The following is a 144,179-nucleotide window of genomic DNA, read 5'->3' as shown; positions in this document are numbered from 1 at the left end:
GGCGACTACAGAAAATAAGGAGGATGAGGAATGACTATATGATAGTCAGGAATCATTGGAAGAGAGAAAGCAGGGAAAAGTAAGTGCAAATATGTTAGCAGGAGTAGAGGATGTGATACAAGGAGTAGAGGATGTATATGAATTCACAGACATAGAAGAAGATGAAATTTTAGACCTAGCTCTTTTGAGCTTAGAGCTTTACTTAGCAGACACGAAACCGGAAGTGACACTTCTGGTAGAGGGGAGGGAAGTTAAATTTTTGTGTGACTCAGGGGCTTCATGGACCCTGATACACCCTTCCAAGTTACCGGAAGATACAGAATCACCAGATTATATACTAGTGAAAGCAGCCAATGGACAGCTGTATCGGGAGCCACTCTTCCATGACATAACAATAACAGACCCCGTTTCAGGAATGACCCAGAAAAGTAAAATTGTAGTTTCTGCAAAATGCCCAGTAAATCTTTTGGGTAGAGATTTGATGCAGATATTTGGCATAGCCATAGTTCCAACCATGCAGGGTATGGAAGCACAGCGACAAATGGATACTTTTGTAGTGCGACCAGAGGGTGAAACATATTATTGGTAAAGCCAGGACTTAGTTACGACTGGTTCAGGGGCAGTAACCGAAGAACTGATGAACATAGCCATCAGCAAGTCCCCCTCCCTCAACATTGACAAACAGCATTTGTTGCATTGTACTCTATATTACTGTAATAGACCAGGACCTGATAAAGATTATGAACAGGAATTGTTTCAGAACCATGCAAACAGGCTGGTATTGCGAAATTTGTACTGGGATGCAGAGGGGAACAGTGTAGCAAGCTGTTCATTGCCCCAGGAATTTTTAGCACTTTACAAATCTAATTGACTGCCACATGTTAGTTTAACTAAAAATAAAACTTTAAAATGGGCAGACTTAGGTGAAAAAGTCACAAGGTGGGAAAAGCAGACAGAATTAGAGCTCTCCGAACAAGGAGTACAGAAACAGAAATTGAATTGGATTACACAGACACATCCAGCTGTGCACTCACAGGCTAGTGAGAATAGCTGAGTATTACTCTTATTGGAAGAAGAGGAAAAAGCGTTGCAGGACATACCAGATATTCTCTGGTCAGCAGGGAAATCAGATGTAGGACTTATACGAACAGCAGGACCAGTTACCATAACGCCAAAGTCAGCATTTAGACTCCAAAAAAGACAGTATCCCTTGAGAAAGGATGCAGATAGGAATTAAGCCTATCATAGCAGCCTTACTTAAGGAAGGAGTCTTAATAGAATCTCCTAATTCACCATGTAACACACCTTTATTTCCTGTCAGGAAAGCAAACGGGGAATGGCGTATGGTCCAAGACTTACAAGCTGTAAATAACGCAGTTATACCCAGGGCACCAATGGTGCCAGATCCACACACCTTATTGAATTATTTAAAGTCAGAGCAAAAATATTTTTCAGTGGTAGACATTAGTAATGCATTTTTCTCAATACCGATACAGCCAATATTGGTTTGCATTTACATTTCAGGGAAAGCGGTACACATATACAAGATTACCACAGGGATATTGTGAAAGTCCAACAATATTTGCACAGGAAATGGCAAGCAACCTGGCGGGATTTATCCCACCGAAAGGTAGTCAGATTTTACTTTATGTAGACGACATTCTGCTGGCAGCCCCCACCCAGCAAGAATGCAAAGAGGATACGATAGCTTTATTACAATTTTTAGCTACTCAAGGTCACAAAGTAAACAAAGACAAGCTACAGCTTTGGAGAAAACAAGTTAAGTACTTGGGATATGTAATATCCAAAGAAGGTAGAATATTAGATGAAGATAGAAAAACAGCAATTTTACAAGCACCTAGACCAACTACCAAAAAGGAAATTATGTCCTTCCTGGGAACTACTAATTTCTGTCGGAGTTGGATACCGAACTATGCTTTGGAATCTGCTCCACTGGCTGATTTAATATTTAAAAAGCTGGTGGCAGCACAGGATTTATTACAATGGACACCTGAAGCTGAAGCAGCTTTCTGTAAGCTGAAACAACTGATAGCATCATCCTTAGTTCTAGGATTACCAAACTATCACAAGCAGTTTATTCAAACTGTAGATTGTAAGCAAGGTTATATGACATCAGTATTGACACAGCAACATGGGGACAAACAATGCCCCATAGCTTACTATTCATCACAATTAGACCCAGTGGTGCAATCCCTGCCCCACTGTGTACAAGCAGTAGTTGCAGCTGCAATGGCAGTGCAGGCTTCGGCCTCAGTAGTGCTATTCCACCCTCTCACGTTGAGAGTGCCTCACGCAGTCGCAATTATCTTACTGTAAGAAAAAGTAGCATATCTTTCTCCAGCTAGGCATCTTTCCTGTATGACCATACTGTTGAGCCAACCTCATATGACAATTGAACAATGCACAACTTTGAATCCGTCAACTTTGCTTCCAACCCCTGCAGATGGCAAACCACACTGCTGTCTTTAGGAGATTGAGCAAAAGACATTACCTAGACAGGACCTTACGGATGTTCCCTTGGATGATGCCGAGGTGACATACTACGTGGATGGCTCATGCAGGAGGGGTCCTACGGGACAGAACCTAGTGGGGTATGCAGTCATTTCTGATACTGAAACTTTGGAGGCAAAATCTTTACCACACAACTTATCTGCACAAGCGGCAGAATTGATTGCCTTGACAAGGGCATGTACCTTAGCGAAAGGTAAGAAAGTGAACATTTATACTGACAATCAGTATGCTTTTTCTACTGTACATGTTTTTGCGCAACAGTGGAAAAATAGAGGAATGATAACATCTACTGGTAAACCGATCAATCATGCGCAATTTATTTTAGACTTGTTAGATTCAATTCAGTTACCTAAAAAAGTAGCTATTTGCAAATGCATAGCTCATACGAAACAACAGGACAGGATTTCAAAAGGTAATGCATGGGCTGATACAGCTGTGAAGCAGGCAGCTTCCGCCACAGAAACTTTTCTTTTGAGTGAGGAATTACAACCCTCAGAGACTTTAGATTTAGAAATGTTAAAAACAATGCAAACACTTACTACAAATATAGAAAAACAAAAGTGGATAAAACGAGGAGCAATCCTCGAAAAGGGACTGTACATCTCCAAGGAAAAGAAACCGATTTTGCCATCTAATTTGTTTAGATATGCAGCGTTGTTGAGCCATAGGCAGAGCCATGTCTCAACAGGGGGGATGGTACAGTTAGTGAATCGAGTATTTACAACCTATGGATTTAGCAATTATACAAAAAATTTTTGTGCAGCATGCCATGTTTGTAACAAGCATCATGCACAAGGGGCGTTGAAGCCTAAGCAAGGGAATTTCCTACACCACCGTATCCATTCCATACTATTTGTATGGATTTCATAGAATTGAATAAATGTGAAAATAAGAGGTATTGCCTTGTTATTATAGACATGTTTTCCAAATGGGTAGAAGCGTTTCCAACTAAAAATCCAGATGCAGCTACTGTTGCAAAGGTCTTTGTTAAAGAAATTATACCCAGATTTGGTATACCAGAAAAGATTTATAGTGATAACGGAACACATTTTGTGAACCAAATGATTCAGCAACTTAGTCGCTATTTTGGGATATCGTTAAAGAACCACTGCGCTTATCACCCTCAGTCTGCAGGGTTAGTAGAGAGGCATAATGGGGTGTTGAATAACAAACTTAGGAAGTTGATAGCAGAGACACAGAAAAAACTGGGTGCACTGTTTGCCTTTAGCACTGTTGAGTATGAGAACTGTTCCAAATGCAAAGGGATTAACTCCTTTTGAAACTTTGTTTGGGAGGGCATATTATACACCTCAGTGGAAACCTCTCATGTCTACAGAGCAGGAGGCTGACAGTTCACTTGCAGGGTATATGAGGCGATTTTTGAATAACAAACTGTTTCAGTTAAATTCTGTTTCTTAGATAAAGAGCAACCGAAATTGGAAGCACCAGTAGCCCCAGGCACCTGGGTCTGGGTGAAGATTGTGAAGCGAAAGAATTGGAGTTCTCCGAAGTGGGAAGGTCCGTACCAAGTACTACTGTTGACACCCACTGCAGTAAAGATCACAGAGCGAGCTTCCTGGATTCATTTGATGCACTGTAAACTGGTTAAAAACTTTGAACTGGACAAAAACTTTGTTACTGTTGCACAACAAGAACAAAATGGCCAGGTACAGAGTGAGTAGAGACATTGAGCAACCTCAGAAAACTTGTATGATCGTTTTTATTGCAATATTAATCACACTGTTCTTTTTGTTGTGGACACTCCTTTTTCCTGCCATAAAGGTTGAACTGATTAGACGTAATGAACCAAACATAGACTGGCATCTGAACTTTAACACTTAGGCAATTACACGTGTGTACGTAGAGACTTTTAATGTTTCGAACTGCTGGGTCTGTACGGCCATACCAACAGCATACGGGGGTTTATTAATGACTGCTATCCCCCTAGGGGTCAATGAGACCTGGGAAAATCTGTTTTTTGACACAGTTGCTATTAAAGCACATGATAAAGTAGCACTGTATTTGCCTGTGACACAAAAAGGAGTTGTATGTTTCTATAAAAATGATACCATCCAAGTGGGATGGAGCAAGTGTAATGTTACAGTACAGTATAAATGTTATAGAAAACCAAATGATTTGAGTGGATCTTGTAGTACAGATTATGACTCATTTTTGAAATCTATGCATATGACTCTTGATCAGGTACAACGCAATCCTGTACTTTTTAAACAGTTATCTGTAATAGATAGGAAAATGTTTCATGCAGGGCAGTCATTTCGTAACAAAGTAATAACTAAGGTAGAAGACTGTTATTTTGTGTGTGGTAAAAAAGCATATAAATGGTTACCTGAGAATTGGTCTGGCAGTTGTTTTTTGGGGTACCTGGTTCCGGCCATCCGACACACTGCAGCTTTGCCTCAGGAAAGTATTCGAAATACTCAAGACATAACCAAAAAGACTGTTAAGAAACCTGAGAATCCAGTGGGACGAATTGAAGCAGGCTGGAAAGACCATCGTGATGTGGGAACCAAACTTGTGCACATGGACTTGAGTGATGCTGTTATATCCTGGGCAGGTATATCACCTATGTATGGCGGAGTTAAATCAATATGGCAGCTGCGAAAACTGTCCAAACTTCTCGAAGTAATGAGTAATGCGACTTTTTCTGCTCTTGAACTGATAACTGATGAACCGAATGCCATGAGAACTGTAGTGCTCCAAAACCGAATGGCTCTTGACTTCACCCTAGTGGCGAGAGGCGGAACTTGCGCTTTGATCAAAGAAGAATGCTGTGCGTTTATTCCTGACCATCAGCATGAGATTAACGATCATCTTGAGGTGATTCAGCAAGTGTCAGCCATGACCAAGCCAGGCCCAAACCCTCTGACAGACTTTTTCCAGAATGCCTTTGGGGGGGTGGGGCTCCATTTTTATGAACATATTGATTGCTATTGGGGTAGGATTACTCCTAATAGGAGCTTGTATTTGTTGTGGAATCCCCTGCATGAAGAGATTAATTAAAGAATTCATAGATATATCCGTATCTGAGACTATGCATCAAAGTACTGAATTTGAAGAGCTGCTAGAATGCGAAACACTTTCATAAAAGTTTAAACTGAATGACTTTTTTAACTGCAAATCCTGAATGCAAGAGGTTAGGAAAAGAAGGAAGCTGTTTATTCTTTTTTGAAAATAGAATAAAAAGTATTAACAGTAGGGAAAAGTTAGAAAAATATTTATTAATGTGTGTATGCTTAATGCCAAATTAATAATCAAGTATTTTAATACGCTTTTCATTCTATTTTTCATGCACTGTATTTTATACAAATTGAGTTTCATATGAGACTGAAAAAGATGCTTTTTGAAAACTGCAGTATGCTTTCTGAAACTTGCAAATTGCCCTCTGACCTAGTAACTGCTAGCACAGCAATATTCTTGTTTATGCCTTGTGGAAATGTACTTGAGAAGCAGGTGTTTATCTGCTAGGTCAGAAGTGAATGAATGAACAATGCCTTATGTAAATAAATGTAATGATTTCAGACAAACAGCTCTGTCCAGAGGATGGGAACCTTTGCAGCTGTAGTAATTTAGAGATAAAGTAGACAAAGGATTATTACAGAAATGAACTGCTAGCATTGTGCTTGATTTAGCCGTAGTATCTTGAATGTAACATAACATGTATCTAACTGAGAGTAACCAAGGCCATGTTGTTTTCCTCAGGAAGTTTCACATAAAAATTGATAAATCAGCAGAAATTCATGGGAAAGATGGTCAGCAGATGATGATGAAAAAGGTGGTAATCTGTTACGTCAGCATGGTAGGACATGATTAATTTGAGAATGTATAAAAATGAAAGTATTTCCTGTTTCTGGTTAGACAAACTCTGTATTAGCACGTTTTTGTCTCCTTGCTGCAAGACTAAAGTGCCTTAACCTGAATCTACCGTGTTTTGATCATTTTTAAAGTATATTTTTCCTTTGACACTAATGTATCTCCCTACTGTAATCTGTGCACAAACTGGCTACTAATAAGCAAGTCAATGTGAAGACACACTCCCAAACTTAATAAACTTTACTGTCTCTTCTCTCCTTCACTTTACAGGTAGAGTTTGAATTATTAGTCACCCCCTCCCCCGAGGCCTTCACTGATAGATTTCCACTGTTTGCCCCTCTGGTTTTGCTGGTTTCTTTGCATTCCACCTGGTTTACACCCCTTGTGCTATCCCCCTCCCCAATACTAAGTCTATATTAGAATCCTGCTGAGCATGGAGCCATCTTTAAATTACTAGTCTCCCACCAGGGCACAAGTGCTCTTCAGCAATTGAATTCTGCTTGCTGGTAAGCCATTAGACCTCAGGAATTTGTTTAAAGTGTTCAGATTTGTAAAGTAACACTTACTTTTTCCTGCCCATTACTCTTGTCTTGGTGGGCACTGCCCCACTCTGTTCGCCCTCGCCAATGCTCGGGCTCTCTCCACTCCCCTGCCCTGCCCTGCCCCCAATTCCCTTCCATGCCCACTACCTCTACATTTATAGTAATCACAACCACACCCACAGCTCAACCTCACATCACCTCCACCAATCACAGCACTTCAAGTCAGATCACATTACACCACACCCACTTGCTCCACCACAAAATACTCCCAACCACTCTCATTTCCTGCTAGCATTATTACATCACCCCACACTACTTACCCATCCACATATAGTGCAACCCTATAATTCCTATCCACACCTCCACCTAGAACCAACTTAACTTTATAACCGTGACTATCACACAACTAAGTCTAGTCTGTATTCTCTTAATTCTTTATAACTCCACAAGTTATCACTCTAGCAATATCCCTAAACGTAGTAGCATAACACTATATTATGCACTCTCATATACAGACACCGCACAGTATAATAATATCTGTCCACAATTGTTCAAGAACTACATAACAGACCAATTCAGAACTAAACACATATGCTCTCATTCCTACTCCAAAAAAACACAATACTTTCTCACACTCATCACCAAACTCCAACATCTGTATCACTATTTTAACACCAGGCTCACCATAAGTGGGGACATCCACCCCAACCTAGGCTCAAATCCACCCTGTCCAACACAAACTGCTCCAGCACAAATGTCAGAACCTAACACCCCCACTATCTTCATACTTGGGCAAATCCAACCATCCTTTAATGCTAAATATTAATACTAGAAGTATCAAAAATAAAATACCTGAATTCCAGGCTACAATAGCACACTACTCCCCAGACATAGTTGTTTTAACAGAAACCTGGCTAAATAAAAACATAGCTAACTCAGAATTTCTCCCTAATGGCTACAATATCATTAGACAATACAGACCACTTTGTAAAGGGGGTGGAACTGCCTTACTGTATAAGTCCAAATTAACTGTAATTAATTACCAAACTCCTACCCCTCCCCCAATAATTGGGACATACTTATCTCACAACTTCAACTTCACCCTAAAAAGGTCATCACCACAATTGTGATCTATATTCCACCTGGTAATAGACTTACTAGCCTTGAAGACTTTCTATCCTGGTGTTCTTCCACATACTCACAAGAAACCCTCATTCTGAGGGATTTCAACCTAGATTGGTTCACTTGTATATCAGAACCACCAAGTAATCTAATAAATCTCCATGGCTACCGATAGCTAGTCCAAAATCCAACTAGATGTGATAAAAAATCTAAAAGGGAATCTATCCTTGACTGGGACCTAACTAACAACCCCACATTGTACCCCCACACAGGCAGTCTCCCAGACACCTTAAGTGACCACAACATAATATACCTTATACGTAGGAGAACAAGCATATGCAAAGCCACTAACTACAAATCCACTAGAAACACAAAAAATGTCTCTCCTGAGGTCCTCAATACTTTACTCTGTAACTGTGACTGGACCCCCCCTAAAACCCTCCCACTTGACCAGGCTGTAGCATATTTCAACAAAACATTTCTACAACTCCTAGACACTGTCGCTCCATTGTGCAAAATCAAGGTTAGAACCTCTACAACTCCTAGCTCACTAAAGAAACCAAACAAATCATCAAGTCCAGAGACACTGGCTTTATTATCAAAAAGCCAAAGAAACACAAAGACTAAATAAGTACCAAGAACTGTGCAACCGTGCAAAAAATGCATTAGGCTGGACAAAAAATCCTACTACACAACATTACAAACTAAATACCAACACAACCCCCAAAAATTCTTGAAAAATGTAAACCAGCTACTAAAACCCACCCAAAAGGCTACCCCCAAACCAACCACCCCTGACACAAAAGTTCCCATTGAAACACAATTCAACTCCCACTTTGTGAACTCAATTCTATCCTTAGTATCACAGGACAGATCCAACCTCACTATACCCCCCAACACAAATAACACATACAAGCTTTACCCACAAAACAGTTTCCACCATTTCAATCAAAAGCATGCTCTCCAAACTAAAAACCTCATCAACAGCAGCTGACCTACTCCCCAGCTATTTCTTGAAACTCACAGCAGATGCTATTACTATCCCAATCTCCACTCTCATAAACAGATCAATTGTTGAAAACTATGTGCCCAAACTCTGGAAAAAATCCTATGTTACACCCCTACATAAAGGTGGGACCTCCACTGAACTTAATAAAAACAGACCCATTGCTTTACTCTCCCCCCCTGGCCAAAATCCTAAAAAAATGCATCCATACCCAGGTGGTAAAATATCTCCTAGACAGCAACATCTTGTCACCTACTCAACATGGTTTCAGACCTGCCCATAGTACCACTACAGCCCTCCTCTGCTTCACAGGCACAGTAAACTGTCTCAAAAACAAAGGCTTGCAGGGTCAACTATTTTTTTGGATATGTCCAAAGCATTTGACACAGTCTCACACCAAATCCTGCTAAACAAACTAAATCAATATCACCTATCAAATTCCACTCTTACCTGGTTCCATAACTACTTAACTGACAGGTACCAAGCTATGAAATGGGAAAATTCTCTCTCCTCAGCTGCTCATAAGTATAAGAGACCAACAGGGTTCTATCTTAGGACCACTACTATTCACAATCTTCACAAATGACCTCCATACCTCCACACCATGCATCTATCATTCAGTATGCAGATGATACTACCTTAATCTGTGCTGCACAAAACATTCCCACCCTCCTGCAAACAACTCAGCTAGCATTCTCTGACGTTGAAAACTACCTTACAAAAGCTCACCTTATCCTCAATCCAAAGAAAACTCAGCTTATGATTATAACCAGTTCTAACAAAAACACTGATAACAGTCAAGTCACTATCTACTCCACAAATGCTACTCCAATCGTTCCATTGGCACAGGCCAAGCTATTGGGAATAGCCATAGACTCCCACCTAAAATTTGATAGTCATCTCAACTTAACTATTAAAAAAGTACATGCCAAACTGGGATCACTCTACCGTATCAAACCATTTCTTACCAACAACACAAGATCAGCCATTGCTCGCTCCTAACTTCTATGCACCCTACTCTATGCATCTCCCATTCTGACTAATCTCAACAAAATTGAACTAAGCAAAATGGAAGCTTGCTATAACAGAATTGCCTGCTTTGCTGCAAATTGCTCATATAGAACTCATCACTGTACTGCTTTGAGACAGCTCCACTGTCTTGAACTGCCCAACCTCCTAACCTACAATCAGCTCTGCCTCTGTCATTCTATCTATTACCTCCCCAATAAGTGTCCTGCCCTCAAAAAACTAGTACAGCATCACTCACCCAAAAGGCCTCTTTGATCATCAAGCAAACTACTACTAGAAGTCACCAACAGCTACAGTAGTTTTGGAGACACACTATATAGTAGTTCAGTGGCTAAAATATGGAACTCTCTCCCCACTAGCATACAAAACACATTGTCCAAAGCCTCATTTAAAAACCTCATTAGGCAACATCTCAAGCAAAGTTGGCAGTGCCATGACTGCTCCCCAGGTTAGTGAAAGCAGATAAGGTACACATACTAAACCTAGAGTACTTGAAAATAGCTTTCACTCTTACTCACAAACACTGGCTAGTGTACAATGTATGCATTGTACCTGTGTACTATATATGTTTTCTACCTATGTTCCAAATTTCAGCTGTACACATCAAATCTATTAATTACCTTTACTTTTAAATTAATATTTTCTTGTTTGTTCTCTCCACTGTAACTGTTGATGTGCAGCATACCACTGTAAAAACATGTCTGTTGTAATTTGTGTAATTTTTCTATGTGGTGCTTTTCTCCCCAGGCCTCTGCTGAAAAAGGGTCTTTTCGGCTCAGTCAGACACCCCTGGTTAACAAATGTAAAATAAAATAAATGTCCTTTTTGGATATACTATAATAGTGTTAGTATATCCTTTTGTTGAGTGCATTTTTAGTCTTACCAATATAGAACGCAGGGCATGACATAAATTTTGCCAAGTATATTAACCTCTCTGATTAGCAATTGAACTTACCACAGATGTTCAAATCCCTAATTTTTTCTATTAAGTCACCTTCATAGCTGGTTTCAATAGAAGTGCACTGATGACAACATCCACATTTAGTCCAAAAGTCACTTTGTCTGGAAACAATTGGTTTCTCCAAAAGCCATTTTATGTTAGTCTTGTTCTTAAAGGAATAAAGAGAATTCAGGAAGATTTTGTTTGAGTCCCTCATCACAGTGTAAGATGGCCCAGTTTCTCTGCACCACTTTTTGAATGTCTTTAGAGTCCAATGAGTAATGTAAAACCATATTGGTGCAGCCAAAAGTATCCTTACTTTCATTTGTCTTGTCTTTTGACTTACTATTATCAAGGCCGTACCTAATAATAGGTGCGGATGTATTGTCTCTGTCTTCACACACATCTTTCTGAAGATTATCGGGAAAAGTTTCAGGCTACCCTCTTTCCAAAAACATAAATTTGAGGGTGTCAAACTGTGTTAAACAGTTGTTATCATTAGATGTCAGGTGAGAAATCCTGATAAGTTGGCTTTTCATAATCTCCTTCTTTTGATGGAAAGGGGGACAGCTGGTGTACGACAAAAAAGAATTACAGAATGTGGGTTTCCTGTAAATCTGTGTGTCCATACCACCATACTGGTCTTTCTTGATTTCGATGTCCAAGTAGTGGATCTAAGCTGGGTCAGCACGGTGGTTAAATCCTACAAAAGTGGTACTAGACTGTAGTCCATCCATAAATGTATCCAGTTGTGTCTCTGTGCCTGGCCAAATCGTCCAAGTAACAAAAATGCCCCACACATTTTTTGAATAAAGGAAGCTTGAACAAAGTTATAAGTTCCCATCTCAGCAAGACGATGTTTGCAAAAGTGGGGGCACATGCTGCTCCCATAGCTATGCCTTTCAGCTGTTTGCAAAATTCCTCACCAAAGGTCAAAAAATTATTGTTGAATACAACCTCCATTAAATCACAAACCAGTGTGGTGCTGAAAGTGTAAGAGAACCATATTGTGTCACCAATTCACTGAACCATAACAGACCTTCCTCATGTAGAATCACAGTGTATAAATTCTGGATGTCACAAATCACAAGAAGACATTCTCTCCACGATCCAGTTTTCTGAAGTTTGTCTAAAAGATCCCAGGAATCACAGACAATGTGTGGAAAACCTTGAACAAGGTGTTTCGACTTGTACTCTATGAACTTGGCTATTGTCTCTGTGACTGAACCACTGGCAGCAACAATAGGATATAAGGGTGGATCAATCACATTTGAATGAATTTTTTGGGATGCCAAAAATCTTCAGAATTGTGGGTTTTTGCACTAAAAGCTAATTGTACAGGCCTTTTGATATAATATCAAATAACAATAGTTCATCCAAGAGCACTTTGATTTCCCTGTAAGCAATGTTGATCTCGTTGATAAAACCATACAATAAACCTCCTCGTCATTCAACAATCTATAAATTTGACTTGTGTAGTCCATTAAGTCCATAATAACTAATACACCTTCCTTATCAGGTTTTATGCACCTGTTGCTCTTGTTGTTAATAATACTGTTTAGAATATTCCTGTGAGCCTTGGAAAGATTATAAAATTTCTTCCTGTTTCTTCCATTAAATAGTTCTCTAATTTCTTTCTCACAAGAATTTTCAAAAATGTGTATGATAAGGTGCAGTGGGGGGGTAGCCAAACTCCTCCTTCTAAACTCGTTCAAAGAACAATCAGATCCACCAAACAGTACATGAAAGTTGAGTTTATGTGTAAAAAGTTTTAAGTCAAGTATGGTGTCCACTATGTTGGCCAGGAATGCTAATATAAAATTGAATCCTTTGCAGAAAAGGTTGTCAGGGCCTATGTGTAAGTCTGAAAAATTGTAAATACTGAAACCAAATAAAGAAGTAATATTCACCGTACCTGTAAATTGGTGTGAAGGAAAAAAGCTGTCATTGATGTTTATCACTTCTTGGCTGGGTGACCCCGGTTACTCTTGTTCCAACAACCCTTTGAATTCGTCCAGTAGGAATTCCCTTGTTCTTGTATGGGTCAGTGTTCCCGGTTGGCTATCCTCTCCAGCCTTCTCAGGGGTATCTCCTCTAAAGGGACTTCACTGTGATGTACTTCATCATTGTTGTCAAGGTCCTCCTCATAACTTGCCCAATTGTTCCGCTTGGCTTGACCAGTGTAGGGTGGCTTGGGATACACAGTTCTGGTATGATATTCAATGTCTTCCCTGAGCAGCTTCTTATCCTTTCTGTTCTTAATATGCACCAATTTGTTATCAATATATTGAAACACTAGAGGCAGGATTCATGAAGCCTCCGTGTAAGAGTTACAAGGCTTACACGGAGGCTGCAGTTAAACGGTGTGACGTCAGCATGTCATGCATATGCATGAGGGCATGCTGAATCACACCTAAGGCTTACACGGTCCGTGGAAGACAGTAGGGGGCATGTCCGTAGGCCGAGCCCTGCAAACGGACACGCCCCCAGAAGAGTAAAAGTCCCGAAAGTAAACCCCCACGACAGAGTCCATGGAAATGTGAATAAACACAACACAACACATGCCCCCACAAACTATGAACATAAAATATATAAATGAACATGTTAGAAATTTTTTTTTAAATTGTAAAGATGTTTGCCCGTGAGTGCGCTCGTTTGTGCGGGCGTGCCCGTAGCTTAGCCACAGTTAGCAGTCAGTGGAAAAGCATATAAGAACTACATATGCAAAGTAAGCCAAAAAGCAATAGCGTAGTGGTAGAGACATCAGCTGATGATCAGGCAGTCATGGTTCGAGCCCCCCCAACATCAATTTTTATTTTTAGTGAAATAGGCACAAAACAAGTCCCTGACATATATGTACACATATAAAATTATATTTTATGTAAAATGTAATGAAATGGGCCATTTATTTTGAAGAAATGTGAGATAACAAAATAATAAAAAATGCCAGATGTGCCTATAGCTGAGCTACAGTTTAACAAGTTGAGTGTATCTGCCCGTAGGTGAGCAGTGGTTAAACAGGTGCAAAATGAGTGCCTGTAGGTGAGCAGTGGTTTAACAGGTGTAAAATGAGTGCCCGTAGGTGAGCAGTGATTTAACATGCTGAAACTGTGTGCCCCTAGCTGAGCTGAGCGTAATATGCGTGCTGACAGCCAAATGAAGTGTAAACCAGCGTGATCCGTTTGCGCGGAGCTGCGCGCCGCGCCAACAAGCTAACCGGCGTGCAACGTTGAGCAAGCTGTAACAAAACTGCCTTTACACAGACACACCTCCTAGCCTGTGTAGACAGTCATAAAATATAAAAAGCAGTGGCCAGGTTCAAACCCAGGATACCATGCACCATAGTCAAGGTACTGAACCACTAAGCCATGACAGCTGCACTTAGAAATGCAGTAATAGCAAATATATAGGAATGAATAGAAAGAGGAGCATGACAAAGCAGGTTCTGTGAAGCTGATACAATTCCAAAATGGCCAATCACAGATAAGTGCGGGAAAAACGGCATATATAAGCCCCATAGGCGGGAATACACAGCATAACCGGATGTAGAACCAACTTGCAGCCAGAATGTCAGGTGTAGGTGAGGGTAGTTGCTTTTGAGCACAGAGGTGGGGCGTTGAAGAGTCCAAATATATGGTTTGGCTAATTGTCCACAATCATGAGGCCCAACTCATGCAGGGCCAGGTCCTGTGGTGCGCATATAGGGCTGAGGCGTGGGACCGGTTGGCTCATGATCTTACCAGTGCCACAGGGATACCAAGGACTGGTGAGCAGGTCCGTCACCACCATGCGGACCTCAAGAGATGGAAGCAGGACCAACTGAACCGTTGGATCCAGGAGGCCCGGCAAATGCCCAACGCCCCACTACTGAGTAAGTTACATGTAATTATTTATGTAAGAAATTAACCTAGCTGATATTATGGAGATGTGTATTCCAATATTACTTTATTTATATTACAGCTGCAGGTGTCCGTTCTGCAAACCGTAGAGCCTATGGCGATAGGCTGGTACGGTTGCGCCACCAGGCAGGTCAGTAATCCTATCCCTGTAACTGTAAATAAATATAAAAGAATGACAGTTAGCAAAAGAGTGCAGTGTAGTCACTAAGTAATAAAATGTGCAAGTAACAGTGTAAGAGGGTTTTCAAGTATTGCTTGATTACAAAAGTGTGATGCAGTCTGTAATCCAAACAGAAAAATGAAAAAGTCTGAAATAAAGTCTGAAATAAAGATGTCCCACCTGTAATATAATAGTACATAACCTGCAGCAGGCTGAAAAGTACAGCTGCAGAAGCTGAGTAAAACACATGTTTGAAATATATCCCTGTTGAAATACAGAAACATGACAGAAGTGAGACTGTTGGAAAGGATTGTAATAACTACAGGTAAAACATGTCAATAAAGCCTAGAATTAAGTACCATCCTGAATTGTAAAAATAAAACAAGTGAGAGAGTGTGAGAAAGATATATGAATCCACCAATAAAGTAGTAATAACTCCTGAATAAAGTATACTGCAGTCAGTACAGAATGAAATGAATGTGACAAGCAGAACCAAACTGCAACATGTGTTGAAAATGTTATTGCAGCTGGAATGTGTATCCCAAAATCTGGATATGTTGCTCTCAGTCTGCAATATGCAGATAGTATGGTTGTCTGAAATACCAAACATCCACAGTTGTCTATAGCTATATAAAGCAAATGTAGCAGGATGATGTAGCTGAAGAGAGCCAGATATGAATGTGTATGAATAAAAATGAAAATGTATATTGATGTAGCAGTAACATTCCTATCACCAACTTGAAGTAGTTATCACATAGGAAACTGTAGGTAGAACTGTAGTGTGTATATATCTGCAGCTATTAGAAATGTACAGCATATGTATTGGTATTTGAAGGTGTTAAATTTTCTTCACCCTACTCTATAATCACATATAATCCATTCCATGTGAAATTGGTATGTGCAATCACAATTAACACCCCTGTACCTTTGTCCTGTTGGGTCATACATATTTGCATGTACGTTGATGCATGTGCCCTGTTCATACATCCAAACCTGATGGCCTGTTGCCATCAATCAACCCTGCATGTTGTTGGACTGTGTATTGCTGTTCAAAATATGCATGTGTTATGCTTGCTGTTCAATGGTTTGAATATCTAGGTGTTTGGTTAATGGGAATACTAATGCATGCTGTTACAACTAATTGTGAATCGTATTGTATGTTACTAACCCAAACTGTCATGACATAATGCAAAACATAGGACGACAGGGAAGGCGGGTTCCAGCAGACCCACCTCTCCCACCTCAGCTGGCGAGTGCACCTGGCAGTAGTGCCCAGTCCGGACCCTCCTCCGGTGGCCCTGTGCCACCTGCGGGTGGAAGCGCTGCAGGGGATGGGGCTCGTCCCCCCTCTGCAAGTGTGGCCGGAGGAGAACAACCACTCACCCTCCATAGTGTCCGGACTGTGGTGCGTAGGGAGATCCAGGAAGCTGTTCTTGGGCCCCTACGCCAGCTTGAGGTACAGGTGGCACAACTAACGGGTGTGCCTGCTGCCCGGCCTACACAGCCCCCAGCACAACCCCATCCTGGGCTGTGAAGGCACAGTGGCAACTGCCAATGGGTGGGGATATCAATTCCACTGTTGCCATCTGTGGGCTCATGGGCTCTAGATATCCAAACATCCGTCCCCGTCAATTGTGTAATCCCCCCACATGTGTCATACACCACCCCTGTATGGGTCTTGTTTGTCTTGTCTGTTGACCTACCCAACCTACCTCCCCAGCTATACTGACTTCCTTTACCTGACATACCACTCTCACCTGAAAAAAAAAAAAAAAAAGGGCACTCTGTACCCACAAAAAAATTACGCCTCATACATAGCTGCCCATTTTGCACACATGTCTGCTGGACATGGAAACTGTCAATTACAATTGGCTGTACAACAAGTATTATTGTTGTCCTCACACCTCTCTCAGGGGTGGAAGGTTTCAAATGTCACACCAAATTACAAACATATGCACAGCTGTTGCTGATGAAGAAATGGGCAGCTATGGGCCTTACCTACATCCCTCCTGCAAAACCCGAGCTTGTTTCCCTACTGTCTTACCCTCTTTGTGACCCCTTTTTCACCACTTTCCTGTCACCTCGTTTTCATTTCTTTCAAAGAAAATAGCGCGGGTGTGTGTAAAAAATTTTTTAAAACAGGAAATGGGTGGGGGGAAAGGGGGAATCTAAAAAACCCCACCCTGGAAATTTAAAAGTCCTTAACCTTTAACTCCGAACATTTCCCAAAAGCAAAAAAACCCATGGTCCCCCCAAAATTTTAAAAAGGGCTGCGTTTACCCAACCATCCCTTTTAAAAGAACTTGTCCAAAAAAATTTTCAAAAGTGGAAGAATTGGGAATTTGGGTTTAACAAAAAGGCTGCATGAATTTTTAGCAAATGTGGCCTAAAATTGGTGCAAAAAGGCCATCAATTGGTAGCAGTATAAAAAGCATGTACCCCAAAGCCCACACTTTGCAATTTTTCATTGCCCCTTAGGAAAAGGCCCAAGAAAAAAAGGGAGAAAGGGAAAAAGGGGAAAAATTTAAAAAAACAAAAAAAAAACCCATTTCAGAAAACTTCAAAAAGTAAAATTTGGAAGGGAGAAGGGGCAAAAACCCAAAGGAAACAAACGCTTGCCCCAAACCGGGAAAATGTAAATAATATTAAAAATTAAAAAATGGGGAACCCTAAAATATTGTAAAAGGGGGTCTGAACCATATTTAATATTAAGATGTGCAAAGGGGCAGGGGAAAACCCAGGAAATTAAAAAGTGGAAAAGGTTTTACAAACATAAGGGAAATTAGGGATCAAAATTTTTCCCCATTATAAAAATTGGGTTTTGAATTAGGTTGTACCCCCAAGTACAAAGAAAAGGTTTAAGGGGTTACCCATGTTTACCACCATGAGGGTGTGATAAGTTTTGTAAAACCAAAACCCAATGTGTAACCCACACCTTTGGAACCCAATGATGTTAAATAAATATGAAATTAATAATTAATAAAATAAAAAAGCAAAATGTAACATAAAATAAAGGGGAAATGAAAAGGGAAAAAAACCATAGAACAAATGAAGAAGTAAAATTTTAAAAACCATTAAAAAGACACAAAAATTAACAGTATAGATTTATGTGGGTTACATAACTTTTAGACAAAAACGGGAAAAGGAAGGGAGAAATGTTAATCTAAAACACCGGGAAATTGGGAAATTACCCCCTTTACACCCCTTTCCAACATACCAATTTGTTAAAATTAAAGGGGGTTATGTATCCAACATATTTTATAATTTAAATAATAAATAATATAAAAGGGTATAATTACAAATTTAAAATTTAAATAATAATATAATATAAAAGAGGAAGAAATGAATATTTCAGGGGGCCCCCTGGGGAAGGTGGAGAACAGGGGGGAAAAGGAGGAGGAAAAGGGAAAAAAAAAACCCAAACCCCAAAAAACCCCTTTCACCAAACCACCGAAAGTAAAATTGGCGGGGACCAGCAGGCGGGGAAACCCGGGGCCAAAAGTGTACAAACCCCAAATGAAATTACATGGCACATACCGGGAAAACCCTCCTTTATGTGTCAGGCGACCATTTTTATAGGGAAATGTAAAGGGCGGGGGCCCCTCCAAAACCACAAAGGCTGCAACGGTATGTACCAAAAAATTGCACTACAATTGGGAAGGAAAGTGAAAATGTACAAATTTTTACAATGTATTTAAACAATTTATTTGAACAGTATGAAACAAAAAATTTTAAAATCCCTACCCACAAAAGGGTTCCCATTGGGATTTCAAAAATTTAAGTAAAATAAATTAAATATAAATAAATAAATAAATATGCTTTGTTAAAATCATAGAGAGGAGGAAAGGTTCCAAAACCCAAGAATAAAGAATATGAAAAAATAAAACCACACATGTTAAGAAAAGATCCCCATAGAAAATGTCACACTCCCCTTAAATTTTATAGATATTAAATTGCCCATTGATCCCCCCCCTTGTAACCCCCTTTTACAAGAAAAGTCCCATAAAATTTTAAATGTGTAAAGGGTATAAAAATATTTATAAATAATATTTATTTATTTATTGTAATTTCATTATTTATTTTTTATTTATTTATTAGAGGGGGAAAGGAGGGGAAAATTCGGGTGGGCCAGTGTACAGGTACAAATCCGGGTGAAAAAGGCTAGTGAAAAACCATTCAAAAGGGGTTTTTACCTTCCCCTTTTCAAATAAACCTCCCACCGGGTCCCACCAGTTTTTTTTTTCTGCCCACCCCCCCGGGCTTTGTGTCAGGGGTTTAACGGGGTAAAATTGGGTAAATAGCCCCAAGTTTAAGGGGCCACACTAACCGGGTCCTCCCACAATGTTGCAACTTGGGTTCAGTTGGAATTAGGTTTTTGTGTCCCCTAACAACAAAAGGGGGCTGCCAGGTTGCCTAACATAACTGAAGGAAAGGCCGGGGACATGTCCATTTTAAAATTTCCTCAAACCCAAAAAGGGAATTTTTGATGAAAAAACCACAGGTACAACATCCTTCCCCAATAAAATTAAACCCCCCGGGTTTCATATTTTCCCCCCCTTTGAAAATTTGTCCCCCGGGGGTTCCACCAAAAAAAGGATGCTTTTTCCTTTGTGGAGAAGGGGGTCGGTTTCCTTAAAGGGTTTGCATACCCTGAAATTCCCAAGTTTTAAAGAAACCCCCTTTTGGTAAGGGGGTAAACCATTGTGGGTTGTGGTTTCCAAATTGGCCCCGGGGGCTTTAAAGGATACCATTAAATGTTCAAAAGGGAAAAATTTTTGCAGAAAGTTTTTCCTGTAGCCCCGGGGTGGTAGGGGGGATTGTATTTAGGAATTAGTTTTTTTGGTTTTGTAAGTAGTTGAGAGGTCCCCTTCATATTGGAACCACCCAGAGTGAAAGGTCTACCTGAATCGGGTGTTTCTGACTTTTTTGGGTTTGCTTTTCATTGGATCCCCGGGTCCCTGGCCCAATTTTTGGGTGAGCCTGATACCTGGACATTTAACAGGGGTTCCAAAAGGGGGGAAAGATGCTTTTTTGGGGGAGAGGGGGAAACCCAGGGGAACCTTTTGGCCAAATTTCCAATATTGGGGTTCATGTTATTTTTTGGTTGGCTCCCCAGGAAATTTTAGGGTTTCTGACCAGGTTGAAATAACAAAAGGGTTTGGGGTTAATCTTTTTCCTGTTTTTTTCCCCAAAGGGGTTCCCCTTGGAAGGGGTATGGGAAATGCCCTTCTAATTATCAGCACCCTTCCCTTTTGGGGAAATGCCTGTTTGCTATTTCCCTTTTTTATCAATTTTCCGTCGGGGGCCCCCAGGGTGCCCAATTTTTGGCTTATTAATTGCAGGTCCCTTCCAGTTTTAAGAAATCAGGGGGGCCCAGCTTGGGGGAGGGTTTAAAAATCCCTTTAAAAGGGTCCTTGTAGTAAAAAGAAAATTTTTTGGTTTTTTCACTGAGTGTGCTTGGGGGGTATGCTTTCGGGTTTTTTTGGGGTCTGTGTTGTGAAAACCATCCCTTAAAAACCAAGTGAAAGGGTGCATGTCAGTTTTCCCCTGTGGGGTTTGCAATATGTCTTTGGGGAGTGTCCCATACGGGTTAACATTTTTGGTGACATTAAAACCCGGGTTTCCTGTTTCCCCCAAAAAACAGGTTTTGGTGGTTGGGTTGTATAAAACGGGGAACCGGGTTAGGTCCCAAAGGGGTACTGAAAATATGAATTTTTGGAAGGGCCCACAGAAATCCGGGGCCTCGGGCACCCAATTTGAAGACCCCGGGCCTTTTTAAAAAACCCCAAAAATCAAAGGGCGCAGTTACCGGGCCAATAAATTTGCACCAATTCCCGGGTGAGGGAAAAGGGTACGTCTTGACCGGTAATTGGAAACTTGGCACATTGGCCCACACAAACCAGGGCAGGCCCTGGGGGAAACCACAAGCAGTGTCCAGGGGTTTGGGGGAAAAAATCCTTTAAATCCCCCTTGTAGAATGAAAAGGTTTTAAAACCTAGTATTTTTGGGGGGTGTATGCAGGAAATTTGGTTGGAATGGGTAACCAAGGGGTTTAGGGGCTGAACGGGGCATTTTGGCACACCTGAGGGGACAGTATTGGGCTCCCTTTGGGCCATTTTCATAACGGCTTGGGGACATTTAAAGGGGTTTTTCCCCTTTTCCTCCCCGGGGCTGGTGGGGGTTGGGCATGAGGGGCCGTATGCCGGGGCAAAGAGGGGCATCGGTAAGGGACAAAGGGCCGGGTCCCCTTTGGTCCCCAAAGCAGAAAAGCCCCCCACAATGCGGGTTTCCTGAAATCAGACCGCCCCGGGGAGGCCCACTCGGGGGCTTGGGAAGGGAAGGGATCTTTTCCAGCCCCCAACAACACCGGGGCTTCCCTGAAAAGGTCCCCAAAAGCGGATTGGGTTCCGGGGTCCGGGGGTAGCCCCTGCAACCCCCACGGGTTTTAACCCGTTTTTTCCGGGCCAGGGGCACGCCCGTAGGGAATGGAAAAGGACGGGGTCGGGGGGCTGCCAAAAACCCAGATAGGGCAGATGGGGGGAACTTGTCCCATCCTTTTTCCACCATGTTTTGACAACCCCAAAAGGGTTCCACAATGCCAACCAGGGAAATTAACTTTGGGGGCCCCACCCCCCGGGGGTCCCCACCAACACCCACCCATACCAAAACCCCCAGAAATTTGGGGGGTTCGGGGCGCTCGGGCCCCAACCCAAAGCCCCCCTGGCTTGGGAAGAAACTGTGCCACCTCCCTGCTTCTGTAACACCCCAGTCAGGTCCCGGAAAACTTTTCCGTGCCCCGGGGCAAAAGGCCCGTGTGTAAAGACATGTTGAAAAGCCCTGGCGGTAAATTGGGGGTTTCCCAAAAACACCGTTTTGCAGAAGGGTTTAAAATTGTTTTTTGGCCCCGGGTTGCAACCCCCAGGGTAAGAACCAAATGATAAACTTCCCCCATTTCTACTGGGGGTTAAAAAACAAACACATAAAATTGGTGGACAGGGTAAGGAATAAATTTAATTGATTAATAAAATGGCCCCCCCAATTGTAAACTGAAAGGTGGCATGTTCCCCACACGGGTCTAAAATGCGGTGTTTGAATGTTGAAATATGTGTGCGTATAAGGGGGTAAACCCGGGACCCCCTAGCATAAGGGGTAATTTCTTTCCCTTTGCAAACACCCCAAAACCAAATTAACTGCACAGGGAAGGGGAAGGAGTCCCCAAAGGCAATACTTGGTGGCGGGGAAAAGGTAATAAAGTTTTAAACCCAAATGAGGGGAAGGCTAAAGGGGCATTTGACATGGATTCTGCAATGGGATTTGGGTTTATATTTTGTACTCCGACGGTACAGGCACACGGGCCCTAGACTGGACCCTACCATCTGCCCGGAAACCCAAAAATTGTACAGGGGAAGTCCCCAAAAATTTGTTAATACTGGGTGGCGGGCCGGTTTTTGTAAAATACTAAGGGGAACCCGGGTTAACTGTGCTTTTTTGCATGTGTTTTTTGCGGGTTACCCGGGGCCACCGTTTTTTCCCACCTGAACAGGTTTGAATTTTGGGGTGGACTCCCTAGTTGCCCTTGTTTTTCCTTACATTGTATGTCCTGCTATTTGCAGAACAATTCATTTGTTTTTTTCCGGGTTCACATTTTACTTTTCCCTTTTTTTGCACTTTTTGCTTGATTCCCCTGGCATTTGTCCACGTGAGCAGTCATATATGCCAGTGCTAACTAATCACAGGCACTACACCCTCACATACTCACCTCCTGTTGAACCACCTGCTTCGCTAGGGACGGCTTGCACCTGTCACCCCTGGGCTTTTGGATATTGGCAATGGCTCTTGCTACCCCCATAGTGCCTTTTTTAGGCAAGGCTCAACAGACAAACCCACCTCCATAGGTATCACAAGGGATAAGAAACTAAGAGTAATGTTACTCAATGCCAAAAGTCTAAACCTCAAGATGCACGCACTCAAAACTCTCCTTAGCATGGAGAACATCGATACAGGGTTGGGAGGGTGGCCTAATGGTTAAGGTGTTTGCCTTATAAACACAAGGTACAGGGTTTGAATCTCACAGGAGATAATTAGCTAGGCTTAAAATGGCTCACAAGGGCAGTTAGCCTAGTATGAATCTATGAACCTATAAACCTATATCTGTGCAGTAACAGGAACCTGGTTCAGGGCTCCCGAGAACACCCCAGCACTACCAGGTTATACCTCATACCATGCTTTTTAGCCCCAAAACTTGGACCAAACCACTAAAGGAGGGGGAGTATTGATATTCATCAAAGATACCCACACCTCCAGGTTGGTGGCAAAGCACAAAGCATCAGAGACTATCCATGTGCAACTAACAGTGGGTAAAACTGCCTTCCAGTTTATAGCCTGCTACAGACCACCCTCCCAAACCCAGGAACCCCACTCGGCCTTCCTGAGAACACTGGAAAATATGAAGGTCTCTCCAAACACCATTATATTGGGCGACTTCAACTACCCAAACATAGACTGGGAGCATTACTCTAGCTCCAACACCCTAGCCCAAAGGTTCCTAGAATTTATAAACTCAAATGCTATGGAACAACGTGTTACCACTCCCACAAGAGGGGAAAACATACTGGACCTGATCATCACCAACATGGGGACTCTATGCTCCAGACCAGAAGTGTATCCCTCACTGCTAAGATCAGAACATAAACTAATCTCACTGGATATTCACATCCTGACCCCACCCCTGGCCAGAAAACCACAGTGAAAAACTTCTCTGAAGCAAATTTCACACTCCTCAAAACCGAGGTGGAATCCTTCAAAGACCCCGAGCCTGTGGAAAATATGGCCCAGACCACAGAATCCTTTATAAATGCATTCTATGAACACCTTCAGGAATGCATGGATCATGCGATCCCAAATAAAACCAAGACCCAATCCTCCAAAGGCAGACGTCCTGTCTGGTGGACCCCAGCCATAAACAAACTATACAATAGAAGGAGGAAGCTACTAAATGATAGAGCAAAGTCCCAAAAAGGGAAGGCATCACAGATCAGTATTAGTAAAAACCTATGGGCACTCATATAATTGTCTAAGGCCAGCTTCGAGAGAGAAATTGCACAGGACACTAAGGATAATCACAAGGCTTTCTTTAGTTATGTTAGGAACCTGGGTGGTAATTCCCAGATATGCTCAGAATTAGTCCAAAATGACAAAAAATACACCGAACCCACAGACATTGCCAACATCCTAGCTGACAGGTTCATTGCAAACTTCTCCCCCTCCTCCACACCAAAAGGGCAAATATCTATCCCAGCAGAGTGCTGCCCCCTGGACATCTCAGATGCTCAGGTAAGAGCCGCCCTCTCCAAAGCAAAAAACACAGCATTAATGGGACCAGACGGTGTCCCAGGCTGTGTCCTACATGAACTCCAAGAAGAGCTAAACCCAAACATAAAACTACTGTTCAATCTCAGCCTTACTACAGGATATGTGCCCAAAGAGTGGCATACAGCAACAGTGGTCCCTCCCCATAAAGGTGGTGCCTCAATGGATCCTGGAAACTATCGCCCCATACGCCTGACTAGCTTGGTCTGCAAAGCTATGGAAAGGATCATCATGGACCTCATAATTAAAGATATTGGGGACCTACAGACACTGGATCCTACCCAGTTCGGCTTTGTTAAGGGCAGATCCTGCCTCTTAAACCTGGTCGATTTCTTTGAAACAGTCACCAAGGCCATTGACGAGGGGAAGGTGGTCCACACAGCCTACCTGGACCTCGCAAAAGCCTTTGATACAATACCCCACTCGGGCATTATAGATAAGCTCACCAGCTTAAATATAAACCCTATGTCACTAGATGGATTGCAAACTGGCTCAAGGACAGAACCCACATGGTTAGAATTGCTGGAGCCATGTCAGACTCCGAACCAGTTACAAGTGCTGTCCCACAAGGCTCAGTCATGGGACCTCTCTTGTTCGGTATATATTTCTCGGAGGTACAGGCCAACACGGAAGGACTGTGGCTGACCAAGTTCGCAGATGACTGCAAACTGGGCGCCATAATTGACTCTCCAGCCGACACAAGCATCCTCCAAAAGGGCCTCATAGAAACAGACAACTGGTGCCAGAGCCATGGTCTCAAGCTAAATGCCAAAAGGTGTACAGTCATCCCCTTTGGCAAAAACAAAGTGCCCACAAATTACCACATAGGTGGTAATCCATTAAGTACAGAAGAAGTAATTAGGGACCTGGGGACCCAAGTTGATAGCAATCTCTTATTTGACAACCACGTGGCCAAAGTGGTTAGAAAAACATTTTATATAGCCCACCTAATCATGAAGGGATTCACATCTAGATCAGCGGAGGTCATCGTGCCTCTTTACTCATCCCTTATCAGGCCCATAATTGAGTACAATGCCCCTTTTGGGATGTACCTTACCAGACACCTGCAGCAACTGGAAAGACCCCAAAAGGACCTCACCAAGAGGATCAAAGGGCTCAAACAGATGCCATATGCTGCCCAGTTAAAGAAACTCCAGCTCTACTCAGTGGCATACTGCCTGTTCAGAGGCGATCTGTGCCTGATGTATAAAGCCATGTCCAACCCGGAATTAATGGACATGCTGCACCTCAGAAAATCCAAATCCCATCGAGCTACGCGCTCGAGAGACGTGAACCTCAGCACTGAAATAAATAGAACATGCTGGAGGGACAGATTCATAACCCAGAGGCTCCCTTCACTCTGGAATAAAATCCCAGTCCAGGTTAGGCAGAGTCCCTCATTGACTCTCTTCAAGAGGTATCTTGATGAGTGGATGGGAGATCGTAGGTTTACCCCGGGTATCACTTCTGTGTCACTGTTAGACAGAGGCACAGTATACTAACCTCGACAAAGGGCATAGCAAAATAAATATAAAATGGATGGCGAAAGCCAAACACATTCTGGCTAGGCTTATAAATGCTCTAGGGCAGATAGCCTAGTATGAACCTATGAACCTATGGACCTATGAACCTATGTACCTTGTTCCCCATTGGCCCTATGTGCTGTTAATCACCATGGCAATCACAATACTAAGGTAGCATGTGCAAAGGTCACTTGTCAGTCACCTCTATGGTACAGTTGTGGAATATGTGGGTCATTTGGCAATGTCACAGCTGCCACATGTACACAGTCAACGCTCTCCCCTACACATGGATGTACAACACATGTATGAGATGCAACCACATAGCCAAACTGGGGACTAAGCACTCTGAACCCAGTACTGGCATAACCTGTCAGGTGGCATGAAATACTACAGTGACTACAATACCAGTCTGATGTAGACCTACACTGACAGCAATCCAAACACGTGACCACACTGGGCCATTCGTGGAGCCTCAGAATAGCATCCTGCCTGAGCAGCAGACACCTCTGCAGCTGGCACACAGGCATACGTTAAGCCGGAACACAGCACGTGCAACACATAGCACACAAATCCTGTGTGCCAAACAGTCACAGCCTGTACGGCAAGACAACACACCTGCTACAGTTGTGTTAGGTACCTTTATTGTCCGGTACAGTGAGGTCCTGCTCACCAGGCTAGACAAGGTGAAGGTCACAGTGATATGCCCGTGGGGCACTATGGTCCACCACATAACACAAGCATACAGGTCAGTCAGAGGCATGGACACATATGACTCAGTCATGCATTATTGTGAACAACAACCCACACACATGGGCATTCTGTGTGACAAAAACACACGTGGCATGTGTGGAATTCAAAGCCATAACTAACTGTGCTATGACTTTAGTGAGAGACGCAGTAGCAGAGCGTGCTATTTGCATTACTGGGAGATTTGCCCTCTTCCGCTGTACTTGTAGGGTGCTGACATCATCTCTATGTAGAGATTGGAATATGCAGCAGCTGGTGTGTTCTACTGGTTGGCAAAAGGGTCAGTTCTCTCACACATGTAATTGCACACACACCCTACTTGCACCCCCCCCACACACACTTGCTATTTGCAGGATTCAAACCCCTACCTAACTATGTTATGAAACACAAGACGGACGCATTAGCAGATCGCGCTATTCGCATTACTGGGAGGTTTCTCTTCTCCTGCTGTACTTATAGGGTGCTGACATCATCAGTGTTTAGAAAGGGGAATGTGCATCCTGTAGTGTGTTCTCCTAGTTGCCAAAAGGGACATTTTCCTCACACAGAATTGCACACAGGCATACGTTAAGCCGGAACACAGCACGTGCAACACATAGCACACAAATCCTGTGTGCCAAACAGTCACAGCCTGTACGGCAAGACAACACACCTGCTACAGTTGTGTTAGGTACCTTTATTGTCCGGTACAGTGAGGTCCTGCTCACCCAAACACACACACTTACCATTTGCAGGATTGAAACCCCTACCTAACTATGTTATGACACTCAAGACGGACGCATTAGCAGAGCGCGCTATTTGCATTACTGGGAGGTTTTCCTTCTCCTGCTGTACTTATAGGGTGCTGACATCATCAGTGTTTAGAAAGAGGAATGTGCATCCTGTAGTGTGTTCTCCTAGTTGCCAAAAGGGACATTTCTCTTATACAGAATTGCACACACACTAACCCCCCTCCACACACACTGAGCACTTGCAGGATTCAAACCCCTACCTAACTATGTTATGACACTCGAGACAGATGCATTAGCGGAGCATGCTATTTACATTACTGGGAGGTTTCCCTTCTCCTGCTGTACTTATAGGGTGCTGACATCATCAGTGTTTAGAAAGAGGAATGTGCATCCTGTAGTGTGTTCTCCTAGTTGCCAAAAGGGACATTTCTTTCATACAGAATTGCACACACACTAACCCTCCTCCACACACACTGAGCATTTGCAGGATTCAAACCCCTACCTATCTAGGTTATGACACTCAAGATGGACGTATTAGCAGAGTGCGCTATTCACATTACTGGGAGGTTTTCCTTCTCCTGCTGTACTTATAGAGTGCTGACATCATCAGTGTTTAGAAAGGGGAATGTGCATCCTGTAGTGTGTTTTCACAGTTGCCAAAAGGGACATTTCCCTCACACAGACTTGCACACACACCAACCCCGCTCACCCACACACACACACACACACACACACACACACACACACACACACACACACACACACACACACACACACACACACTGATTTTCAGGATTCAAATCCCTACCTAACTATATTATGACACTTGAGGGAGATGCATTAGCAGAGCGCACTATCCAAATTATTGGGCATCTGTTCTGCACCTGCAGTATTTATAGGGTGCTGACATCATTACTTCTACAGAGGTATGTACATCTAGTACTACCTGTCAGGTGGGGGATAGCATATATATGCATTTGCAGCCACCTACTTCAGGGTCAGATATGCACATCGCACTGGCAGGTTATGTTCTATACCATGCTTCATGACCACAGGACCTGTAACACACAACACAATCAGTTCGGACCACCCCTCCCACATCCAGGACACACACTTTGCTTCCCTGGGTACAGTGCCAAGATATGCAGGTGTTCACATACACCATTCCAGTTGTTAATGTCAGGTACTGTATTGTGTGTGGGAACTACTCAGGCCTCTACAACATTACCCTACAGCCACTACCATTTGTGAGTCCATGTGCTATGGCAGAACCACTCACAACAGCCACAAGGGGGAATACATATTGCACCTGACCATCTGCAACATGGGTACTCACTGTTCCACACCAGAGGTAGACCACCATTGTTGATATCTGACCATACACACTTTTCCCTGGACATCCATATCCCATCCCCACCCCCAGGCAAGGTTGTCACTGCAAACAAAGTGTATTTATCAAAAGCAGACTTTACACCTGTGACGACTGGGGTGGAAGACTTCAAAGGACCCATGCTGGGGGAGTATACAGGCCACTCTGCAAAATCCTTGACAATTGCATTCTATGAGCGTGTGGAAGGTTTGCATTGATCATGCTATCCCAAATATACCCATGACTGCTCCACAACAGGACACCTGTCAGGTGTACACCAGCCATATATGAGCTGTCCAACTGACAGAGTGAGCTAATACATTGCAGAGCAGTAGCCCACAGAGGGAGGACATCTCTGAACAGTACTGGCATGACACTTCAATCCCTCATAATCATCACGACAAAGTGTTGACAGTGAAATTGTCCAGACAATGCAGATAAGGCTCCCCTCAGTCTGTTATTGACACCCACTTACTGTTAGAGGTCCTCACCAACCCTCTTCCAGCACACACCAACAACACGGATGTGGCTTAGCAAATTCAACCCCTGTGATCTCCACTGTATCCCTGCTTGACAGAGGCACAGCACACTAGCCTCACACGGTGCCTTATGTGACCTACTTTACAGTGGCACAGTAGCCTACTGTACTGGGGAGGCAGACGCCAAGCACACTCTGGCTAAGCTGTCATTCCCTAGGGCAAACAGCCTAGTGTTGGCCTCTACACCCATATGTTTAATTGTCAGATGCACAATTTTTGTTGCTGATAGACTGTTTGCAGGTCTTTATTGCCATAGCATTCCCTGTTTCTATGAACAACTTGTGTATCTGTGGAAGATGTTTGAATATGGGAGGGATCCACTATATCACGTATGTCTCTGTAGTCCTTTAACTGTGTGCACTGGGCAGATTGCTGTAATGTGGTTGGTTCCTGGAATAACACGTACAAATACCAGATATGTGTGGCCAACTGCTAAACTGAGATTTGGCCTAAGTGTGTGAGCATGCCCAGTTCAGGCTTTCCATGGCATGTTGTCTGACATATGTCTCATTTATCAAAGTGTGCGGGCATGCCCAGTGTGAGCTTTCCATTTGTTGAACTCTGCAGCCCACCACATTTGTGGATGAGTGTGAACTTCAACAATATCTCACGTTTATGGTTGTGTGTTGTGTGTCATGTTGTGTAGTTACTGTCCAACTGCTTTGTGTCTGAACACAACAGGGATTATACTGTGCCTGTAGGGTTTGCATGGGATACTTTGCATACAGTTGTCAACATCCTTTCATACTGACCTAACACTGTAGTACCGTATAGTGTACTGGTTCAGTACTTTCACTGTGGTGGACAGTATCCTGGGCTTTAGTCCTATCACTGCTTTACATTTTCATAGTGAGCACAACAGCCTGGTTGGGGGCCAGTTGTGCACATCTGACCATGTTGCATTATGTTCAGATATGAACTACTTAAACCAGGCTTGTCCAACATTGGTAGTGTATTCCACAACATAGGTGTACATTGGCAAACACTAGCGATGTGCCCTAAGCCATTTGCAATGCTAGTCGGAGACTGTGCTTGTCCTTTGACACACATTGTAAGTGGAGTTTGCCATGACATATGTCATGGGTAGTGTACTGTGCCTCCGTCTACCCGTGACATAACAGTGATACCCAGGGTAAACCTACCATCTACCATCCACTCATCTAGATTCCTCTTGAGGACAGTCAATGAGTGACTCTCTGGCTAACCTGTACTGGGAGTTTACTCAAGAGTGGGTGTGGCTTCTGTGTTATGGATCATTCAGTACAGCTTGTCCTATGTATGTCAGTGCTGGGGTTCAGGTCTCTCATGTGCATAGCTCACTGCCATTCAGATTGTACAAGGTGAAGCATGTTCATTGATTCCAGCTTGGACATGGCTTTATACATCAGGCACAGCTTGCCTCTGGGTGGGCAGTATGGCAGTGTGTGGAGCTGCAGTTTGTTTAATCAGGCAACACATGGCATCTGTTCAAGCTCTTTGATACTCCTGGTGAGGTACTTTTGGGGACTTTACAGTTGATGGAGGTGTCTGCTGAGGTACATCCCACAGGGGCTATTGTAGTCAATTGTAACGCTGATGAAGGATGACTGCAGAACCACAATGACCTCCCCTTATCTAGATCTGACAACCTTCATGATTAGGCGGGTATATGGTATGTTTCTGTAACCATTACAGCCACATGCTTGTCCAGTGCAGGATATCTATCAACTTGTGTCCCCAGGTCTCTCATTACATGTTAAGTACTTAATGGGTTAACACCTATGTGGTAATTGGTGGGCACTTACTGTATATCCACAGGGGTTGACTATACACTTTTCTGCAATTAGCTTGCTAACATGACTATGGCACCAGTTGTCTGTTTCTATGTGTCCCTTTTGATGGCTGCAGCATGTCTGACCATGTCAGTTCTGTCCTTGGTCTGGTTTGCAGCCCCTCTACTGACATAGGGGTTTATATTTAAGCTGGTGAGCTTATCTATAATGAACACGTGGGATATTGTATGGAAAACTTTGCAAGGTCCAGCTACACTGTGTGGACCACATTGCCCTCATCAATGACCTTAATGACTGTTTCAAAAGAGTCAAACATGTTTAAGGGGCAGGATCTGCACTTAAGAAAGCCACACTGGGTAGGGTCCGGTGTCAGTAGGTCCCCAATATCTTTATGTGTGCGGTACATGCTGATCCTTTCCATAGCTGTGCAGACCAAGCTTGTCAGGATTCTGGGGTGGTAGTTTGCAGTATCCATTCAGGCAACACCTTTGTTGAGGAGGACCACTGTTGTTGTACACTGCTCTTTGGGTACATATCCTGTGGTAAGGCTGACATTGAGCAGTAGTGTGATTTGGCATTCCATTCTTCTTGGAGTCCATGTTGGACTCAGCCCAGGACACCATCTCATACCATTGCTGCTGTGTGTTTTGCTCTGTAGATGCTGGCTGTTACCTCAGCATCTGCAATGTCAGGGGGCCAGCATTCTGCTGGGATAGATATTTTGCATTCTGGGGGGGGGGTTGCACTGCACCTGTCAGGTTGGATGTTGGCAATATGTGTGTGTGTTTGGTATGTTGTTTGTAATATTTGAGTGATTCAGTAATATTTGAGTGATTCAGAGCATATCTGTGAATTCCCAACAAGGTTCCTACCATCAGTTAAGAAAGCCTTGTGATTATCCTTAGTGTCCTGTACAATTTGTATCTTCATAGGTTCATAGGCTCATACTAGGCTATCCACCCTAGGGCATTTATAAGCCTAGCCAGAATGTGTGTGGCTTTTGCCACCCCTTGCTATGTGAATATTATGGCCATTTATGATTTACTTTACTGTGCCTCTGTCTGGACGTGACACAGTGAAGACCCCCAGTGTATATCTACAATCATCCATCCACTTGGCAAGATTCCTGTTGAAGAGTGTCAGTGAGGGGCTCTGCCTAACATGGAGTGGGATTCTGTTCCAGGGTGTAGGGAGCCTCAGGGTTAAGTATCTGTCCCTCCAGCACATTCTATTTCATTATGTGTTGAGGTTGACATCTCTCACTCTCACAGCTCCGATGGCTTTGGGTTTCCTGGAGTGGAGCATGTCCATTACTCCTGCATTGGACATGGCCTTGTACAACAGGCATACAATGCCTCTGTGTAGGCAGTATGTGACTGCATTCAGCTGGGGTGTCTACAGCCAGGCAGCATATGACATGTATTTGAGACCCTTTATCCTCTTGGTGAGGTACCTTTGAGGTCTTTCTAACTGCTGCAGATGTCAGGTAAGGTACATCCCAAATGAGGCATTGTACTAGATTATGGGCCTGATAAGAGAACAGTATAGGGGCACAATGACCTCTGTTGACGTGGATGTGAATCCTTTCATGGTACGGTGTCCAATATAGATGGTCTTCCTAGCCATGTTGGCAATGTGAGTGTCACATAACAGGTTACTGTCCACATGTGCCCCTAGGTCCCTGATTACTCCTTCCATACATAATGGTTTACCACCTATGTGGTAATTTGTGAGTACCTTGTTTGGTATTTGGTGGGACATTCATACTGTCCAGTGTCTTCAGGACAGCTGGATGGGGTTTCTGTGTGTGAGAGTGTGGTCTGTAGCATGCTACAGACTGTACAGCAGTTTTGCCTATGGTTAGTTGCACATGGGTGGTCTCCGATGCTTCGTGCATTGTCAGTTACCTGGACATATGGGTGTCTGTGCTGAGTATGGATACTCTCCCTCCTTTCATGTTTTGGTCCAGGTTTTGGGGCCATAACACATGATATGAGGTATAACCTGGTAGTGCTGGTGTGCTGTCAGGAGGCTTGCTGCAGGTTTCTGTCACTGCACGGACATCAATGTTCTCCATACTGGGGAGGGCCTCGGGAGCATGCATATTGAGGTTTACACATCTGGCATTGGTCAGCATTACCCTTATGTTTCTTTCCACTTATGTGTTCTAGGGTGGTGGGTTAGTCTTTTGAGCCTTGCCTACAAAAGGCTCTATGGAGGTGGCAAAAGCCTTATCCAATATCCAGACGCCCAGGGGTAACAGGTGCAAGCCATCCCTGGAACAGCAGCGTGGCTTGTCAAGCATGACATCCCAAGCAGACAGACATTGGATCCCCTTGGACTGACACCAGTAATTGTGCCACTTATTAAAGCTGATCATTCTGTGTTTGTACTGTGGCATCATTCTTGGTGAGGGTAGGATGCTGCAAATGGTCAGTGTCATACTGGCCTGGACTACATAATTGGAGAGCTCATCTGTGTCTCTTTTCATGTAGTCCAGGGAGGTACATCTCAGGTCATTCACGCCAGCATGGACAATGACTGCATCATATTTCAACTTGCTTTGGGGTGACCTGCGTACTTGTGTTATGTGGCATATTGTAGCAGCCTACAGGCAGCTTACTGTACCCTTTCCCTTGTTCAGTCTGGTGAGCGGGACAGCAGTGTGTCTGTCTATGGAGTCACCTATTACAACTGTATCAGGCATGTTGTTTCTCCTTCTGGCCTGTGACTGTTTGGCACACCAGCTTTGTGTACTATGTGTTGCATGTGCTATGTTTGGAGGTTGTGGTTGCTTGGGTGTCTGCTTTGGAGGCCTCTGTTGGTGTGGTGTGTTTGTAATTAGGGCCTCCGGGAATGTTTTTTGTGTTTATGTCTTTGGTTTGCAGTTGTGATAGGTCTATGTGGGACTGGGTTTGTGGTGTGTGTGGTTACCTTCTCCTCCTGACTAGTTTTGACAGTACTGAGTTGAGGGAGCTCAGCCTCCGGTTTGGATAAATGGTTGCATCTCTCACATATATTTGTATTTCTTGGGGGGGAGTTGAGGGTTGTCTGTGTACTTGGGGCAGGTGTAACATTGCCTCAAGATTCACAGATTCAACTTGTTGTAGCTGGCCTTAGTGGATTGTATGTGTGGACATATTTTATTGCCATACTACTGATCAGTGATTACTTCCCTTTTTATGTTTGCTCTATCATGTAGTAGCTTCCTCATTCTCTTGCATGGTTTGGTAATGGCTGGAGTCCACCATGCCAGATGCCTGTGTGTATGGCATTGTGTCTTGGTTTTATTTGGGATTGCATAATCCAAGCATTCCTGGCAGTGTTCATGGAATGCCTGTATAGCAGGTTCTGAGGTGTGGCCCATATTTTGTACCTGCACAGGACCTTTAATGGATTCCACATCAGTTTGGAGGAGTGCAACTTTTGCTTTACACATGTTTTTCACTGTGGTTTTCTGGCCAGGGACTGTGGTCAGGATGTGTATATCCAGTGTGATTACTTTATGGTCTGGTCTTACCAGTGAGGGATACACTTCTCATCTTACCCTCCAGTACCCATGTTGCTGATTATCACATCCAGTATGCTTACCCCTCTTGTGGGAGTGGTACATTGTTCCTGGGCATTTTGGTTTATGGATTCTAGGAACTTTTGTCCTACAGTGTTGGAGCTAGTATAATGCTCCCAGTCTATGTCTGGGTATTTTCAGTCACACAATATGATGTGGTTTGGAGGGCTTCATATATTCATGTATTCCAACATAGGCCAGGTGCAGTTCCTGGTGTTAGGATGGTAGTCTGTAGCAGGCTATAAACTGGGAGGCAGTTTTAGCCACTGTTACTTGACCATGGCTAGTCCATGCTGCTTCTTGTTGTGGTACCAACATGAGGGTGTGGTTATCCTTGACAATTATTGCTAGTCACCCTCCTTTTGTAGCTTGTTCCATGTTTTGAGGCTGTACAGCACAGTATGAGGTGTAACCTGGTAGTGTTACGGTGCTGTTGTGAGCCTTGACCCAGTTTTCTATTACAGGACAGATATCAACATTCTCCATACTGGGGGAGTTTAGACTGCATGCATCTTGCTGTTTAGACTTCTGGCATTGGGTAGCATTACATCTAGGTTCTTATCCCTTGTGATACCTATGGAGGTGGGTTTGTGTTTTGAGCCTTACCTATTCAGGGCACGCTGTGGGTAACAGCAGCCTTTGCCAGTATCCATAAGGCCTGGACTGATAGGTGCATGCCACCCCTAGCAGGTGGAGCATCATGTCATGCTCAGCATGTCATCCCAGGCTGGCATACATTTGATCCCCTTTGACTAACTGCAATACTTCAGCCAATTATTGCAATTGATCATCTCATCATCATATTGTGGCATCATGCTTGGTGAGGGTAGGATGTTAGTCAGGGTCATCAAGTGTGCATATACTACATGGTGTTACATTGCTTAACACATGGCATTCATGCCTCGGGTGGTGCTGCAGGGTTGCCTCTGTCGGATGCACATACTACACTCCCTGTACATGTTTGAGAGCAGGTTATGTCATTTTAGGCATCCCTGTTATTATATGAGTGAGTCAGAGAGGGGTATCATTCCCAGGGTTCCTACTGAGCCAGTGTATGTGCTATGCGTTGCCTCTTTGCCAAGGCCAGGACATACTGGGCACGCCTCCTTCTGCCTACTGGGGCAGGCTCAGGTTGTTCCTCCTCCGAGTCACGCTCTGCCTGTGATGGCCTTGGCAATGGTGGGGGGCTGTTTGGCCCGGCCCTATGCTGGTCCTGCTGCAGCTGTTTTCGCAAGATCATATTATGTAGCATAGCACATACCATGACAATTTGGGTACATGTAGTTGGTGAGTACTGCAAGGCTCCACCAGATGTGTCCAGACACTGGAACCATGACTTGAGAAGCCCAAACACACGCTCTATTACATTACGTGTTTGTGCGTGTGCCTCATTATGGCATTCCTGTTCAGGTGTGTGTGCGTGTTTCTGATGGGTGTCATCAGCCACGGCTCCAGTGCATAACCTGCATCCCCCACTAGGTGTCCATGTGGGATGTCCCCAATGGCAAATGTCTGGTACAGCTGCGTCAAATGCCAGATATGGGAATCATGGTAGCTCCCAGGGCAGCCAGCACACACATTCATTATTATGCCCTGGGCATCACACATGACCTGGCAGTTGATGGAGGGGAAGCCCTTGCGGTTAATGTAGGCCCTACCCCGCTCACCGGCTGGTGCTTTGATGCATATGTGCGTGCAGTCTATTGCACCCACTACCTCAGGGTATTCCGCTATTTGCTGGAAGAGACGCATATTGCTGGCCAATACCTCACGGGCATTGGGGAAATATACATGATCACCGACATGTGCTGACATGGCATCCAGGAACTGGTGCTGTACCCTGGAGGCTGATGCCTGTGATATCCCCATCATATCACCAGTTGGTCTCTGGAAGGTACCTGTTGCTAGTATTCTTAGGCCAACACATACCTTGGTTTCCACTGGGATGGGTTCCCTCTGTTGGTTCTGTGTGTGAGGCGTGGCCTGCACAGCTCGACAGTTTGCTGCAGGAGGTCTCTGTCCACTCTATAGCGCTCTACTATCTCCAGCTCATGTAACCCATGGTAGGTGACCCTGGGCCTGTACACTCTTCTCCGTCTCCTCACTGTGGGTTGTCTGGCACCATTTGCATTGTCACCACCCTCAGCAAGTAGCCTATGTCTCCTTATGACAGCTATGGCAGCCCCTAGCATTTCTGCTCTGAGTTCAGCTTTTTCAGTTTTCACTTCTAATCGCTTACTCCTGTCTTGCAGTGTCTCTTGAGAGAAACATCCTGCACTGCTGTTTGCAGAGTTTTAATTGCTTGGCTGAGCTACTATTCTGCCTGTGTAATCGCCTGCTTCTAATTGTTTTCACCTGCTAGCTCCAGCAGTATTCCCTGCTAGCTTCCTACTAATTCTGTTGCTTCCTTTTTCCTTTCTGTTTCCTCAGGGGGGAGCAATGCGCATACCAGCAGAAACATGCTCACAGTGGCTTACACGCGCACACACAGGCTTACACGGTTCAGAATCTGCTTATTCGGGTTAAAATGCGCGCACACCAGCGCAAACAGTCTTACAGGTCTGCCAACAGGCTCCCACATGCTCAGTCTGCCTTGCACGCGCGCACACTGCCCTACTCGCGCTTCATGGCGCACACGTGCGCATGCACGCCCAGCAAGAAACTTTGGTGTAAGCAACAGTGTACACCTTCCCTTTCTTGACTTTCCCATGCTTATCTTGTGGCACTCCTCTTTCCATGATATGTGTCTGACATCTGTCATGTAACACTGACCTCCAATGAACTGCATTTCTTACTACCATTCCCCCCTGTGATGTCACCTATCTCCTACTCTATTCCTCCCCCTTATGTATCTCTTACACTACTCAGAATGTGCTCATTTGCTATGTGACAGTGGAATTCAGTATCCTAACACTCATTTACATCAGATTGCCTACTAATGCTTAGTTACATGTCTTAGACTCAGCTTTCCCCCTTAGCAACCACTAAACGGTGGCCATGTTGTTTTTGGTCTGCTGGTCCCTGCATTGTAAATCCATGTATTGCATAAAACCCACATTTGTGGGTTTATAACCTTCATTTTTATGTTTTATACAGCGCAGCCCGTTTGCGTGGGGCTGCGCTGCGTTTAAACATCGGCGATTGCCGAAAAAAAAAAATTATTTAATTCTCATATTTGCATCAGGGTACCTTGCCAATGGCCACATATTTGGCCATTGGCATGCTGCCTGACACATATGCACCCTTTATTTGGAGCTGACATGGCTCCATTGTGTTTTTTGCAGAAACGTACTCAGTTGTCAACTGAGTACATTTCTGCAGCTAAAACGGCTCTTACACGGGCTGGTTTGGGCTTCCTGGATCGTGAATCTACCTCATTTGCATGCCTTTCGGCTGCAAGTGAGGTGATTAGCATATCCACGCCCACTCCGTGTAAGAGACATTTTAGCTGGTCTCTTACACGGGATTTAGGGCTGTTCCTGGATCGCGAAGGCTGCATGGAGTCTTACACTACTCTTAGACTCCGTGCAGGCCTTCGTGAATGCTGCCCTAGGTTAAAATTGGATTTGTATTTATGAAAGTCAAGAGCTGCTGTAATAGACTCTACTAATTTTGCAATCTCCTGTTTATATTGTACCATAAGTCTCTCATTTTCTTTAACTAATAATTTGGTAAGATCTAGGCCTGTACGATCAAAAAGTTTGAGTAACTCGAGGTGAAAAGTTGAGTTTTCTTCAAACCCCTCTGGGTATTTCCATGGCCGGAGTCCTTTAGGGACATGTTGTCTCTTCAGACATTCACTCAAGAAATAATTTTCCAACTGTAGAGACTTAAACTTCTACAATGATTTATCGAAAGCTGAAATCTGTTCTTGTAAGCTAAGATAATGGCCACTATCAGATTGTATGTACTCACGTTTTTTTTTTTTGGACTTCTACTTCATCCAACCATTTAAACACTTGAGATGTAGATGAAAAATCCTGTGAGTATGATGCTTGTATCACCCGCTGCTGTGTATTATGCTGGTCATTCACAGCAACAGCCAGTCCCAATGACCATTAAAAACAAACACTCAGACAAAATATTTCTGAACAGCACCAGCAGATGGGCAAGTTGGAACATCATATTATGCTCGATAGCAACTGTGCTATGTTTGAGCAGCTTAAACTGTAATCCCCTTGGCATAACATCCAAACAATGTATAGTTTAGGAGATGCAGAAGGTCACTACTTCCGATGTCTCAGTTTTATAGATTCTTAGACATTCATAGATTTATAGATATTCCAAGACTATTGAGTCTTATGACCATTTACCCCTTGCCAATACACTCCCTCAGGCTGCATCTACTTTCTTTAGGAAAGCCATACTAGTCAATCCTGGAGTAAATTTGTGGATTCTCTTCCAGTCATCTAAGTTATGTTTAAAGGAAGATGGTGAATTGCACTGCTTAACATACATGGAAAGTTTATTCCAAAGTTTTTGAAGTGCTGGATTATAAACCTGCCCCTCCACTCTGTTTTATGTATCTGTCAGTGAAAATTTAGGTTCCTTTTTCTAGTACTGGAGGAACCTTTAGGATTGCAGAGATAAATAAGGTCCAGAGCAACATGGTCTCTAATGGCAGCACTCTCCCCTCAAAGTCTATACAACACTGAATAAAGGGTGGAGCTTCCTGCCTCTCCTGATTCCTCATAGACTTTGGGCCTGTGATCATTTTGGCTAGGAACCTTTGTGGTCTTTATGTCTGTTTAAAATGTTTAGTGAGGTATGTACTGAAGGGGGGGGCTGTACTCAATAACTGATCTTATCTATGCTGAGTATAAGGGAGTGATTACCTCTTTTGACCTTGAAGATATTTCTTCGGCAATTAGTTATGCTAAATAAAAGGATATTCTGACAACCACTGTCACATGATGGTCAAAACACAGGGAATTACCAGTCCAAGTTCCTAGGTCCCTGACTATATTTTTGTTTTGCAGTGATGTACTGACTATACAGTATGATGAGGGGAAGGATTGTCTACTACAAGTGATAAAAATACACATTTTGGCATTTAGCTTGAGCCCATTTTTACTACACCAAGACTTTACTAGGTGAGAAAATCTGTAGCAAAATTTAAGTTGAGTTACCATTTTATTTGTGGTGTTATCTTTATAAGTTAAAGATATATTTTATAAGTGAAGGATCAAGTGTAATACCTAAGTATTTGTATTCAGAGATATTCCAAATAATATTACACCATATGTTCTTTTAGTAAGATTTGTAGCAAGCTGATTGCATTTTATGTTGTTGTTGTGTCTTTTGGCTTTTCCCGGTTAGGGGTCGCCACAGTGGAACTCCGGTCCGCTAATGATTGGCAGTAGATTTTTACGTACCGAGTTTCCAGCCCTGACGCACAACCTTCAACGAAGGTATGCTCATTCACACATGTCTCTACACAGAAGACGCTCAAGCTGAGAATCGAATAGGACGTCTTACTGTGAGGCAACAATGCTACAGCAGCACCACCACCACAGTATTGCATTTTATAGAGAGTTAAATTGCATTATATTAGCTTTTTTTGTGATTGATTAAAAGTTTGTTATTGACAGATCAGTGGCATAATTGAGTACAAATTGCTTAACTTGTGCTTGAAAATCAGAATGTGTTTTACAAGATCAAGTAAAGGTAAGTTGATTGTTAAGTCACTGATGAATAGTGAGACTAGGAATGCGCCTAGCACAGTGCCTTGAGGATCACCATTGTTATGACTGCTCTTGCATAAGTACTGGCTATTGTAGTACACTTCAAATGACCTCTCAGTAAAGTAAATCTTAAACCACTGGATAGTGTTGTCCCCAGAATTTAAGTTTATGAAGCAGTATTGCACAATTAACAGACTCCAAAGCATGTCTCCTATCAACAAATACCCCTACTGTGCTGAGTCCTTCATTTATATTAAAGTAAATGTTGTTTTTTGCTGAAAGTAATGTTATTGTGGTGCTAACAACATTGTAAAATCTGTGTTGTTGGTCATATAGGAGGTCATAGTTATTAATTTGCTTAAAAGTCAGATTGTATAGAAGTGTCTCAAACATTTTTGCAGTTGGGCATATATTAGAGATGGGATGATAACCTTGTAATTTTTGGAGGTGGACACTTTCTGTAAGGAGATAAGCATAGAATGAAGGGTAGAAGAATGCTACCTGATGTAAGGGAGAGTATAAAGATGCAGGTGAGGGGGTTGGCTATATAATCAGCTGTTTTTCTGAGGAGAATTTGCTAAAGGATACTGAAATTATTTGACACCAAACAAGTTTTGAGGAAGCTTTTTTTTGCAGAGAGCACTATAAAGTAGAACATCACAGCATACTCAGCTAGTAAGCAGTACTGAGGACTGTTATTATTGTATAATTCTTCTTAATTATGATTAGGAGAGTGAAAATAGTCGGTTATGTCTTAAATAGAAGAGGTCAGGAATGATTTGAATTCTTTGATGAATGACCTAGCTGTGGTCTTTGTGGGAGATGATACAGAGGATGTGATTTGCCTTGAAAGTTTTCTTGATCTTCCTCCAGAAGTGTTTGGCTGCGCTGGTATAGGATATTTGCTTTTGTCTTAAGTATGGAGCTTTAACAGTGTCTATAGCTATTCTGATTGTTTTTCTACGAGTTAGGTAATTTTGATGACACTATCCACTGGATTTTGTTCCCATATTTTCCAGGGCAAATTTCCATCTTTCATCACATTTAAGAGATCTGGGTATAGCCAGGGGCATGACTGCCCTCTGAACACATGGTACATCATTTAGAAGAGGAAGGCTTGAATCTTTGACAAGGTAGAGGTTTAATGAGCCAGGGCAATGGTAGGATTTCATATTTTGTAAAGAGTAGTCTAATCTATAGTGTCAACAATAGATTTTAGAACCATGCATCTTTTGTCAGGGAAAGATCTGCCTTCAACAATTTGAGGTGGCATTTCTGGAGTGTTGAATAACCAAGTTGAGATGACATGACCATGGTCATGGAAGTTGTTTGGTTGGATGACTGTGGTTTGATAGTTATGAGGTCTTTTCATTATTGCTAATAGGATTACATCTTTACCGGTTGTTATTCTTTGACTGGGGCTGACAACGCCATTAGCAGTACATAATACATTTGTTTAAGAACAGCTAACAGCACATAACATATTTGTTCAAGACTCTAGGTAGGAACTTAAACTGAGTACATGATATTATACGGAGCACTAATTGCAAGGATATTATGCAAATGTCAGATTGGAAGACACTTCAAAATAATAACTATTCTGGATTGTTACCCCTGCAGTACATGGATTCGATAACACAATTTGGCAGCAGATATACAGGCACAATATAATAGTTATGGGTGATATAAATGCTCGGTAACCAGAGAAGCATTAAGAGGCCAGCAGAAAATATTCCAACTGACAGAAATGATCAATGAAGCTCAGTTAAATAACAGGCAATCACAAACTCTTTGACTAGGCACTTACACATTGAAAACACAGATTTTAACAACTGAAATACACCCTCCTACATTCACTGATTACAGTTCTCTTTATTTCCTTCTCTGATAAAATGTACAAAAGTTAAGTCATACCTACAATACCTTATCAGTGGCTAACCAGATGGCACTACTCAGAAAATTAATGTGTATCAAATGGCAACCTGCAATGACACAGAGTAACTGCACTTCTACATCTGAACTTCCATTGCAAGAAAAATTGTTTTCCTTTAAAAAAGGTGAGAAATTAATCATCTCCATGGATCACCCCAGATTTGGAGAAAGCATAAAAGAGAAGAACACAAACTGGTGAATCTACAAATCATTAAATGCAAATGATAGCTGGCCCCTTGTAGCCATGTTACCCTGCCTACAGCATATAAAAAAGCAGACTGGTTCTATGAAGGCCATCATTTTGAGAATAAATAGGATGAACTCTTCTACAATCCAGGATAATTTTGGAAAAAGGTTAACTTCCTAATAGGCAGAACTGAAACACAAATGCCTTCATCTATGGCATTAATGAAGTACAGTATACTGTAGATGCACTAAGTGCTAAAGCATTTACTGCACACTGCTCTAAACTGTCTGCTATAACTGTTCAGCATCATGTTAAATGCAAAGCTGCATCTATAACTTAATTATTCAGCTTCCAACCCTCCTCTGCATTTCATCCCATCTCACTGAAATGCATCAGGTTACTCAGAAATGATGTAGTTATTACAGACTAGGAGTAAATGGGCAGCACCTGACATTTATTATGGATGATAACATTGTCCTTTCAACTACTGAGGCCCAAAATATAAACAGCGGGAAAGTATTAATTACCTCTGCAGTTCTGTAATAGTACTTCCACCACCAAAATGTGGTGCTGCTACTTCAAATGACTAATTTAGGTATGCATTTGTACTCCTCTATTGACAACTTTCCATTGCATAGGAAGGGTGTCATCAGAACCATGTACAATTGTTTGAGCTAACCCTGTGAAGAAGCATGGTTTTAGGAAGGCATGACATACCCCCATAGCCTTTCTGTTTACTCCCTAGCAAGATCTATAAACATATGAACATGGTGGGTATCAGAGATAAGAGTATGTGGATCTCAATAAAACTTTAATTACAGACACTGTCATTCATACAGTTTATTTAGCGCATTAACATCAACTCACTAGTTTGGTTTTGGAGATTATCTTCATGAGTGAACCAATGCAACAAAAGGTAACACAACACTGCTCAATCTAAACTTACTTTATGGAGGAATGCCACATAATTGTATGCGTTCATTATGCAATTACCTGATCTTCCTGCCTCGCTGAATGCATCTAATGTAGTAATTTCTTTTGTCTAATCATGCTACAGAAGACCTTGCCAAAGTCAATCATTGGTTCAGACAAAAAATGAACTTAGCATAAACCTTAACAGATTAAGTCTGAGTTCTCAATACCATTAAAAGGAGAAAAATGTGCCAACTTACTGGATGGTCGAATCAGTAACAAGAACTATACTGAATGTGGTAGAGGTAAAGTACTTTGCTCTATCTGATATGTCTTAATCTGTCATCATCTTTCACTATAGAGAATGGAATAACACAATTCAAACTGGCATTCGTTTTATGAATATGCTATTGGACATGCTATCTACTAAAAAGAAGCTAGATTTAAGAAAGGAAGCATGGATATCTGCCCATGACTATGCACTTCCAGTAATAACTACAAACTCAACATCTGACACCTAAAGACTGGAGACAGTTTTAAAGCAAACAGCCATGTTCATGCAATGGTTCTTAAAAGAAAGTCAGATTAAGAAGCAATCAATTGGCAATTCCAAGATGGTGGACATCCTATAAACACCCTCTCAATGAGGCTCCTACATAAATAGCCTAAACTGGTCATTTAGCCACTCATCTGCATCTAATAAGTAAAATTTTAACCACATTATACCTTTTCAACCTGCATCTGCATCGAGTGAGGAATTTTGGATCCATACTGAGAGAATATTTGTTGTTCTAAGCTTTAATATCTCCAGGGAGCTATCCACCACATGTGTACTTCAGGCCTGAATAGGCACATCACAAGTCAAATTTGGAATAGATTGCTACTGCCATTAAGATATGTTGAGAGAATCTGAGAACATGGAGACCCAAACCAGCAAAACCAAATTGTCTGCAATAGTTTTCCCTGAAAAGGAAACTCTCTCTAAAAGACAGAAAATAAATAAATAGCTAGATACTTCTAAATCCAATGCCAAACAGAAGTCGGAGGCTAACATTCCAATGGAAGATCTCAAGGAAGCATTGCTACCACTCCAGATGGCCATGCAAGGTTTCTCTGAGTAGTTATCTGGCTTCGGTAATAAACTGAATCGGGCTATGGAACGTATGGACAACATTGAAGAGACTGCCAAAAATAATGAACTGCAGATCGCTTTACTAAAGGAAGAGTTGAGCACCAAAAACTATACTTTAAATGATATCCAGCAGAAAATCATTGATCTAGAAGTGAGATGTAGGAGAAACAATATTATAATAAGATGTCTGCCAGAATTATACAACAGCAACAAGTTGATCGAGACCATCCTACAACTATTTTATTTCATTTTAAAACCTGGTACACATACTAGCAGAATCATAATTGAAAGAGCTCATCGATTCCTGCATACCAAGCAAATCACAAATACCCCGAGACAAGTTTACGTCAAGCTGCTGAACTTCCAAGATGTGCAAAGAATATTATCGACAGCTAAAAAACAGGGACAGATCTCTTGGAATGGTTATAAAATAACCTTGTCGCAGGCTCTCCCGTTAGCCATTAAAGAAAAGTGCCAGAAGCTCTCCCCATACTGTGCTGATCTCATTCAAAGAAATATCAAGTTCTATATGTGCTACCTGAATACCCTAAACTTCACACATAAAGATGTTAAATACACTGCAGACTCACCTAAAGAAGCTAAAGCTGCCTTCTTGAAATGTTTTGGTAAAGCCCCAGATGCATAATTTCCCGTGTGGGCAAAAGGTGCTTTGTTTCCTTCTCGCTGGTTATCGCTGGCTGAGTATGCCAGAATTGTAGAAATAACAACCAAAATCAACCAAAATTAATAAGTGCTATCTTTTAAAACTTAAAAATATAAGTCATCAGCTTATTGTGTCCAGAAGTGTTCACCAGACAGGAAGTATCCCTCTAAGGAACATATCTTTCAGCTCCTGTTGGAAAGTAGGCATGACTTTAAGTTACAACTCCCTGCCTAGGCTCCTGTGCCTTCCTTCGACATGATGAACACACAAACAGCCGAGTTGTTTACCTTCAACACAAGATTCACCCAACACGAGTAGAACAAACAGTCTAGCACTAAAGGTAAAGAGCTTGTATATAAAAAAAAACTTTCTCAATAATGAATGCGGGTTATCACATGTTGAGGATCTAAAACAACAGCATTTACAGATACCAGCAATTACAAATCTGATGATAGCTCTTTTAAACTGTTTAAACTGCTACTCAATAGTCACCTATCAGCTGGAAACAGACTTTTAAGGACAGTAGCTTAAAACTGCTGGAACTCAGCTCTGGAGTTAATGTGCAGCCTATTTCATATAACTACTGCTGCCAGATATTAAGCTTTTCTCAAACAATTTCTGTAATTTAGAATATCGGGTTATGCACAAGTAGTGCAAGTAGTCAACTATGAATGGTTCCTATCTTCAAATGATGCTTTAGCTTAATGAAGCTTATTCTGGTAATAAATGAACAGTGAAGTTAAGTTTTATAACTTCTGAGTAGCCACTTTTGTTTCAATAGTTGAGGTTAGCTAAGCGGCAAGGGGACTAGGAATCCTGGCCAGCCTTCTGCTAAATACTAACAAATGTTGTTATAATATGTTATATGCTGATATGACAAGATATTACTTTATTAAGCCTGTTACACCAGTCCTAGTCACCTTTATCTTTTAGAGGATGAAAAAAAAAGCCGTGGTGGTACAGCGGTAGCATTGTTGCCTCACAGCAAGAGGTTCTCCTGTTTGGTTCTTGGCTGGAGTGTCTTCTGTGTGGAGTCTGCATGTCCTCCCTGCGGTCGAGTGACCTCCGAAAGACATGCGTGAATGGGTGCGCCTTCGCTGAAGGTTAGGCATCGGGCTGGCAACTCGGCACCACAAAAATCTACTGCCAATCATTAGCGGACTGGAGTTCCGCTGTGGCGACCCCTAACCGGGAAAAGCTGAAAAGACAAACAACAACCTTTGGGTATATATACATTGGATTCTTCATATAAAGTGATACCTCTATGTTACTCAACTTGAATATTTTCTTCCCTAATAATGTATTTTATTAAGGATCACTGCAATTATAATGCTGTTACTAATTAGGGTTTAACGGAAATAGTTACTCAGCTAACAGTGCAGTGGCTATTCTGTACCTTAATTTACTATACTTTCTTGTAGGAGAAAAATGGATTATTGTTAGAAGGGCTAAGGGTGATGACTCTAGGAATCATATTGCTATTGTATATATGTTTTAGAGTTTTTAAACTGTTAGAAGTACTGTGTGTAATGCTTTGTGTAGGTTACACAACCTTTCAAATTGGAAAGCACTTCATAATGTCTATGTTTGTAACCATAATTTACCATACTCTTTCATATAGCTGGGGTAGGTGGGTAGGCACAGGATTGCTATTGAAAGAGTGTATTGGTGCTGCTGTGAACATGCTATTTTATGTACATCTATTTTTTGCCCCTATATCCATTGCGTTTATTCAAATTTTTTGGAGCCTTGTAATTCATAAATACCACATCTCATTAATGGTAACACTCATTTCACAAATTAAACCCTGAGAATGTGGATCATAGATTCCTGGAATGTGAAGGGGTTACAAGATAAAAGTAAGAAAAATCTGCTGATGCATTTAATTTTTAAATCTGAAGCACTTATATGCTTTTTACAGGAAACACACATGTTGAGAGAGGACTGGAAAGGAGTTTTAACCAAAAAATAGATTAAAGGAATATCTGCAGCTGGGGATAATTCAAAATCAAAAGGTGTAGCTATTATTATTAAAAAGTCTTCTCAGTTAACAATTTTAAATCAGTGCTCAGATGAAAAGGGCAGATGGTGTTATTTTATAACTATTAATCCATCCAATAGAAAACAAACTTTCTTTCTTACTGTCTATGGTCCCTGCCAGAAACAACAGGACTTTATTTTAGAAATTCACAATATCTTATGTAAATTTCCTGACCATGAGCTTACAGTAGGTGGTGGTTGGAATGCGGTTATTGATCCTGGGATAGACCGCACTAGCAACCCCCTCTCTCAAAATCTGCAGACATCAACTGCCTTAGGTGAACTAATGTCTGATCTATGCTTAATAGACCCTATCTCATTTGGTGAAGGGCAGGAGTGGAAAGGATTATACACATATTATTCCAGATGTCATAATACATTGTCTAAGATAGCTTTTTTCCTTATTTCAGAATCACTGGCAGAATGGGACATTAAATATTATGCGGAACCAAGGCACTTCTCGGATCATTCTAGAATTACCCTAAAGCTAAATTTTCCTACCAACTCAACAAAAAGGGTCAGGAACTGTAACTGGTCCTTAAATAATAATCTATTATCTAAATCAGAGGTAATTCAGGAGATATCTGACATTTTAACACAACTAGATAACAGTATGGAAGACATAAATATCCCATATGATATTCAATGGGCCTGTAAAACACAGCTCAGGGGGGGTCCTTATTCAAAAAGCTACTTATTTTAAAAGAATAGCAATAGAAAAAGAAAATAAGTTAGTTGTGGATTTGTTAGATTTAGAAAAGAAGTCTTAAGATAAATCAAATCCCAATATTGAAAATCTAATAAATAATACCCAAAGACAATTACACGAACTACATCAACACAATTATTCTATGTATGAACTAAGATGCATAGCCAGATATTCAGAATGGGCACAATTCCCATCTAAAGTCTTGGTTAGTATTATTGCAAATAGACAAGAAACAGCCAGAATTTTGTTACTTCATCACCAAGATAGGGTACTTAAATCAGATACCCAAATACTTTTTCATCTGATTTATTCGGAACTATATGGCATGAATAATCAACAATCTTCTTACGAAGAAATTACAGACTTCCTTGATAAGATTACATTCCCTAAATTAAGGAGGGTGGGAGGATGGCGTAATGGTTAAGGTGCTTACCTTAGAAACACAAGGTGCAGGGTTTGATTCTCACATGGGGTAATTGGCTAGGCTTAAAATGGCCCAAGAGGACAGTTAGCCTAGTATGAATCTATGACAGAATCTAGTATGAATCTAATCTAAGTAAGAATCATATAGAGTTCCTAGATGCTCCTCTTGAACAAAAAGAAATAGTTGATGCCATAGGGAGATTGAAAAGGGGCAAGGCTCCTGGTCTGGATGGATATACTTCAGAATTCTATAAGACCTTTAACCTGATTTTATCACCAATACTAATGAAAGTATACAATCATATTAAAGTATACGGAATATCTGATTATCATCTAAATAATTCCAAAACAATTTTCATTCCCTAAAATTCCCTGGATAGATCTAACCCACATAACTACAGGCCTATATCCCTAATTAATGTAGATATTAAAATGTTATCATCAATCTTAGCCGAAATGCCATTCATAACCTCTCCAGAACAAACAGGATTTGTGTTAAATAGACAGACATGGGATAATACTTTAACATTAGACGCTATGCTACATCTCAATATGGATGATAAGAACCCGAAGTATGAATTAATACTCGATGCCTGTAAAGCTTTCGACAGAGTGAGCTGGAAGTTTTTATTTACAACTATGTCCACTTCAACATTCCCAAGAGCTTCATCAATCTTATTGAAAATCTATATAGTAAAACTTATACCTATCTCTACATTAATAAGACTTTATTCTAAACCTATCAGAAAACTGAAAAGAACTAGACAGGGATGTCCCCTATCACCCCACCTTTTTAACTTATATCTTGAGCCCCTATTACTTTCAATATCTCAAACTACATTTCATTCCATCCCCAAAACTTTAAATGTTAGGGTAAGTTTATCGGCACATATGGATGACTTAAATATTTATTTTGAACGCCCCATTTCAGACATTAAGAGATTATCTGATACAGCAGATAGAGTTTCAAAAGTCTTGAACTATCTAGTCAATCCAAAGAAATCACTCATTTTCCCTATTAACCCTTTAGGCCATAAAGAATATCTATTTACAGAGTCCCCATTCAGAGTTAATTACACTTTCAGGTACCTAGGAATACAATTTGATCATACCTCTCAATCCATGTATCAGAATAATGTTATGAAAGTATGGATGGGCATTCTACAGGATTTTCATAGATGGCAACAACTTAATCTGTCTCTTTTATCTAAAACAGCAGTTATAAGGATGAATGTCCTACCTAAATTATTGTATCAGATTAATGCCTTAAATCTGGTCATTCCTAATGATTTCTTTCAAAAGATTAATAAAGATATGGCTAAGTTTATTTGGTTCCCAAAAGCGGCTAGTATAAGCTATCAGAAACTATGCTATCCCAAGCTAAGAGGAGGTCTAAGCCTGCCAGAATTTCATCTCTGTTATTGAATAATATGTGCAAGAAGAGTTATTTGAATCTCAAACTTCACTCTGAAGGATGATTCATGGTGCCCTCTATGGGTTAAAATCTGGCATAGTCATGTAAGTAGTAATAATTTCAACCCCAAAGCCTTACACTTCTTAACAGTCAGAAACCTGAGTAGCTCCTCTATTAAAAGCATCCTGAGGCAAAGAGTAAAGAACTTTCAAAGCCTAATAAAATATATGGAGTTAGAAACAGCCCTCCCCTTTTTACAACCATTCATAAGAACCCAAATAGCAGACTAAACAATTAAATGATTAATCTATCAAATTACCCTCTAATTAAAGATTATATTGTATGGGATATATACAGACATAAGGAGAAATCATTACGCAGACTCAGAGATGAGTTAAAACTTGGACAGAAGTACACTATCATTCTTTGTCAAATTAGGGAACTTCTAACAACGATAGTTATGGATGAACCCAACATTGGAAGAGATATATCTAGTACTATAGAAGTCATAAAAAGCCTAACTAAAAGAAAAGTATGCTATCAAACACCTATAAATTGTTGACAACCTCTAAATATCAGAATGTATTACTTTTTTCCAATTACTGGAATCAACATAACAGTGGCCTCAGTGAAGACCAAAAGCTCAGAGCAATAGAATCCACCATTAAGTTTTCCCCATTTAAAAAGCTAATTTGCGCACAATTGATGATTAATAATAACACTTATTTTACCCCCTTGTATTTTAAATAAATTCAATTCTAATATGTCCTCATAATGTTCATGCTGCTCATTTCCCCAGGTGGATCTCTGGCACATCCTCTGGTCCTGCAATCACACATATAAACTCTGGTGCTCTCTCAAAGTTAGATTAGAAAAGATGGGTTATCAAAAGTCGACCCTATCATGGGAACTAGTGGTTTTACACATTACTAATCTCAGATTATCTAAACTGAAATTTCATGTACTTATTACCCTATGTTTGATTACATTTTATACAACCAAAAATTGGTTGGACCGCTCTAAATTATCTTGGTGTGGTTTCAAGAACCTAGTGATACAATACATATCCTCGCAAGAAATCTTTATTAACAATTCTAATAAACAAGACTACTATCAGAATTTTTGGAAACTGATTTTTGCTATCATTCAGGGTCACTGAGTAATTGTCTGAATTATTAAACCTGATGCTTCGACTTCAACTTGTGCGATCTGACATGTCCTCTCTTACGATTATGACTTTTATTATTATTACTATTATTAGTATCATTACTATTATCATCTCAAGCACATAAGCCTATTTTATAATTACTTGGTCTCATCTTCTAGAGTCTACAGTAGCACTATATGTATATATCTGTATATAGTTTACTTTTTATTTTTTACAGCCTATGTTTATAAGAGGAATACAATGCTTATTTTAATGACTTTAAATTAGTTTCAAATTGTGCCTGAACTTTTCCTTCTTGTATTGTCATGTTTTTATTGTTCATTGCCTCTTTTATAAACCAATAAAAACTACTGGAGAAAAAAAAGAAGCAATCAATTGACATGTGCTAGACAATGTATATGACCTTTTATTGTCATGTTTTAATATGCAATAGAATTTATTAGCATTGTTGTTGCTGTTAAATGTTTAGTAGGTAATATGAAGTTGCAAAATACGAATTTAAATGCATAAAAATAAGGTTTTCTTATTTGAAGAGCTGAATGTTTATATTACATAGGTTCATAAATTAGTACTAACCTAACAGCCCTTGTAATTCATTTCAAGCCTAGCCAAACCCCCCATGTAAGAATCAAACCCTGCACATTGTGTCTCCAAAGTAAACACCTTAACCATCATCCCAGGCTCCCAAAAATCCATAGCTAACTACTGATATAGCTTTCTTAATAGACCATTCTAAACCTAACTAGTTTTCCTTCCCAAAAGGGAGACTCAAACTCTGCACCATGTGTCTATGAGTCAAACACCTTAACCATTATACCACGCCCCATAATGGACAGGTGAAATCCTTGGTTACATTCAGGGTGTCCCACAGGGCTCTGTCCTAGGGCCTTACTTGTTTAGATTGTATCTTTTAGACCTAACTTTTTCATCTGAGGAGTTCTACTGTCTATATGCAGATGACCTGAAATTGGGTAAACTGATTACATGTGTTACAGATAAGGCATGTCTGCAAAATAAATTGACTAAATTAACCATTTGTGCATAGGAGAATAATATGCTGATAAATACATCAAAAGCTAAGTATATGAGATTTTGGAGAAAAATTAAAAGGTGAATATTTAATACAGCACACAGCAATTGAAACTGTAGACTCATTTAAGGACCTTGGTATATGGGTAGATTCAGCTATGAATTTTTCTAATCGTATTAACCAATTGGTTAATGATAGTTACAGAACTATAGGTTGTAAAAAAGATTTATAAAGTCTAGGAAATCAAAAATGATGAAGTCATTCTTTGTTAGTTACATTAGACCCAAACTTGAGTATGGAATATCAATATGGAAACCCCATAAGAAAACAAGCATGGGTAAACTGGAAAGAGTACAACAGAAATATACCAAGGGTTAATGGATATGAAAGTTTAAGTTATTATGAAAGACTAAAATATCTGAACTTGTACAGTGTCTCTTACAGATATCTAAGAGGAGATCTTATTCAGGTATGTAGGGCATTTAGTGACAACTACCTCTGGGAATGTTTGGGGTTATCAAAAAGTACTAGAGAATCATCAGATAACCCATGTAGAAGATTCTATAGGAATGAGAAGTGTACTAATTGGTTCTCTGACAGAGTAGCTGATGCATGGAACAGACTACCAAATTACATTAAAGCAAGTACTAGTTTAGATATTTTTAAGAACAGCCTGGACACTTATTATGGGACAAGTGTTATGGTAAATCGGCAAGCTAGAAGAGCTTTGAATGCCCGTGCTTGAAATATTTGTATGTATGTATGTAAACCCCAGTCATTTTTTTATATCATACAGAAGTCCATCATGGTTATGTGCCTGCCATACAATTAGATTTTTCTTGATAGTCCAACTGGGTTATTGCTGCTATAAAAATAAAAAAGCAATATCCCAGTCAGACTATCATGGTAAAAAAGTAACCAGAATATCACTGACCAGAATTCTGAAACTAATATAGTCAAAAACCAAAAGCTCAAATCACAAAGTATCAAACTCCCAGACTTGCCCTCCACTCATTTCTAGATCTGCAGCAGCAGGGACTTTCAATATCCTGTGTTTTCTGACCTTGTGAATTTCAAGATTTTAATATTTAGTATAATGGTCTCAGGATTGTGGTTAATGGTATTCTGGTGTTTAGTAATACAATAGTAAACCATATATGTATAAACACACACACACACACACACACACACACACACACACACATACATATATTTATATATATATATATATATATATATATCCCCCCCCAGGGCAAATAAACACTTGCCCAAAACTTCACAAAAACACACCATAGTACCTGAAACCCACCTAGGTGTAGGGGCTCGACCCCACACATCCCACCAACCATATATATCAACACCAGGATCCCACAACAGTGGGGGAAAGGGCATAGTTCCCCATGTTGGGCAAGTGTTTACTTGCCCTGGGAAAAACTGTGAGGTTTTGGCTTTCAGTTTTCATTATTTCCATCTCACGAAAATAATGTTTGAGTACATGGGCTTTTGACCAAGCAAAGCAGACCCATACACATACATATACACACACACACACACACACACACACACACATATATATACACTCTCTCTCTCTCTCTATATATATATAGTTATATAGCTTTATATATATATATATATATATATATATATATATATATATATATATATATGGGTACCCTGCAAAAGGTAGTGTGTGTTTGACTGACAGCTGTTTAATTCACCATTTATGATTGACTAAGCAGCTGGTCAACAGGTGTCTGAGACTGCATAATTACAGGGGTTGGGGAATATGCCCTTACCCCATATTTTTGCAATCTCAGAGTTTTATATATGTATGTATGGGTCCCTATCACTTGATCGAGTTTTCAGAAACTCAAAATTCATATGGTTGAGACAATATGATCGAGTTTTTGTAAACTTGAACCTTCTGAATGGAGATTGCAGTACAGTGTGGATCAGGAAATTTACCCTTTTCCTCACTGTAGTGAGATCTTGGAGTTGGTATATGTAATTTGCAGGGAGGTATAAAAGATAGATTTTGTGGGGGGTTTTTCTTGATGTTTAGTTTCTGGAAACTCGATCATATGTTTTCGACCATATGAATTTCATGTCATATCAACTCTTCCTGGCTATGTACCTGTTCTGTAACCTAATGTCTTCCTTCTCATTATATGATAACTAAACTCTAATGCTTTTTGCTACTAGTGACTGATGATACTTTCTCCATCACTTGTTGATACTGGTACACAAAAAGAAATGAAAAAATAAAAAATATTTTTTTTAAAATTGCGGATCAAGGCATGCATGATAGATCGAGTCCCGCTTATCGCTATCGCATGCTCAGGGGGCTCAGGGGCCGTCCCAAATGCCCCAGGTGCTTATGGTGGTGTGGTAGGGAAATGCTGAGGCTTGACCCCCTGTACTGTATGCAGAAAATGTTAAATAAAATTGATAGGCATTTGATTTTCAGACTTAAGGGTTTCTGAATGTTTAATTGTGTGTGTTTGATGATTGCAGTGGTAGTATTGTTGCCTCACAGCTGGTTGGGGTGGCTCTGTGTGGAGTCTGCATAATTCCTTGCAGATTTGATGGCAGTGGTAGTATTGTTGCCCTCACAGCTATAGGTTTTCTGGTTTGATCTCTGGTGCCCTGCCATTTTACAAAGATTTTGTTCTGTCCGCAGTAAATTTGACAAAATTGTTTTGCTCTGTCCCGCAGTAAATTGACAGGCATTTGAATTTCAGACTTCAGGTTTCTGTTGATTCTTGGTTGGGGTGGCTCTCTGTGCATCTCCTCCCCTGTATGTGTGTGGATTTCTGGTGCCCTGCCATTGCAAAATGGTGCAGTGGTAGTATTGTTGCCTCCACAGCTATAGGTTTTGGTTTTTGATTGGTTGGGGGGGTGGCTGTGTGTGTGAGTCTGCTCTCCAGGCATTTGAATTTCAGACTTCAGGTTTCAATTGGGGTGGCTTCTGTTTGGAGTCTGCATCCTGCCTGTGTTTTTTGTTCTGTCCGCAGTAGAATTGACCGGCATTTGAATTTCAAACTTCATGTTCTTTCAGAATACATAGTAGCACAACCTTTTTTTAGCATTTTTTTCTAAGTTTATATGAATAATTTTTTTTTTTTTTCCATTTTTTTTGGGTATTGGCCATTATTTGGCTTCGTCAGGGTTTTTGTGCTAAGGTTGACAGCTATGCTAAGGATAAAGGTGCACTGTAGAATTGTGCATATTTACTGATAATGGGTGGACTGTAGAATTGTGCATATTTACTAAATGGGGTGTGGAATTGTGCATTTTTTATGATAAATGTTCTCAACTGGGCAGTTTTGCCATTATGGGTGCATATTTTTTTCATTGCTGCTTACTGGAAAAATGTTCAAAACAAATTTAAAACACCCTCAAAGTGTGTACTATTGTACAAGGAATATAATTTTTTTTACAATGAGGAAGGGTATCAAAGAGCACATGTATGTTATCTGCCACTGGCAAATGTATTTTTCTTTGATGTGGGTTCAAAAATGAATGAGTTTCAGGGCAAGGCAGAGAAGTTTTAATGCTAAGTTTTCATTGTGAGACTGCATTGCTTTTTTTAACAGATTAATAATATGTTTGTGCTAAAAAAAAATAAACTTTTCAAATGAAGTCCAATCATTGAAGTAAAGCAGTATGCACATTAGTGTTTATGGTGACTTCATAACCTTCATAAAATGCATGTTAAAGTAAGAGCCGCTCTATCAAACTGTCTCATTTATATAAGAGCAATTTTTTAGTACTGTTTATATGTGCCCCCATATATTTTGTTCCTCAGATTTACTGCATTTAAACAGGTTGAGAGGTACAAATAAAAATAATTTTGGAAGAAAACATGGAGTTTTACAATTAAAAAAAACTGTTTTGCATCACATTTTTGTCCATTTTTTCATAAAATTGTGTTTTTGGCAAATAAATTGTCCTTCTTGTTGTGCCTTTGTCCCACACTTGTGTGTATGTCCAGGCAAGGAGTAGTTGTATCTACCTTTGATGGGGAGGACACACTGCATAAACTACAGTGGGTTTTTTTCTGTCCCTTGAATGACCATAAGGTAAGCTTGTCTGACATCGTAAGATGATGCAAGTTTTTAAAAGCATACATACTGTTAATTGCCAACATTAATACTTGACTAGATAATGTATAAAGCCTTGGTAAGGAAAGGACAGATTTTTTTTATTTTAAAAACACTACACTTTGTTGGAGACTCATCTCTACAGGCGAATGCCAATCATGTGTGGTCCATAACCTGTACAGTAATCCTTTTAGCAATGCAGTAATGTATTTAAAAAGTATTTATTTTTTCATGCCTCACAACCTTTTTGTTTCCATAGATATTAAGTAAGCTGTCATGCAGCCAATGCATTGTTTGTCTTGATTGGACTTTCATAATGATGGTTTGCCACCCAGGGCAGTATTTAATTAAAGTTGTGGTTTTTGTGGTTTTGTCTCCCCCTTTATGGTTGACTACCCTGGTACAATAATACTAATTTATATATCTCTGTTTATACCTCTCTGCTTGAATTCATTTGGCATCCAACTAAAGTCCTGATTTAATGTTTATTTTCTATACATATTTCTGTACTCAAACCAATTAGATTCCTGCTTTTATGTATATATTCTGTATTTTTTTTCCTGTAAACAAACCAATTAAATTCTTACTTTATGTATATATTCTGTATATGTTACTGTAATCACTATGTGTAACACTGTTTCTACTTCTGTACCAATTAATGTTTCATTTTTTTTTTCTGTATCTATGTTCTTGTTGGAGCTTTTTTCCCTAGCCTCCACTGAAAATAGGCTCCTTTAGGCCCAGTGGACTTTCCCAGTAAATAAATGTAATAAAATAAAATATGAGTGGGTAGGGGGTGCAGTGAGGCTTACTCACTGCAAAAAAAATGAAGTTTTTAGTTTTTTTTTTAATTTTGCATGCACCAGGGCTGTTTATTTATTTATTTGCATTTGTTGACCAGGAAGGTCCACTGGGCCAGGTGAGCCCATTTTCAGAGGAGGCCTGGGGAGAAAAGCTCCAAGGGGTTAAACAACAAACATAACATAAATCACATGATATTAACAAACACAATGCAAGTGTTTATATGCAGTGTAATCACTAGTTATAAATAAGCACACAATTGATTATATACATTTGTAATACTTACAAAACAATGAGTGATATAAACACTAGTTTAAGCTAGGCACACTAGATTCTTTACATTTATGTTGTGATACAGTTCAGAAGAAGTGGATGGGTTACAGTTGAACTAGTACAGATATAGCAAATACGAACATTGTCTTTCTTGGTAAATGCATAGTAGCGTGTCAACACTGGCATTTTCAACATTTTTATGTTGATGTTTTGCATGTTGACATGTAGTTTATTCAGTCTGTAGTACTACCCCCACAGGCAGATAAATAGATAGATACATAGACATACATACATATATATATATATATATATATATATATACATACACACACACATGCACAAACACACATCCATAGTGTGTGTGTGTGTGTGTGTGTGTGTGTGTGTGTGTGTGTGTGTGTGTGTGTGTGTGAGTGTGTGTGTAGACTCCTAAGAGTGTTGATACCCATGGGTCCTAGATGGTCTTGCTAGGCTCTTCAGCTGCCTTTATGTGCCAAGGAAAATGATTTCATCTTCTTCCTTAGATGTTTCACTAAAAGTTCCACAATACACACTGACTGTCAAGTATAATGTATTATGTTATCTTAGGACTAGCTAAATGATCAACTACGTTATCTAGTAGTGTCAGAGCCTTAAATAGTCTGGTATGGTTCAGTGCTAAGGAAAATAAACTCACAGTGCAAATGCATGCAAGGTGTCACATAATGCAGATATGCATATATCTTAAAAATATAGAAGGAACTAGAATGGGCTGGACTGTTCCCAGCAGAGCACTGCATGCAGGTCTCCAGTAACCTTAGCACATCAAGTTCAAACTGAAACTATGACACAATATTGAGTTATATAAGATGAGAACTAAACTAAAGAAAATGTTACTGTACTTAGCTGTCAGATGTACGTAATCTGGAAGGTTTTGCTTGGTATTATAATTTTAGCTAAATAGCTGATGCATAGCTCAATTTCTAATCTCAGTAATGGCATACTACTATTCTTGTTATGAATGCAATTTATGTAAAACTTGGAAACCTCATCTCCACATGTATGTGTGTATGTATGCATGCATGTATGCTTAAATATTTTCTGTGTTGTATCAAGGCTGCTGCTGAAAAAGTGCTCCAGTTGCCCAATCCTTCTACCTGCTCTGATAAGGAGTAAATAAACAAACATGCTGTTGATCATCTATTGCTATGGTTCTTAGTATTGTACAGAGGGAATGGCTTAGCATTTTAGCCATCAAGCAACAGCTTTTGAAAACAGTGCATAACTTTTCATAACATGCTAAGTGAGATCAGTACGGCTTATGCTGTCATAAATCTCTGAGCTGGAGAGGATACATGTGCCACTTGTACATCTCTGCAGTCCTTTGGATAAGCTGAACTAATTACAGGAAAGCTTCAGCTGCCTCTCAGCATGCTACAAAGGTCAGGCAGGCAGCAGTTCCATCTGCACTACACAAAGTCCTTTCAGGAGTGATTTCCAGCTGATCAAAATGCCAAGTGACAAGTACGTTGCATGTATCAGTGAGGTAGGGAGCTTTCTTTCTACTGGATTTAAGTATTTAATCCGTACAGTGAATATATGAAACTAGCTGCATCTTGAATCATATTTTCATGCCCAGAATATTCTGTAGACGTTGAGAAGAATGCATACAGAACAGAAGCTAAGAAGGAGTTAAAAAAGCAAGGATTTTGAATGAATAATTTCCTGTTGTTGGAAAGATTTTAAGTGGTAGGGCAGCTTGGTGGTTTGGGTGAGTGTGTCTAGAGGCACTTTTCCATTCCTCTTAATTTAATAATGAGGGCATTGCCTTACTTAACAGTTATCTGGCTAGTTATAGGCCTATGGGTAACGTTTTTTGTCCTTCAAACTGCATATTGTGCTAAGGGGACTGGGTACTACTACTCTGTAGTGCATAATACACTGTGTGCCGATAGCTGTGCCCATGTTTGCTGCTGAACAAAGGAGAAGTGATGGGTTGTTCAGTGAGTTTTCAGCTAGAGAGGATACTAACTTAAAATAAGTCTTACATCTCTAAGTGGATATGTCTGCAATATGAATTTGCTTAAAAGAGAAGAGCAATGTTTCTTAAGCCAGCATTAAGAAACATAAAGGATAGGTGTTGTAAGTGCTAAATACCTGTTCGCAGAAAATTCTGTAACTGGCTTACTAGTTTTATGTGTTGAGGGGAAGCTGCATTGCTCTAGACTAAAGGACATTTTACAGAAATGTTACTCAGTTTAAATAAGATAGAGTCTACAAATCAAAAGAATTTCCTTTGTTTTATATGAATGAATATTTTGGAAACACTGAAATGCTTTAGTTTGGCATCTTTGGTTGCAGGGCAAGGCAGAGCATGTAGCACAGTTATTATTTCCCTTAGCTAAGCCATTAAGGCGTTGCTTGGGTTCTTTTCTTTGACTGCATGGCATACTATTGAATACATGCCAAAGGGTGCATGTGAATCCTTTGATTTGTTTATACCTTCAGTTATGTTTTGCTATATGTTGCTCACACCAGAGCTGAGGCTATTTCATAAACTTTCAAGCTGTTTTCTATGTTTATGGAGCTCTGTTTGGTTTGCAGTTGTACATACTGGAGTAGTTTATCAGCTACAGAACTCCCATTATTGAATGCACCACTGAGAGACATTTTCATTACCATAAAATTATGCACCTGATATATATTTAGGTCTGCCATCGGAAGCAGGGCAGCTCATATGTGAGGCATGTGTGAATACAGTGTCTTTACAGTTTGAAACTAAACAGACTTTCTTCAAACAATAAACATTTTTAGAAGCTACAACCTGTCCTAAAGTGGTGGTAATACATTTAAGAATGGAATATCAGTGTACACAGATTTTTCACTATTAGCAGATGCACCATTATTATTTATGGTCTCATTTAAAAACAAATAATTACTTGACTAGTAGTGAATCTATTAGTATGTGAGATAAGAGAAAAACGAAATCAAACAATTTTATTGAAAGACATTTCATCAAGATTATTTGGTGAAGAGTAAGGTATAATGAAAAACCAATGTCCAATGACATCTTTTAATATATTTTTTAAAGTAACAATGGTACACATACAGTAACATAAAATAAAATAAAATAAAATCAAGTGCCATCTTTTAATATATTTTTTAAAGTAGCCATGGTGCACATGCAGTAACAGAAAAAAAAATAAACTATAACAATATTCCCATTATTGTCTTCATGCAGTACAGACATGCATTTTCTTTTTAACCATTTTCATTTACTCCTTTACATAAATTGCTCAGTTCCTACCTTCTCTTCAACACACACTAGATAAAGCATTTGCTCCTGATGTCTGTCAAGAAGTAATTGTAGCCCCTCTTCCTAAGGGTGACAAAAGTAAACGATGTTAAGAATTACAGACCTTGCAGTTTATATGTAACTTATGTAAATGTTTTGAAAGTGTTGTATTAGACATTACCCTGGGATTCATGAATGCCTAAACTAAGTGTACACTGTTCTGAGTGAACAGACAACAAAAGCCTAACTCACACCTTCTTCCTCCTAATTTTAGTTTTCCTGCAGATTTTCTTGCAGCTATAAATACTGACAGGGATTCTAAAGGTTACCACAAACTGTAGACAACATGTATATCTGGTATAATCTTTCTGAGTGATTAGAAAGCGCAGAAAATCTGGCAGGGATGTTCTTGAATACAGATTGCATACATTTAGTGTACACTTAGTGTAGGTGTTATTTGACACTCAATATTGTGTCCATGTGGATATTAACTACTGTTTTTTTTGTTGGTTTGTTTTTTTACCATATAATATCAAGTGTAACTAATCTTTTTAATGTTTACAGAAACACTGGACATTTGACAAAGGTTTTCCTGTAAATATTATCTGTTTGGATCTCAGACCTTTAAATCTGCACTTCACAAACCAGTTCTTAACACAGTAGTACATTTTGCAGTTAATGAGCATCTTTATAATCCATCCATAACCCCTTTTCCCATTTCACACATGGGGTCAGGGTGCCACTTCAGCAGTGACAATCGTCTTAAGCCAAGATTTACATTGCCACATCTTAAGCCAAGATTTACATGCACTCGAGGCACTCCTCAGTATGAAGAAAATCTATATATGTGCAGTAACAGAAACCTGGTTTAAGGCTCCAGAGAGCACCCCAGCACTACCAGGCTACAACTCATACCATACATTACGGCCACAAAACCAGGACTGACATACAAAAGGCGGGGGAGTATACATATTCATCAAGGATACCCACACATCCAGGTTAGTGGCACAGCGCAATGCTTCAGAGATCATCCACATGCAACTAACAACGGGCAAAACTGCTATTCAAATTATAGCTTGCTGCAGATCACCCACTATGTCCCAGGACCCCCACTCTGCATTCCTGGAAACATAAAGGTCCTACCAAACACCCTGATATTGGGTGATTTCAATTATCCAAACATTAACTGGGAGAACTACTCAAGTACAAACTCCCTTACCCAACATTTCCTAGAATTTATAAACTCAAACGCCCTGGATCAACTGGTCAACACCCCCACCAGAGGTGACAAGATATTGGACCTTGTCATCACCAACATGGGCGACCGGTGTTCTACACCAGAGGTCAACCCCTCGCTGGTTAGATCTGACCATAAACTAATCACTCTGGATATCCACATTCTGCCACCACCCCCGGTCAAAGAAACCACCATGAAAAACTTTTCAAAAGCAAACTTCACGTTACTTAAGACCAAAGTGGGAAGTTTCAAAGTCCCCATGCTAAAGGATAATGCTGTCCAAGCTGCAAAATCCTTTATTAATGCACTCTATGGGCACCTACAAGAATGCATGGATTGTGCTATGCCAAACAAAACCAAGACTCACTCCTCCAAGAAAAGGAAACCAGTCTGGTGGACCCCTGCCATAAACAAGCTATACAATAGAAGGAGGAAACTAGTACAGAAAAGAGTAAAATCCCAAGAAGGGAAGACATCCCTGATCAGTATCAGCAAGAAACTACGTTCCCTCATAAAATCATCCAAGGCTAACTTCGAAAGAAAAATCGCCATGGACTCCAAAGATAACCACAAGGCATTCTTTAGCTATGTCAAGAATCTAAGTGGCAATTCTCAGATCTGCTCAGAGTTAGTGCAGAATGGCACAAAACACAATGAACCAATCGATATAGCCAACATCCTGGCAGACAGGTTCAGTGCAAACTTCACCCCCCTCTCACCCCCAAAAGGGCCCATAACTATACCAGAAGAATGTATTGCCCCTGAAATCACAGACACTCAGGTTAAAATAGTCCTCTCCAAAGCCATAAACACAGCATCAATGGGACAGGACGGTGTCCCAGGCTGCATCCTACACGAGCTCAAACATGAACTAACCCCACACACTGTTTAAACTCAGCCTCTCCACAGGTTACATGCCCACAGAGTGGCACACAGCAAAGGCTATTCCACTCCACAAAGGTGGAGCCACAATGGACCCCGGGAACTATCGCCCTATAAGCCTGACTAGCTTGGTCTGCAAAGCTATGGAGCACATCATCATGGATCTCATTAACAGAGACATTGGAAACCTCCAAACACTGGACCCTACCCAGTTCAGCTTTGTTAAGGGCAGATTATGCCTCCTAAACCTGATGGACTTCTTTGAGACAGTTACCAAGGCTATAGATGAGGGAAAGGTGGTCCACACAGCTTACCTAGACCTTGCAAAGGCCTTCGACACCATTCCCCACTCAGGTATTATAGACAAGCTCACCAGCCTGAACATAAACCCCTACATCACAAGATGGGTTGCCAACTGGCTCATGGACAGAACCCACATGGTAAGAATTGCAGGAGCTAGGTCTAAACCAGTTACAAGTGGCATTCCCCAGGGCTCAGTCCTAGGACCCCTCCTGTTCGGCATATACTTCTCAGAGGTACAGGCAAGCACTGGAGGACTATGGCTGACCAAGTTCACAGACGACTGCAAACTAGGGGCTATAACTGACTCTCTGGCTGACATAGACATCCTCCAAAAGGGTCTCACTGACAGATACCTGGTGTCAAAACCATGGCCTCAAGCTAAATGCCAAAAAGTGCATAGTCATCCCCTTTGGAAAAAAACAAAGTACCCAGAAAATACCACATAGGTAGTAGCCCCCTAAATATGGAAGATGTAATAAGGGATCTGGGGACCCAAGTAAATAGTAACCTCTCCTTTGATAATCACATTGCCAAAGTGGTTAGAGAATCCTTCTATGTGACCCACCTAATCACAAAAGGGTTTGCATCCAGATCGAAAGAGGTCATTGGGCCCCTCTACGCATCACTCATCAGACCCATCATAGAGTACAATTCCCCATTTGGGATGTACCTTACAAGGCACCTGCAACAACTGGAAAGACCACAGAAGTACCTCACCAAGAGGATCATTGGCCTCAAGCAGATGCCCTATGCAGCTCGACTGAAGAAACTCCAGCTGTACTCGGTTGCATACCACCTACTCAGAGGTGATCTCTGCCTGACATACAAGGCCATGTCCAACCCAGAACTGATGAACATGCTCCACCTAAATAAAACCATATCCCCTCGAGCCACACGCTCCAGGGATCTAAACCTCAACACAACAATAAACAGGACATGCTGGAGGGATAGATTTCTGTCCCAGAGACTTCCCATGCTCTTGAACAATATTCTAATCTACATTAGGCAGAGCTCCTTGCTAACCATCTTCAAAGGAAACCTTGATGAGTGGATGGGAAACAGAAAGTTTAAAATAAATAAAATAGAACCACTCCCACAGTAAAAAGTTTACTGAAATAGATATCACACACTCAGTATTTTGATACAAAAAGTAAGTGCTTTTGTCAGGCACATAGACCAAACTTCATCAGAAATTTCAATAATACAACAGTTCAGCTTTTATAAAGCCCCCACCCCCCACAATTGCTTACTCAAATAGTATCAGTCTGGTTTAATTAAACCAATAAATAATACATACAATGCACTTCAATACAAAAAAATTATTAAAACAAACCTGTTTTGCATACATATATTGAATAAATAAAATGAATAAAATGTAACTGTACTCAATACACACGTACTTTGTTCCCCCGTCAGTAAAAAATACAAAAAGAATTTTATCATCTGTCCACTACTCTAAACTTTAATTTACTACTGATAGAAATAGTATCTTTCAACCCTGGGGGGACATAGGCATTGAGGAAGACCTGCCACCAAGTCTCCTTGTCCTCCAACCATAGCTTCCAAGGTCCACCCCGCTCACCCCTCCTGACCTGCTGTAACACCACAAATTTAAATGTAAAATCAGGGAATATTTTGATATGTCTATATAAAGCGTTTTTTTCATAACACCTACAAACATTGTAAAGATGTTCGTAAATACGCTGGCTCAATTTACGTTGAGTTTTCCCGATATAAAAACCAGGACAGTGGGAACAAAGGGCAGCATAAACAAAACCTTGCGTATGACAATTAAACTTACCCTTAATACAAATAAGTCTGTTAGCAATTTTAACCTTAGATGTCACTAAAATATTCCTACACTGGCTACACGCACCACAAGTTGCCATTTTACCCTGTACTTTACCATCCCTAACTTGTTCTAAAAAGTTTTTAATATTCCTACCTCGTCTGAATACAAATTCAGGGTGTGTGCCAAAACAAGTACCCAACCCCGGGTCGTTATTCAAAATTGTCCAATTCTTATTAATTATAGCCTGTATAACACAGCTATCATTAGAAAATGTTGTTACCAAAGGACAAGATGCATAGTTGTTCCTTCCCCCCATATTCATGTTGACCAAATCAACAGTGATTCCACAATCAACAACATTTGTTGTGTCAACATCGGTAGCTAAGCACCCCATGTTATCATTCAGTTTGTTCAAAATAGGCTTAAAATAACCAATACATTTGTCTATCACCTCCTTTCTGACATTATTAATCAAATACTTGGGGTACCCCCTATCCATAAACATCCGACACATAAAATCACATTCTTCAATGAAGTCCTTATAATTGGACACCATCCGGGCTGCCCTTACCAACTGGCCCTTGATTATCCCTAGCTTAACATGTGCAGGATGACTACTGTCAAAATGTAAAATACTGTTCGAGTATGTTGGCTTTCTATAAATCTTGGATTGCAACCCATCCCTGGTTATAGTCAAATTGACATCCAAATAGGAAATCCTGTCTACCCCTACATTATATGTAAATTTCAAAAATGTAGAACTTCCATTAATGTAGTTCATAAATTCCACAATATCTTCTTCAGAACCCTTCCATGCAATAAACAAATCATCCAGGTATCTCAAATACAAAATTACATTGCTAAACAAAGGAGAGGTAAACAAATAGGTTTTCTCCCACCAAGCCATCACTACATTGGCAAAAAGCAGACCACATGGGGAACCCATAGCCACCCCCTCCAATTGTTTAAAATAATGTCCCTCAAAGAAGATGTAATTATTCCTAAGCACTACCTGCATGAGTTGTGTACATATTATTAATAGGCAGAGGTAACCTGAACTCTTCAAACAAATATTCAGAAAACCATTCGAGGCCTATATCCTGAGGAATACAACTGTACAGATCTTTGACATCTATAGTAAGGAAAGTGACCTTCTGGTTAATCACATCTACACTGTTACACTTATCCAGAAAATGCCACGAATCCTTACACAAATGAGGGATGGCCACTTGTAATCCAAATATTTAGCAATATATCTGGTTTTAGACCAGGATAAATCAACTATTGGCCTAAGTGGTGGATTACACAAATCCTTATGGATTTTTGGAATACCAAAAATCCCCGGAATTTTTGGAACATCGGTGGACATATAGTTGCACTCATCCAGGTCAATTTGATCCTGCATTAACATATCCAAAAGATCACTATCTGTCTTACTATATGCGATGCTGACTTAATTTAAAAGAAGCTTCAGTGTACGTGTCACCATATAAAATATCAAACATTTTTTGCATAGTCGGCTTTGGACATGATAACCACCCCTCCCCCCCTTGTCTGGTTGCATAATCCGTAAATTCTCATTTCTCAACTCATTTAAACAATCCATTTCAACCACTGACAAATTGGCCTCAAACACATGGTTCCCCAAAAAATGTCGAAAATCAGTTTCACACATTTTTTCAAAAGCTTTAATGGCATAATGCAGGTCAGGATTGTAAGTACTGGGCATTTTCAAACAATAATTGTTAACATTAAAGGCATCATTATCGTTTCTGTGCATAAATTTCAAATTTAGTCTGCGTGTATACATTTTGAGATCGCAAATAAGCTCACTGATATCACTTTTACCACTGATAACAAAATTGAAACCCATACAAACCACATCAGCATGCTGTGTAGAAAAAACATGATCAGTAAAATTAAATACTTTGAAATGTTTTTTAGAGTTCAAAACAATACTAGGTTTGATAACAGTTTCTGTACTCATCTCCTGTTCCTTGTAAACTGACCAAACTTCTGCCCATACTGTTTCCAATTCCCACCATGGGGGTATGGATTCCACTGCTGCCGTGCTCAGTTCTTTAACCTCTCAGATCGCCTCGGCCCCAGCTGGTCTAAAGGGGCCTCATGTCCAGAATTGGTAGCTACATTGGTCTCAACGTTAGTTTGTTGTGTCGTACCCTGCTGCCGTCTGCCCTGCACAAGTGGGGGAGGAAGGTAAGCATACCCACCCTCATAGGCACATCTGTTCCTCTCCAATTTTTTACTTTTCCGACTAGCTATCATCAAAACAATCCCTTCCACCTGTTGAAACAAATGGTCATAAGCAAACTTGCATTGTTCCCACATGTCCCCGTGACAGATCCTCTCATCCAGGATACGAATCTCCTCCTGTAGTTGTCCCAATACTGTACTGTTGTGTTTACACATCACTTCCAGTAGCTCACAGCCATGTTGATCAAATAAGGCCAAGAGCTCCTGGTAATAACGTGAATGTGGAACAATATCATTCGGGAACTTCCACATACGAAGGCCCTGCGGTATATGCTGCAGTTTGAGGCATTCCCTAAAGTAAAAGTTCTCCTGCTGAATCTTTTTATATTCCAACAATTTTTTTTGTATTCCAAAAGAAGTCCGTCCAAATTGGAAACCCCGCCTTGCTGCTCACGAACCATAGTATTCCAATCTACATTAGGCAGAGCTTCTTGCTAACCATCTTCAAAGGAAACCTTGATGAGTGGATGGGAAACAGAAATTTTACTCCAGTGATCACTTCAATGGCTCTGCTGGACAGAGGCACAGGGAACTAATCTAAGGGGGCGGCGAAAGCCAACATATTCCAGATAGGCTTATAAATGCCTTCGGGCAGATAGCCTAGTACCTACCTATGAACCTATTGTGTACTATTACAGTTGAATATGTCATGTCATACAGCTGTTTAGATACAGACATCCATATAAACTGAGTAATGCAACTGTGAAACAGGTATAGTAATACAGTAGTCTGGAAATGTTAACAAATGTTGCTGTCCAGGCCAAGGCCATCAAGTAGTACAATAGTAAAGACAGACTGGGCCACAGGATACCAAACAATCAACGGTAAGTATTGCAGGTGTATAGTTCAGCAGCCTCAAACTACACTCTGTAGACAATCCCTAGGGGGTAAAGTACTCAGTTGACACACTGGGATGTAACTGTTACATAACAAGGCACACCTGACACCATAACTAGCACACTGACAAATAGAACAGTCTGTATGGCATAGCAGGCTTTACAGGCATGCCACAGCACAAAGTAACATACACCTGTGTGTAAGTATTAGCATATTACTACAGTATATGGACTATCTGCTCAACACCAATGTCATATGTGCCACCCACACACTAACCCTACATATACTGGGCCGCTACACAGTGTGGTCCACTGCCTGTCTGTGGTATGAGACATGTGCGTATATGGCCCTACAAACATGTAAGTCAATAGGGTAACATACAGTGGAGCAGCATGTAACATCAGATGGAACAGGACCAAGAACAATGACAGCTACCACAGTCTGTACACAGGTCAAGGTACATATTAACAATACACACACTGCCAACAATCACCATAAGTACACAGACCTCAGTACTATACACACAACCACAGAATTTCCAGGTTATGTCATCAAATGCAACCCCTACTATACATTACATGCGTAGCAGTCTGATATCTCACTGGGTTGTTACCAGATATGATGGCACTAATTATGGTGTACAGTACATATGCAGCCCTTACTGCATGACATATGTACAAAGATTGTGAGGACTATAGCTGGAAGCATATAAACAGGGCCAATATTGACATGTTGCTGTGATAACCTCATACATTTACTGTTGTAACAGGGTTTGTTGCACCATATGTCCTATGAGGGATTTGACGTCAGTAACTCTCACGGCTATTACCATCTACAGACTTCAATCCTCACACTACCTTCTGCAGCTCACAGATAGGTGCTCAGTGGGTAACACCTGAAACAAAAGGCACCACACACTGACCAGTCTGCAGATGGCCCTACAGGTGGGTGTTCCCTCATTAACATAGCACTGACATGGCAGGTATGTAAACATGTAGGACAGCCATATCCACACACACCCTGTTAAACCAACATTACTCCAAAAGCAGTATAGCAGCACTTACAGTCTGTAGTCAGGTCAGGCACATCCCCCTCCTGTGTGTTGGCCTGTCTCCACAGTGTTGTTAGAGGTACACCCCAATCCACCTGAGCTGCTGTTTGCCAAACAACAGATTGAGTTCCTGCTCACAGTGAATGAAAGGCCCAACAGCAACATGATGTTCCTAGATATTGGTGTGTGTTTCCATGCAATTGCCTATGGGAATGTTACCACAGCTGTTCCACATGCAATCAGCTAGAGGAGGGCTGCAATTCTTTCAGAGACCATCAGCTGATCCTGAGCATCACTTAAAATAAACATGGTGCTGCCTAAGCAAAGCAGGTGTAAGTCTCCACATCCACCAGAGAGGGAGTAAGAGAGGCAGACAGAGGCACAGAAAAGCCAGGGAGGGGTGGGAGAGTAAAACTTATGCATGTTTGTGTCACACACCTACCAGTACAGGGTATCAAACCCCCAACGACAATGCAGTGCTATCACATGTCCATGCAGTTATTGGATGCGCCACATAGGTTACATGTTGGGGAGCCCTCAGAACGTATATGTGATGGTGAGTGACATCTGCAACAGGGATATGGTTTCTATGTGGTAGGTGTAGTACCTGTGCCTGCCCGCAGGAACAGGTGTCAGCCTCAACACAGCCACACTCTCACAGGGATGCACACACATTTCCAAACTTGGCAGGGTCAGGAATACAACTCAGCACTAGTGGAATTGCCACAACACAGTACTTTGCAGGTATCACATTCACCACAGGGGTCATAAGGAGGTTATATGTGCAAAGGGTATGTGGAGGTGTCTGACATCAGACAGCATGCTTCAGTATGCCAATGGGGGTTGTAGGGAGTGTGCATGTGGTCATACACATCATACACCACCCACACAGACAGGGGTGCCAGTACTGATATGCATGTGTGCACTGCTTCATGGGTGTGTTATGGTTGATGGTGCCAGATGGCTATACAAGGCTAGGTGATGGGTATACCTTGGCATCAGACCACATGACAGTGGTCTGCATTGTGGCTCAGGGCTGTAGTGTCTGGAGTTGCCCACATAGGTGGGTATTGTATTAACCATCCAGTCACCTGGGTGACTATTGCATATGGCAGACGCTGTGCATTTCTTGCCATGTATGTGTTTTTTAGTCCATGATATGGACAGTGTCTGTGATGTGCACACCTCCCACATACCCCCCACATGCATGTACAGTGACATGTAGAACTGTACCTGGGGTGTCTGGCCTATGTTGTGTACACTGATTGTTATCATCAGATGTGCCAGTCCTGGCCTCATGTGGCAGGAACTGTTCGTGGACAGCGGGTTGGCCCTGCACCTACATTGATAGCATGATACTAGTATTCCCTGGTGTCAGTGTCATCAGTCTAGACAGGGCTTGTGTTTCAGGCATGTTATATCCTTTGGGGGTCACATTTGATGGCACCACAGGTGTTGCAGGTGTCCAGTGAGGAACATGGGGAGGTGCACTATCGGCATATACATGCCTATTGGACTGATGGACAGGGTGCCATGCCCTCTGTAGCCCACTGCAATCACACCATGGTTACTATCAGGGGGCAATATGGAGGGCACTACCAACATAGTGGCTGTTGCCTTGGCAAGTGTGTGTGTGTGTGTGTGTGTGTGTATAAGACATGGGTTGAGTGTGTACTCTGGGTAATACAAGGCTTACTAATGTTGTTCAGTTGGCATTGTCACATTCAGGGGTATGGATTTGCACCCCAACCTCTTGGCTATTTCACATCTGTTATCCCTGCATGGTGGACATTGTGATATATACTTGGCCCACCATATAAGAAGTTTGCAAAACCCGCTCCACATTGAGTCCAGTTGTTACAGACAAACATATGCACACATACACGCACACACACACACAAAATTGCCAGGTCCGGGATTAGAACTCCTACCTAACTAGTTTATCACACTACAGCATTATGCAGTTATACGATGTGCTACAGAGATTACTGGGCTACAACCTTCCCAGAGGTGTATTTCTAGGTGGATAACATCAGCAGCCTTGCCAAAGTAGTGCATTTGAATTGTAGGAAGTGTGACTACCCTAAAAAGCATTTCTTTCTACACAGACAGAGTCAGACAGACACACACACACACACACACACACACACACACACACACACACACACACACACACACACACACACACACACACACACACACACAGACACACACACTTGCCAAGTCAGTGATAAGAACTCCTACCTTACTAGTTTATCACACAACAGCAGTATGCAGTTATAGGACCTGCTATGGAGATTACTGGGCTACAACCTTCCCAGAGGTGTATTTCTAGATGGATGACATCAGCAGCCTTGCCAAGGTAGAGCATTTGAATTGTAGGGAGTGTGACTACCCTAAAAAGCATTGTGCTCAACACAGACAGACAGACACACACACACACACACACACACACACACACACACACACACACACACACACACACACACACAGACACACACTTGCCAAGTCAGGGATTAGAACTCCTACCTAACTAGTTTATCACATTACAGCAATACGCAGTTATGCGACATGCCATGGAGATTAATGGGTTACAACTCTCCCAAAGCTGTATTTCACAGTGGATGACCTCAGCAGGCTTGTCATAGTAGGGCTATGAGGAGGGCAGCTTGTGTGCATGGGCCATAACCCTTTCATCTAGAGGTTGACACACTACATGCGAGCACACACAGGGTCATATTCCACAGGTACATGTATACATCTGCTAGATGACTACTTCCTTGTACAGTCATGTTGCACAGCTAGCATGTACACCACATAGTCTGTAATGCTGACAGATACTGGTGGCTAGTATCTACAGTGAGTGACATCTGAACCTCATGTGGTTGTGGCTCTTTGGCTGTGTGCTGGGTGGGACAGGCCTGGATGGCTCATTGTCACAGTCACCCTCTTCCACACATCTATGTACGTCTACCTTTGGCTTATTATAGTGTGTTTCCTTAGATATATGTCTGCATTCCTGTCCACTGTGTGTGCAAAGCATGTGTGGTGCATACTGAGGAGTGTCTGCACTAGCATCTGCAACTGCCAGATATGTCTGGTCCACTGGTGTTTGCAGACATGACCTTCATGTGTTTAAGTGTGTGAGCATGCCCAGTATGACCTTTCAGTATGTTGACTGACATTGCCTTCATTTCTCTAATTGTGTGAGCATGCCCAGTATGCCCATCTGTATTCAATGTGTGGATCAAGTCCATGTAGTCTGTACTGCAGTGCTGACCTATATGTTGTACACTACAGGTAGTATACTGTATCTGCAGGGTATCTGTCGATCATTTGGCATTTGTTACTACATTCTACATTGGATAGGGGGAGCACACCTGACTATTTCTACATTCCTACACAGGATTGGGGGGGCACACCTGACTGTTGCTACATTTCTTCGTAGGATGGGGGGGCACACCTGACTATTTCTACATTTTTACACTGGGTTTGGTGGGCACACCTGATTGTTACTACATTTCTATGTGGGATGGGGGGGGGCACACCTGACTATTTCTACATTTATACACAGGATTGGGGGGTGCACACCTGACTGTTACTATGTGGGTGGGCACATCTGACACTTATACACATTTGCTATGACTGTACTGGTATGTCAGGTACTCCATTTCATTCTGTAGTCTTACCTATCATGCTGACTAGAGGCATACCAGAGTACTACAGATCTTAGCTTTTATTTACCGACATATTAGTTTCTGACTTCCTACCCTTCAGAACTTATGTCCCACTGCCTGACCTGCTGTAGTCCGTCTGTGTAGGCCTGGAGGGGTGGATACCCATAGGCCTCATTCAGAGATCATAGCACAGCCTTTGTTTGTGTTTGTCTACACCTGTCCTGCTGGCTGTGACTGTTGTTGGGTATGTGAACCCCCCTGATTGGCATGTGTGAGTCACTTACCTTGTGGGTGTCCCAGTATTGAGGGTGGTGCTGCAGGGCTGCCTATGTCGGATGCACACAGTACACTCCCTACACATGGTTGAACACAGGTAGTGTAATGTTTGGAATTGCTTTTACTGTATGTGAGAGTCAGAGAGAGATGTTATTCCCTGGGTCCCTCCTGTGCCAGTGTATGTGCTATGCATTGCCTCTTTGCCAAGGCCAGGGCATACTGGGCACGCCTACTGGGGCAGGCTCAGGTTGTTCCTCCTCTGAGTCACTCTGTGCCTGTGCATGCTTTGCCAATGGTGGGGGGCTATGTGGCCCTGTCCTGTGCTGTTCCTGCTGCAGCTGTTTCTGCAGTATCATATTGTGTAGCATGGCACATACGAGGACACTTTGGGTACATGTAGCTGGTGAGTACTGCAAGGCTCCACCAGATGTGTCCAGGCACTGGAACCATGACTTGAGCATCCCAAACACATGCTCTACTATAATTCTGGTTTGTGCAAGTGCCTCATTATGGAGTTCTTGTTCGAGTGTGTGTGGATTTCTGATGGGTATCATCAGCCACGGCTCCAGTGTGTATCCATCATCCCCCACTAGGTGACCGTGAGGGATGTCCCCACTGGAAAATCTCTGGTACAGCTGTGTCAGATGCCAGATATGGGAATCGTGATAGCTTCCAGGGCAGCCAGCACACACATTCATTATTATGCCATGGGCATCGCACATGACCTGGCAGTTCATGGAGGGGAAGCCCTTGCAGTTGCTGTAGACCCTACCCCGCTCACCAGGTGGTGCTTTGATGCATATGTGCGTGCAGTCTATAGCACCCACTACCTCAGGGTATTTTGCTATTTGGTGGAACAGTTGCATATTGCTGGCCAACACCTCACGGGTGTTGGGGAAATATACATGCTCACTGACGTGCTGACATGGCATCCAGGAACTGGTGGAGTACCATGGATGCTGATGCCTGTGAGATCCCCATCATATCCCCAGTTGGCCTTTGGAAGGTACCTGTAGCTAGTGTTCTTAGGCCTACACATACTTTGGTATCCACTGGGATCGGTTCATCTCTGTTAGTTCTGTGTGTCAGGTGTGGCCAGCACAGCTCACCAGTTTGCTGTAGGAGGTCCCTGTCCACCCTATAGTGCTCCACTATCTCCAGCTCATGTAGCCCCTGGTAGGTTACCCTGGGTCTGTATACTCTTCTCCTTCTCCTCATTGTGGGTTGGTTGACAGTATTCACATCCTCACCACCCTCAGCCTCTTCCACAAGTTGTATGATAGCTATTGCAGCCCTTATCATTTTGCTGTTGTGAGTGTTAAAAGTTCCCCGCTTGTTTACACCTGTGGTGTACAGTGTGGGAAAAACCAGAGGGGAAGGTGTTTGCATAGTTTATAGTAGTGTTCTGGGCTAGGCTGGTCTGCTGCCCATGTAATTGGCTGATTCTGATACATTTCAACTGCTAACTATGCTAGTTCTCCTTGGTTACCCTCCTACTGCTGTTTTCCCTTCCCATTGCCTTCCTGTTTAAGCCCGGGGGTGCGCCCCACAAACAGAGTGCTCAAATGTGCACAGAGTAGCTATTTCATGGTTTAACTTTTTTTAAAAACCTTTAAAACCCGGTGCACAGTGCATACACCTGCTTAGGCAATGTAAAGAGTGCTAGGCAGATTCAGACACACCCCCTACCTTAGCTGTGTTAAGCTAGGAGCAAACCCGAACCACAGAGCTCCAATCCACTTACAGTATGCCTGACACACACCCCCATGATGTCAGCTAACTCTTAGGCTTGCACCAAGATATTCATACTCTTACACTGGTGGGACCTGACTAGCATGCTGGGGAAAACTGGGATTCACTATCATTCCCTTCATTTTCATAGGATTGCCTGCTAATGCATAGTTCCATGTCTCACACTGAGCCTCCCTCCTTAGCAACTACTACTCACTGGCCATGTTGTCTTCTGCTTGCCATTGTCTTGCATGGCAGAATAGTGATTTTAGTTAAAATGCTTAATTTAGGTTTATTTTGTTATTTTCCCCCTGATCCCAATTGTGCGTTGCTGCCCTATGCTTAAACAGCCGAGATTGGCTAAAAAAAATAAAAGCTGATTTTTTTTTTGGCTGTTTGCAATACCAATGGCCTTATACTTGGCCATTGGCATGCTTCCTAACTGATATGCAGCCTTTATTTGGAGCTGTCACAGCTCCGTTTTGGATTTTGCAAAAATGTACTCTGTTACTAACCAAGTACATTTCTGCAGATTGCAATAGTCCTGCATAACTGGTTGCAAGCTTCCTGGATCACAGATTCACCTCATTTGCATGAATTTCTCCTGCAAATGGGGTGATTTGCATACATGGGCTTAGTCCGTGCAGGATTAGTGCAGGAGCTCTCGTGCACGCCCCTGTAGGCTGTTCCTGGATCGCACGGCAGACATATTGCCTGCTAAAGCTCCTGCACTGATCTTGCACACCGTGCAAGGCATAGAGAATCCGGGGGTTTATCTATATCAAGGCTTAAAATAGAAAGCTCATTTTTTTCCTTGTTTGCCACGTCTATTAATGACAGTAATCTAATTACATTGTCTTGTACCTTTTTGTTTTTGATAATCCCAGTTTGGTCTTCATGAATTAATATTGAAAGAATATTATTTGATCTGTCTGGTAAGATAGACATGAATATCCTGTAATCAATGTTAAGCATAGAAAATGGCCTGTATGATGTGCAAAGGTTGGGCTCTTTATTTGGTTTTAAGATGGGAGAAATGAAAGAATATTTCCATGAGGGAGGGATGTCTGCTGTAGTTTTAACTTCTTGGAATCCATTGAGTAAGATTTTTAAGATTTTATCAGGTAAGAGTTTGTAAAATTCTGGAATTAGACCATCCAGCCCTGGTGCCTTTTTTGTCTTAAGGTTTTTTATTTGTTCCTTTAATTCTTTAAATGAAAAGGGTTTATCAGTGTTATAAATATTGTGTTTGGATAGCTTCTTTTGAATATTATTACTACTTACAGATGAGTTATTATCAATATTCTTGTAATGGTTTTTAAAACATAATAAGATATTTTTAGATCTGTAACTTTAATAGTCTGATTATATGTAGTGTATATTATTTCTTTTATATGACTTTCTTCATTAAAATGTTTAGATCTAATTGCAATCCTGTGCATACTTTTGGGATTGAGTAGGACTGTAATCTGATTTTTCTGGATTTATTGATATTTTATGCTGTATGATATCCTGATATTCCTTGTTCAGTTTACATATGTCAGCTAATGTAGATTTGTCACTTGCTGTAACTTTTAGTTTTAGGCCATCGATTTTTTTTGTATGTCTACCAGCTTTTTATCCCACTCTTTCCTTTTATTTATATACCAACTTTTGACTATACCATATAAGGCTACATTTAAAGTGCTCCATAGGATAATATCTAAAATCTTTCCATTATTATTGACATCTAGGTAAAGCTTTATTTCATCTAGAAACCATTCCTTAAATCCTTGTACTGTTACTAGATAAGCAGGTAGTCTTTGGTAGAAGTTAAGGGGTCAGTATTAAGTGTTACATTAAAGGTGATAGCATTGTGGTCAGACATAGGGCATGATGGCAGCACTATATTATCAATTTTGGCCAGTAAAGAACTGGTTACAAAGACTTTGTCTATGTTGGTCTGTGCCAAATCTGTAAAAGTAGTGAGAATAGTTCAGGGAGGATAATATTTATATAGTTGTTCAGGTGCTTGGCAACAGGGGACATCTTGAAGGGCTTACAGCTTGTAGTATCCGTGGAGGACAAGATACAATTAAAATCACCTGTTAATAGTAACTCACCTTTAGACTTTATTGTTATGGTGTCTAAATGTTTTTTCACAGTTTTAGTCCAATACCCAGTATCCAGTAGGTGTTTGCAAAAGTGTACATCTTTTTATCTAGTTTTAGTTCATAGGTTCATAGGTTCATACTAGGCTATCTGCCCTAGGGCATTTATAAGCCTAGACAGAGTGTGTTTGGCTTTCGCCACCCATTTTAAATTAATTTTGCTATGCCTTTTTTTGAGGTTAGTATACTGTGCCTCTGTCTAACAGTGACACAGAAGTGATAGCCGGGGTAAACCTACGATCTCCCATCCACTCATCAAGATTCCTCTTGAAGAGAGTCAATGTGGGACTCTGCCTAACCTGGACTGGGATTTTATTCCAGAGTGAAGGGAGCCTCTGGGTTATGAATCTGTCCCTCCAGCATGTCCTATTTATTTCAGTGCTGAGGTTCAAGTCTCGAGCGTAGCTCGATGGGATTTGGATTTTCTGAGGTGCAGCATGTCCATTAATTCCGGGATGGACATGGCTTTATCGTCAGGCACAGATCGCCTCTGAGCAGGCGGTATGCCACTGAGTAGAGCTGGAGTTTCTTTAACCGGGCAGCATATGGCATCTGTTTGAGCCCTTTGATCCTCTTGGTGAGGTACGTTTGGGATCTTTCCAGTTGCTGCAGGTGTCTGGTAAGGTACATCCCAAAAGGGGCATTGTACTCAAATATGGGCCTGATGAGGGATGAGTAAAGAGGTACGATGACCTCCCTGATCTAGATGTGAATCCCTTCATGATTAGGTGGGCTATATAAAATGTTTTTCTAACCACTTTGGCCACGTGGTTGTCAAATGAGAGATTGCTATCAACTTGGGTCCCCAGGTCCCTAATGACTTCTTTGTACTTAATGGATTACCACCTATGTGGTAATTTGTGGGCACTTTGTTTTTGCCAAAGGGGATGACTATACACTTTTTGGCGTTTAGCTTGAGGCCATGGCTCTGGCACCAGTTGTCTGTTTCTATGAGGCCCTTTTGGAGGATGCTTGTGTCGGCTGGAGAGTTGATTATGGCGCCCAGTTTGCAGTCATCTGCGAACTTGGTCAGCCACAGTCCTTCCATGTTGGCCTGTACCGCCGAGAAATATATACCGAACAAGAGAGGTCCCAGGACTGAGCCTTGTGGGACGCCACTTGTAACTGGTTTGGAGTCTGACATGGCTCCAGCAATTCTAACCATGTGGGTTCTGTCCTTGAGCCAGTTTGCAACCCATCTAGTGACATAGGGGTTTATATTTAAGCTGGTGAGCTTATCTATAATGCCCGAGTGGGGTATTGTATCGAAGGCTTTTGCGAGGTCCAGGTAGGCTGTGTGGACCACCTTCCCCTCGTCAATGGCCTTGGTGACTGTTTCAAAGAAATTGACCAGGTTTAAGAGGCAGGATCTGCCCTTAACAAAGCCAAACTGGGTAGGATCCAGTGTCTGTAGGTCCCCAATATCTTTATTTATGAGGTCCATGGTGATCCTTTCCATAGCTTTGCAGACCAAGCTAGTCAGGCTTATGGGGCGATAGTTTCCAGGATCCGTTGAGGCACCACCTTTGTGGAGAGGGACCACTGTTGCTGTACGCCACTCTTTGGGTACATATCCTGTAGTAAGGCTAAGATTGAACAGTAGTTTTATGTTTGGGTTTAGCTCTTCTTGGAGTTCATGTAGGATGCAGCCCGGGACATCATCTGGTCCCATTGATGCTGTGTTTTTTGCTTTGGAGAGGGCGGCTCTTACCTGAGCATCTGAGATGTCAGGGGCAGCACTCTGTTGGGATAGATATTTGCCCTTTTGGTGGGGAGAGGGGGGAGAAGTTTGCACTGAACCTGTCAGCTAGGATGTTGGCAATGTCTGTGGGCTCGTTGTATTTTTTGTCATTTTGGACTAATTCTGAGCATATCTGGGAATTCCCACCCAGGTTCCTAACATAACTAAAGAAAGCCTTGTGATTATCCTTAGTGTCCTGTGCAATTTTTCTCTCGAAGCTGGCCTTAGACGATTTTATGAGTGCCCGTAGTTTTTTGCTAATACTGATCAGAGATGCCTTCCCTTTTTGGGATTTTGCTCTATCATGTAGTAGCTTCCTCCTTCTGTTGTATAGTTTGTTTATGGCTGGGGTCCACCAGACAGGACGTCTGCCTTTGGAGGATTGGGTCTTGGTTTTATTTGGGATTGCATGATCCATGCATTCCTGAAGGTGTTCATAGAATGCGTTTATAAAGGATTCTGCGGTCTGGGCCGTATTTTCCACAGGCCCGGGGGCATTGAAGGATTTCGCCTCAGTTTTGAGGCGTGTGAAATTTGCTTTAGAGAAGTTTTTCACTGTGGTTTTCTGGGCAGGGGGTGGGGTCGGGATGTGAATATCCAGTGAGATTAGTTTATAGTCTGATCTTACCAGTGAGGGATAAACTTCTGGTCTGGAGCATAGTGTCCCCATGTTGGTGATGATTAGGTCCAGTATGTTTTCCCCTCTTGTGGGAGTGGTAACAAGTTGTTCCATAGCATTTGAGTTTATAAATTCTAGGAACCTTTGGGCTAGGGTGTTGGAGCTAGAGTAATGCTCCCAGTCTATGTTTGGGTAGTTGAAGTCGCCCAATATAATGGTGTTTGGAGAGACCTTCCTATTTTCCAGTATTCTCAGGAAGGCCAAGTGGGGTTCCTGTGTTTGCGAGGGTGGTCTGTAGCAGGCTATAAACTGGAAGGCAGTTTTACCCACAGTTAGTTGCACATGGATAGTCTCTGATGCTTCGTGCTGTGCCACCAACCTGGAGGTGTGGGTATCTTTGACGAATATTGATACTCCCCCTCCTTTTGTGGTTCGGTCCAAGGTTTGGGGCCAAAAAGCATGGTATGAGGTATAACCTGGTAGTGCTGGGGTGCTCTCGGGAGCCTTGAACCAGGTTTCTGTTACTGCACAGATATCGATGTTCTCCATGCTAAGGAGAGTTTTGAGTGTGTGCATCTTGAGGTTTAGACTTCTGGCGTTGAGTAGCATTACTCTTAGTTTCTTATCCCTTGTGATACCTATGGAGGTGGGTTTGTCTTTTGAGCCTTGCCTAAAAAAGGCACTATGGGGTAGCAAGAGCCTTTGCCAATATCCGAAAGCCCAGGGGTGACAGGTGCAAGCCATCCCTAGCGAAGCATCGTGGCTTGTCGAGCATGTCATCCCAGGCTGACAGGCATTGGATCCCCTTTGAATGACACCAACACTTAAGCCAATTGTTGAAATTGATCATCTTGTCTTCATATTGTGGCATCATTCTTGGTGAGGGTAAGATGCTACTCAAGGTCAGGGTCATACCGGCTTGGGCTACATGCTCAGAGAGCTCCTCTATGTCTCTTTTCATGTAGTCCAGGGAGGTACATCTCAGGTCATTCACACCAGCATGGACAATGACTGAGTCATATTTGTACTTGCCTTGGAGTGACCTGAGTGCTTGTGTTATGTGGCGGATCCTAGCGCCCGACAGGCAGCTCACCGTGACCTTCTCCTTGTTCAGCCTGGTGAGCGGGACATCAGTGTGCCTGACGATAGAGTCACCTGTTACAAGTGTATCAGGTGTGTTGTTTAGCCTTAAGGGCTGTGACTGTTCGGCACACTGGCTTTGTGAGCTATGTGTTGCACGTGTTTTGTTTTGGGGTAGCGGTTGCTTGGGTGTCTGCTTTGGAGGTCTCTGCTGCTTAGGCAGATTTTTATTTAGAGCCTCCAGTATGTTTTGTGTGTTTATGTGTTTGGTTTGTTGTCGTGGTAGGTCTATGTGAGACTGGAATTGTAGTGAGTGTGGTTTCCTTCTCCTCCTGACTGGTTACGCCAGTACTGAGTTGAGAGAGCTTAGCCTCCAGTTTGGCTATATGGTTGCATCTCTCACATGTGTTGGAATTTGTTGGGAGGAGGAGAGGGTTGTCTGTGTACATGAGGCAGTTGTAACATTGCCTCAAGATTCCCAGATTCACCAGCTGGACCGGAGAGGAGATTGACAACTGACCTTTGGACATGCTAGAATAGTATTGGGAATTCCTTTATAATTGAAAAAAAGGGCCAATGGGGAACAAGGTACTCAAGGGGAGTTTGTGAGGGTGTAGTGCTTTTAATTTTTAGAGCTGACTTATATAATTGCTTTAGTGAGCAAGTGCCAGGTAACTTAAATGCAATGTGTTACAGGTAACTTAAATGCAAAAACGACCAACAGTAACTTTCTTTCAAGTGAAACAAGGAAATAAGTACAGTAAGCAATGCAGATATCACTAGGGATCCACAGAAGTGCTAAAAGGCCGCGTTTTAGGTGGAATTAGCGTTTCAGAGAAATAAACAAACAACAAGCATACAAATAAAGCTAGATTCAGCAGGCCTGGATCTAGTCTATGCTACAGCAAACAAGGTGTACCAATTTCAGTAAGAAACAGTTAGAATATGCAGGCACTATAAGCCTTTAACCAGAAATTCCCTGCTCAGAAGGGCAGAGTCCAGCCTCTCCTCCCACAAGAGTGCAGACCGCAATCCTTCTTAACGTAAAATAACTGGCCTGAAGCCCAAGTGCTTAAACCAGAACTAATACACTTTTAGAATAACAGACACTGAGCTCTCAATCAGCAGTTCCCAACTTAGAAGGATGTAAGCTACCTGTCCTGCCACCACAGTGCAGGCCACAAACCTTCCTAATGTAGAACAACTGGTCTGAAGCCCTAGTGCTTAATCCAAAAGACTTAGAAATGATAGCTACACTTTAATCAAGTTACTACCAGCAGTAATAAATACAACTGAATACTTTAAAGAATGCCTGGATTAGTGCTCAAGTTATACAAACAAAGCTAGATTCAGCAGGCCTGGATCTAGTCTATGCTACAGCAAATGAGGTGTACCAATTTCAGTAAGAAGCAGTTCAAATATGCAGGCACTATAAGCTTTAACCAGAAATTCCCAGCTCAGAAGGACAGAGTCCAGCATCTCCTCCCACAAGAGTGCAGAACACGAACCCTCTTAATGTAAAATAACTGGCCTCAAGCCCAAGTGCTTAAACCAGAATGAATACACTTTTAGAATAACAGACACTGAGCCCTCAATCAGCAGTTCCCAACTTAGAAGGATGTAAGCTGCCGGTTCTGCCACTACAGTGCAGACCACAAACCTTCCTAATGTAAAACTGGTCTGAAGCCCAGGTGCTTAAACTAAAAGGCTTACAATGAGTTACACCAAGTAGTAATAAATACAATTGAGTACTTTTAAGATGACGCAAAAGCAAAATAAAGTAGGAAAAAGCACAAATACAGTAAAAGCAGAAACATTTTTTTTTTTTTTTTTTTTTTTGGAAAGAGAGAAAGGAAAGAGAGAAAGGAGTAGCAGAAACTAAGCTGATTGGCCTTCTCAAATGCTCTCCCTGTACTGGGTAGAATGAGGTAATGACACTAGACTGGGAGGAGGGTCCCAGATCAAATTTACACTAGGGGCGGGCAACTGCAAAGCCACCAATTATAAAAACACTATACCAACAAGGAGGGAGGGTGGGAAACAAACAGCTGAAATGTTACTCACAGCTGAAGAGCAGGAGTGAGCCTTTAAATGAAAGTTTTAAACAGCTAAAGGAGCCACTAGAAAAAAAGAGTTTAACTGCAACAAGTTATCATAAACAAACAACCCAACAGATGCTTAATAAGAGTGGACAATTTCCAGTTAATACCTCACACACAGTGAAACTAGCTAGAAAAATACACAGTACACAAAGTGCTATAAACAACAAAGAAATAAAGAACAAAATAAACAAAAAACAGGATACTTAATGTTATATATTGTAGCTCCGAGTGTGCTGAGTGTCCTTCCTTCGATCAGCTCACTGTAAAAAAATGTGTGACTAAAGCAAGCATACCATCATTTCTTGAGCATGAGTCAACTATTTCTGGAATTCTTGTTGATTTTCTGTGTAAAATTAGGACACCTCTTCTCTTGTGGTTATAGTTTGAACTTACCAAAAATCTTATAATCCTTAAAGGTTAATTTGTTTACATCTTCTGTTACTAAGTGAGATTCCTGAATGAATGCAAAATCTGCTTTATGTAGCATTAAATATTTGTTAACCATACACCTTTTCGTGGGGTTGTTCAACCCATTGACATTAATAGATATAATGTTAAATATTATCATTTGATGGAGAATGCTATTATAAGTAAAACTGAAAATTGCTTTCCTTGATTCATTATGACAAATACATTTTAAAGCTATGGACAATTTAAAAACTCTAAATTTGAAAACAATAAAACTGTATATTTTAACAACCTTCTGCATGGATAAACTAAATCCAGGCTTACTGTATCTCATAGAAGGCACAAACTAACACCCTCATGGCATCTAGTGGGAATTCCTAGCTATTGACGGTTAATAGCAAGCAGAAGGGAAACTGCATGTGCATTAAAAACATACAAAAGGAAAAATTTGATTTAATACACTATGCATGCATCAACTAAGAACATGAAGCTGTATACAATTTCTTATTTTTTTTTTAATCTAAACAGACTAAAATAAATTGATTAATCCTAATAATTATTTGTTACTATGAGTAAATACAGGACTATAAAGTCATTAAAGCAGACAGGAAAAATTATGCATTTAAAACTGTCACTGTCAGAAATATATTTGTAATTCTGATTTAAATATAAATGCAATTCCGATTAAATAAATCACTATTTGCAGTAAAACATATGTTTAGAATATTTTTTTAGATAAAAATAATTGCTAAATAAATGAAAACAGTTCAAACGATCATTCTTGAATCTGACTGGCCATTAGAGTTCAGTGAAGAGAAATAGGTTCAAATGTCACACCTGCTTCCTAAAAGGCAGCACAAATTGTTTCTGAAGAGTCTGAGAGTTAACTGTAGCCTTTAGAAGCTCGAGCTTATCACAAAAGTTGTCAAAATTCCATCAAAAAAGTAAGTAAGTGGGAATTTTCTAGTGAAGTGAAGCTTTTAAGAATAACTTGTAAAATGATGAATATTTAAAATAAAGGCTCCAAATTACCAACCATACACAGCTATAAGATATATTAGCTAAATGGAGCACATTACAGAAGTTCAGTTAAGTAGTAAATGTATATGTAATAATAAAATGTCACCACTTTCTTTTTAAATACTTAAAAGTAACAGAGTAAGCATTTTTCTTTCCTGCAGTGATTAAAAACTATGATACTAAAACTAAAACAGAAGGAAAAGGCACATACATGAAGAAATAAATATAGGATCTAAAAGAAATATATATAAATATATGAATTGAGTGAGTGGTGTTATATCATTTCACTAGTGCTATGCCATGTATATAAACAGATAAAAGTATAAAATAGCAGTTTACAGTTGGATAACATTTTGATTTACTTGACTTTTGAGTACTATATATTATTTATAAACTTAGCATTGTTGTGGAAAAGATAATAGGAAGTTACATTACCTTCTGTGTATGATTTGTTATTTAAAAGGGAGAAAACAAAAACTTGCATGAAATGTGAAGTTATGTATAATCATTTTTCTCTGGGTTTCTTTTTTCTCTTTAATAGTCCACTCATTTTTTGAAGCTTGTGTTTTTAAGTTCATTGAAGAATCCATGGGTTTGGGTTGACTTAAAGGTTTTTTTTTTTGAGAAATGGGGATGCTTCTTTGAGAGGATCAAAAATGTTCTTTCCTCTGGCAGGGATAGTCTTATTCTTGTGAGGAATATGAGCTGTGCTTTGATTCTTTCCTTTTTTAGTGATTTTATTAGAGGGACACTTGCTCTTCTTTTGCTCATTACAAGGGGTGAAAAGTCATTGTCAAACCTGATAGTTTGGTCACCAATTTTTAATGGAACAAGGGACCAGACAGTTCTTAAAACAAGGTCTTTGTCTTGAGTGGAGATAAATTTTACATTATACAATGCCTACTCTAAAACGTGCATGCTGATTGGTCAGCCCAACCAGCGTGCCCGTTGTAAATCCCTCAATATACTAACGGAAAAAGATCCGGTCGCCCGGACTTTTTCCGTTAGTATGAAACACTGTCTCGCTATGTTAAAAGAGTTTAACATAGCGACACAGATTTAAAAAAAGCAACGGAGATCTCCGTTGCTTTTTGTAAGCTGTCTCGCTATGTTAAACTCCTTTAACATAGCGACACAGTGTAAAAGCAACGGAGATCTTGCGATCTCCGTTGCTTTAAACCTGTCTCGCTATGTTAAATGAGTTTAACATAGCGAGACAGCTTTAAATAAGCAGCGGAGATCCGTTGCTTATTTTAAAGCTGTCTCACGTTAAACCCATTTAACATAGCGAGACAGGTTTAAAGCAACGGAGATCTTGCGATCTCCGTTGCTTTTTACACACTGTGTCTCTATGTTAAATGAGTTTAACATAGTGAGACAGCTTTAAAATAAGCAACGGAGATCTCCGTTGCTTATTTTAAAGCTGTCTCGCTATGTTAAACCCATTTAACATAGCGAGACAGTAAAAAGCAACGGAGATCTTGCGTTCTCGGTTGCTTTTGCCCACAGCTCTGATGTACTGCGTAGGCATGCGCAGTACATCAGAACTGCTGCGGAACACCAGACAGCTGCGGAAGGGCAGCAAAGAGGCATTATACAATGCCATCATTTAAGAAAAGTAATTATTTCTTTTCTTAAATAATGTCATTGTATAATAGCAATAACCCACTTCTGGGTGTGGGTAATGCTGGATTTACCCACGGTTGTCTTTGTTTGGTCCCTCGGGCTTTGCCCTCGGGACCAAACCACGCCAACCATGGGTAAATCCAGCATTACCCACACCCAGGCGTGGGTTATTGCTATAGTAATAGATCTTGGATGGCTGTTTTTACTGGATACAGAAGTTGTAGTTAAAGACCTGTGTGCCCTTTCTATCCTGAAGGATAGTGCTTCAGGTAGGTTTAGGATTTTAGGAATCCAGAAAGTCAGGAAATTAATCATATTTTCCTTCTCCATCTTCTCCAGGATGCCATAGATTCTTATATTGCTTCTCATGGTTCTATTCTCAATGTCGTCTATCTTTTCAATGAGTCTGGCATTTTCTTGAAGAAGAAAGTCTGTTTTTCTCTCTTTCTGTTAACTCGTAGTCTACAGATGTTGCAGAATCTTCCAAAGCAGCAATCAGGACAGTTTGTTGTTTAAGGACTTCATTTAATAAGGTTATAGCCTAATGGTTAAGGTGTTGGCCTTACAAACACAAGATGCAAGGTTTGAGTCTCACAACGGATAATTGGCTAGCCTTAAAATGGCTCGCAAGGGCAGTTCGCTTAGTACTAATTTATGAACCTATTGTTTGGAAGTATCTTCTTTCATATTGTCCACTTTAAGTTTAATTTGTCTATTTTACTCACCAAGTCTTGAACTGTAGTAAGTTTTGTGTGTCTTTCTTTCATCACTGGAGTTTCTTGCTAAGAAAACTTGGAGCTGCTCATCTTCTTTTGTGAATATGGTTTCAATGTCCTTCTATTTGAAAGTTTGACAGGAAAATATGAAAATTTTAGCTTAAAATTACATCAACTTGTAGCTTACGACTTCCAGAATCTGATTTTAGTAATTTTGAGTCTTTGTTGGTGAAATTAAATAACAAATCCTGCCAGGAAAAAAAATAAGACTGCAGAGCTCAAGAATTCTGCTGCTTTCAGCTTGCCATCTAAGCTATGCCCCCCAATAATCTTTATTTTTCATGTCTGCTATTAAAAACAAACACATGATCATATATAGCACAGAGCAATATTACACAGGACAAGGGGTCCCTCCCCCATCACTATCTTTTTCCCCCATCTTTTCATTTTGGCAGTTGGTGCACCACTTGGGGTTTTGTCATAACCGGTACATATATTAAGTGAAACTCCACCTACTCTCCTCTCTCCCCCGTTTTTATTTTCTTTTTGATCTGATCTTCATAATGGCCCATGATACTTCATTTGACAACAGATTTTGAGTCCTAACTTTGCAAGCTGCTAAAATGTTAAAAGAAGCAGCTGGTGATAAGAAAAAAATCAACAGCCCGATGCCAAAGGATAACATGCAGAACACATGTGCCATTATCAAAACCTTATGCTGTCAACAAAAAATTACCTGGATCAGTGGGTAGAGGAAGCCATTTGGCAGAATGGTTCATACCTCTCAATGATCCAGATTTTGGAGCAAACCCTGTAATTTTCTCTCAGACTTTTTCAAAATCCATCCTAAAATTTAAAAGTATTTAGAGAAGGTCTGCATTATTAGTACCAGCATTTTAAAACTATCTGTAATTTGAGGCTTTAACCCTAATCAATTTTTGTTTTCTTCTCTGTAGGTAAAAGTTGGCAGCTATGGTTAAATGTCAAGTTGTAGGTAAATGAAATGGGAGATGGTTGAGGAGTTTAGATGAAAGTGAAGAACACATTGACTATTTTCTAGTGTCTCTGGATGGTGTAAGACTTGATGTGACAAAGGCCAGGCTAGGAATGCACTACATGAACAAATCCAGGGCTGATAACTGGAAGCTTCACAAGGGACAGGGATAATCAATGTTGGAACTTTAACGAATGAATTGGGGGCTAAGGGCATGCCTGCCTCATTTGGTGGCTTTGGGTAAGAGGACATCATATATATTTGGGGCTCAGATATGGGAGAACTGGGCCCTGACTTTCATATATTATACTACATGGCAATAATAGTGGACAAGAATCCAGGAAAGGTCATCTCAGTGCTGGCCTGTTACTTGACAATAGGAGCCATGTGTAAGACAAAATGCGGTCTGACATGGTTGTAGTAGGACCAGAGATTTAGGAGACGTATAATTACTGACAAGGCCTTGAGGTGGAAAACTTGTTATTTCTGTATTTCACTAAGTGCTGTGATAGACAGTGTGCAACATGCCATGGAGAGGAAAGAGGGAACTAGTTGAAACAAGCCATTTGGGTCTTTAATCATAAAAATGCAGATAGCAAATTTGTTTCTAACTGCTCTGTATGTGGCAGAGTGCATCTCCCATACAAATGTTTCAGGAAGGAAGGAAGGAAGGTTTAACTCCCAGGTTCCCAATTTCATGCAAATGAGCCAGGGTTATGCAGGTGACAACAGTAATAGTTGTAGAGATTTTTTTTTAAGTTATGGTGTTCAGACCTTTCTTGGGTCTGACTTTTAGCTAAGTGACTTACCAGCTTATAATAGACAGGATTAGAAAAAGCAAGGATTTATTAATAAAATGACACTAAGATTGTTAATATAGGATGTCATGCAGTAGAAAAGCCTTGATTATCTTATGATTTTTCAGAAAATACTCCTAAATGCAAGGTTGTGTGCAGGCTATAAGAGGTGCAACATTCCACAGAACCTAGGTGTTAATGAGTTAAGCAATGGGCTGTAGTAGTGGGGTACAGAGGGGCTGAGGTTATGCCTAAGATACTTGTAAAAATGGTAGGATTTTGCAATGGGGTGTTAGGACCTTGCCCATACCAGTAATCTATGTGCTTTTAGAAAGAGGTTTTAAAATCAGTTTACTACTATAGGCTGATAGGCAATTTCATGCCATTATGCAAAAAAATAAATAAATAACTTTGAGTCTGTCCGTGGTAAATTTAGTTTGTTGGGTAACTACATTCAGCTTGGCAGGGTAGCTGTCCCATTTGAAGAACCTCCCACATCATTCACCAGTTGTCTTTTCCTGTGGGTGGTTTGGTGAATGACACTATTGGTAAGGTGATGTCAAAAGTCCAGTATGCTTCCCAGGATGAATCTTCTGCCTTGAAATTAAAAAGTTTGGACCCTTAGGTTGTGAAGGCAGATACTGAGCCAGCATTCAGGTTTCTGCTCACTTGCCCTAAAGACTGATACTTTCTGGGGATCTACATGACCTAAAAATGTGGTGGTGCAGGGATGGAGAAATATGTTTGTGACAAATGGATTGCTTGCCGATGGTCAAATGAGTGGAGGAACAAGGGATTGTTAAGTATATTACTTTGTTAAAATCAATGTCCATTTGGAAGTTCATGGTGGTATGGGACCATGAACTCAGTAACAAAATGATTATGCTTTATTCTGATAATCAAGCAATGATACACGTTATATAAAAAGATTTCTCACATATTGATAGTGCTATCTATGTAGAGATGTTTTGGCTTCTGCTGTTGGAGAATAAGCATACTGCTACCGGCTAGGTCTATATCTCAATTACAGCTACAAATATTCAGGGCTCTGGCTCCAGAAGTGGGGAAGCAGCAGCAGCAGAGTCCCATCCCAGGAGCAGAACATCAGCAGACTCCCATCCAAGGAGCAGAGAAGCAGCCGACTCCCATCCCAGGAGCAGAGCAGCAGGAGCAGACTCCCATCCCAGGAGTAGAGAAGCAGCAGACTCCCATCCCAGGAGCAGAGCAGCAGCAGAAGAGTCCCATCCCAGGAGTAGAGCATCAGAAGACTCCCATCCCAGAAGCAGAGCATCAGAAGACTCCTATCCCAGGAGCAGAGAAGCAGCCGACTCCCATCCCAGGAGCAGAGCAGCAGGAGCAGACTCCCATCCTAGGAGCAGAGCAGCAGGAGCAGAATCCCATCCCAGGAGCAGAGAAGCAGCCAACTCCCATCCCAGGAGCAGAGAAGCAGCCGACTCCCATCCCAGAAAAGATCTTATATATTGGAAGCTTACATCAGGTTTGCTAATGAGGAGCTATGACCTCCTGCTATATTGAAGTCTTGCAATGAGACCTATAAGCTGTTTAGAATGTTTGCACTGGGGCCTGATTAGCATATCTTAGCTTCATGTTCCAGTCAGAAAGTTTAAGCAAACTTACCAAGCACTCAATAGTAAATAGATTCAGCTATTTGAAGCCTAACTGCTGCAAAAAGTACAGTTTTGTACCTACCATAAATGTAGATGTTCGAAGATCCACATTGCTGCAGTCCTTACACTTGGGTAGTCCGCTGTCCTCGGTCGGCCCGAATATCAAAGTATAAGGCTGACGTCGGTCAAGGCGCATTAGACTGACATCAGGACGTCAGGGTACAAATGCGCATGACCGACGTCATATCCTCAGTCTTTTCTTGCCCCAGATGTCAGAAGACCCCAAAAGAAAGGTCAAAACCAAAAGACAGCAAACAACCAACCAACCACCCTTGCACTAATAATATGTACAATATATACAATAAATACAATATTTACAACCCAACCCACACAACCGCCTCTAACTACAGAGGGAAGGAGGGAGGTAAATTGGACTGCAGCAATGTGGATCTTGAACATCTACATTTATGGTAGGTACAAAACTGTACTATGTTCTTCATCTCACATTGCTGCAGTCCTTACACTTGGGTAGAATCCCAAAGCAGAGGTAAGGGAGGATGGCAAAACTATAAAGCAGCAGGAGCTGCCAAAATGCCCTGTAAAATAGCAGTGGCAAAACCAGCCCTAGATTTAGAGTAAAGTGGAAGGTGATAATGCTTAGAGAAAGTATGCACTGAACTCCAAGTAGCTGCCTCCAAAATATCCTTAGTTGCCACCCCTTAAAAAGCTGTCAAGTGGCAGTAGCCCTAGTGGAATGAGGCCTAATCCCAGTTGGAATCTCCTTACCATGATGGGAATAACAGAAAGCAATGCAAAACCCAATCCACTTAGAAATAGTTTGTTTTGACACAGGCTTGCCCTGAGAACTCAAAGCAAAAGAAACAAATAACTGCTGAGACTGCCTGAACCCTTTAGTTCTGCTCAAATAATATCGCAACTGCCTGTGTACATCTAAAGTGTGCAAAATCTTTTCCCCTTTATTTTGAGGATTTGCATAAAAGTAGGCAGATGAATAGTTTGGTTTAAAGCCACACTTGAAACCACTTTAGGCACTAAGCATCGATTAGTACCGAAAGATACCCTATCCTTATGGAAAATCAAGAAAGGCTCAACTGACATAAGGGCCTGTAATTCAGAAACCCTTCTTGCAGAGGTAATGGCCAACAAAAAAGCAGTCTTCCATGATAAATATTTCAACTCGGCAGTAGCTGCAGGCTCAAAAGGTTGTAGAGTAAGTTTCTCCAACACAAAATTGAGATCCCAAGCAGGAGTAGGAGCTCTACGTGGGGTCTTATATTCTTTGCTCCTCTAAGAAATTGCTTGAACAAAGGATGAGAAAACAATGGTGGGTCACAGTCATAGTGAGCCGAAATTGCTGCAGCATGAACCTTAATAGAAGAGAAGGACAAACCTTTGTCCAGTAACTCAGTAAGATATTGAAGAGCCACACTTAAATTAGGCTCAGAAACATCAAATTCCTTTGCTGCACTCCAAAATAAAAATCTCTTCCATTTATCTGCGTACACTTTCCTTGTACTAGGCCTTCTGGCTTCCAAAATAACATTCAAAACTTGCCGTGGAAGTCGAGACCCTCCAGGGTTCAAAACAGAATATGCCAGGCTGTTAGGTGAAGAGAGTGAAGTTTGACATTGAGTAAATGACTGTTCTCCTGAGACAGCAGGTGTGGAATCGAAGGCAAAGGCCATGGAGGCTCCCGTACCAGACTTCTCAGTAAAGGGTACCAATGCTGTCGAGGCCAATCTGGAGCTATTAAAATCATCCTTGGCTTGTCCTGTCTGACCTTTAGGAGTACCTTTGGGAGGAGAGGCAGAGGTGGAAAGGCATACACATGAAGATTGTTCCAATTGAAAGAAAGAGCATCCACTTTCCAGGCTGTGGGATGAAACCTTTTTGTGCAAAACTTTGGCAGCTGGTAGTTTAGTGGAGAAGCGAACAGATCTATGTCTGGAGTTCCCCATGACACTGTCAATTTCTGAAATACATGAGGATCCAATTTCCACTCGTGGGGATCCATAATTCGTCTGCTCAACGCATCTGCTAAGGAGTTCTGTGCTCCCGGCAGAAACCTTGCCTGAAGATGTAGCTGTAAACTGAGAGCAGTCTCCCACATAAAAAAATTGCTTGCCTGCATAGAGGATAAGAATGTGTTCCCCCTTGCTTGTTGATGTACCACATGACAGTTGTGTTGTCTGTTAGAATCAACACCTGCCCTGGAAGAAGTAAATCCTTGAAAGCTATTAATGCAAATTGGACTGCTAACATCTCCTTCAAGTTGATATGTAGATGTTGTAGTCTGGCAGGCCACGTGTCTTGTATCCACTTTCCATTTAGATGAGCTCCCCAAGCTTTGTCTGAGGCATCTGTCGTTAGAATCTGACTCGCCTCTGGCCGGGTCACAGAGAGTCCCTTGTTTAGGTGACATTCCTGAGCCCACCACAAAAATTCCTTTTGAATGCAAGGTATTATCTGAATGACAGTGTCCATATCCTGGCAGTGCTGTGTCCATACATTTTTGAGATACCATTGTAGCTTCCTCATATGTAGTTTGGCATTGGGAAGCACCGGAATACAAGATGCCATGAACCCCAAGGCTTGAAGGACTGTCTTTGCAGTCAGCCTGGACTGATGAGACAATTGATGGAAGTAAAGGGAAAGATTCTTTTGTTTGTCCGGGGTCAAAAAGGCCATCTGGGATGCTGTATTCAGTCTTACACCCAGAAAGCACATGTCCTGAGAGGGTACTAGACTGGACTTTATTTCGTTCACAGAATACCCCAGGCATCTTAGCACTGCTATCACATATTGCAGATGATGAAGAAGTTCGTCCCTTTCTTGAGCCAGAATCAGGCAATCGTCCAAATAAGGATAAATCTGTATTCCTTTTAGCCTGAAGAAAGCTATCACTGGAGCCAGAACCTTCGTAAACACTCTGGGCGCAGTAGATAAGCCAAAGGGCAATGCAGAGAACTGATAATGAGAAGTTCCAGCCCGAAAACGCAGATACTTCCTGCAACTTAGTCTGATAGGAACATGAAGGTAAGCCTCCTTGAGATCCAGAGTTACCATCCAGTGATCTTTGCCCAGCAGAGGTAAAAGCTGTTGTAACGTCAACATTTTGAACTTGGGAATGTCCAGATAAGTGTTGAGGATAGATAAATCCAAAATTGGCCTTCACGTGTTCCCCTTCTTTGGTACTAGGAACAGGCGAGAATAAAATCCTAGGCCCACTTCTGGCAGAGGGACCGGCTGTATGGCCCCTATTTGAAGTAGCAGAGAAATTTGTTTGTGAGCCTCTATTCTTTGTTGAGGAGGAACGTCTGGCATGCCTTTGAAAGGAGGCAAGGTATGGAAATAAAACCTGTAACCTTTGTGTATGATATCCAATACCCATCTGTCTTGGGTAATTAAACTCCAATTTTCCTTGAAAAGTGCCAACCTTCCTCCCAAAGGTGCTGCCAGACGAGAAGGCTCTGGCAGCTGAAAAGGTAGGTAATTGGGCCTGTTTACGAAAGGACTGACCCCTGCCCTCACCCGAAGACTGTGCAGGTGAACTCCCTGTTCTAGGCCTGAAAGAGCCCTGAGCTCTGCCCCTACCATGTCTAGATCTACCCCTAGACTGGGACTCATAAGAAGGATACGTGCACCCCTTAGTAGGCCAATTCCTACTAAACTTCGGAGGCTGAACCTGCAAAAAATCTTTAACAGTCTGCATAGACTTAGCCTTGTCTTCCGTTTTCTTTAAGACTGCCTCCACAGGTGAACCAAACAACACATCAGACTGTAAAGGAGCATCTAAAATCCTTGTCTTAACATGGTCAGATAAATTCTGATCCCTCAGCCAGGCGTGCCTGCGAAGAACTGACCCAGTGGCAGCCACCCTAGACGAGGCCTGTACAGCATCAAAACCACATTGCAAAGAATGCTTACCCACCTGTTCAGAAACATGTACCAAATCCTGTAATTCCTTACACTCAATACCTTCCGCCAGAGCATCTACCTTAGACTTCAATTGAGAAAGTAGATAGTTTTGGTATTTCAACATGTGAAACTGGCAATTCAAAGCCCTCATAGCTAAGGTGGAAGAAGTATAGACTTTCTTTCCCCATCTATCCAAAGCCCTGGCCTCTTTATCTGGAGGAACCGGATTTTTTACAACAGAAGCCTTGACACCCTTAGGCCCTTGACTAACAGTTTCTGGGTCCGCCCTAGGACTCTTAAAAAGATATTTATGAGCTTCAGGCACCCTGTAATACCTATCTGGTTTAACAGGAACAGGAGGCAAAGAATCAGGATTAAGAGCAGCCTCTGCAAACACATCTTCCACAACATCCAGAACAGGAGGTATAGCCAAAGGCCTATGCTGGGGTAAAAACAAAAATTCCCTAAGCCTTTTCCTGGAATCAGAGAAGTCCTGACCTTCCCACTTAAAATGTTCCCTCATGGAATGAAGAGTCTCTGAAAAAGAAAAATCCTCTGGAGGAGAAGCAGAAGGAGTAGAATCATCCACATCAGAATCAGAATAAGGAGAATAAGGAGAATAAGAATCAGAATCAGAATAAGGAGAATACTCCTGCAAGTCTTCAGCCGAAGACTCTGAAACATCCGAAGCCTGCTCAAAACTCCCCAACTCTGGTTCCACCCTAGGCCTCTTATCAGGAGGGGGCAAAGAACCTCTAATTAAAGTAATTAAATCTTCTGCCATTTTAAGCATGTGCTTCTTGGGCACAGATCCTGATGAACTAGGAGTGACACCAACAGAAGCTAAACCTGGCCTGCCTCTGGGAGAAGCCTTGGAAATAGAAGGAGAGGGCCTAACCACCCTAGGAAGGGAGGGGAGTACAGTAACCTGAGAAGCCCCTTCAGCCTGACCTGCCTCCTGAGAGGCCACATCCTGCAATAACAAAGTCTCCCCCTGGGACTCCAGAGAAACCTCCGGCGGAACCCCTGGTTCCACCGACACCTCCAAAAAACCGGCGTCCGGTACGGATGACTCTTCTTGTCTGGGCTTAGCTGCTTTGTCTTTACGCTTCTTCGTAGAAGCGGGCGTCGGAGCATCCGACGGCATGTTATAATTGCACCGCTTCCCGAAGACTAACCTGGCACAATCTAACCTTAGCTTAATAGTGCACTTATTAAACCTAGCACAAAGCGACACCCAACAACGTCGTGCTCAGGCCCCAAACAAGGAATACACAAAGAATGATAATCTCTATGCGGTATCTGTTTCCCACAAGAAATACAGTTATTCACTTTTTCTGACATCCGGTAAACCACTGAGGCAAGAAAAAACTAAAATATTCCCCAACGGGGTACTTAGCCAACTTTGACTCGGTCTGAAACTCCGAATTCGAAAAATTTCAGAACGCCGAACGGCACTTGCAACGCTGCTTCTGCATCGGACCATGCGGCAAAAAAGACTGAGGATATGACGTCGGTCATGCGCATTTGTACCCTGACGTCCTGATGTCAGTCTAATGCGCCTTGACCGACGTCAGCCTTATACTTTGATATTCGGGCCGACCGAGGACAGCGGACTACCCAAGTGTAAGGACTGCAGCAATGTGAGATGAAGAACATCCACTAATACATCCAACTACTTGTTGCCCCTGTCCATAAGGGATAGCAGAGCTAGGCCTGGGGTAAATTTGTCATTTCCCGTCCATTCAGTTATGTTAGATCTGAAGATTGCGAAGGAAGTACTTTACTTGACAAAATTCAGGAATTTGTTCCAGAAGTGGGGGGATTTTTAGGGAGAGATATCTGTCACACCAACAAGTCTTATTTATGTTGCAATATAGTTTTAGGTTTCTTGAACTAGGATTGGGTCATTTACAGTTTTAAAAGCCAGGCATAAATTACCTAAGAGGAGACTTTTGGGAGACAGAGAAGAGAGATGTGGCTTTTAGGCCACTCTGGGTAACTTAAGTTGCTCGAACCTGAGACTTCTTTCATGTGGAGCTGCTGCAGTTTTTTACATTTTGTTAGGTGTTTGGACAGGTATATGCTGAAGGGCACATTATATTCTAGCATAGGCTTGATGAGCAGAAGCAAAGCTAGTGCCCTGTGCCAGTCCCATCAACTAGCGTCCTCTCCCTCAATTCTTCAAGTAAAGAGCAAACAAATAAATAAATAAAAATAAAAAAGGACTTTTGCAAAACTTGTAGAATGCTTCCTACAAACAGTACCCAATCCACAGCTTCTGTGTCATGCACCTACCACAAGCTTTTCAAAGGAAAAGTAAAATAAATATGTCTGTTCCTTTTACTGAGACACCAACCAGGTGGCCAGATACATGACATACCTCCCTCCTCCTACCCAGCCATTCAGGTCCCATTTGTGTGTCCAATCCTGCTTCCTTACATTTTAGTAAAAAAAAAAAAATAATAATAATAATAACAACATAAAAATATTTTTTTCTTTTAAATCATAGCAAACTACTTGTTACTACAAATGCAGCAAGCAGTTGCTACAGTTTATACCCTTTACAGCTTTACAGAGCACTACAGCTCTGAGGTTTTAGTTAAAAAGCATTTTTTTTACATTTAAACTGTTACAAACTACTTATTACAAATGTAGCAAACAGTTGCTACAGTTAACACCCTGCACTGAGCACTACGGTACTCAGGTTTTAGTTTAAAAAATAATTTCTATTTTAAACTGTAGCAAACTGCTTGCTACCAATGTAACAAGCAGCTTCCACAGTTTATACCCTGTATGGAGTGATACAGTGCTCAGGTTTTAGTTAAAAATATAAAAGATATATATATATATATATACATATATATATATATATTTTTTTTTTTTTTTTTTTTTTTTTTACATTAAAGCTGTAGCAAACTGCTTGCTACAATTTAGGCAACACACAGTGCTGCAGTGCTTGGGTTTGATGGAAAATGCACTAAAAAACAATCAGGATGATGAATGGAGAATCTTGTCCTTTAACACTTTCCGCCAAAGGTAGTTGCCTCTTTTACCCCACCCTAGCTATGCTATTGCTAATGAGGGGACAAGTAGAGAGTTGATGCCCTTAGTAAATAGTTGAGAGAGGTAGAAGGCTTTCTTAATCACAGTGGATTCATGGTGGTCAAAGAAGAGTTTGCTATTCATGAAGGTGCTAAGGTATTTAATAATAGTATTTACTTCAAGGAGATTGTCATTTATGTGGTAGGTGTGCAATTGTTCTTGTTTTCCAAATTTTGAAATGCTACATGTTTTTGGTGTTCAGCTTTAAATATTATCCTGACACAAAAATTTTGTCTGAGATAGGCTCACTTGGAGAACACGAGTGTCTTAAAGTTATCCAATGATTACTCTTTGCTTGCGATCATTCGTGAACTTAATCAGCCAAAGTGGAATATAAGTGTCTTCAAGGGAACTGATGATAACTCCAAGCTTGAAATCATTCACAAAATTGGTTAGCCAAAGGCCCTTAATGACAGTTTTAACATCAATCAATCAAATGCCAGATAGCAATGGTCTGCAAATAGTGTCCTGGAGGTACCACTGGTAACAAGTCCCTCTGAGGACAGTGTGCTATCAGCAGTAATAAAGTACAGTTTATCAGTAAGTTAGTTAACAATCCAGTGGGTTACATAGGGATATATATTGAATTTGACTGAGGTATAATATCAAAGGCCATCCTAAACCAAGGTAAACAATTTACACACAGTTACCCTGGCCTGGTGCTTATGTGACTCTCAAAGAAGTCAACAAGGTTTAATAGGTATGATCTACCTTTGACAAAGGCGAATATGTTTGGGTCTAGGGATTGTAGGTTCCCTATGTCCCTTTTAATGAGGTCTATGATGATACCTTCCATCATCTTGCAAATTATGCTGGTGAGGCTGATAGAGTTACTCACTTCAACTCTAAGTATGTAGTTAATATCCCACAAGATAAATCCAACTGTAAATTCTTCTCCCTGTCACTTCCAAATTTCCTAGTACAAAGCATCCAATCCACACCCATCCTACCTAAATTCCCTCTGAACAGGTACTAAAATCACTCTTTCCCTAATTTATTTTTCCAGGGCCCATAGTGAAACTTAATTTGTTGACACGCACTAGCACAGGTGCTCTCCAGGCTTCTGGTACATATCTGGTGAATAGGCTTCAGCTGAGTAGTTTGAGCAGGATAACCAATAGGGAGTGTTTCACACTGACCAGGAGCAGGAAACATTCCCTGTATGTTGTGGACACAAAAAGATGGTGCTTCAGAGGTGATTGATGGGGGAAGAGGGTATCGACAGAATACTTTTTACTAGGAAATTTGGAAGTGATGAGGGTAGGAGAAGTTGAAGTTGAATTTATCTGCTAAGATATTAGCTATGTCATTAGGGTATGAGTGCATGATGCCATTGGAGATACGTTCACTGCAATGCTGCATATTATTTCTAAAATTGTTTATGTAATTAAAGAATGTCTTACTGTTTTCCTTCACTGATATAGCTGTTTATAATTAGCTGTGTAGAATTTTACTTCCCAGTTCTTTATTAAACCTCTTGTGATTGACTTTAGTATGTTGAGATTTTGTTCTTTTCTTTAGGGCTATGAGGTTTTTTTTCAAAGTTTGTTCTTAGGTTCTTAGGTGATTACAAGGCTAACGACCCCAGGGAGCCTTTTTTAAGCCTAGCCAAGCATCACAAGGTGAGAATCAAACCCTGTACTTTATGCCTGTGAAGTCAATACCTTAACCGTTATGCCAATTTCATTGATGTTTAAGTTCAACCAGAAGGATTTGTTTATAAACTTGGCATTACATTTCTGGCAAGCAGGAATATAAGACTCTATGCAAGAGCTGAGATGGAAGCAAAACCTTTGAATATATGCAAAGACACTTGCTATAGTGTCATCAAGGACCGAGAGAATACTTACTTGTCTCAAGTCAGCAGCAAGCATGAAGACGTTTGCACTGGACAAATCTCTAAAAACAGCTGAGTTGACAGTGATCTGTACTGGAACCATATGATGAACATTACAGCACAGTAATCTGATTTGACCAAAGAGGGTTTGACAATGGGTGGAGAGCAGATAGATACTGCTTCAATAAGGACAAGCTCATGTACATTTGTGCCTGTAGTGAGGGTGAGAACTGTTTGAACAAGACAGTTTAAAGAGAGAGAGAGAGAGAGAGCGAGAAGGAAGCATTATGCGTATTTGTTTGTTAAGATATAGGGGCTCCACTTAATGGAAGGGTAGCTAAAATCCCCTAGACTGATACTGTTTGGGTAAATGAAGAGAGTATCTAGTTTATTAAACTATGCTTCATAATTTGTAGGTGTCATGGACAGGGTTCTGTGGTTGGCCATGATGTGATATAAAGTCCTGTTTAAAAATATTGTGATACAAAGTAATTCAAAGCAATCACTTTATTTATTGTTCAATAAATCTAAGGGTGATGGTGTTTCAGATAAAGACAGACATACCCCCACTAGCATTACTGCTCACTACACTTGTGGACTTAAATGAGTGGTAGGCAGTAAAACCCAGTAAGGAAAGAGTACTGTTAGAAAAATGATAAAGGGTTGGGAAAGGATTTTTGTTGCACGTTCTGACCAGTGGCAGCTGTTTGGTAAGGATTTGCCACAGCAGTTAAAATGGATGCATGCCAGTACCCTTAACTACATGCTCTATGCAGTCGGTTCTTTGGTCTTAGTGAAGTGTGGAGAGAAATACCTCAAGGTGACATCAGGCTATTGCCCTGGGGGAATTATTATTTTTTCTACTCAATGGGCTGTGCTGTAGATCAACATGTCAAAGACACATCAGGCTAGGAAGTGGTAGCCTCCTAGTCTTGGGAACAATACTATCTCTATTCTCCCAGCTTTTTGGCTTGTTACCTGGTGGACCCTATAGGATGAGAGTTGGGCACATTCTTAAAGTATTTTTCAGCCCCACAGCAAGGGCCCTGCAGACACAACAAATCAAATGAATGCGCCATTACATATTGCAGCAAGTAGGTAATTATGCTGTCTGGTTTTCTGCACATCCACTGAGAATAGTCAGGGTATCAGACATAGCAAATGAAGTTGAGCAATAGAATTTATAAAGAAGGCTAGGTGATGGGCCTGTAAGATTTGATTAGGTTTCATGCAATGAAAAAAGCGTAGCTGAAACTGCTGAGTAGCACATCAGCTACCCATAGATGAGTGAATACTGTTACAATTACAAAAGAAAACAAAATGTTAGGGATGAGGAAAGACAGGATTCACTAAGCAAATATTCAAAAAGTTAAGTCATAGCATTCTTATATCTTCTGGGCCCAGAAGAAAATGTTACTGAGCTGAGCTGCTGAATAAGTAGATTTAGGTGCTAAGGCATGAGGGCATGCAGTATATTCAATTGTAACCACTAATACAGCAGCTTACAAAAGGGCATCTGAAGCCCCATATGACAATTATTCATCTAGGCAGGAATGACATGGGTCGAATAGCTAAAGAAGTCATTATTTTCTGAAGTACAAATTATTCATCTAAAATCATCCCCAGGCTGAGTGACCCAAGGGAACAAAACGAGTTCTGAAGTATATTAATAATATTGCCTCTAAGGAAGCTGAGATGTTATGGTACGGGGTCTTGCACCACTGGGATTTACAAAGTAAGGACCTAGGCTGGTACAGGGCAAACAGGTCTCATTTAAGTACATCAGGCTTGGAATTACTTAATATTAATATCAGGGAGCCACTTCAGGAGCTTAGAAATAGTAAGTTTTCCATCCAGAGGGGTAAAGATACTTAAGGAATTCAGCTGGGAGGGAATAGAAGGGGAAAAGATACTCAAGGAATTCAGCTGGGAGGGAAGAAGGGGAAAAGGAGAGGTAAGGGAGAACAGCCTGCTGTTCTAAGAGAATGTGGTCTGATGGACAAAAGGGTTCATGGGAGGGGGGTCCTAATACCGCCTAAACATACCGAATGAAGGTATTATTCAGCATATCTTCAATATTTGCTGGAGGACAAAGTTTATAGCATATTGAAGGTGAAGGGACACCTATCTACCAGTTGTGGATTGGGAGGATTTCTCCACTGGGCTAAATGAGTACAGTAAGCAGATGAATGTCTCCAGTGCATTGTGGGATGCTGAGGTGTGTGGACCTTCAGTCATGTAGCCCTAGGAAAGGACTTGCTGGGACAAAATTCGAGTTGGTAGAGATAATTGGCAGAGCTGCAAAACTGGTAGGGTATGAACTGGAAGTTCTAAAGCCAGGCTAGACTTGGGTGCCAGGCAGCACCAGTCAGGTGAATGATTCTATTAAGATTTTAATTAACTTAGAGTGATACAGTCTAATCAGCTGAACAAAGTTTGAAACATCAAGAAGAAAACTCCATTTAAATGTGTTGATAAGAACTTGCATTTCATCACAAAGTCTGATGATCAATCAAGGCGCTGATGTGAATTTGAGCTGTAATATACAAATATGTACAAAATTATCAATGTTCTGATGAGAAATCTGCTTGTGTGTGCTCATAAGGGTATCTACCTGCTGAATAAATCTTTCTGGTCAAGTAGCAAATGATGTCTGTGTTTTTGGGATGAGTGTTTCAGGGCAAGGTGTTTTAACCATGTCAGAAAATCAGTTTCTTATAGCTTACACTCAAATCTGCAGCATATCAAGAAATCACTGTTTACTGTTGTAAATGCATGCTGAAATGTAATAACTATTGTTCTTCAAAAATATTTGAAATTAATATGCAAGAACTAAAGAGTCAGACCATATGTGATTCATTTTTGTGTACCTTGAAAGTTTGGGTAGGCATCTGTGTTCCTACAAAGTATGAAAAAGCACAACAAATGTAGTTCTCTGTTGAACCTTGACAGCTAGGAACAGATGAAAGATATTACAGTTTTTTTGGCAATTATCAAAGATTTCAGAATGAGAAAACAAGACATGATGTAACACAAAACACTAATTCACTAGTTCAATTTACATGAAGGAACTTGTACAACTTCAGAATTAAATTATGACACTGATATTAATTTATTTGACAGAAACAAGCATTTCTTATTGATATGCTGGACTTAAGTGACTTGAAATACATGAAAAACTTCTGCAAATCAGCCAGGCTATCCAGTTTATATTAAATGTCTGTTAAGCAGTTTGGCATGCATTAAACACAATCATTCAGATTCAAAAGCTCCCAGCAGACTACAGTTTATACCAGTACACGCATTAATCAAACAGATCTCATTGGTTCTTGGCATTAACTTTCAGAGAAGGCAATGAAAGTGATAAATTACATGTAGACCTAGAATTTCTAAAGTTAATGATATTAGCTGAGAATGTATGATGTTGCTGAATTAATTTTAATATGTTCAAACCATGTATGCAATGCTTTTTTATCTGTGCTAAGTCAATGTTTCTACTTTTATTACATTATCAGTTATAAGGCAGAAAGATTCATTGCAACTTTCCTTAGCCAATGTGATCAGTCCATGTACTGTGTGTAAGACCATCTGGAAATTGTAATGAACCAAATCCTTTTTTGACGCGTATTTAAATATAGTGAGTCTGAATGTTTAACAGTCACTTCAGAAAGATTTGTTTCCTGATTAACATTATCCCCTTCCACAGTATTTACAGAGCCAGTTTAAAACTGTATTTATATTTTAAGGCTCCGTGATTCACTCTAATTTTATTTGCAGCTAAGCTGGTATCATTATCATCAGTAATGTTTAAAATAAAAGCCGAGTCTTAAGAGATAAATTAAGAAGAATGCATTTCAAGAGTTTAAGCACAATTGTTTATTCTTAATGCAGTTTAAAATATGAGCTGTGCACTTTCTCACTCTCTCTCGCTTACTCTTTCCTTTTGTCTCGCGTTCTATCTCTCACTCTCTCTCAGTGTAGTGCCAGATGCATGTTTACAGTTTTTAATGAGTAATCCATAGCTTTTGCACCATGCTGCGATCCAGTTTCACTAACTGTCATCAAAGTCTAGCACCTTCTCATTGACTAGTGAGAGAGGGTGCTGTCAGGACTTGAATAACGAGCTGTGTGACGTGGTTACTGTTGCTTTCGCTATTAATGGGGTTTCAAAAAAACAAAGTCACTCACAGAAGTGTAATTACAGCTGTGTTGTGACGTGGTTACTGTTGCTGTCACTGTTAATGGCGTTTCTAAAAAAACAAAGTCACTCACAGAAGTGTAATTACAGCTGTGTTGTGTGCATGGCTGAAGTAAATACCTTAAATGCTCGTGATTTTTTATAGTAGCAAAAGAACTCCACACTAGAAGTCAGGGCCATCTTTATAGATGCAGCCTGTTACATACAATAGAGTAATTTGGTTGAAAATATAAATAAAATGCAGGCTGCCATCTAGTAATGTACATTCTGCAAAAATGTTACTGCCACAGAGTACTCTGTCATAGCCATACTTAATACATAACATGCTATATGGCCCTTTCTGTCCATGTCCTAAAGACTAGATTCCGAGCATTCAGTCAGAAATAGCTGACTGTTACCTGATTGGCCTACCCCTTTTGAATGCATTATTGATGCCTCTGACAGCAGGCATAACCAAGACAGTGGAACGATACAAAGACACAGAAAATAAATAATATGACACAGTAAGAAAGAATCTGTGTGCGTGTGTGTGTGTATGTGTGTGTGTGTGTGTGTGTGTGTGTGTCACCAACATTCTTCAGCTAAAAAAAAAAAGTCATGACAAAAGACATGGAGAAAACTTTTCCGCATCTTTGGGAAGTGCTGTACAACTCTTTTTACTTCATTAATTATGTCAGTCATCTATTTTCATTATAGAATATACAACTCTTCAGCCACTAGAGGCAATCTGTATGACAATGTCAACATATCTGAAAAAGTTATGCAATGTCCTGCATATTATAGTTCATTTCAACATTTGTAATACCATACAGCAGTATACAATAATGCAAATACAAAATAAAGAACTGCTACTGAAGACAGCATGTAAGAAGATGGATGACACATATTTGTTTGATACCTCCCTGTTTTGTCATTTTAATCAATTTTAACCTTACTATATAATCTATGCAAGGAAACCATGTTTGGTCCTCAGTGTGAACATTTTTTGGTATTACAGTACTTGTTTAAAAATCTTATAAATGTGAGTTTGGACACTAATGAAAACAAACATTTTGACTGTGGTGACCTTGCGTACCATAGAAATGTATTAGTAAAAGTTCAAATAACCCTTAATTCAAATAAAAAAATAAGCCTAATAAAGAATCATTACATCATTTGGGGTTTGCAGCAAAGTTATTTATTGTGACCTCATGTGGCCCTCATATCTATCATTCTTCTGGTCATCTGACCAGAACTGTTCATTTTAGCATCTGAGTGGAAGATGCCGATGGTCAGCTGTGGAGAAAGAGAAGGCAATATTTAAAAAATAATAACAGTTTGATGTTATGCCCCATCACTGAACTACTCAACTATTAAGCTGCAGTAAATTTAAGTGCAAATTGCCTAAGTCTGTTATAAGTAGTTGAGAAAAGTCATTAATATCAGATAAGCTAACTCAGAAATGAAAGTGATCTGCTGGGATGCAGAATGGCACTATAGTTTAACTTTGTGAGCCACCACCCTGAAAAGCTAGCTTTGAACATCACAGCCATCATTTGCATATTGTGTGGCAAAAACAATTCATTAAATTCTTTATACTCCTTGTCTTAATCTGTAAATATGAGCTGCTCTGACTTGTTCCTTTACAATTAAAATTATTTTCCACTCTAAGGTAAATTCTTATTACTGTCTTAATGTGCTATCTGTGGATCAATGGCTTTCTGTTATCTATCTCTGAACTGAAATTCATGGCTTTGCAAAATGTTCATATTTCCTGTGATGTATTCTTCAGTGACGAGCTAGAATGTTCCATAACCCATTCACAGGCACTTCTCAGGCAGTATACTGAAAGTCAGGCCGCCTGATTGGTGACACTTTATCTATTGCCCATGCAATGATCCCACTTCACATAACTTTCACTTCCTATAAATTTGTTCCCTCTATGACCTGAATTAATATACCTTCCCTCTTTTAAAGTTTGTATCCGATTTTCTCCCCTTTTCTGCTGCTTCCTTACACTCTGCTAATCAGTTTGCTGTGTTCCCTGTCCTTCTTCACCTGTTGACTGACTGCTCACTGGCCTTTTACACAAGGTTTTAATTCTCTTGTTTACATCATAGGTCTTAAAGAACCTACTGTCCCTATTGCTTTCTTCCACCCTGTTCACCTCTATTGCTGTCTGTATTTTTGTATATAATGTTCTGCTTAAGTATGTCTTTTGCTTGCTACATCTGTCACTATCGTAACTTCTACTATGTATGCTTAGCCTTGATTCAACTTGCTCATAGTAATTAATTTTGGTCATGTAAATTACACTTTTGTATTCTTCTATTATTTGTGTTATTTTTGGAGCTTTTCTCCTTGGATCTCTGCTGAAAAAGGGCTTGTTGCACAGTCGGATTAACCCGGTTAACAAATATCAAATAAAATAAATAAATAATAAAAATATATTAAATGTCTTTAAACTGGTCTGGATGTTGTCAGCAACCTAGGCTTTAATGTGATCTTGACCACGTCAGAGACAGTTATATTTGCAGTATGCTGATGTCTGGAAGATCTGTTAACAGATTCCTTTGCACCACAAACACTATGGTTAGGATATCAACCCCCAGATTCTCTATGCCTTGCATGGCGTGCAAGATCGGTGCAGGAGCTCTAACAGGCAATATGCCTGCCGTGCGATCCAGGAACAGCCTGCAGGGGAGTGCATGAGCACTCTTGCATGGACTAAGCCCCTGTATGCAAATCACCCCATTTTCAGGAAAAATCCATGCAAATGAGGTGAATTTGCAATCCAGGAAGCTTGCAACTGGCCATACAGGACTAGTGCAATCTGTAGAAATGCACTCGGTTAGTAACCAAGTACATTTCTGCAAACTCCAAAACGGAGCTGTGACAGCTCCAAATAAAGGCTGCATATCATGTAGTAAGCATGCCAATGGCCAAGTATAAGGCCATTGGCATTGCAAACAATGAAAAAATTACAAAAATCAACTTTTAATTTTTTTAGCCGATCACGGCTGTTTAAGCGTATGGCAGCGGCGTGGAAATGGGATCGGGGGAAATAACAAAATAAACCTAAATTAAGCATTCTAACTAAAATCAGAATTCTGCCATGCAAGTCAATGTCAGGTAGAAGACAACATGGCCAGTGAGTAGTGGTTGCTAAGGGGGGAGGCTCAGTATGAGACATGTAACTATGCATCTGCAGGCAATCCTATACAAATGAGGGGAATGATAGTGAATCCCAGTTTTCCACAGCACGTGAGTTAGGTGCCAATAGTGTGAGAGTATGAATAGCTTGGTGCAAGCCTAGGAGTTAGGTGACATCATGGGGGGGGGGTGTCAGGCATACTGGTACCATTGAGGCCTGGGTATCTTTCTGCATTAAGTTTCAGTATCCATTTCTGTTCATGGCTCTCTGTAACATTTTCTATATCTCCACCTCTCATTTTTCTATATATGTGTTGCAAGGCAAAGAATTTGAAGGAATGAGAAGAGTCTGTGCACATAACATGATTAGCAAGTGCATTTGTTTGCTTATTATTCCTAATGTCACGGATATGTTCTAAAATTCTGACCTGACTTCTACTTTGGCAAAACTAATAGGCTTTTTAAAGACAGAATTTTATGCACTTGCTAATCATGTTATGTGCACAGACTCTTCTCATTCCTTCAAATTCTTTGTCTTGCAACACATATATAGAAATCTGAGAGGTGGAGGTATAGAAAATGTTACAGAGGCCTCAATGGTACCACCTCTTTGATTCCATTCTTGAAAGCTAGACACCTTAACCACTGACAATTTTTATTGTTCATTTTTATATTTATTTTTATTGTTACCTTTATTATATTACATTTTATGCATATGCAAATGTATTTTATGCAGTATTTATTCAGCATTTTATATCTTATTCATACCATTACTATGCTCATGTTGTAACTGTCTCTTTAAATAACTTTTGGTGTATGACATCATTAATTGATGAGATAATTGTTTTTTTACCTATTTAAGCAGTGCTATTCACTTGATCTTTGTCTGATGAAGCAACTATTGTTGCGAAAGCACTCACCTCTGTCTTTTACTTTTTGTTTTCATTAAACGTTATTGTGTGTTACCTTGGTGCATTGTGTTTATATTTTTAGCAATACATTTTAGCCTAGCCACACTCCCTTCAATTTAACTGCCCTACTTTGGCAATCCTGCTGATATCATCCAATGTGAAATGCACCTTTGGGGAATGTGTACTCCAGTAATCTCCATGGTGCGTACTATAACTGCATAGTCCTGTAGTATAATAAACTAGTTAGGTAGGAGTTCTAATCCCAGTATGACAGGTGTGTGTGTCTGTTTGTAACTCGTAACCTGTGTGGAGGTGGTTGTGAGTGTATAACAACTGGGCCCAATGTGGAGCGGATTTTGCAAATTTCTTATATGGTGGCCCTAGTATATATCACAATGTCCGCTGTACAGGGATAACAGATGTGAAATATCTGAGAGGCTGGTGTACAGATCCATACCCATACATGTGACATCAAGGCAATGCAAACAGTTAGCAACACCAGTATTACACAGAGAACACTCTCAACCCATGTCTCATACACACACACACTTGCCTAGGCAACAACCAATATGTTGGTAGTACACTGCATATTGCTCACTGATAGTAACTCTGGAGTGATTGTAGTGGGCTACAGAAAGCATGGTACCCTGTCCATTTGTCTAATAGGCACATACATGCAGACAGTGTACCTTCCCCATGTTCCCCACTGGACACCTGCAACACCTGTAGTGCCATCAAATATGACCCTCAAAAGACATACTATGCCTGAACTCATGCTCTGTATGGACAGATGCCATTGACACCAGAGAATGCGATTAGCATGCTATCAATGTAGGTGCAGGGTAACCCTGCTGTCCATTACCTGTTCCCACCACAGGAGGCCAAGACTGGCATATCTGATGATAATCTGTGCACACAGCATGGGCCAGACACCCCAGGTACAGTTCCAGATGTCACTGTACATGCACGTGGGAGGTGTGCACATCCCAGACACTGTCCATGTCATGGACTAAGGAACACATACATGCCAAGTGATGCACAGCATTGGTCACACGCAATAGTCACCCAGGTGACTGGATGGTGGATACAATACTCACCTGTGTGGGCAAATCCGGAGACTACACCCCTTAGCCACAATGCAGACCATTGCCATGTGGCCTGATGCCAAGGTATACCCATCACCTAGCCTTGTATAGCCATATGGCACAGTCGACCACCACACACCCGTGAAGAATTGCACCCAAGCATGCCAGTACTGGCACCATGTGTGCGTGCATGTGTGTGTGTGTGTGTGTGTGTGTGTGTGTGTGTGTGTGTGTGTGTGTGTGTGTGTGTGTGTGTGTGTGTGTGTTGTATGATGCATATGCTCACATTCACACTCACTAGAACCCCCACTGGCATACTGAAGCATGCTGTCTGATATCAGACACCTCCCCATACCCTTTGCCCATATAACCTCCGTATGACCCCTGTGGTGCATGTGATACCTGCACAGTAATGTGTTGTGGCAATCTCACTAGTGATGAATTGTATTCCTGGCCCTTCCAAGTGTATCAATGTGTGTGCATCCCTGTGAGAGTGCAACTGTGTTGTTGCTGGCACCTAGTCATGTGGACAGGCACGTGAACTACACCTACCATATAGCTACCATATCACTCTTCCAGATGTCACTCACCAGCACATATACGTTCTGAGGGCTCCTTACCATGTAACCTATGTGGCGCCTCCAATAACTGCATGGAAATGTGATAGCACTACATAGTCATCAGGGGTTTGATACCATGTGCTGGTAGGTGTGTGACACAAACATGCCTAGGTTTTACTCACCCACCCCTCCCTGACTTGTCTTTGACTCTGTCTGCCTCTCTCACTCTCTCTCTGGTGGATGTGGAGACCTACACCTGCTTTACTTAGACAGCAGCATGTGTATTTTAAGTGATGCTCATGATCAGCTGATGGCCTCTGCACAAATTGCAGCCCTCCTCTAGCTGATTGCATGTGGAACAACTGTGGTAATATTCCCATAGCCAATTGCATGGAAACACACTCCAATATCTAAGAACATCATGTTGGTGTTGGGCCTTTCCAGTCCCTGTGAGCAGGAACTTGATCTATTGTTTGGCAAACAGCATCTCAGATGGATTGGGGATTTACCTCTAACCACCTACACTGTGGAAACCAGGCAACACACAGGAGGGGGGTGTGCCTGACCTGACTACAGACTGTAAGTGCTGCTATACTGCATTTGGAGTAATGTTGGCTTAACAGGGTGTGTGTGGATATGGCTGTCCTACATGTTGCAATACCTGCTATGTCAGTGCTCTGTGCATGAGGAATCCCCATCAGTAGGGTCATCTGCAGACTGGGCAGTGTGTGGTGCCTTTGGTTTCATGTATTACCCATGGAGCATCTATCTGTGAACTGCAGAAGTTAGTGTGAGGATTGCAGTCTGTAGATGGTGGAACCGTGACAGTTACTGACTTCATATCCCTCATGTAACCCTGTTACAACAGGAAATGTATGAGGTTATCACAGCAACATGTCATATTCCTCATGTAACCCTGTTACAACAGGAAATGTATGAGGTTATCACAGCAACATGTCAATATTGGCCCTGTGTATGTGCTTCCAGCCACACCTCTGTCAACCTTTGTACATATGTCAGGCATTAAGAGGTGCATATGTGCTGTACACCATAATTACTGGCATCATATCTGATAACAAGCCAGTGAGATATCAAACTGCTACACACATGTTATGTACAGTAGGGGTATATTTGATGACATAACCTGGACATTCCGTGGTTGTGTGCACAGTACTGAGGTCTGTGTACTTATGGTGAATGCCAACAGTGTGTATAATGTTAATATGTACTTTGGCCTGTGTACAGACTGTGGTAGATGTCATTGTTCTTGGTCCCATCCTATCTGATGTTACATGCTGCTCCACTGTATGTTACCATATCAGCTTACATGTTTGTAGAGCCATACACACACATGTCCCATAGCACAGACAGGCATTGGCCCACACTGTGTAGTGGCCCAGTATATGTAGGGTTTGTGTGTGAGTGGCACATATGAGGATGGTCTTGAACAGATAGTCCATATACTGTAATAATATGCTAGCAGCTAGTGTACCATATGTGGCTCTGGTTGTGTTCACATTGGATGCAGCTATGCACTGTCACACAGGTGTATCTTCCCTGTGCTGTGACATGCCTGTAGAGCCTGCTATATATGCAGGTACATGTGCATTCCCCCATAGGAAATGTAGGCCAGTGTTGAGCCAGTCTGCCTGTAGCCTACGTAGTGCTTTGTTATATACCTAGCAGCTCAGTGTACTTATCCAGTGAGATGTCATGTCCAGATACTTGCCAGATGTACTGCTGCCGGGTCTCCCTTAACAGTCATGTATGCCAGACAGAGCAGTGGGATGCTGTACAGATGTATGTCAATATCTATTCAGTAGTAGGTGGCCATGGCACCTCTGCACCAGCGGTTAGTATGTGCCAGGACAGACAGGGGTGTGTGAATGCATAACCTATGGGGGCATATGTATACCAGTCATTACGTGTTATACCCATCTGTATGGCTGTTTACATCCACATTGTCAGGCTTGGTCCACGTTTTGCACTAAGGGGTTCTGTATATACCTCTGGACTGTCCAGAGTGTGTCAGAATGTCCACATATATTTGCCAATATCTCTGCTGTAGTCCACAGTAGCATCACATGCTAGCAGCGGTACTGTACTATGATGTCCTTAGGATGTCTCTCAGTAGCCAATGGCGCACATGTGAAAAGCAGATGTGACCTCCCACACACACCATGTCTGTGAAGACAATCACTATTACATAGGTTCATAGTTTCATTGGAGGGCCTATATAAGCCTAGCCAAAAATGTACCCTGGCTTTCGCCACCCAAGAAAATTATTTTCCTGTGCCCCTGTCGAGCAGAGCCACAGAAGTGATCCCCGAGGTGAATTTCCTATCTTCCAACCAATCATCAAGACTTTTCTTGAAGAGTGCTAATGAGGAGCTCTGTTTGACACAGATAGGTAGTCTGTTCCAGAGTATGGGAAGTCTCTGGGACAGGAATCTATCCCTCCAGCATGTTCTGTTTATTGTGGTAATAAGGTTTAGGTCCCTAGAGCGTGTAGCTCGGAGGGATTGGGATCTCTTTAAGTGGAGCATGTCCAACAGCTCTGGGTTTGACATAGCTTTGTATGTTAGGCAGAGATCGCCTCTGAGTAGGCGATATGCGACTGAGTAAAGCTGGAGTATTTTGAGATGGTCTGCATAGGGCATCTGTTTGAGGCCAGTAATCCTCTTTGTGAGGTATTTCTGTGGCCTTTCCAGTTGTTGTAGATGTCTTGTGAGGTACATACCAAAAGGAGCATTGTACTCTATAATGGGTCTAATGAGTGATGAGTAGAGGGGAACAATGACCTCTTTTTTTCTGGATGAGAAACCTTTTGTGATGAGGTGAGCCATGTAGAAGGATTTCCTGACCACTGTGGTGATGTGATTATCAAAGGAGAGACTACTGTCCACCTGTGTCCCAAAGTCTCATCACATTTTCGGTGTTAAGTAGACTACCAGCTGTGTGGTAGTTCATGAGTACAGAGTTTTTACCAAAGGTGATGACAATACACTTTTTGGCATTGAGCTTCAGGCCATGGCTTTGACACCAGGCATCTGTCTCAGTGAGGCCCTTTTGTAGTATGTCCACATCGTTAGGAGTTTTGATTATGGCTCCTAGTTTGCAGTCATCTGCAAACTTTGTTAGCCAAAGACATTCTGTGTTAGCCTGTACTTCAGAGAAGTAGATACCAAACAGGAGAGGACCCATGACTGAACCCTGTGGTACTCCACTTGTCACTGGTCTGAAGTCAGATTGGGAGTCTGCTACTTACACAGTGTGGGTTCTGTCCGTGAGCCAGTTGGCAACCCATCTTGTGACATAGGGATTTATACCTTGTTTAGTGAGCTTATCTATAATTCCAGAGTGGGGGATGGTGTCAAAAGCCTTGGCGAGATCCAGATAAGCTGTGTGTACCACCTTACCCTCATCTATGGCTTTGGTGACTGCTTCAAAGAAGTCAATCAGGTTTAGGAGACATGATCTGCCTTTTACAAATCTGAACTGGGTAGGGTCCAGAGTTTGGAGATTACCAATGTCTTTGTTTATAAACATATGTTCCATGGCCTTGCAGACCAGGCTTGTCAGGCTAATGGGGCGGTAGTTCCCAGGGTCCGTCGTGGCTCCTCCTTTGTGGAGTGGGATAACTGTCATGGTGCGCCATTCAGTGGGCACAAGGCCTGAGGTGAGGCTATGACTGAACATGGTACTTAGGTAGGGTGCCAGTTCATTTTGTAGTTCATGTAGAACGCAGCCTGGGATATTGTCAGGTCCCATGGATGCTGTGTTCTTGGCTTTGGAGAGTGTGTTTTTTACCTGTGCAGCCATGATTACAGGAACTTTGCATTCTTCCAGTATAGAGATGGGTCCTCTAGGGGGTAAGAGGGGGGTAAAGTTAGCACTGAAACTATCTGCCAGGATGTTGGCAATATCAGTTGGTTCTGTATAATTAGTGCCATTGTGTTGTAACTCAGAGCAGATCTGAGTGTTGCCACTGAGATTCTTGACATAGCTATAGAATGCTTTGTGGTTGTCTTTAGGGTCAGTGGCAATTTTGTTTTCGTAACTAGCTTTGGAGGATTTTATGAGGGATCTCAGCTTCTTACTGAGGTTGACCAGGGCGTTTCTCCAGTCATGGGATTTTACTCTTTTTTGCAACAGTTTTTTTCCTTCTGTTGTAGAATTTGTTTATGGCAGAGGACCACCAGATCGGCTTCCTTTTTTTGAAGGATAGCATCTTAGTTCTATTAGAGATAGCATGATCCATGCACTCATGTAAGTGCTTATAAAGTGCATTTGTGTAGGATTCAGCAGTTGTAACTCTATTGTCCATCTGCATGGGTGTCATGAAGTTTACCACTTCTGTCTTAAGAAGTGTGAAGTTGGCTTTGGAGAAGTGTTTTACGGTGGTTTCCCTAATTGGGGGTGGGGGTGGGATGTGGATGTCTAGGGTGATTAGCTTGTGGTTGGATCTGACCAACGAGGAATTGACCTCTGGTGTGGAACACTGGTTGCCCATGTTGGTAATGACCAGGTCTAGGATATTACTGCCCCTGGTGGGGGTGTGAATAAGTTGATCCAAGCCGTTGGAATTTATGAATTCCAGAAAACGTTGAGCAAAACAGTTGGTACATGAGTAGTCTTCCCAGTTAATGGTGGGGTAGTTGAAATCGCCTATTATTAGGGTGTTAGGTTGTACCCTAATACTTTCCAGTGTATCAAGAAATGAGGAGTGGGAATCCTGGGGTATGATGGGGGGGTCTGTAGCAAGCTACAATTTGGATTGCGGTCTTGCCAAGAGTTAGTTGCACTTGGATAATCTTGGATGCATTATGCTGTTCAACTAGCCTGGAGTGTGGATATCCTTAATGAATATGGACATGCCTCCACCTTTAGTGCTTCATTCTGGGTTAGGTGGCTGAAAGGTGTGGTATGAATTATAGCCTGGTAATGCAGGGGTGCTCTCTGGAGCTTTGAACCAGGTCTCTGTCACTGCACAGATGTTGATGTTCTCCATTCTAAGAAGTGCCTCGAGTGAGTGCATTTTGAGGTTTAGACTTCTAGCATTGAGTAGCATTACCCTCAGATTTTGCTTGCTTGTACCTGTTACGGTGGTGCATTTGTCATTTGAACCTTGCCTAAAAAAGGCACTATAGGGGTGGCAAGAGCCTTAGCCAGTATCCGGAATCCCAAGGGCGACAGGTGCAAGCCATCTCTGGCAAAGCATCGTGGTCTGTCAATCATGTCGCTCCAGGCAGACAAATACTGGATCCCCTTAGAATGACACCAGAAGCTTAGCCAATTGTTGAAGTCAATCATTTTGTCCTTGTACTGTGGCATCATTCTGGGTGATGGCAGGATGCTACTCAGGGCCAGGGTCATATCTGCCTGGGCTAAAAGATCGAGAGCTCCTCCATGTCTCTTTTCATGTAGTCCAGGGAGGTACATCTCAGGTCATTCACACCAACATGGACAATGACAGTGTCATATTTGTACTTGTTATGGAGTGACCTGAGTGCGTGCGTTATGTGGCGGATCCTGGTGCCTGACAGGCAGCTGACAGTAACTTTCTCCTTGTTTAGCTTGGTGAGTGGAACATCAGTGTGCCTGACTATAGAGTCACCTATGACTAGAGTGTTGGGTACATTTTTATGCCTTATGGGCTGTGGTTGAGTGGCACACTGAGTTTGTGGGCTATGTGTCATTTGGGTTGTGTTGGGGAGTGGAGTTTGCTTACATTTCTGCTTTGGAGGTCCCTGATGCTTGGGCAGGTTTTTATTGAGAGCCTCCACAATGTAGGTGTGTGTTTTGTGTTTCTATGTGTGTGTTTTGGTGGTGTAGGTTTTGAGGGACTATGTGATGAGTGTGGTGTGGTGCAAGTGCTTACCTTCTCCTCTTGACTGTCTAGTCCAGTCTTGGGTGAAGAGAGCTTTGCTTCCCGTTTGGCAATATAACTGCATCTCTCACAAGTTGTAGTGTTGGGTGGTAGGAGGTGTGGGTTGTCTGTGTACATGAAGCAATTGCTGCATTGCCCCAACATGCCTAGATTCATCAAGTAGACAAGAGAAATCACCGGGAGCTGACCCTTAGACATGCCTGGATAGGTGCTTATTTATTAAGTACTAAAAACTGCTTTCCTCTAGACAAGTGCGGAAAGTTGAGTGCTGTAGTAATTTGCAACTTATTTAGTGCTTACAATGAGTTCTGAACAAGTGCTGAGTTCAAAGAAACATATTTGAGTGCTGAAACTAGAAAAATGGCTAGTTCTAAGAAACAAAATTAAGCTAGAAGGCTTCCCTCCAAAACAGAAAGGCTTGGGGGCACAGAAGCCTACAAACAGTCTAGATCACTTACAGGAAAGGCAGGAAACAAGCTTAAAATTTTGTTTTTTTTCTTTACCAGATGCTCTCTTTGTACAAAGTAGGAGTGCCTGAAATCAGAATATGATCTCACTGCACTCAGTTGAGTGAGCAAATGAGATAGGCCCAGAAGGAGTATCCAAACACAAACTTACAAGAGGGGCGGGTGGTTTCAAAGCCACCAAGATTAACACCAAAACAAAAACAAGGAGGGTGGGTGGGGAACTGACAAAACAGAGTCAAAACGTCAAGTTCAGTTAATATTCAATGTAACACAATAACTCACTTTAAATGCCATTTTATTTGAAAAATGTGCAGATAAAAGGTAATTAAATTTTCTTATACGTCCAGATGAATACAGCTAGATCTTAGCCAGCCAAAGCTGAAGTTTTTAAGCAGAAAATATTCCTAACTGTACCACTTAAATAGGCAGTGACAGGCTATCAATGAAAACTTCCCCTGCCTGCAATTACTAACAGCAATAAAATCTAGCAAGCACTAAATGACAAAACAGAGTCAAAACTTCCAGTTCAGTTAATATTCAATGTAACACAATAACTCAATTTAAATGCCGTATTATTTGAAAAATGTGCAGATAAAAGGTACTTAAATTCTCTTATATGTCCAGTTGAATACAGCTAGATTTTAGCCGGCCAAAGCTGAAGTTTTTAAGCAGAAAATATTCCTAAATGTACCACTTAAATAGGCAGTGACAGGCTATCAGTGAATGAGACTTCCCCACCTGCAATTACTAACAGCAATAAAATCTAGCAAGCACTAACTGACAAAACAGAGTCAAAACATCCAGTTCAGTTAATATTCAATGTAACACAATAACTCAATTTAAATGCCATATTATTTGAAAAATGTGCAGATAAAAGGTACTTAAATTCTCTTATACGTCCAGTTGAATACAGCTAGATCTTAGCCGGCCAAAGCTGAAGTTTTTAAGCAGAAAATACATTACAAATGTATTACAGTAGCAATAGTCTACTGATATACCTGCTAGACATACCTGACATCCCCTTGCACTATGTAACTGGGACTATAGGGGCTGAGGTAGGCCTACACTCCATGTTCAGGGCATATTGTGGAAATATATGCATATATAATTATCCAGATGTCTATATAGATATACACATATACATATCAACATACATAGATGTACATATACACACCCAGATATATACATATACAGAGCGATATATGGCTACACATATACAGATAGTGATACATGTGCACGGATATCATGCTGCCATTCCTGCCAGCAGTCCACTGCTGTTGTATCCCCCACACATACAGTAAGGCTAGGGCCATATATGTGTGGGCTTCACCTACACCACACATGTGTGCCCATATGCACTCCAGAGGTCAGTGTATGTAACAATGGTATATGGGCTTGTATTACTGAGACTAGGGGGAGATGCACCATAAATAACCTAGGCTGTTATAATATGTGGGGGTATCAGGTGTGAGCTGTCTTAAGGTATATGGATGTACAGTACCATACAATTCACCTATATTGACATTACTTACATAAATTGGGTTAATGCAGGCCTACTGCCTCCTGCCAAACAGACTGTCCTGTTTGTTAGTGTGCTTGTGATGGTGTCAGTTATGCCTTGTTATGTAACAGTTACATCCCATTTGGTCAAGTGAAGTCTTTACCACCTAGTGATTGTGTACAGAGTGTAGATAGACGCTGCTGAACTATACACCTGCATTACTTACTGTTGATTGTTTGGTATCCTGTTGCCCAGTCTGTCTTTACTATTGTACTATTTGAAGGGCTTGGCCTGGACCGCAACAGTTGTGAACCTTTCCAGACTACTGTATTAGTATAACTGTTTCACAGTTGCATTACTCGGTTTATATGGATGTCAGTGTCTGAACACTTATATGACATGGCATATAAATCTGTAATAGTACAAAAATAATGGTTTTCCATTTCTGCAGACCTGTGTGTGGTGTTTTATCCTATGACCTCTCTGTGGGTATAGGTTGCAAGCAACGACTGTCATTTGTATGGGTGGCTCATCCAGTGTCCAGTTGTTAAGGTGTTAACTGTAGGCATAGTGGCTGTTCCATATTGTGTGCACCTACTACATAAGTATCTTACTGTACATATCTCTGTGTGTGTAGTCACATATATATATATATATATATATATATATATATATATATATATATATATGTATGTATGTATATATGTATATATATATATATATATATATATATATATATATATATATATATACATATATATATATATATATATATATATATATATATATATATATATATATATATATATACACACACACACACACACACACATATATATATATATGTGTGTGTGTGTGTGTGTATATATCTATCTATCTCTCTCTCTCTCTCTCTCTATATATATATATATATATATATATATATATATATATATATATATATAGATATATGTACATCTGTATCTGCATATATGTGTCTGTGTATATCTATCCTGGGGATGTTGATAGCTTCCACTATTTATATTTTCTATGGAAGCCAGACTGTACTGCATGATATGTTACCAATACCAGCCTGACATCATACAGGTGGGATGTAGTACTGTTAACATCTTGCGCCCATGTCGTGTCAGGTCCTGGTTATGGCATCTGCAACACTTGGTAGTGTATTGCAGGGTGGACGTGTTTGGCTGTGGGGGGTGGGTACCTATATGTGCAAGACGTATATTGTTTGGGGCCTCTCAACCCCATTAACGGTGCATGTGGACATATATGTTTTAGTTAATCTCCCATTGATATCTACATATGTATGTCCATATATACCTATATAGATTATATATATGCTTACTTATATATAGCTATGTCCGTATATACCTACATAGATATATATCTGCTTACATATATGGAGCTTGCTGTGTATATGTTGACATATAGGTGTAGACATATGTATGTGTTGATGTAGCCATTTGCATGTATATATGTTCAGATATATTTATATATATATATATATATATATATATATATATATATATATATATATATATATATGTTGTATCTGTTTAGATATTAATATATTTACATACACATACATCTAAATGGTGGAATGCATTCTCTGTACTGCTTAATGTCTAGGCTGGATGATATGTTTGTGAAAACATCAGGATTATATATATTTGGCATGGTTTAGTGGTAATTCACTTTGTCTATGGTGTCCAGGGTCGTGGGTTAGAGCCTTGCAGAGACTGTTTATTTTGTTGCTGGGCAGAACATGAGCTGTTGGATACAGAGTGATTAAGGCACTTTAAAGCAGTTGTAAGCGGGTTTGCGTGGAGGTAAGCACTGCTAACTTCCGGTTACAGTTTCTTATACTCAGTTAGCTTCTGTATTGCTTAACCTGTGTAGGCATTACTTACCCTCATGCAAACAGGCTTAAACCCGCTTACTGCTGCTTAAAAGTGCTTACTCCCGCTTATCCCCGTGCTAATGTCTTTAAAAGAAAAGAAAAGAGGGTTGATAGGAAACTGGTGAAAAAGGGGCATAAGAGGGAAAGACAGAAGGGCAAATAGCTAGGGATGTGCAGGAAGGGTGTAGGGAAGGTCCATAGCTGCCCAATTCTTCTACAGCAACAGCTGTGCATATACACTGAATTTGGAGGTAGGTTTAGACACTCAAACCCCTGAGAGAGGGGCGAGGACAACAATAATAAGTTGTGATGCCAATTAGACTGGATTACATGTGTCCAGTGGACGTGTGCAAAATGGACAGCTATGTATGGGTCGTGATTTTTTTTGTCGGAATAGGTTACCCTTTTTTTTCAAGTGAGAGTGGGATGTTGGTGAGGGGTAGTAGGTATATTTGGGGAGGTAGGTTGGGTAGGTTAACAGACAAGAAAAACAAGACGCATACAGGAGTGGTGTATGACACAAGTTGGGGATAAACACCTTGATGGGGAAGGGTGTTAGGATATCAGAAGCCCACAAACCCGCTAGTGGTAACAGTGGGACTGAGGTACCCACCCATGGGCAGTCACCACTGCACCTTCACAGCCCTGAAGGTAGCTGTGCTGGGAGCTGAGTCGCAGAGCCAGGCTGACTCTCTAATAGCGATATGCGGCCCTCGAGCTGGCGTAGAAGGTCACCAAACTGCCCGTTGATTGCTCTACACACCACGACCCTGACCTGGCAACTGGTGACAGGTGCCTGTTCACGCCCACTCCCTGGGGGCAAGCCCCATACCCTGAGGCGGTTCCACCCGAAGGTGGTGCAGGACCAAGGACAGGGAGGTCCCGGGTTGGGCCCCAGACATGTTTTGACATGGTTAGGTATAACAGCATGCACAGATACTCCCATTAACCCAGACACCAGATACGGAACAGTTGCATAGCAAACAGAACACATGCATATATGGGACCACAGTGGTCATAAGAACAGCATGCAGGTACATTGATGGCACCATGCCACCAATGTTGGAATAATTCAATATAGCACATGCATGGGAACCATTAACATTTTATCAAACAATTGGACATTATCAGAACATAGGTGTCATTACATACCGGTTGGGGTGGGTATGTTGATTATTGTTGGAGATATGGTGGGGGGGGGGGGAGATGTCAATTAGCAACTAGCATATTCCTGTAGTCCACATTAATTTCCTAGTCAGTGCTGTTATCTGCACCTTACAAGTCTTACTACACTTTTGTTTGGACAGTGATATGGCTGTTGACATCATTACACATGAACCAGTATTACCTGCAGTATACACCTCTTACTTGATATACCTGTGGAGGGAATGTCTGTTAACACTAAATAACTGTTTGTACACATACTCCCGGATTCTGGGTTGATGTTTTACACTATGCTATCCAACTCTTCCTGCACAGATTCTGGCCATGTGTTGACCACATGCTGGTGTACCTGGACATATCTAGAATATTGCCCTCTTCCACCTTTAGTGACCTGACACACACATATACATGCTTTCCTACACAGTTATATTATGTAGCACAGTGTGGGTGACAGTGACCAGTGATACTTTATTATTCAGAGAAACTGCAACACTCACAATTCCCTGCAATATCAGAGTGAACAGTACCAGTACAGGTTATAATGGTCTGTATTTCACATCACAGTGTTTGTATCCAACTTACCTGTGGGAGCATTGTTTGTTAGCACTACCTGACTGTTGCCACACAAAGTTCCAGATTACACATTAGTATCATGCACATACATCTCACTCTGTTACTGTACACACTCTGGTCACAGCATGACAACATGGGAGTGTAGATAGGACATACTTGAGATATTACTCTCCTAACAGTTTCGGGTGTTGCTACAGTGACAGGTGTGTTCTCATAGATGTTTGCCAATCACATGTGTTCCCTGTTTGCTGGCTAAACATCTGGGATCATCCCACAGAAGTACCAGGGGGACAGGCAGTAGATATGGGCACATATATTGGACATTCTGGCTTCATCTGTACAGTTGTGGGGTATGAATATGTATGTAGCCTAATTCCACTCTCAGGATTCAGACCATGGCTGTGTCTGCTACAACTTAAACACTGTCCATCACAGTTGTGTCTGCTATATAGATATTGATGCATATCTCCTATCTGCTTTCTGTCTTATTAATCCCCTGTGCTTTTGCATTCTGACTTTGTATTACAACACTCTTATAGAGATTTCCTAGACAGTTTTATGTTGTAGGACAGTGTGGGTGACAATGATGTGTAGTACCTCATTATTCAGAGCAACTGCATATCATTCTTGTATTTCGGGGCACAGTGTTGGTATCTGACAGACCTGGGGGAGGAATGTTTATTAGCACTACCTGAATGCTCCCACACACAGTACCAGATTCCACATTACTATTATGCACATACATTTCACTCTGTTACTGTACACACTCTGACCACAGCTTGGTAATTTGGGGTGTAAATGGGAAATATGTGGCTTCTTAGTCACATAAGGTATTGGTGAGTTGCTAGTGTGCCAGCTTTGTTCCCATAGCTGTATGTCAATCAGTTGTAGTTCCTAGGTAAAAAAACAAGAAAAGTGCAGTTCCACGGCTGATAAAGGACGAAATTCCAGATCCAGTGTAGTCAAAAGGTTTTTGACTACACTGGATCTGGAATTTCATCCTTTTTCAGTCGTGGAACTGCACTTTTCTTGTTTTTTACCTGCTGTTTGGTTTTGTGCAGCTAACCCTTGTGAGGTATTTATATTTTCTTGACCAGTTGTAGTTCCTGTTTGCTGCCTATATGTCTGGGATCATCCCACTGATTTCCCAGGGGACAGGTTGATAGATGACATATATGGGCCATTTTATTAGACATTCTGGACATATCTGCACAGTTGTGGGGAATGATTCTGTATGCAAACTACTACCACTGGCCGGATTTGAACCGTAGCTGTGTGTGCTAAAAAAAAAAAAGTTCACAGCTCAGTTGCATGTGCTATTCATTTTTTGTTGTCTGCATTTTCCCTGTTTACTGTCTATGTGTCTCTCAGTTGTACTAAATGGCCTCTGGGGATTACACCTGTCATATACAGGTATTCCTACACATTCAATTTATGGTGCACAGTGTGGGTAACAGTGCTTAATACTACAGTACTATTGCATGATTGCATATCTACTTTACTGCATGATACCAAGATATACACATGTAGTCCAGCAGTTAGACCTGTTTTGTCAGGCTATTACACTTTTATTGACTTACAAACAATATGAGACTCTTACTGCCATATTCTGTAGTGCATGCAGTACTTGCCTTGACCAATACAGGTTTTATACTAGCAATTAATTTACTACTACTTTTATTTTTATTTCCTATGACAGTAAATGCATGGGTATTACTGACCTGCCTCACGTCGCAACCTTGCCAGGAAACTGATGTGGGCCTCCTGGTTCACGGCCCGCTCCATTGCAACTGTGGGTGACATAAGAGGAATATTTAGCCATACCTATCCATGATATACCTGAGCTGGCAATTATTACACACATACTGGAGTGAAACTTACACAAGTCTGGAACATCCCCTGACGCGCCTCTTGGAGTCACTCCTCCAAGAGGTCTCCCTTACGCTGCTTCAGGTCAGCATAGTGGTGCCTGACCTGCTCACCAGTTTGGGATATGCCAGTGGCACTGTTGAGGTCACCGGCGAGATGGTCCCAGGCCTCTGCTTTATATGGGGAGCCCTGGTACTGGCCCTGCAGCAGTCTCTGAGCATGGTCTTTAACTAGGAGTCCTGCCATGACCTTGGACTCCTGGATGCACCAGTGCTGTGCCCGGAAGAGCACACCTTCTCCCCTTACTGCCATAGTGCCTGCAAGGCAAAGCTACAACTAGTTATGAGATGTATTCCCACCTCCTGGGTTTAAGTAGGGCCAATTTCCTGCACTTTTCTGTGATTGGCCGGTTTTGAAAATGCTAAGCTATGGGCAAACCTGCTTACCTAGGGTTGGCATTGTTTAAAGGGGTATACCACTGGGCACATTGAGTTAGCTGGTTTACACATTGCTTACACCTCCTAAGCTGGTCTGTGCAATGCTTAGCGTTGCTTACATTAGACTTTGCATTATATTTCCTTTTGGGCATTGATTTCTTATTCATTGCATCTTATATATCTGCCAGGTATCCACAATTATTGTGTACGTACACTCTATGGGGGCCTTGTGTTTTATTGGGGACTTCAACACTCTATTACAATTACACCTCACTTCTGAGCTTACTGCTGCACTCCAGTTCACATATTTATGTTATGTAGTGGGTTATGGAACATATGACTGCATACTGATTCCTTTCACAGGTTCAGTTTGGTTTTACTATGGTGAGTTCTTGTTTGCTGATACCTCATTCTTCTGTACTTCTGTGATGGCTTGGTAGTTAACTACTGTGACTATGGTGTACGGGGTCTTGGGTTCAAGACCTGCATGGTTGTTTATTTTGTTGATGGCCAGAACAAGAGCCACTGGATACAGAGTGATTAAGGTACTTTTGAGCAGTTGTAAGTGGGTTTGCACGAGGGTAAGCACTGCTAGCCTGCCATTACATCTGCTTACAGGGAGTTAGCTTTAGAATTGTTTAGCCAGTGTAGGTATTGTTTGCCACCATGCAAACAGGCTTACGTCTGCTAACTAGTGCTTAAACATGCTTACTACTGCTTATTTGTGCTTAAACCTGCTTACAAGTGCCTTATTCATTATGACACTGACACCTCACGTGTGCATTTACTGCAGTACTCCAGTTCATAAAAATATGTTATTTAGTGGGTTATGCAACATAAATATTACTCATAACGTGCTTTGCCATGGAAAACAGAATCTGCTGCAGTGGGACTCAAACCAGGAATGCCTGCTCGTAAGGCGAATGCTCTGCCCACTACACTATTGCTATGCTACTTCATTTGCATATATCTTCCTTGTTATCCTCTTCAGCCATTTAAGCTACATTAACCGTAGATAAGTGATGGGCACACCCGTGCACCTACAGTTAGCTTTAATCGGACTTTTAAATATATATAAAAGGGTTTCTTCATTTTATTTATATGTACTGTTACTGTTGTACACATGGGGGACTGTTGGTGGGGATATGCAGACACCTATGAGCGGTCTCACTCATTTATTACCCCTTTCTGCTGTTCTTCATTGTTGCAGGGGAGTGTATATTCTGAGGGCTCTGCTTTCAGACACGCCCCTGCACTCTTACATGCTCCATGTAAGATTACGGGCTCAGGCAGCGCCTCATTATTATGCATGGCGCGCTGCCATCCTGCTCCTAAACGGTCGCTTCAGTGCAGGACTAAGCTAGTCCTGCACAGAAGATTAGTAAATCCGGGGGCAAGTTTTCTCTTTGGGGATAGCAGAAACTTACAAAGGCAACAACAGGCATAGTTTGCAAACAGTGTTACACAAATAAATTAAAATTACCATGGTCTGAATTGTGATATAATGGCAATCACAGCAATTTGCGTTTGCAAAGAAAGCATACTTTTAAACAAGACAATAAGAGGTAGGGGCATAAACATGTGCAAGTGCAATTCAAAATGGAAAAAAAGCAAGTACAATATATTCAAAACACATGAAAGGAGGCAAGCAGCTCCTAGGGCCTTGTTCTTCAGCTCCTCAGTAGATAAATAGCAAATAGCACATGTCTTAAATTAATTACAGGTTTATTACCAAAATGCTTGATAAGTACATAGCTTCAGAGCAAATACAGAAAGCAGCACAGAATAGCATAACCAGTTAATTGGTATTTATAATTTTGTATACATGTTCAGGCTTTAAAATGATACTGCTTTCTAGGTAATTAACAAATCAGATAGAACACATCATTTTTAATGAGTGTTATCATGTCTCATTAGTATTATACACTTCTAGTTATACACAGTAATTTATGAATTAATTGGAAGCAAGGCACAAATATCTGTTTGATTAAATCGTTTTCAGCATGGTAATAATTGTTAATATCTAAAGCTGCAAAACAGCTAATTGTAAGAAAAGTATAAAGTGAGTGTCATTCTTACACACAATAGATACAAAGTAAGAACAGCAAGTGAACAGTGTCCTAGTTGTCTAGCTATGGACAACTTCATATGCATAACTTCCATCTCCATAAGACTGATAGACTTCGCATGCATACATTATTTAGAAAATACAGAACAATAGGAGGTCTCTGAAACCTATAATCTGGATTGCTTGCCCTAGTCTGTTGTAATGATGACTTTAGTTTCACAAAACTGGTCACTGTGTCAAAAGTCAACTGGTATGAATTTCATTTGTCTATTGCATTTCTGAATTTCATTGGCATTAGTATTATTTTATAATACCATAGGCACAAACCTCTGTGAACTGCATTCACACAGCTATTGCAAACTGGGAAACGTGGGATAAATATGGCTAGACTTGGAAGGGCTCTTGGGCCATTAGCCTAGTAATCTTCTACGAACCTATGAATTTGGATTCTTCACCCTCAAGTAACTGTGACTTCACAGCTCTGTTTTATGCCAAAATGTTTAACCATCCAACCACAAGGAAAAATGTATGAGAAAATATTACAGATGCAATATGATCGAACACAGTTATGGGAACTCTGCTTTACAATTAACAGAAAATTAAGTTATACATTATTATAATTACTGTTAAATATCGCATAGAACCATTCATTATTTATAGTAATTGACAGTTGAGTATAGCAAACATGCAACTGTCCCTGAACCCAAGCCTGATGTTGATTAATTCTGCATGAATGACTGGAAACTCTGGGCTTTTCAACAAACAGTTTGGGGCTTCTATGACCAAAGCAGCAGGCACATTAAGTTTCAGCCACAAAAAAAAAAAAAAAAACGAATAAATGGGAATGCAATGAATGCAATGGGTCTACAGAATGAGGTGCCTTACCAGACCCATTCACCATCAGAATTATCTGTAATCCCTTCTTTGAGGTATCCATTATATTGGCATCATGTTTTTTTCCCTCGTGCTCACACAGCATACAGTAAAAGAATAAATAATGGTCAGCATTGCTGAGACTGGGATGTGATAAGTAGCTGTTAGGATACTGAAATTAGAAACAGTTAATATGTTCCAAAGATATGCAGCAGGTGGATTGGACACTCTAGACTGGGTCTAGGTGTGAGTGTGTGTGCGAGTGTGTGGTACAAATGAATTACCATGGCAGGAATAGTCACTCGGTGGTGTAAACCTTGGCTCTAGATGATTGTTACTGTTGAAGTGACACCCAGACCCCATGTACAAAAATGGCAAAGTGGTTGAGGATGGACCTGCAGGTACAATTAAGAAGAAAAAGCTTATGTGAGTGCTTTAATTTACTGCCATTTTGTAGAAGCCAGGTGACAGATTCATAGGTTGTTACCAGGCTAATGACTGCTAGGGCCCTTAAAAGCCTAGCCGTGCACCTAAACCATTTGGGTTCTGAGTATCATGGCATCTATATGTAGGGGGGCATGTTAGTAGAGAGGCAACTAAGGATTTGTAATGACGGGTGTTAGTTAGGATAATACTTGTCTTATTCATGGCCTCTATCCATAAGATACATGAGGGCCAGGCCCTGGGTAAATTTATGATTTCCCATCCAATGCTAAAGGTTTTGTTTGAATAGGGTCAGGGCTGAACTACTACTTGCACTGGGCAAGCAGTACCCTTAGCTCCTCTCACTCATTCCAATCAGGTTTCCTTCCTGATGGTCTGAGCGACCACCTAACCACATTTCTTATACAACAACACATATTCCTACCAAAACCTACTATGTTTAAACAACTGAGAAAAAAACATAACTTTAATCTTGACAATGTCCTAGCTGACCTTCAAAGATGCAGTTGGACTCCAATCAAGTACCTTGACCTAGCTGATGCAGTGAACCACTTTAATAAATCTTTCTTAGATATATTAAATGCACATGCCCCTGATAGAACCATCAGGGTAACATCAAACTATGCCATCTGGCTAAGTGGAGACACTAGGGCCCTTCTGAAAACTAGAGATAAAGCCTGGGAACTATGGCATAAGACTAACACAGTAGTTTCTAAACAACAGTAACAAGAACTTAGAAATAAGGCAAAAAATAAATAAATAAATAAAACAGGATAAAATAAATTTCTATCATAACATTCAAAACACATATCAAAAAAACCCTCAAAAATTCTGGCCAGCTATGAACTCAGTCCTTCACCCAGGAAAATCTACTACACCAACGCCAAACATCCACAACAATTCCGATAGCATAGCTACCACTTTTAACAAACATTTTACTGAATATATAATTGCCCTTTCTAAACAGCAAACCCCTATGCCTGATACCAAACCAGCCAAGTCTATAGCTAGCAATGCCTCATTCTCTTTCTCTCCAGTTCCTACAGCCACTATAAAAAAACTACTACAGAAACTAAAACCTACTACACTTTCCATTGATAACTTACCCAGTGAATACCTTAAAATGCAGCTGAATCTATAGCCTTCCCAGTATCAATCCTTATAAAAAGATCCATTCTGGAAAACAAGGTCCCGCAACTGCAGAAAATTTCCCATGTAATCCCACTTCATAAAGGGTGACCTTCCACAGAACTGAGCCAATTGCTATTCTTTCACCACTTTCTAAGCTACTTGGGAGGTGTATTCATCTTCAGGTCATTTATTTATTATTATTTATTTATTTATTTGCAGTTTGTTTACCAGGATAGTCCATTGGGCCTCAAGGAGCCCATTTTCAATGGAGTCCTGGGGAGAAAAGCTCCAGAAAAATACAAATACATAGTACAGAAAAAGTACAAACCTTTAGCACACATTTCTAATAAACATTACAGTGATGATAAATAACAAATCAAAGCAATTTTGAATTACAAGAAATTGCATTAGATTTTATTTTTTTTTTATTGTAGCATAAGGTAATTATTAGTCATTGGTCATGTACATCCCTAGTGATGGAGAAACTAAGGAGGCAGTGGCAGGCACAAGTGAGTATGAAAATCTAGGAAGAAAGTGTAGTCAGGATTAGGTAGGATTGCAGCAAGAGCATTTTCATTGTGAAGTAAGGTGTGAGTGCAGTGAGGTTTTGAACAAGGAGAGACTGCTAGTGGTGTGGATGGGAGAAGGGAGAGAGTTCCAAAGGCGAGCTAGAGAGAAGGACATGAGGTGGTTCCCAGCTGAATGTGTGGGTTTGCACAATTTAATAAGGTCATGAAATTCTAACTAACAAATAACCTTCTCACAAACACTCAGCATGGGTTTCGCTCATCACATAGTACCACCACAGCTCTCTTATCCTTCACTAATATGGTAAACCATCGAGGAATAACAACAACTTTGTATCTGCCATTTTTCTAGAACTATCAAAAGCTTTTGCTATGGTCTCCCATTCCAATCTAATAGATGTACTAACTGAACTATCCTTCTCACCATCTGCCACAGCATGGTTTCATAACTATTTATCTGGCCATCAACAATCTGTTCTATGGCAAGGTGACCTATCTCCACACCTTCCTTTATCCAGTGGTGTCCCCCAAGGATCTATCTTAGGCCCTGTCCTTTTCTCCCTCTTTACTAATAATCTACACACAGCTACTCCACATGGTTCTATAATACAGTATGCAGATGATTCAACACTTATCTGTGCTGCCACTTCTCTATCAGCTCTTCATTCTCAAACACAGGAATCTTTCACTTCTGCTGAAACATGGTTAGTCAATGCCCATCTAATCCTGAACCCAAACAAAACTAAATTATTACTCTTCCAACCTAACAAGACATCTATCTCATGCCCAACATTTAACATAATAGCCAAAGACAATACTGTGATCTCCCCGACAACCCATACAAAGCTTCTTGGAGTGGAAATAGACAATACCCTAAAATTTGACTTGCATGTCTCCCTAACTATAAAAAAGTCCATAAGAAACTTGGAAGTCTATATAGGCACAAAAGGTTCCTTACCACAATGGCCAAAATTACATTAGCACAAACCCATCTACTCTCCACTCTACTATATGCCTCTCCATTTTTAACTGATCTAAGGAAAACTGACTTATCTAAGCTAGAAGCATTACATCAGACTGCCCATATGGAACACATCATTGTACACCTTTAAGGATACTAGACTGGCTTGAGCTTCCCAACATTATTCTTTACAACCAACTATCTCTAACTCACAAAATTGCAACACAACCAACTAGAACCCCTGCACTACAAAATCTCATCCTTCCTTACAGTTTCAGCAGACCACTTCACTCTAACAATAAGAACTTATATACAGTCTCCAAGGCCAACAACACTGCAGGAGAATCTTTATTTTCCAATGATATATCTCGTATATGGAACTCCCTTCCTAAATCCATTTTCTCAATCTCATCCACTAACCACTTTAAGCCATCACTTAAAGATTATCTAAAAAATAAGTGGCTATGTTCCTGTACTAACCCCTAATGAGTGCTCTTATACATCATAGTATACCCAAAACAAATCCAGCTTCTCCCCCGGTGTTTAAGCCTTTGTTCCTGCCAACCTGTTAACCTTATATCTTGACATGAGTCATACCTACAAATAGTACTAGCTATGTTCAAAGCCTAGATTTTCTTGTCAAGATGTAACAAATTTGTATGTTCTTATGTATACTACATTTTGTTTACTTTATACTTTATTGATTGTTGTAATGTGTGCATGAAAATCTACTGTTACTCATGGAGCTTTTCTCCCCGGGCCTCCGCTGAAAAAGGACCTGTGTCCAGTCAGATTTTCCCGGTAAACAAATGTTAAATAAATTAAAAAATAAATTATATACAGGCAGAAGGGGGAACAGTATTCAGTAATAAGTCTGATAAGGGCTGGGTAGAGTGGTACTATAACTTTCTTGGACCTGTATACCATACCCTTATCTATAAGTTAGGTAACATAGAATGATTTTCTTCTATCTTCGCTATGTATTGGTCAAAGGCAAGATTGTTGTCTACATGTTCCCAGATCCCTTACTACTGGGTCAGCTCTTAGGGGTGTTTTATCAATGGTGTAATTAACTTGGGTAGACAGTTTCCCAAAGGGCATTATAATGCATTTTTTTTGGCATTGTGTTTTTGGTCATGACTTTGGCACCAGTCATTTGTCTGTGTAAACCCTCTTGCAAGATGTTGTTTTGGGGGAATCTATAATAACTCTCAATTTACAGTCATTCTCAAACTTAATGAACCAGAAGCCCTGAATGTTAGCCTTGACTTCTGATAAGTAGATACCAACCAGAAATGGGCCCAGCATGTGGAGTCGTGGAGTACTTCACTGGTGACCAGTCTCTTGACGGAGGTGGTCTCACTGATCTTGACTTCTTGGGTCTTGTCTGTGAGCCAATCAGCAATCCAGTGGGTTATATACAGATTTATGCCTAACCTTCTGAGCTAATAACATGGAGAGAGACATAAGGAAGTATTGTGAGGAAATAGCATCTGTAAGTGTGGTGTAGCTATCAACTTACCAGTATTCTATTGTGGAATGTTTGACTATTTTAATATGGGTCTGGCATAAAGCAGAAGAGTTCTTCACTCTAAACAGATGCTGGTTTAGATGGGCAGGGCTTAGTAAATATTAGGGTGATATGATGATTGGTCTTGGTAATGTGTAGAACCTCTTGATGATACCAAAATAAATAATTGAAAGCTGTATAATATAACTTTCAAAAGTCAGATGAAATGTTCAATATGTCATTAAAAAGTACTTACTTTCTGATGTACTAGAAATCTAAATCCAACAACCTGAACTTTGCCTGCAACCGAAACAGAACAAGCTGGAGAGACTGATATGTGTCTCAAAGCATCTCTGCACTATGAAATAAGCTTCCCATCTACATGAAGCAGAGTTTATCCCTGAACCTATTCAAAAGAAACCCTGATCATTTGATGCAAAATCAAAAATTCACTGCCAGTCTGGCCCCAATGTCTCTGATAAACAGAAGTCATCAGTAAGTAAATTAATCCCAAACTAATATATCCTGCCACTGCATAACCCTCAGCTACCTCTTTACTAACACAACCCACCGTATAGGTGTCCAAGGAACTTGGGGACAAAACTGGACTGGCTTGAATGGCTAGGTTTGTAAAGACCCTGATGGTTGTTAACCTAGTATAAATGTATGAACCTATGAAAACAGCTTCATACATATTTCAAATTGAAAATATTATATTATACAATAGATGTTCAGATGCAAGAACTAAAACAGTATGTTAATAGGACTGGATACACAATCTGTATTGTGTGAGGAGAAGAAATTATGAATCATTGAAAAAAGATATCTACACTGCGTAGAGAGGATTTCATGGGAGGGAATCGAGGAGTTTGACTAGAACTGTTATTTGCTGATGTGATTTAACTCTGGGGGAAAGAGAACAATGAAACACAGAAAAGTAAACGTGTAAGATGTGGAAAGTGCAAGGCTCTTCTCTGGTCAAGATGTTGATGGGCTGGGGATTATAAGATGTATATGATGTTTTTCAGTCATTAGTTAATGACCGAAGAAGAAAATTTAGGGAACTGTAGCATTTGTTAGACAGGCGCAATGGGTGTGGAAGACATGAGAAAAGAGAAGGAAAACAGAAGAGATTAGATATTCTTCTTTCGGCTTTTCCCAGTTAGGGGTCGCCACAGCGAAACTCCTGTCTGCTAATGATTGGCAGTGGATTTTTACGGTGCCGAGTTGACACCCTGACGCCCAACCTTCAAAGAAGGCACGCCTATTCACGCACGCACTTACCTGCATATCTTTAAAGTCACTCGACCACGGGGAGGACATGCAGACTCCACACATTAGATATGTGGGACCAAAAGAAAATTTGTATATAGAGGAGTTTTGGTGAAATAATCAAGAAATTATTTGTGGGTTTACTGTGGTAGGAGAGTTATTAAGTAGCATGATACCTTTCTAGGTTCATATGGTAGAAAAGCAATCTTGTCATTTATTGATCTTTTAACATCTTGACTGGCATAACTCTGGTCTCTAATTCTTATCAACTATAATATCAGTGGTTGTTAAAAGTAGGAATAGGTACATGCATTGCTTAACCAGAAGCAACAATTATGTCCATTATCTAGATGGGCACTACATCACAAACCAATCCCCTTTTCTTGTTGCTTATATTTAGTTTTAGTATCAAGTTATTTAATATCATATTAGCCCCATTAGATGTGTGTTCCTGACAAGTGTTAACATGTGTCTCCTAAAGGGTCTTAACAACCAAGCACAGAATGCCACTCATGATCCTAAATGGCAGTACGCACAGCAAAAGCTCCCTTGACCTAGCTCTACAGCTTAACTTTTGCAGGTAATTTGAAAAAGAAGCACTGTACTTCATAAGTCTCTGAATTACATACTGGCAGAGTTCTTTCTCAGAATCATCCTGATATGCTTTTTAGGATTAAGTCAGCTACCCTAAATATCTTTCTAACTGTAGTGTCTAGATGGTGAGTAAGCAACACAGAGAATCTGTGTATGGTGATTAACTTTCATGATGTCATTAATCAGACTGAACAATCCAGAAAACAAGTGTACAATATGATATGCAGCTTTCTGTAGCTAAGTCATTAGCATCTATAGCTATATTTTACACTAACCTCTGCTGAAACATCGTCACCAAAGGTCAGACTGTCATCAATAAATGTGCCTGGATCTCTTATACATATCTCTTACTAGTAACTGCCGAATAGTCATTGGCTGTAATTATCCTGTACTCATTTCTCCTCTTTCTCCACTTTACTCCTTTCAGCCTGTGCACTTGTCTGTTTACCTTTCCCCTGCGTGTATCGTGCTGCTGCTACCATTAGATAGTTTAGCCTCTGTACAATTCCTTGACTCCTCCACAAGGGGCTGAACCTCAATCTGAACAATGAGTGGTCTACTAATAACTGAGCCCTATCTAACCATTCATCTTTTGTATTCTTACAAATTGTCCCTGCCCACTCTGATTCCTGTATCCTTTCTCTTGCTCAATGTATTATTATCCAGTCTTTTCCCAATTTTTCACCCTCATTTCAACTGCTACATTTTGCCACTTTGGAAAGTAAGAAACATGTAAGGTAAGCTCAGTGATACCCCCTCTTCTAGTGTAGGTAGTCCCACAGGGTCAATAGAAGAAAATACTAGTTATTTATAAAGCCACTCCATGTCCATCTGGGGCATATCCAGGCCCATATTCTGGTCCTTTTATGCTGCTCAGATAAGTTATTATTTCAACTAACCTTAGCATCATTGAAATGTCAGGTTTTGCATATGTGTCACACCACCACATTGTGCAAAACATAAGCAATCTAAAAACATTAAACACAGTGCAATCGCTCTCACACTGAATCAAATGTGCATGCTGTTTAGTTATGCAGGCTCTCTCCAGTCTGGACTAGCATCTAGTTTGCTGCGTACATCACTACATTATGTGAATTTTCAGTAGTTTACCATTCTCTTTAAAAGCAATAGAAATGATGGGCATAGATACAGCCTAGATCAGCATTCCCCCATCTTATACCACTAGTGACAAACGCACGTTTACCAATCAAGTATGTACAGTGAGGAGAATACTAAATTTAAAGCGTCTATATTATCTTATCGAAGTTTCAGAATATCGAATCTGATATGGTCGACATCATATCATCGAATTCTGAAACATCAAAAGATTTAAAAAAAATGCATACAAACAAAAATAAATAAAATCTTACCTTTGCAAGCAGGGAGGCAAGCCCCCTGCACCCCCTTTATGGGGGCTACCCCACCACACACCCCCTACTTAAATATACCAACTCTGAGACTGCACTACATTGAACTAAATGGAAATCTCCCCTTATGGAGATTTCCGTTTAAACGTTCAATGTTTTTTGCTTTTGCTAATCTGGTGTCGACAATATCAGCTTCGATATTGTCTGCCTTTGACAATGTGAAGTAGATCCAATTTAAATGTACAACATCCTCACATCCATCCAGAAAGTAGTTTGGCTTAAGCTGTAGTCTATCTAATGTACCATACTAATTTACAATCCTTCACCTCACCAGGCCAAATGTTCATAAAACGGAAGCCATCAACAGATTACTGAGTTTACAGTTCTCAAAATCTATGCCAGAAGAAAACTTAACAATTAGATGTTCATCATATTGATTACTGCTGCAGTAGCCTTTGCTATATGGGTTATATCTGCCAAGGATATAACAGCCGACCAGCTTCTGAAATATTAGGGCACTTTACACACACCCAAACTATCAAACAGCTCAAGATGAGCTGGCTAAAAGTCAGGTTTGGGAGTGAAGCCCCTCAGAGCTTTACTGCTGCTGAGCAGTACGCACCTCTGAGGCTCTTGAGGATTGATGGTTTGCTTGTGCTTTCCCTCACTGGGCAGTTAAGTTCCCTTTGGGGAAAAAAACTTCCATTTTCTTAAATGTACTGATGTTTTATCACTTTCCTGTGCAGGAAAGTTATTTTAAAGCTAGGAGTGTTGTGTTTTAATGGATTGTCTCGAGACTGCAAAATACTTTTAAATGGAGCACTCATTTTTTTTTTGTCAGTTTAAAAGTAGTGTTAACTAACTGAAACATACTTTTTGTGGATAAAGTGCATTTATTTTTCCTTTATGGGGCTGACATAGTGTTTGAAAGTCCTTTTTACTGTTTTTTTTCTGTCAAAATAAAAAAAAATGTAACTTGTGTGGACTGGTAGTTTTACCGGCATTTGCTGCTCGTCTTCCCCAGGAAAGAGGCACCATTTTTTTGCTTGCCCATGGACAGACTACTGGTCCCATGGTCAGTCCTTCTTCCAGCTAAAAAAAGAAAAAGTTAAACAAACAGCCTTTGCAACTACAGCAGGTTAGCAATTTGCCTCATCTACAGGTGGGTGACTCTGCTGTGGCCTTTTGTTGTGCCTCAGACCAATCATCTTTTACCCCAGATCCCTCTAGTGTGGCACCTACAGCCACTATGGACAGGGTTGGCCATGTTTTCTGCAGTTGTTGGAGTCTCCTCAGTGGGCAAGAGGGAGCCACTCTTGTCAGTTCTGTGAGAGGGAACAGGGAAGGTTTCCCTGTTGTGCCATAATGCTGTACCTATTCCTTGGGAAGCAGCTGCTGCCATTAATAACATGGTTGACCCCATTTTTTCCTATCAAAAAGAAACAGAAAACCAAGCATGTATCTCAAATTTCGTTAGACAGGAGTAGTTTACTGGGTCTGCTCAGGGTTTAATTCAGGCTATTGATACATCTTGTAAAGTAGTTTCTGGTAAAAAAAAAAAAAAAAAAGGTGATTCCACTTTTCCTGAAGAGATTCAATATTCTGAATCTGAAAAGGAATACACAGGGATGGATTTAGTTTTTTCTTCTTCAGATTTCTAATTGAAACTGAAAGGAGAGCTCAATGTCTGAGTCTCCTTATGGAGGTTGCTTTTTCTCTGAGAATATTGTTAGACTGTGCAAGTGCTTTCAGTAGAAGAACACTGAGGTTTCTCATTTCTTCAGAAAATACTTTGAATTTTACAGAAGGTTTTTCCAGAACCTAAACCCATTCCTCCTGTTCTGTCAGCTTTAGATGATGTGTGTCTTACTGCCTGCAGTTTTTCTGTTAGTCAACCAGCTGCCCCTAAAAAGGCAGATAAGATGTATAAAATTCCTCAGTATTTTAAAATTTTATGCACCATTCCCAAACCTGCCCCAGCAGCTATAGCCTTAGTTTACCTCAGTGCTGCTAAACACTTAGTTAATTCCAATCCTACTCTTTCTGATAAAGATGGAGAAATTATTGATAGGTATAGGAAAAGTATATAATTCTGCAACTTTTCTTTTCAGAATTTTGAATTGCCAGGTACATATGCTAAAGTTTGTTCTGACAAATTGTGAAAGGATGTGGAATGTTTCTATCTGCAGTTTCTGCTACCTCTTCTTCCTCTTTCAAGTTTCCTAGACTTATAAGATGTTTATCATCACAACCCTACTCTTCCAGACTTCAGATGTTTCTTAAGGTTTTGTATGTCTAGATCACATTATCCGTTCTCTGCCTTAACCTTTGGACCGTTTACTGCACTAAGAGTGTTCTCAAAATGCCTAGCTCCAGTCATAGCTCATTGCAGACTACAGGGTATCCACATTTTTCCATATTTAGATGACTTGCTTATCTTTGCAAAGTTGGTTTCAAAATGTCAGGAATTTCTCCCTTAAGTGACAGATCTCTTACACAAGCAGGGATTCCAAGCGAACAGTCAAATGTCTTTCCTCACACAGAACTGTGTTCCTGGGATATAACTAGACACCTCAGATCAAAGGGCTTTACTTCCACAGGAAAAAAATAGATCCTTATTTAGATCAGTTTCTAATGTTTTCCACTCAGACTTCTGTCACTGTGAGGGAATACCTCAGGATTTTGGGTCTCATGGCATCTATGATTCTCTTAATACCCCTGGCAAGATAGGATCTGAAATCTCTTTGATCCCAGCATCAACATCCTTTATCTTTTCAAATCCCAGTACTGATGTTTGTCAGAAAAGAATGTTTTTGGTGGAGACAACAGATATCCTTAACTCCAGGTCTTCCCTTCTCCCTCCCTGCTCCAAAGCAATCAGTCACCACAGATGCTTCAGACTTTGCTTGGGGAGCAGTTTCAGTAGGGATAAAAGTGCTGGGGTGTTGGACACCCAGGACAGATGCAGACACATGAATATCCTGGAGATGCTTGCCCTGATCCAGACATTCAACTCTCTGAACCATCTATGGCCCCCGGGTCCTCTTCAGAGTAGGTTCAAACAACATTGCAGTCTTGTTCTACATCAACAAGCAAGAAAGAACCAGGTTATATGCCCTTTGCAGACTAGGCATGTTAGCTTGGGATATAGTTTCACAACACAATCTCACTCTACAGGCATCCTACATTCTGTCAGAGCAAAACTGTGTAGCAGACCAGCTGAGCAGGACCAGGGCAGACTGTCACAAATGGAAACTAGATTAGGAGGTCTTCCAACATTCCTCAAGAATACCTTTTTGCCTCCACTTTGAACAATCAACTGGCAAGAGTCTGTTTCAGGAGCATATACAAGAAGGCCTGGAAGACAGATGCCTTTTCTTTTCTTTGGACATGATATTCTTGTATGCTTTTTCACCCTTTCCATTAACATTCAGGGTACTTCTAAAGATCATAGGATCATAGGAGGTAACTATGCTAATGACCCTTACAAGCCTAACCAATAATTTATCCCCAAAAAAGAAACCTCAGTCTGTACCTGTCACTCCTGTCAATAAGGGACTAAGGTGGAACTCTTGGGACAAATTTGTGGTTTCCCATCCACTCATCAATGTTGACTCCCTTCTGTTCAAGGCAACTGTGTTTTTTTTTTTTTTTTTGGAAATGGCCAGCAACAATTACCACAAACTTTCTCATAGACTCGACTTACTCACACAAGAAGAAGGTGTTCAATACATTCTCACATTAATCATTTTCAACTAACTGCCTTGATAAGGCCTTAATTCCTTTTAGGCACCTGTTTACAGAGGACATGCAGCAGTTACTAATGGAGGCAAGAAAGCCTGCTACTAGAAAATGATATATTAACCAAATGGAAAAGTTTTTTTTCTAGTTTGTGCCAACAGCATAACTGGCACCCATTCAGGGCTAGTTGCTCTCTGGTTTTACAATATTTTTGTGAGTTACTGTCATATGGCCTTTCTTATTCCTCTTTCAAGGTTAATTTATTGGCCATTTCAGCATATCTGCCCATAGGTCCTCCTATTTCAATGTAGTCACATGTCAAAATGTTATTGAAAAGGGTTTTGTATAAGAGGCCACCAAGTAAACCAGTGGCCCTCCTTGGGATCTTACTGTGAGTCATCCCTAGCTCATGTTCCATAGGGATAAGGTTTCTTTGAAAACTAATCCTTTTTTATGCCTAAAGCGGAATCCAGGTTTACTTTAAGCCAAAGTATCCGTCTCCCAGTTTTCTTTACTGAATCTAAAAATGAGGGAGAAAGGACACTCCATACCTTGAATGTCCAAAGACAACCGAGGTACTATCTTGACATAATTATATCTCTCAGATCTTTGGATCAATTGTTTATTTGTTGTGAGGGTAAGAAGAAGAGACAACCTCTGTGAAACAGACAATTTCCAAATGGTTGTCTAAGGCTATTACCTTTTGTGATATTCACCTTAACAAATCCGTTCTAGACAGGTTCAAGGCCCTCTCTACTGGGGCCTTGGCTTCATCTATGGCTTTTTGAAAAGGAAATATAGAAGCTGCTACTTAGTCCTCTGTTGATCACTTCTCTAGGTCCAGATCAAGCTTTGCTAAGGCTGTTCTCAAGGGGATCCTGGACTGTTCTCCTTCCACCTCCAAAATGAACTTAGCTATGGTATTCTATCCATATAGCTAAGGCTACTGCAGCAGTAATCAATATGATGATCACAGTGCAGTTGTGTAAGCTGAACTTACCATAACAGTAGATGTTAAAATGTTCACTACTGCAGTAACTCCTCCCTCTTTCCACTCCCACCTTGTTTTTTGCTGTGTTTTCTTTATGCCAGGCTGTGGGCATCTGTGTTTTTTTTGTTCCTAGCATAGTCCTTTCTGGCTTGGCCTCCCATTTCCTTCTGGCAGAAAAATCTCTGAAGGGATTTGCACCCAGACTTGTCTTTTAGTCAGCTCAGCTTGAGATTCTTGGTAGTCTGGGTGCGTAGAAGGTGCCCTGAAGCTTTGGAAGCTGGTTGGCTGTTATATCCTTGGCAGCATATAAGCAATGCAGCTGAAGCTACTGAAGCAGTTATCATTTGAACATCTACTGTTATGGTAAGTTCAACTCACACAACAATACTTTATAAGAAGGGTGTAACTTCTTCAACTGACATCCAATCTTCCTCCATTGTGGACTGACCGTCCTCGTCTATCCGTATCGAAACATCCTGCCATGGTTGGGTATATACCATTATGTTTTTTTGTGTGTACTCCCTCTTTCTTCACTGCTTTTCTTTCATTCTTTGCTGGAAAACCAAGACAGGTTTTAAAGGGTATCTGGAATTATTCTTGTTTTTGACTGATTCTCCCTTATGTCCTTGTAAGGGCACTTCATTTTCGAAGTTGCCTGTCCCCTTCTGCTGTTGATTGTTTTAAATCCAGAGCTGTTTCCATTTCCCAATAAGTCTTAATACCATCAAGGAAAAGACTTTAAAAATCATGGGGTACATAAGATGGAGAAGGAGATTCCTGTACACCTTGATGACTGTTTTTTTTTTCCAGACCCTCATACAAGTGTTCCGATATTGAGACAGTTACTTTCTAAAAACTAAGGCAAGCAGATGTCAGTGATTTAATTCAGTCACTTCTGGGAGAGCTGGGCAGAGCTAGCACCCACTATTTCACCATACCAGAAGTCCAATAATTTTATTTTTCTCTAAAGTTTAAGAAACAACTTTTCGTATTTTGGAAACAGTACAACCAAGACATTGAGAGTCAGACCATTTTAGTTCATCCAGACTCTAGCTTTTACATGACATAAAGAAATTTCTTTCTCAGTGTTTAATAAGATATTTTGCATAGATAAGAAAATTATCCTTATTTGTATAATTAATAAGATAGCATTCAATATCTTCCAACTTACTTATATTGCAAATAACAATAACAATGTTATCTGGAACATTTCTCCACGGGCCTCCGCTGAAAACTGGCATCATTCCAAGTCAGACTTTCCCAATAAACAAATGTTAAATTAATAAATAAAAATTAATTTCAGCATCACCCAAGGTTTCATCTGATGCCATGCAGTAGTTAGTCAGTCACTTGGTTTTAGAAATAGTAACATACATATAGGAATATTACATATCTTGAGAACTACTAGTAAACACCTTACAATATTTCCAATATAATGTACTACACATAAACATTGACAATGAATTAGTCTGTCTCCTACTACAACATTTCACACTATGCACATGCAATTCTTACTGTATGAAAATATAAATATAAACATGTAAATAACAAGAGACAAACAGTGATTAATATTCTCTCTTCTGGACATCCTATATTAACAGTCTTAGTATCTCTTTTTTACTTACACGTGGTCCTTTACTATACTGCCTATTATTAAATGGTAGGTCACTTAGTTATGGAAGGTAACCCCAGAAAATGTGAGGATGCGATGAGGAGCTATGGCTGCTAAATGTAACTATGCAAAAAATGTATTCTAGGTGTGAGTTAAGCACTATTGTCTAAAATTGGAAATACATCCCAACAGCCTCAGGGGCCTTTGCCTCGTAATGTCTACTTGGTCCTTTAAACCAATAACACCCCTCCAAATAGTTACACATAGGTTAATCCCCAGAAGTAAAGACTCAAGCCTTCCAACAGTACTGCATAACATTGACTGTTCATGTTTTATTAGCCAACTAGACCTTAACATTGACCTCTCTTACTTTACTGGTCTGCTGGCTTCAGCACAAGATATTAATTTCCTACTAACTTGCAGAAGACTAAGAGAATAAAAATACCCATGGCTGACAACTGACATTAAAAACTTAATAAGGCAGAGAGATATTGCTTTTAAAAACTAGAAGAAAATCACTTAAGTAATGCTCTCCACCAAATCTACTTAAATTGCAAGAGAGCAACCAGAATAGCAATCAATGTAGCTAAAGTTAACTACCTTGGGAACAAACAAGATCTACTTTCAAGTCATGGGCGGGTGGCACAGTGGTCCAGCGGTTACCACTGTCACCTCACAGTAAGAGGTTCTCCAGTTTGATTCTTGGCTGGGGTGCCTTTGGTGCAGAGTCTCCATGTCCTCCCTGCATTTGTGTGGGCTTCCTCCTGGTGCTCACATTTCCTCCCACATTCCAAAGACATGCATCTGGAGTGTTTCTCCCAGGGCCTCCATTGAAAATGGGCTCTGTTCCAGTCAGACATTCCCGGTAAACAAATGTAAAAAAAAAAGTCTTATGCACTTCTAGGAACAAATAAAATAACCGTCTGGTCATATTACATTCTGGAGCTAATAATACTGTGTTCACAACCTTATAGGGTAGCCCAGAATTTGCTAGAAAATACAGATACTTTCTTGCCTCATTAATAATAAATGAAATCCAAGCACCAGCAAACAACCAACTAATAGAAAATGCTGCTATCACCCTATCTCCAGCCTTCCACTTCAAAGAAATTACTATAAAGGAAACAATGAAACTATTGCATAAATTAGACAAACACTTTGGAGCTAAACTTAACAAGCTCCATCCAGTCATCTTAAGGATGGCAGCACTTTCAATAGCCAAACCCATAACATGTATTTGTCATAGATTCAGAGGTAAATTTTAAACTAACTGCCCTTGTGGATAATTTTAAGCCTAGACAGTTTCCATTAGTCAGAATCAAACTCTGTACCTCTTGCCTATGAGGTAAATACTTTAACCATTATGCCAAGTCTCAACCCTTCAACCTTTCCCAGATCTACAGGCATAATTCTAAAAACATTTAAATATGCAGTCATCCTGCCACCTAACCAAAGTTGCTTTCCCAAAACCCAAATTAATAGCAAATCTCTGTCCAGTCATGAAAATATTTGAAAAAAAATAATTTACAAACATATTTTGACCATATAAACAGTTATGAGCTTTTGTGTGAAGAGCAGCATAGTTTTGTAAGGGTTTTAACACTGTCACAGCACTACATAGTGTAAGCAATACCATTTACAACAACAGAAAAAATGTCCTTCTCACAGCTGGAGTCTTTGATAATATGACAAGGGCATTGGAGACAATAAATCTTAAACTCCTTAAAAAGCTTCTTTGGCTCAGTTTTGAATAAATTAAATCAAATTGAAGAAACTATGTTGACAGTAGAACTTTTCAAATATACTCTGACACCTGTCAGAAATGGGTACATTAAGTTGTAGTGTACCACAGGGGTAGTTTTGGGACCCTTTTTTTTATTTTTTTGTGAACAATCTGGCTTATGAGCTAACCATCCTTAATGTAGTCATGTGTGCAGCTGACTTGCTCTTGATGGAAATAGATAAGTCTATGGATATTCTGCAGCACAAACTACCAGATAGTTTCACAAAATTTTCTTAATGGGCCTACAATAATAAAATAACAGTTAACTCCCATAAATCAGGGGCTATGCTGTTTGCATTTGCTTAGAAGCTAATCAACCCCATAGTGCATAAAAAAACTTAATAATATCAAAACTAGGATGTAATAAAATAATTACATGTTCTGCCAGTGGAGTTCCTAGTCGTTCTTTTGATGTGGTTTGAAACTATGTTATTTTTTATGTTTTTGTGAAGAAAAACTTATTAATACAATTCTAAATGTAATTAAACAAAAGTTTTGGACTCTCATCTTAGACTCAGTCTTAACTTTTACAACATATAATGAATCAACAGTTAATTAAGTGCTTGTCCAGCAAAAGCTGTGCTACGAGATATCTCACTTACTATTTCCAGTTGCATGACAAGACACTGCTATGAATGTTCTGATCCCAAAAACTGACTACAGTCAACCAATCACTGCTAACATTAAACTAAAGGATATTTAGTGGTAGTAAATTTGTGTGCCTAATGTTAAACTAAAGGAACACACTGGTGGGGGGAAGAAGACCCTGCTGAGCTTGACTCTAGTCTGGCATTGTGAAGAGGCATGAGATGTGTAGAATAAGTGGGAGGCCTCGGTTGTCAGGGAAATACCACTACTGTTATCATTTTTTCACTTACTCAGTGAGGCAGGGGGTGAGCCCTACTAGAGCTCTCACTTCTGGCTCCAAGCACCTAGGCATCCAGGCATGACCCACTCTGGGGACAGTGTCAGGTGGGGAGTTTGACTGGGGCAGTACACATGTCAAAGAGTAATGCCGGTGTCCTAAGGCAAGCTCAGGGATGACAGAAATCTGCCATGGAGCAGAAGGGCAAAAGCTCACTTGATCTTGATTTTCAGTATGAATACAGAGCTTGGTAGCAGGACCTCAGGATCCTTCTGGCTTTTTGGGTTTTAAGCAGGAGGTGTCAGAAAAGATACCACAGGGATAACAGCCAAGTGATCATAGCGACATTGCTTCTTGATCCTTCAATGTCGGCTCTTCCTATCATTGTAAAGCAGAATTCACCAAGAGTTTGACTGTTCACCCATTAATAAATTATGTATCTTGTGAATAAACTTTGCTCCATTTATGGTCAAGGCAGTGTTGTACAGTTCATTCAGCTTTTTGCTCTGCTTGTATATCTTCAGCATTTAACACCACAGCTGCTAGTTCCTGGTTGAGCTAGCTAGAGGAGTTAAGGTGTGTTTTTTCTCTTTTAAACATAAAGATAATTAGTGGTAGTAACAACACATACTTAATGACAAATTAAAGCATAATTGGTAGCAGCAACTACATGCATATATGTTAAACTAAATGATAATTAGTGGTAGCAATTAAATGCTCATAACCTTAAACTAAATGATAATTAATGGTAGTAACTTTGTGTAGCTAGTGCTAAACAAAAAGATACATTTTATTTATGTATTTATTTATTTATTCATTCATTCATTTATTTGACATTTGTTTACTGAGAAGGTCCAACTGAGCTAGAAAGTGTTCATTTTCAGTGGAGCTCCGGAAAGAAAAGCACTACAAATAGTGGTAATAAAGGCATGTACTTAAGGATATTCCACATTTAGAACAGTATACATCCTTGTAACAATATGCATCAAATGGCATTTAACATTTATAATAGAACATGCTCCTGAAAGCAATTAACATTTATAACTTTCATTTATATTTAGTATTGAAAGTACAACTGCGGTGGTGGTGCTGCAGTAGCGTTGTTGCCTCACAGTGAAACATCGTCCTATTCGATTCTCAGCTACAGCGTCTTCTGTGTGGAGACATGCATGAATGGGCGTACTTTCGTTGAAGGTTGTGCATCAGAGCTGGCAACTCGGCATGTAAAAATCTACTGCCAATCATTAGTGGACCGGAGTTCCGCTGTGGCGACCCCTAACCGGGAAAAGCCGAAAGATACAACACAACATTGAAAGTACAACTGTAAATCCTTTACAATGGCATTGTTTGATTTAGTTCTTGTTACTTCTTAAAATATCTCTTTTTCTTTTATTTTAGCCTATTTTAAACCCCACTTTCATTGTATCCCATTTACTAGCTATAACTTCTGTAGAAATTTCTCTTTCCTAATAACTCTTGAATAATTTCCCCTACCATTCCTTTAATTCCTGTTTTTTAACAGGTAGGTTGGGAAGCACCATTGTTTCATTTTCACTTCATTGCCCTGCATTTTCATCTTAGTTGTTATTGGTGCATGATCTGCAATAGTTGCTAGATATGTCATACTTTAGAAATCTATCCTCTTTTGTTATATTTCCCTTTCTAGGTCCCCCAAATACATTATCACTGATGCAAGTCAAGTTCCAGTCCCCATCTACAATATTCCCTGCTGACAGATGATTATTTCACCCAAAATTTTCTTAAGCTCCATAATGACAGTTTTAGGTGGAATATAAATACTTCAGTATAATCGTCCTCCTTTGAAAATAACCCCTTACTACCACAACTCTACCATTACTGTCTTTTTCCCCTCTTCTATCACTACTAAAGTTCCTCTAGAAATTAGTATAAGTACTCTCCCCTTTCCTTTGTCACTGATATTCAGAGAATATCCATTCTAAAATCCTTTCTTTATCAAATTCATATGCTCAGTTCTTTCCAAATATGTCTTTTGCAGCACTGCATTTGTACTCTACATTTTTTAATATAATTCAATAGTCTTACTTTTTTGTATACACCTGTGAGGCCATTAACATTCCAAAATAATATGTTTAGTGTAACCATTATGATAAGAAGTTATTATTGCCACCTATTATATATATATATATATATATATATATATATATATATATATATATATATATGATAGCCCTTTTAAATGTATATTTCCAACTTTTGTGTTGCATGCAGCCAGTAATGTTTGTCAGGTTAATCTTTTATTCAATTGTTTTTTGTCATCTGCATTTGAACCTATGTCACATTTTACAAGAATTTTTGTTTTAATGAAAACCCTTGAATAAAAATATGAAACACAACCCAGACACCCCATAACATATTAATTTAAAACAAACACACAAAAACTATGCACATCTTGAGGTAATGAAGTTTCACGCCCTTTATAGCAACAACTGTCCGAATTCAACAGCTGCACACATAGGCATTACTT

This window comes from Protopterus annectens, chromosome 5.part0 (assembly GCF_019279795.1).
Source record: "Protopterus annectens isolate FY-2018-M chromosome 5.part0, PAN1.0, whole genome shotgun sequence".
Taxonomy (NCBI): Eukaryota; Metazoa; Chordata; order Ceratodontiformes; family Protopteridae; genus Protopterus; species Protopterus annectens.
This window is presented reverse-complemented; position numbering follows the sequence as displayed.